The sequence below is a fragment of the Bidens hawaiensis genome, unplaced genomic scaffold, assembly GCF_021521415.1.
Source record: "Bidens hawaiensis isolate Kalapana, Puna unplaced genomic scaffold, B.hawaiensis_p1.1 tig00008883_1, whole genome shotgun sequence".
NCBI classification, from domain to species: domain Eukaryota; kingdom Viridiplantae; phylum Streptophyta; class Magnoliopsida; order Asterales; family Asteraceae; genus Bidens; species Bidens hawaiensis.
The window spans coordinates 57,502-201,680 of NW_027491643.1; the positions used below are offsets into that span (position 1 = coordinate 57,502).

At 37.4% G+C, this 144,179-nt stretch overlaps 2 protein-coding genes and 4 pseudogenes across 4 annotated transcripts in view; 4 read left to right on the forward strand and 2 right to left on the reverse strand.

The window, feature by feature from the left end:
- Positions 1–46,511: 46,511 nt before the first annotated feature.
- LOC143530272 (uncharacterized) lies at positions 46,512–47,354 on the reverse strand. The gene is made up of 2 exons (XM_077025853.1): positions 47,076–47,354; positions 46,512–47,009 (listed from the first exon to the last, which is right to left on the reverse strand). Exons 1-2 carry the CDS (start codon positions 47,352–47,354, stop codon positions 46,512–46,514), a joined length of 777 nt encoding a protein of 258 aa, XP_076881968.1.
- A 1,740-nt stretch (positions 47,355–49,094) lies between these two features.
- LOC143530273 (pentatricopeptide repeat-containing protein At5g16860-like) lies at positions 49,095–53,039 on the forward strand (annotated as a pseudogene).
- Positions 53,040–55,780: 2,741 nt separating this feature from the next.
- Positions 55,781–104,568, forward strand: LOC143530282 (structural maintenance of chromosomes protein 3-like; annotated as a pseudogene). The gene is made up of 25 exons (XR_013134828.1): positions 55,781–55,795; positions 55,898–55,973; positions 56,090–56,128; positions 56,201–56,268; positions 56,359–56,430; positions 68,024–68,103; positions 68,180–68,258; positions 68,324–68,441; positions 68,514–68,689; positions 71,412–71,657; positions 72,045–72,160; positions 72,356–72,500; positions 72,655–72,827; positions 73,003–73,102; positions 98,945–99,082; positions 100,818–100,953; positions 101,099–101,191; positions 101,251–101,393; positions 101,663–101,814; positions 101,904–102,089; positions 102,473–102,644; positions 102,709–102,779; positions 102,862–103,013; positions 103,748–103,919; positions 103,983–104,568. The product of XR_013134828.1 is annotated as a structural maintenance of chromosomes protein 3-like (transcript).
- LOC143530274 (structural maintenance of chromosomes protein 3 pseudogene) lies at positions 104,367–105,217 on the forward strand (annotated as a pseudogene).
- Positions 105,218–113,128: 7,911 nt separating this feature from the next.
- LOC143530275 (uncharacterized) lies at positions 113,129–113,880 on the reverse strand. Its single transcript, XM_077025855.1, has 2 exons — positions 113,577–113,880; positions 113,129–113,493 (listed from the first exon to the last, which is right to left on the reverse strand). The coding sequence occupies exons 1-2, from the start codon at positions 113,878–113,880 to the stop codon at positions 113,129–113,131; spliced, it is 669 nt and encodes a 222-aa protein (XP_076881970.1).
- A 30,287-nt stretch (positions 113,881–144,167) lies between these two features.
- Positions 144,168–144,179, forward strand: part of LOC143530283 (structural maintenance of chromosomes protein 3-like) — a 14,952-nt pseudogene continuing 14,940 nt past the window's right edge. Inside the window, exon 1 of the transcript XR_013134829.1 lies at positions 144,168–144,179. This exon is cut by the window's right edge and continues 420 nt beyond it. The product of XR_013134829.1 is annotated as a structural maintenance of chromosomes protein 3-like (transcript).

A 144,179-nucleotide genomic window follows, 5' to 3' on the forward strand; every position in this document is an offset into this window, starting at 1 on the left:
TAACATATTTAGTCAATTCGCTATGAGTTTTGGTTGATTCGTTATACTTTCTGATTTGTGTAAACTGATTCGTGTGACACGTGTCATACCTTGGAATTTGAGTTATAACAACCTTTGCCACGTGGCATTCGTTGTCAGAAGTTTGTTACAAACTGTTGTAACAAACTAATTCGTTATAAGTTGATTCGCTATCAACTGTAGCAATTCGTTCTCTAATTCGCTAAGTTTTTCTTAGTGATTCGTTAAAGAAAATTTTCTGATTCGCTAAGCTTATCTTAAGCGATTCGTTTAGTTAATTCGTTGATTGACTGGTTCTTTGACCGTCTAATTCGTTAATCATCAGATTCGTTTAAACCATTTCTGATTCGTTACTTGATCACACTTTATTTCGTTAAATTGTGATTCGCTAATTACTGTTCACAGTTCGCTACAATGTTCACAGTTCCCATTACTGCTTCCCATTCGTTAATCTTAATTTTCAACTCTAGTCCTTAGAGTTTAAAATTTATCAAACATGGCTGGTATGTATGCACTAGCTTCTCAAAACATGTTGATGCAACAAATGTTACAACTGGACACCGAGATCGGTTCGCATTCTAAGTGTCCACGTTTGATGAAATTTAGCGATTTTGCTAAATGGGAACCCCGTTTTTATGCTCATCTAGGTTCTGTTCATCCTGACTGCTATTCTCTCTTCTTCCTTGTTTACACTGTTACGCTGTCCAAATTTGCAATATTTTTCTATCTTTGAAATTCAGACTTTTGAGTATACCATTGTGTTCATAAGGTAAAGATGATCACATCTTTGTGATTTTCGTCAAAAATGGCAAAGATTTGCTATGTTAATTATGAGTATTTGATATCGGGGTTTTAAGGCTTATAAAATCTTCATTATCTGATTAAATACCCGATTATAGTATTGTATTTTGATATCATTGTAATTGGAATGGATTTCCGAGACCCTTGGTGATCTTTAATCATAGTTTGATTGATTGATTGTCGGGTTAGTGATTGATTGTTGTTTTCGGGTTGTTACGCTGTGTTCAAACCTTTAATAACCTAACTTATTTCATGATTCTGAACTTCAAATCGACACCATTTGCTTCGCACTGGTTTTCGAGATCTTTACGACTGTCGATTCGGTTGTACAACTATAATTATGGAGTAATTGATTTCAAATTTGCAATTTTGACTTTCTGTGTTCTTGTCAATTTTAACCTTGACCAAGATAGTCAAAGAATAAGCCTTTAGTGGCCATTCGTTATACTTAGCGAATTGGAACTCATTCATGTCTAATTCGTTAAGTAAATCACACGAACTAGATTAGCGAATAAGTTACTTAACGAATCCGCGGTGTATTCGTCAATTCTTAACGAACTAGAGATTAGTTCGTTAATTTCTAATAGTAGTTCGCTAATTGTACTTCGTTAAATTATTTACGTGATAGCGAATCAGTTGATTCGTTACAATCTTATAACGAATCAGACTGTTTTCTTAACGAATGACATATTTAAACTCAATATTCAAATTAATTTAATTTATTATTAATATTATAATTTCACAAGATTCATATTATATATAACAAATAGTGTTTATGAATTTTAAATTTACTGATAGTTGATATTATTTATTCAAATTTATGGCTGATAATATAGAACAAGATCCTCCTGTTGATGCACCACCACAAGTTCAAGATGCTGATCAGCCAGCTGAGGAAGTTCCTTTACTTCCTTATGACCATCGGCATAATGTGTGTGCATTCGTTGATACAAACTTTCCCGATGAGTATGGTGGTATGCTGGCATTTATACGCCGTTCCCGTATTCATTACGTTGTCACTGCTAGTCCGGATATTAGATTCAGCATCGTTCGTCAATTCTGGAACACTGCTCAATATGTAGAAGCTGAGGACCATATTGCTGCTGTGGTTAATAACAAACCAGTTGTCTTCTCAGCTGAAACAGTTCGAAGAGTGTTACAATTTGATGATACCCTTGATGATCCCAGTGCATATGATAAAGAACTGATCATGGGACTGTTTAGACGATTGTTTTATGCTAGCAGTATTACTGCGTCTATGTATAACAAGGCATACTTGTGTCCCCAGTACAAGTATTTACTTCATGTTCTTATTCACTGCCTTGGTGGACGTAAGGCTGGGTTTGACGAGTTTCGTGTTGCGTTACAATCGGCATTTGTTGCACTTGTTCTGAACAAACGTTACAATTTTTCTAAAATGATCTTCGATCATATGAAAGAAAATTGTATTCCTGGAAAACTACGGGTGAAGTTCTTGATGTATCCGTGTTTCGTCCGATTGTTTGTCAACGATGCTATCAGGGATTTGGTGCTTGATCCGAATGATGTGAATGATAAGTTTAAATTGGATAATATGACTGCAGATACAATGCGAAGATTGAAACGGTACCGTCAATCTCCTCCTCCCAGATTCAAGAGATTTATTGGTCGTCCTGCAAATCCTGATTATGTATGTCCTCCCGAGGATCGCTGGATCCATGATGACTCGGATTCCGAGCGTGAGGGAGGAGAAGGTGGGAACAATGATGATGATGATGGAGGTGATGGTGATGGTGGTGATGGTGATGCAGCTCTTCGAGAATAACAAGCTGCAGTCGAAGCCGCGTTAGCTGCTACAATTGCAGCTCAACAAGAACGTAAACGAAAGGGTAAAGAGCCGGCATCTGCAAGCTCAGCAAAGAGACGTGTATCAGCTGGAGCTGGAGTTTCATTTGGTGTTCAACAGTCTCGTCCCGCAACTCCTCAACGCCCAGCAGTGCCGCTTACTACTAGCACTCCAGCGGTTACTTTGATGACAACGATGGTTCCTCACGACAGGCTTGATATGATTCCACAAACGGCTTTAGCTGAAATACCAATGCCTTCTGTTACACTTTCTAATGTTCCTCCAACACCGTCCATGAGGCCTCCTCCACCTAGTGATATCTCATTTATGAGAATTACAAGGCCTCAGGGACCAATCCAATCAGTTCATCCATCTTTGTATGCTATTCCACCGAATCGTCAGACAGACATGCTTTTGAATCTATTACATTTGTATAAAAATCAAATGTCTACTGACCGTATGAATCAAGAACGTCTGATGGAGAACCAGAAGAAGCTGATCAGTTATGTTTCTTTTTGTCAAAAGGAAACAAAAGCCCTTCGTGAGATTGTTGAGTCTCAGGGGGTGAAAATTAAAGAACAAGATAAGCTTATTCTGCAACTGACATGCAAAGATGATGCGCTGAAAAAGCTCAAGAATGACGATGAGGATCCAGATGAATCTGGTGCTGGTGGTGAGACTAAACAAACTCAAGACCCAGCTTCTGGTGCGGGTACGAGTTCTGTTGATGATTCGGGCAAGCAGGTTATTGTCTATCATGATTATTCGGCTGTAAAACCGATTGAGATGATCGAGGCCGATACAGTTATTTTCGTTGATGAAAAGGGGATGGTTAGAAGTATTGTGAATGCTGACGAGATATATGTGGGGAAGTTTGTTGATAAATCACTGACACGAGAGCAGATTGCTATCTTGCTTGGTCTGAATGAAGACAAGATGACCGTGTTAGAAGCTGAGCCCGATGTTGAGGTAATTAATGATGATGAGATACTAAATGATCCTATTGTTGAGATGAGTACGGATTATATTTTTGAGAATGAGGAGTGAGATGGAGGATGTGACTGTTGAGGATTACCCTGATCTGTTTCAACACACAAATGTTAATCAGGGTGCTCCAGTATTTAATGAAGAAACGGTTAAAGAAGCAGAAGACCATCTTGAGAAGAATTTCAAAGGAAAGAATGTCTTTGATATGAAATCTGATTCGCTTCTCGATCCGTCTCTTGAGGAGATTCAGAGTTGGTTCAGACACAAGAAAGCAAGTAAGATCATCAAGGAATTTAGGTTTGTTGATCAAGAACAGAAAGAAGAAGCTACTGCATGAGCCAAAGCCAACCAGAAGACCACATTCAAGGCCGTGTCAAAAGTGCAAGGTGATATTATTTCTTGGTTGTTTGATTCTGAACTCAAGGTATGTATTGTTAAATGGGAGAAGGGCGTCCAGTATTCTGAAAGGATGTCTGACCTTCCCTCATTACCCAGATGGGATGTGCGCACTTTGGTGTATCGTCCGTTTATTAATCGCAGCGAAGACTATCATGAAAAAAGTTTTCACCAACACTTTGTGTTTGAGGTGAATCATGGTTTTAAGTATTTTAAGCCACAAATTCATATCCGCAAGCGAATCGACGAGATTAATCCAAAAACGGGATGGAAGAAGTTGGTCCTTAAAGTAAAGCCGCCGAAGACGATGAAGCGTGTGCCGGTGAAGACAATGAACCAACACATGCATTTATCTTTCAACCGCTGGTACTACGATAATCGTACTAGCGAGGCCGTCATTGTTCTTGGTACAGGTTTAAAGACTGAGCTGATCAAGATCATCGATCCGATGTGGCTGGTTAACTTAACAGAGACCGACAACGACGTGCTACACAAGAATAAGATATTGATCGAGTGCAATGAAGACTATGATCTGGCTATGCAATTCCAACGCGTTGTGCGTGTATGTTATGAGAACGGAATTCATAGTTGCAGAGACTGGCAGTCCAAGCGTTTCAAATAAAGTAAAGACAAAGAGCTCAAGGCGAGGGGTGTCTGTTAGTGCACAGTTTTGCGTCTCGAGTCTTTGTATTTATCATTAACGTATTTGTCGTTTTGGTTTATGTAATAAACAATTAATTTATCTTTTAGTTCGTTTATGTAATAGTCTAGTTCGCTAAGGATGTTTAGTGAACTAGATCTAAGTTATATCACTCCTGATTCGTTAAGGATGTTTAACGAATCATGGGGTGATTCGTTATGTTTATTTCTTTGTTAATGTATGTAACGAAGTGGACCCTAGTTCGTTATGGAATGTTAACGAACTAGGTCCATCTTCCTATTTATAGTGAACACTGTTCACAGTTTAATTTAATTTTTGAGATTAACGTAACGAACCTCTGTCCAATCTCTCTCAAGCTTCATTCTAATTATTCAATCTAATATTATACATACACATACTATAAACTAATACTAATATATAAACAGTCAATACATATAATCAATAGCAACAATGAACTAGATCTGTTAAGTATTAATTGAGCCTTGGATCTGAGATCTTACAGGCTTTCTCAGGTAACATGTACTTTCTGCAAAAAAACTCGGTCATTCAGAAAATGATTGCAGGAGGAAAACAGTAGTATGCTTTAGCTGTGGAGAAAACAGACACTTCAGATCAGAATGCACGAATAAGACAAGCAACGCAAGTGGAAGCGGTGCTAAGAAAGTAAATGCAAAGATAAATATGTTAAGCGCAAGGAGCATCTGACAATCATGGGTAGAAGCAGACAAGAGTTTTTCGAATGAAAGTCAAGATCCGAAGGCATTAGTGTAACATCCCGTTTTCTCGTTTTGGTTAATAAAATAAAATATGAGTTATTAGGAGTCGGGCTTGTGTTGGGTTAAATAGATATGGGTTATGGACTTTGGTTAAAAAGGAAAGAAGAAAAGACCATGGGCTTAAGCCCATGACCCATAGTATATAAACCATACTTATGCATTAATCCATTCATTTACACTAATTCCAAACACCATCAAACACACACTTAAGCTCTCTAGATCTCTTATTCTCTCTTTCTCTAACCGAAACCAAGAAGAAGAACCGACCCCGAGCCGAGGTAATGATAGTATGATATTGTATGGATCCGAAACCGCTAGATCTAGTATCGAAACGACGAGCCGACACCCTAAACTGTTAAAGTCACGAGATCCGGATGGAGTCGGGTATAAACCAATCAAAAAATGAGCGTAGGAGTCACCTTAGCTCAGATCTGGATTGAACGGGACAAAAAACTGTAAGACCCCGTTACCGGTACCCTACTTTGGACGTTGGATTTACTCATTAATATAGTTCTAAATATCAGAGTTAATAAAAACATTCACGGAATATTAAAAACATTCAAACCATTACATTACATGACCATTAATCCTTGTCTTAACGAGCATTCAAATCATTTAAACATGAAACATTGTCTTTTTAAGATTACATAACATTTCTTGAGATGCCAGCTTCTTCAAGATCATGCCATGTGCTTCCCCTTATGCGAGCTGCCTCAATCTACTCACCTGCGTGCATATTAAAAGTCAGCTACGTTGAGTGAGTTCTAGTTAAACATATAACATACAATTTGTTCTCATACTTGCACACGTGCCCGAAGGTGTGTACACTGTTCATACTCTACTTTATATACATAACAATCCATACTATTTAAAGAGCCTTCCGCCCTATAACCTCACAGATATTATAATCTGGTCCCCAACATCACAGATATTATTAGGGTCTGGTCCCTACCATCACAGATATTATAAGGGTCTGGTCCCTATCCTCACAGATATTATTAGGGTATGGTCCTTATCCTCACATATATTATTAGGGTCTGGTCCCTATCCTCACAGATATTATTAGGTTCTGGTCCCTTTGTTTCGTGCAAATGTACCATACCTGTCTTTACATACTTTCCATGAACACATGCAATATCCGAAGATCGTTCATGTACCATCAACATATCATGCATACCTTATTCATACATCATATATATTCATACATACATCATCCATACATCATATATATCAATCATATCTTTAACTTCCACCCAACGGTAAATGCAATATCCGAAGATCGTTCACGCACCGTCAAGCGATCATCATACATAAATCATACAAGGCATACACTTACCACTTAAGGTAAGTGTATTAACTATCACATCGAGTATGCACACAGCCCCGAAAACATAACAAGGAAATGGGGCTAGAAACTCACCTGAACATAACCGCATTCAGGTGAGTTTCTAACCCCATTCATTGTTATGTTTCGGGACTGTGTGCATACTCGATATGATTAGTTAATACACTTATCCTAAGTGATAAGTGTATGCCATATATGATTTATAAAAAATATATGAATGATTTCTTGTCGGTACGTGAACGATTTTCGGATATTGCATGTATCGTCGGGTTATAATTACAGATATAAAAATAATCTCAAAGATATAAAAATCTAAATAAATAAATAGAATTATTACATGTTGAGGAAAAAAAAAATAAAAACATTTCATAAAGAAAATTCATCTCATGTAAAGGATATGGAAAAAGGAAAATCCATAACACATGAAAAGATGAAAGAAAATGGAAGTATTTCACATGGGTATAAATAAGGAATATAAAATCCATCCCACATGGAAAATGGGAAAAATTTGGAAGCTCTTTATAAAGACATAAATTTCCATAGTAATATTCTTTAATTCTTAGCATGCATAAAGTGGTCCTAGCGAAGGGTGCAGAGCACCCAAATGCACGCGCACGCGCACGGGGCGAAGATGACGGCGAAAGCGAAGACAACGGCGATGGCGATAGCGAAGGGCATTGGGCGCAATGTGGGGCTTTGATGGTGCACTTCGCATACTCGCATCTCCGCGAGCCGCTTGAGAGCCGCCTTAGTACTTTTGGACAATGAGAGTTAGACCCAGACGTGACAAGCTACCAAAGGTAAGCGACCAAAAATGAAAAATCATGTCCGAAAACCCATCGAGATACGCGATGAGTCCAAGAATAAGACCATCGCGATACGCGATGGTCCATTAGGACTCAGCAAAAACGTGTCACCACCGGAGGACACGTGGCAGACGCTAGGGCTGAGTCAGCAGCACACGCGTCATTTTTTGACATCGCGATACGCGACGTCCATAGAAAAAGGGCTCATCATGTATCGCGATGGGACCCGGTTTCAACTATAAAAGGAGGGGCTCACGGCTCATTGCCAAGAAAAGTAGATCAAGAATATTGTAACATTCGTCAATTTTTAAACCCGAAACCCGACGTGTTTTGTTATTTAATGCAGTTCGATCTTTATTATCAAATTTATGTTCATTACAGGTTGTCTTGGTTTCGCCATTTGTAGCGTATAATAAGTCTTGGATTTTTATGTAAACACTATATTAGTTTAATTAGTTACCAAAGTTATTATTTGTTTGAAACACTCTTAAAACTCCAAGGACCAAATTATAATATAACCAAACATCACTTCTTTCCTTCCTGGTTCACGTGACGCAAGCACACCCATCCCATTTTTTTTCTTTCTTCAAACATCCATAAATAACACCAATTTGTTTCAATCAAGCTAATTTTTCGCGATCAGTATGAACTATCTTGACTAAGTTATTTACAAACATTAATTCAATTCGATTATTATTAACTATCATATAACTATCATATAGCCCGTGTTAGACACAGATGGAAAAACGTACCAACAAACCATATAAATATAGACAACATATTCAAACAACACAAATATGTTTCGAGCAAGATGATACTTTGCGGCTGACAAAAGTGATAAACTAAAATATTTTTCTTTTTTCTTTTTTTTTTGAAATATGCTCATATTGAATAATTTCATACGAAAATATTTAACAAAATAACAAATAGTCAAATATGATTTATAAGAAAATATTTAGTAGTTTATGAACTTTATGGTATAAAGTTTAAATTTTTGTTATTTTGAGAATCCAAATTTGACATTCGGTTAGATATATATATTTTTTTATTTTTGACATCTAGGAATAAATATATTAATGAATTTAGTTAAAGGTGACATTAAAACCATAATAACTTGAAATATATGGTTATTAAAAATAATTTTTTTATTTAAGGCATGAATATTGAAAAATAATGAAATGGTCAAATTCATTAAAATCGGTTTATGAATAGCTAGTGAAAGTCAAACTATATAACATATTTTTATAAACTTCAAATAAATGGCAAGAATCCGAATTTGAATAGTGTAAATCGGTTTCTAAAATGTCATACTAAATGTGTATTTTTATAAAATGTAAAGTACGATAATATTGGAAAGTATAATAATGTTTAAAATTGCGTTGGCGTTGGTGATTTAATTGGCTATGATATTAAATTTTAAATGAATCAAAATGATTAAAATACATTAAATGGACTAACCAACAAAAATATATGATTGATTATATATAAATCAAATAAATTACATGAATTATGAAAAATACATAAAATACATGAATAATAACAAAAATATACATCAATATAAACAAAAAATAGAAATCTTATCAACATATCCTTAATTCATGAAATTAGCTATATCAAGTTGCGAACATAACCTGAAATGAGAAAATTAAATATTAATATTAATATCACATAATAAACAAATTACCAATTATGGAAAAGTTGAATTATGTGAACAAATGTAAAATTGATGTTCTAATTGATAACCAGAATATTTGAATTGTGTTACCGGAAAAACGAAATAGGGGAAATCTCTATTGTATCTTCGATTTTGATATGTAAATAAGGATAAATTATAACTTACATTGTAGAAGTTTGAAATGAATAAAATTGTTATATGAAATTAGGAAATCAATTTATTATTTTTAATAATTAAAAACTTTCAAATTTTAAATAAAAAGTTAACATAATAAGTTGTGATTGAGAAAAATAAGGAAACCTAATTTGAAATTATGAATCAATTAATGAAATTAAATAAAATTTAAATACTAAATAAAGTAATGTGTTAAATATAATAAACTAATATTTTAATTATTATAATTAGTTTGGTTTCTATTCTTATATAATAAAATTTTCAAAATCTGAATTGATATGTAAACAAAATAAATTGTGTTTGAAAACATTATGAAAACTTAGTTATCAAATTGTTTGGATGTTAGAATTAGAAGATTTATACTATGTTTAAAAAAGCTATTAGTTATTACATAATTCAGATATAATACGTTTTTTATTATACATTATTGTAAAAATAGTGATATTAATATTTTGTGAAACTTGAAAAACGATTTATAACAAATGAAATTTTATATAACTTTGGAAAGACTAAAAAAATTATTTTGACTTTAAAAATAATTAAAGGTTTTAAAAAATATATATATATTAATGTTCGAATTTACATAAAACTAAACTAGGTTTTAAGTTAAACGTAATTAATATACTTTTTTATTTTTAATAACTAATATATATTTTTGAATTATGTAATTTTACTAATATATATTTGTAATAATTTTTTATCTTGTATTATTAAATTTAACTTAAATCCCGTATATTATTATGTTTAGGTTTTTGAAAAGTTGTTGAAAATTAAAAAACCAGTTAAAATTGTATTTAAAACTCTTAAATTGTGGAAATTTTGTTAAAAATAAAGGTTTTTCCAAATAATACAAAAACGACATGAATTTGAATTCAAATTGAACAATGTCTTTTCCATTGGTTTTAAAGTTTAACAAGTTTCCAAATAACAGTTTAGTGCATGTTATATTTTGCTTCATTGTTTTAATCATTTTCATTAACAAAATATATATGCTACTAACATCATTTACAGTATATAGTTTAATGAATAATTACAAATCGTCGTTGAACATCATCATCTTCACCATCAACTTCAACTTCAACATGAACATCCTTAACAACAAAATGCGGGTAAGTACTTGTATGCCTTAACTAACTAATCACGATATAATAAATATGTAAGGATGATATTGAAGTTATCATAAAATGATTATAAAACTATGAGGTTCATTTTATTGATCAAGAATAAGTTAATAACAAAGATAATAAAAACAACTAAAAAGTAAACATATGAAAAGAGTAGGGTATCAATTGGATTAGGGTTTATAGTGACAGATTGCATTTATAATGGACAACAAAGATTTCGATTAAACATTCAAACGATAAAGGTTTTGATAACCTACGATTTCAATTAAACTTAAAGAAACATCAATTAAAAGAATACCTTATATAGATAGAAAACTGAACTTACGATTGAAGAACTGGAGTGGCATTTAAGGTTTTGGATGGTGGTAGGGAATGAGAATAAATGTGAGTGATAAAGAATATCAAATAATATAGTACTTAAAGTTTCGGGTTGTTGGGTTAACGGGGCACCTAAAACCCACAAGTATTAACACTTAAATGGGTAGTTGGGTATTTTAAGTAATAGTTAATGACTAATAAGGAATGATTTACATGACATCTAGGTGGCATCCTATGTGGACAGCCTAGCTGATTGTCATGTGGAAAATTGTAATGTTTTAATAGTATTGTTAGATTGGTGTTTTAAAAGTCATGATCGCAAGTCAATAATAGTTAATCAAATTCATTTCATTTTACTCTCAATCACTTGAATTATAAACTCGGACTCATTTTAAGCATCTTTTCGCACACCCATACTCAAGCATTGCTCTCAGCATCCCTCTGTAACCCGGTTAAGTGCTCGGCGAACACCAGAGCTCCAATAGGCTGAACATTATCTACTTGTCATCAAACGATACAATTAATTGATGTGTTTTGTTCGTTCTCATGCGTTGATCAATAGCCCCTTGTCAATTCTTGTGACCGGGACATACCGTCAATCTATTAGTGGGATTATTTTTCTGGGATATATATAGATTGGGGATCCTTTTTAAAAACTATTATATTTAAAATTTTGAACCAGAAATTAAACTAAATTGCAAGGCAGCTCGGTTGGTTAGTGTGATGATGTTGAACCGAAGTTTGAACCACATAACACTCAGAATCTTATTATATATATATATATATATATATATATATATATATATATATATATATATATTATTTCCCTTTCTTTTTGAGTTTTTAATTATTTATATGCTTTCCTCTTTTTTTGTTGTAACGATTATGATTATTGTTACAATTTTTATTATTATTATTATTATTATGATTATTATCTATAACTGTTTTTATATATAACTAGATTTTCACCCGACGCGTTGCGCTGGAGCAATTGGTAAAACCTTAACATTGAAACCCGGGTTTTGTTAAAACCCAAGCATTACGTCGGTGAATTGACACGAATTCAGTTAGTATCGTTTGCGTTATTTACGGTATAGACATCATTGGTAAAACATTAGCGTCCAAAAAATATATATTCGTCAAACTAACATACATAAATAATATATTTAAAAAGACATTTTTTTGGTCGCTAAACCTGGGCGGTGCAAGCGTTGTCAGTCCCAGACATTAACTGGACACGATATCGGTCGGTTTTGGCTATGTTTGTTACGATACCGAAGCTAAAGAAAGGAAAAAATATATATAAAAGTTGAGTGGACGACCAATGTGGTGGTGTCGGTCGGTAAACTCGGTCGTTGGTAAAACTGAGCGTTGTCGGTCTTGGGCGTTGAGACGTTGAGTCTATGCAATTAGGTCGGTTTCCGTCACATTCGTTATGATTTCGGAATTAAAAAAACAAAAGAAAATAAAGAAAATTATCATTCAGCAAGCTTCCGTTATGCTAGTTATGGTATCAGAATGGGAAAAAAACAAAATGCTTTGGACAAGTAGGTTTCACATTCATTGATGGTGTAGTGAATAAAATAAATAAATTCGTCACCATAAAAAATTCAGTTGGTATCGATCTACAATACTAAAACTAAAAAAACAGCAACAAAACCCCGCGACAAACAAAAAAAACACCATGCTCATTGCGGCTGCATAACGACGCAAATTCTGTCAGTATCGAAGGCGATAACATTAGTAAGGGGGACACAACAAATAATAATAACCAACGCTTAGCGGCCACTAAACGATGTGAATTCGGCTGGTATCAACACGAATTTGGTCGGTATCAATTTACGGTGACGAAAGTAAAATATAAAAAAAATGACAACAAAACTCGCAACGGAAGAGAAAACTTGCGCGTTACGACTATGAACAAGTACAAATTTTTTTGGTGTCGGTTACGTTCGTTACGGTTTCAACAAGTTATAAAATAATGTAACATCCCGAAATTTCTAAAATAATATCAATTATATTATTTATTATTAGTGAGAAAGTTTACTCGGGTTAGTGGGAAAATAATAAAATAAAGTAGGATTTATTATGAGTCGGGCTTGTGTTGGGTTGAGTAATATGGGTAATGGACTTGGGTTAGAAAGGAAGGAAGATGGACCATGGGCTCAAACCCTTGACCCACATATATAAACCTTAATCACCCATTAGTCCTTTCATTTACACATATTCCATATACCACCTAAAACACACACTTAAGCTCTCTCTAGTTTCTCTCTTTTTTCTAGCCGAACCAAGATAGAAAACCGATCCCGATCCAAGGTAATGGTAGTATGATGTTGTATGAACTCAAACCCATTAGGTTTAGTTACGAAATGACGAGCCGACACCTTTAAACCATTAAAGTCACGAGATCCGGGTGGAATTGGATATTTACCGAACCTAAGATGAGCTTAGGGGTCACCCTAGCTCAGATCTGGATCGAACGGGACGAAAAACGGTGAAAACGGTGGTAAAACGGCTGAGATCTCGTTTTTCCGGCGAGATCCTGGTTTTCCGGCGATGACGGCGCCGGAATGTGTGTACGAGGTAAGGGGAGTGTCAGAGAATGTTTCTGACATTCTCTGACCTAACCCTAGTTCGTTAACGGGGAGTTAACGAACTAAGGGTTATTCGTCATGTGATTTGCTAATGGAAGCTTAACGAACTAGCCTTAGTCCGTGTCCCAGTTCGCTATGGAAAAGATAACGACTTAGCCACAATTCGTTATGACTGTTCGTTAAAAACAGATAATGAATTAGAAGGTCCAGTTCGTTACATGGACTGATTCATCATAAGGACCAGTTCGTTAGAAGGTTCAGTTCGTTAAGCAATTCGTTTAGTGATTCGTTACTCACCATTCGCTATGTTAAGATAACGAACCAGACTAATGAATCAGCTAACGAAACAAATCACGAAAGGTAACGAATTAGATAACGAATCAGGCTTATTTCGTTAAAGCAAATGAGTTAGAGAATAAAATAATAATTAAGAATTCTAATGAAAAATGTGTTAAGACAGTTAATGGAAATAAAATTTTTCCAAGTTGACATGCATGCTCGACCCCAGCCAAGGGCTCTGCCCCTTGGACCCTGCTAGGGGCTGCCGCCCCTAGACCCAGCCAGGGGCGCTGCCCCCGCACCCCGGTTCGTTGAGGGTTATTATTAAACTAGAAATACGATATGGGTAGCGGTAGATAATTGATACGTGAAATTGTTATACAGTTAGTCGTGCACATCTAAAAAGGGATTAACTATTAACGGAGAACGTAATCGAGTTCAGGTGAGTTTCTAGCCCCACTTCCTTGTTATGTTTTCGGGGCTGTGTGCATATTCGATGTGAAGTGTGAATACACTTACCTTAAGTGGTAAGCGTATTATATAATGTTTGATATATATATATATTATGAATGGATGTCTGTCGATGCGTGAACGATCTTCGGATATTGCACGTACCGCCAATGGGAATGATCCCAAGTGGTTATTAGTGTGTGAATGTTATGATGTAACTTGTTTATTATGTAAATGGTGAACTGATAGGAAGTGTGTTATAGACAAGTAGCTGTAAAGTGTGTTAGAAGTGTATAGGGGTCTAGTAGGGTTGTTAGTGGCATGACGATAGTACGTGGTAGGGTAAGCGTATACGTGCCTTCGTTATTAAAGTGGCATAATGCGAGTGCGTGGTGGGGTAAGCCTATACGTGTCTTCTTTAATAAGTGCATAACATGAGTGCGTGGGAGGGCAAGCCTCAATGTGCTTCCGTAAACAAGTGGCAAAGTGATTAGGAGGCAGTAAGTGGTTAAGCGGTAAGGTGAACGGGTTAGACAGTGGACTATGTGTCTTCGGATACGTATATAATGCATGTAATGGTTGTATGGTAAGTTTCTTGATTAACTAGAACTCACTCAGCGTAACTGACTTTTAGTATGCACGCATGTGAGCAGAGTAAAGAGCTAGCATGAGGATGGCACATGGCATAGATTGAACGGCTGGCATCTGAAGATGGAAGAAATGATGTTTTAAATATAATATTTTGTGTTATGGTATCAAAGAAAAGATTTAATGTTTTGTAACGAATGACTTAAGTTAACGTTTCCGCGAGGGTTTTAATTAACTCTGATTGTAAGAACGGTGTTTATGAGTAAATCCGACGCTAAAGTAGGGCTACCGGGTTCGGGACCTTACAAATAACAAGAACACACAAAATATAAATAATAAAAAAATGTTATTTATGTGCAGCTCTAACTTGTACAATGTGCTTTGATGTTTGTAGAAAGCGTTGGACACTAATAATTAGAAATAAGTGAGTTCATACCTTCACATTAAACAAATGGCTGCAAAAGAATACCAAAAGATCAAATAAATAATAGGTGCAAAAGGGTCCCTACATGAATCGAACCTGAGCTAAGGTCGAAACTTGTTTTTCCCAATTCTACTCCTAACCACTAGAGGAATGCATCACAATTGTTTGCTTTTCACTATTATTAAATATAACCTTTTTAAAACTATCATGGCAGAATTATGTGACACCAACATTGCAATTTAATCTATAGTATAATTTTAGGGTACGGAAATTTGACACTGTAGATACGTTATCCTGACATATGCCTGGATCAGTTATTCTTAGCATGTTTTCCAGATCCTGTCAGGATCAAGGATCCTCAGTAATTGGTATTACTAACGATTGTTTCTCATGTGTAGGTTAATATTTGATAGGTATAACGGCTATAAGACATGGTCTACCTAATATTTCACTACAAGGAACCTTCAGCACGTGGTCAAAAGTGAAGACTAAGCTAGTGGGAGTAGTGCCATGAAAATAGGACTTATTGTTAGCTTATTTTTTTTTTATATATAATGAGGCTATTGATCAGCTAGGGTTTAGTACACATATCATAAACATAACACAGCTGCAAACGCGACTTTTCTCTATAATACACACACATAGCATTATTGTATTCGCTGATCATAGCTTCCACTCATTGTAACCCGATTTTGATATTAATAAATTGGTAATAGACAAGTTGTTATCACCTAGGATTTTTTTTTCCTTTGATCTAATCAAGATCAAGGGGTTTTTCCTCGCAACAAATCACGGTGTTCATTCTTATTTCGTTTACACAATCATTGTTAATACCATAGCACTATACCTCACAATTACATATTTGGATACATTATCCTTAGCAGATTTTTGTTCAAAATAATTTCGCATCCTAAAATTTTTTACTCAAGATTATTTCTTAAAACTTTCAATAAAGCTAAGACTATATCAATCAAATTTTCAAAATAATGAATAACAAGCAATTAGTCAAAAGTTTTAGATTATTATTAATATAAGTCACCTGGACCATACAAAAGATGGACCATCCACCCAGGTTAAGCAGGTGTTACTAGTTGTTCATGATTTGTAGGGAAAATAAAAGAAGTTGGATTTATGCCGGAAGGGAAGTTCCCAAGCAAACTCTATAGATATATGATAATTATATCTAGCTTGTCAAATCTCATATGTTTTTACAGGAAGTTTAAATTCAAAGAAAAATGACAGCTGTGATCTTATCACAACCGCCATTATGGGGGCAATTGTTAGGGCACGAAAATTTGACACTGTGGATACGTTATCCTGGCATATATCTGGATCAGTTATCCTTAGAATGTGTTTCAGATCCTGTCGGGATCATGGATCCTCAGTAATTGGTATTACTAACGATTGTTTCTCATGTGTAGGTTAATATTTGATAGGTATAACGGCTATAAGACGTGGTCTACCTAATATTTCGCTACAAGGAACCTTCAGCACGTGGTCAAAAGTGAAGACTAAGATAGTGGGAGGAGTGCCATGAAAATATGACTTATTGTTAGCTTATTTTTTGTATATAATGAGGCTATTGATCAGCTAGGGTTTAGTACACATATCATAAACATAGCACAGCAGCAAACACGACTTTTCTCTGTAATACACACACACACACATAGCATTATTGTATTCGCTGATCATTGCTTCCACCCATTGTAACCCGGTTTTGATATTAATTAATTGGTGATAGACAAGTTGACATTACCCGGGGTTTTTTTCCTTTGATCTAATCAAGATCAAGGGGTTTTTCCTCGCAACAAATCACGGTGTTCATCCTTATTTCGTTTACACAATCATTGTTAATACCATAGCACTATACCTCACAATTACAGATTTGGATACATTATTCTTAGCAGATTTTTGTCCAAAACAGTATAATAATAATAATCTGAATTTACAAACCGGCTTGTTAAAGATTTATGCATGAGATTTCAGTTCATTTAAATTAGATGTCTTGGAAATTCTTTTGTTAAAAAATTGTTTTAACATGGGAAACCTTTAACAATTAATTTTACTTAATATATTTCAATATAACATAAGAGAACATTTCGTTTAAAAAACCAAATACGTATGTTGTTTTGAATAATAAATGTGGTTTTATTAATATGTATAAAAAACACACAAATCATATTTAACCATTTCTTGGTGATTATTTACCACTCTCATTTATGTAAATATGATCCCTCAATTCGTCATAAGAACCCTAAATCCCAATTGTCTTAGTTTATCCAATCGTTAGATTAGTAATTAATATTAGTACATTTTATAAACTTGATAGGATAGTTAGTGGGGTTTCAACAAAACCGTTCATTCAACTCGCTTACATTATCGTTCATACCATTATGAAATCCAGGTGAATTTCTCATAATCTCTTTTTAACATTTTACATAATTTTAGGGTGTAGCACGACACAAGTTTTATTTCTTAGTTATGCGCTTGTTTACAAATCGATTTACATTTATCGTTCATGTTAATATTATTCTTGCATATTGTTTATGATCATACATGAACTTACTTGCAACGTGTTTACTGTTTTTATGGTGGAAGTTACGCAAACGCATACACATAATGGGAGGGTCCGACGGGACATACCTGCGACATCTAATGTTACGACTTCGGTTGTTTCGTAAGGTGGTTCTCATTTCCTTTATTACTACGGCTTCGGCTAAAGGAAGGGGAGGACGACAATAGTTGATTTCATTTAATTTACGCTTGAATAAATTTATTTCATAACGATCGTTGAATCACGCATTATATATATATATATATATATATATTCACAAAAACTTATGATAATTCACCAACATATTTTGTTGACAAAGTATATTATTTTAAACATGTTGCAGGTTAATAAGAGGAAGTGTCAGGGCAAGAAAACTAGTTATACCTTAGGATTATTGAAATTAATAGTATTTGTTTCATTTCAATGTAATGTTATTTGTCTCATTATCAAACTATTTGTGTACTTGCAAAATTATGGAATAAAATAAATATATTGTCATTATTAATAGTGTTACGAGCTTATGAGTGATATGTACGTTGCATCCGGGCGTATTCCGCTTAAAGCCTGGGTGTTACAAATACCTCGATATTCATGCAAGTGCGGGAGTGCTACCGAAAGTCTTAAGTAATTAATTAAAGCAAGGTACTTAGAGGTCAAGTTGCCACCTGTCTTTCGAAGGGGGATTTCCCAGCCTATCTCGGTATATGTTACCGAAAGAAGGAAGGAAGAAAGAAGGAAGAAGAATCTGTGCGAATAAAATATTATTATTTAAAGGCTTACACCCTAGTCAGGGATATAGCCTAGACCTTGATCAAGATTTATAAATACAAAGGTTAAGATAAAATAATGTTTCTCTAAATTAAGAAACATAATATACATAAGGATATAATTAAAATATTATTTCTTCATTACTAAGAAAGATAAGCTTTTACCTATAAGAGGTGTAGTCAAAAATAGTGTTTCTTTATGATTAAGAAACATAAGATTTTATATGTCAAGATTATTGACAAATGACGTTTCTTCTTGAAGAAGAAAAATATCATAGACATCTCTTCTTGAAGAAGAAACATAGCACATGATTAGCAAATAAAGAGAAGGAATTCATGTCCAAAATATTTTATTCAAACAAATGATCAATCAAGGTTTAAAGCTATCAGACTAGACTAAAGGTCTGTAGCCGGATTAAGAGACGATCCGGGTATTTATATAAACCTATTTTATTATAAGTCACTCATCATTCATTCATAAAGGTTTTCAAACGAGATCACCACATCATTCAGAATAGACAATCACAAGTGAATATGTTAAACCTTTTCAATCAGTCAAGATAAATGGGTCGTTTATCTTAAACAAATTCAGTAAAATATTTTTGAGATTGCGTGATCTCTAACAAAAGATTTAAGGGATTACGTGATCTCTAATTTACAAATAGAAAATAAAAGCAACTCAGACCGAGTACATATGTGTCTGGATCAAACATAATTTGTCTAGTCTTTTAATCAGGGCTACGTGGCCGCGGACTAGAGATCATTATAAAAGTTCTCCAATGGACGTCAGTTCCCGGATAATCGTAATTGTGAGTGTATGGTAGTGGCACAAATCCCAGAAATAAGAGACGTTTCTACTGAGATTGTTCAAGAAAACTATCCTGTCAGTCAAAGAAAGATTTATAAAATATTTTTAGAGTCAACGATTCACCAGCATATCGCTGACGTATTCCCCCCCCCCCCCCCCAAATATTTCAGGAAATAGATTTAAGCATAGGTAGCAAGGAAATTATAGTCATTCATGGAATTAGATGCTCGCAAGGTAGAGATAACTCAGCTTTTAATTATTAAAATATTGCAAACAATATTTAAACAAGGTTTAGAAATTATTCCCTTGGATATTTATTATCAAAGAAGCTTTCAAATAAATTGAATAATTTATTATTATAAATAAAGGTTTACAAATAATATAATGTTTCAAAATATATATATTAAATTTTATTATAAAATAAAGGCTTCCGCTAAATAACCGCAACTCTGCTATATTTACAAATTAGGTACCAACTATTGGTCACACGCCTAGGCCTTAAGTTGAGGTGTGACACTTAATTACCTCCCGGTATCTCAAGTGGTAAAATACTAGATATCTCAAAACTTTCAGTTACCGTTCCTATCGAATACGTTAACAATACTCCACAAACTAGTTGTAAACAACATAATATGCATCCGTACATGAAAGACATTCACAAAGACGCATATAGAACAACATGTTAATCATAAATCAATACCAAATACGCATAAGCATCACAACTAAAATACAACAAAAACTTTACTAAAGCATGAACCAATCAAAAAATAATCCAAAACAAAAAATAAACAAGTCTACAAAGTATTCATCCAAACCCAGACAGTATAACAGTTTAGCCTCACATAATAATTTATGAAACAAGGATAATATATATATATATATATATTGCGATTCATAAAAGGAAATAAATATAGATGAGCTACTAGCCTGCTAGCTTTAATTAGTTGAGCAATGTACATGCCTGGTTAAATTAATTCACCAGCTTGATTTCGTGTCTGATTCCTTTTGTTCTGCGATGAGGTGGACTATTGAGACGAGCTTGGCTACTTGATTCTTCCTTTTTCTTTTTTTTTCTTTTCTTTTCAAAGTTAACAATAGCCTCCACATGGGGCAGCCCCTAACCTGCGTCCACAATCTGCCTATAGTGGATTAGTGTCCTCCAGTTAGTTTCTATTAGCCCACTGCCTCAAATTATCGGCTCAACAAATATGAGAGCTCAATTCGTAGTTAGCCCAAAATATTCTTGAACTCCGCATTCTGCTCGTTAATTCATGTAAGCTCTTTTTTTCTAAAACACTAAATAAACTACAAAATTAGTTTACTGTATAATTTTAAATAGTAACTTATTTAATTTTCTTAGTATTATCTTTTTTTTTTATTTTCTAACTCGTAGCTTCAAAATCCCAATTATGCATCATGCATTTTCTTTGTAAAACGTGAGTATACCTTTTTCATTATTCACGTGTTTATCTCAAGTTTTATAAAAATGTTCAGTTTTAGCTCATTATCTTTTGAAACAAATAAATTAAAATATGAACCAGTTAGGCCAATTAATTAAATCAACCCAATAGTTACTCAGAAGTGTGGAAAATATTTATAATATTTATATATAATTATGCCCATATCAAATATCCCTATACTTAAACTTTTTTCGTCCCTGAAAAGTTGTTTGCAATGGAATCATTTTTCGAAACTGATATTTTAAATATACAGGTTATCTTTTAAGCACAGATAAATGCAAAAACCTTGATTGCCGATATTGTTGTCCACTTAAACCCAATCACCAACCTATCAAGCCCCTATCATATTAATGATTAAGTTCAAGTGATATCAATAAACCGAAGGGTCTTACACCTAAAGAGCTATTGATCCGCTTACCCCCATCTCAAACATAATCAGGACAATTTAAATCGGGTTGAAATAGACTAGTTCAACCTATCATCGTAATCTAAAAACACTTTAACGGTAAGAAGAAAATACACTTAGATGGAAATATGGATGATAGGTCAATTGAGGTCCTACGAGCATGCCCTAAATATTATCGGACTTTGTCCTATGTATTCCCTAAGAAAATATTTATCGACTAAAAAACCTCGAGTCCTAATAGTGTATCCTCAGAGTCACAATACCCTTGGTAACACGTAAACTCTCACTCCCGTCTAGTATGTGCACTTTGGCCTCATTTTCTATTTTTGAGAATGCTTATGTGGCATTTTTTTATTACAAAAACTTCTCATTTTCATTTGCGTTTTCGAAGAAACTCTTGGAATACTTATAACTTTCATAACATACTTATTTTGTGTTCTTAGGCATCTTTACCTAAAATATAGTTGTTTTCTAAGCTTGTATAAAAATAGACATTGCGGGGCGCCACCACTCGTTATTTACTTCCATAAAACAGAGTGGTATGCAATTTTAAGTGCATGTAATTCTCACAACCTCAAGGTAGTCAGATTACGGTAATACCCCCTATGCCTTAATGAATTTTCAGCGTCATTATTCCCTCTCAAGATGAGAACCCATACAAGTATGGAGATGAGATATTTGTCTGCGTGCATACTAAAAGTCAGCTACGCTGTGTAAGTTTTAGTTTAACAAACAACCTACCATACGTACACATACTTACACATACGTATCCGGAGATACACATTACTTACAAAACATGTTTATAATTCTTCCCTTCATACATTAACAGTTACTTTTATACTTACTCATATATAATCATTCGTACTTAACATAAAGAGCCTTTCTCCCTATAAACTTCGCAGATATTATTAGAGTTCACAACCCTTTAACCTGTGCAGATATTATTAGGGTCTGCAACCCTTTAACATTCGCAGATATTATTAAGGTCTGCAGCCCTCTAACATTCGCATTTATTATTAGGGTCTGCAACCCTTTAACCTTCGAAGATATTATTAGGGTCTGCAACCCTTTAACCTTCAACCACACATACATTCTACAGATATAATATTTACTAGTACATTCATAACCTTCTTACATACATATAAAATTTACATACATGCACTTACTAGCTAAAGCAAGTGTATTGACTTATCACTTACGAGTATGCACACAGCCCCGAAAACATAAACAGAGAAAGGGGCTAGAAACTCACCTGAGTCCTGTTACGTTTAGAGCTAACAGTAATCCCTTTCTTTAGTTGTGCACGGCTAACTGTTTAACATGTATACTTGTTAATTAACCGTGTAACTAACTAATAAAACTAACTAAGTTTGTGTTTTAGTTACTTAGACATGCTCAATAAGCTAGGCTCGTTTGTTTAGTTAAATTGGTCTGACGAGGTTACATCGTTTCACGGAAGTCGTTATTTAACTCTTTCTGTTTTTTACGTTTAACGTTCATACTCTTTGATTATTATATTTGTTTCAACAATTATATATATTCAAATATATATATTTATATATATATATATATATATATATTGCTTTCATTTATAGGCTAACTTGTTTTCTAAAAAGTTAACGGGATCTAACGGAGTTGGCGAGGTCGGTTAGTTCGGTTTATTAATTTTGGATAACCTAAGTTAAATTAACCAGTTCATCTGCCAAGCCCAATTCCAAGCCCATCTTGTAAATACAGATCCAAGCCCATCTTGTAATCCAAATCTAAGCCCATTTTGTAATCCAGACCTAAGCCCATCATGTAAATCCAGGCCCATATCGCGAGCCCATTTGTAAATCCAGGCCCATCTTGCAAGCTCATTTGTCCCCCAAGCCCATATCGTGAGTTAGAACTCGCAAAAATTAATTTGCGAGAGCCGGGTTTCGAACCCGTGACCTCTCAAACACAAGAAAATGGCTTAACCACTACACCACAGCAGCTCATGCGTTAATTGATCCCTTTTACTTGTTTTTATAATATTTCTTGTTACATGTTAATTATCTCGCAAATAGGTTTACGAGAGTCGGGTCTCGATCACGTGACATCTCACTTACCATGTTAGTACACGGTTTTGCGTCTCGAGTCTTTGTATTTATCGTTAATGTATTTGTTGTTTGATTTATGTAATAAATTATTAAGATATTTGTGTAGTTCGTTAGAATATTGTCTAGTTCGCAAAGGATGTTTAGCGAACTAGGATTAAAGTATGTTCCCTCCTGATTCGTTAAGGATGTTTAACGAATCAGGAGGTGTTTCGTTAAGTTATTTCACGTAAAGTGTATGTAACGAAGTGGATGCTAGTTCGTTACGAAATGTGTAACGAACTAGATCCATCTTCTATATATAGTGGCTTCTGTCCAATGTTAATTTAAGTTTTGAGATTACATTAACGAATTGCTGTCTAATTCTCTCTCAATCTTCATATTCATATTAATATTATCGTTCACATACATACAACTAATATATACATATATAACATATAATCAAGAGTAACAATGAACTAGATCCTTTGGTTAATTATTTATATACATATCAGATCTGTAATTTGTGTGTGTTAGGATTAACCACCGAGTTCAAACAAGTGGTATCAGAGCTTTCGGTGCTCTCTTTTACGCTTGATTTGATTGTTAATTCAGGTTATTAAAATCATATTTGATAGTTTTTGTGTTAAGTTTTGGTTCAGTTTGATTTTGGATCAAATTGAGGTTTAATTGGATGAATTATGGATGGTTTGGATTAGATTTGAGTATGGTAAGGTATTGGGAAGTTGTTATGTACTGGAATTAAATATTGGTGTGAATTGGAGTATTTGTTGGTTGAGATCTGGTTAGTCTAAAAAATAGGTTTGGTTTTGGTCAAATCGGATACGAATTGATTGTTTATTGATTACGAGATGAATTGTAGTGTATTCGTGATGTGGTTACGAGTAATTTGGTAGGTTAAGTGTGCGATTTGGTTGAGTATTGGTTAAGTATTATGATATACATGTATTTATACATCTTGAATCCCGTGTAAATTTATGTTTATTTAATGTTTTGAGTTCGTTTTAGTTTGAGTTTTGTTAATCTTTTATTAATTAAGATTTTTGAGTCAAGTATTATAGTTATCATGTTTTATATCGTTTTGGTTGTTAAACTTAATTCTTTCTATCCTTTCATGCGAAGTTTAAGTTCGTTTTGCTCATCATTTGTTACATGATTACTTCACTTACGAGTTTTGATTTATGTTCATGTAGATGGTAGCTTGGTGATCAAGGGAAAGGAGGTCTAGAAGTTTCTCAATGTAACTTGGAGTTCAAGAGAAGATTAATCAAGATTTAGCAACAAATAATCAAGAAAACATAAGAAAATCCGGAAGCCCCCTATATAGCACGCCGCGCCGCGTGACGGGGGTGGCCAGGCCCGGTCGCGCGGCGCCTAGGGCCTCCTGGTCACTCGTTTTTGCAAGTCCAAGCCTGATATTTCGATTTATAAACATCATGATGCACCTAGCCGAAGAGGACTTGTTTTGCAGCCGATTCCAAGAGGTTTTCCAATGGTTTAAAGGTGATTTGAAGCTAGGAACCAAGGAGGATCGAGAGAGCTTTCATTCGGGTGTTCGAGGATCAATCGCAAAGGGTTTTATCGCTCTAACTTTCATTCCTTGTTCATTATTCTTGATGTCTTTCCTCTTTGTTTTAAGACTTGTTTAGGATTGTTTTTAATAATGATTCTAAGCTAGACTTCATGTCTATCTAGGTCTGATGAACATGTTTGAGACTTGATTCTTGCTTTAGACAATTGTTTGATTATGGTTTCGTTAATTTAATAGTAAAAGACTTGATTTTGTTTTCATGATGCGTATAAGTATTTGTATCTTGATTGATTGTTAACTATTGCTTCACATGGATCTTTTATCTATTGATTGTGTTCTTAGATTTAGGGTTCATGTTTAATCTTTACTTGGTGTTTTGATTATTATGGTTGAATAGGCCTATTAGATCATAGAAGCTTGTTGATAGTTGGTTAGGGTTTTAAATGTTTTGCTAAATTCCAATAGCTGTAAGGTGAGGAGTTGTTTGTGTGTCTTGGTCAATTGCATGCCAGGATAGATTGTGACAATATTCTTTCTTAGTGCGTTGATCCTTGCTCATGATGTCATGATGAGTTTATCAAGTTATCTAGAGTTTAGTGTTTCGTAAGATTGCTTGCTTTAGATACTATTAATTAACCCTAGTTGATGACTTTGCGGAAATCAATATTACTGATTGCTTAATAATCTAATAATTGTTCTTTGGGATTTCATTTGATTCAGTCAAGGGTCCTTAGGGTTTGTTAGATGAATATTTTTAGAAATCAGTTGCCATAATCATGTTATTTGTCCATTTCTTGATGATTGTTGATACATGGGATTCTTACCTAGGTAGATTCCTTCTCTGATTGGTTTCGATCTCGTGATTAATTGCTTGTTTTCTCGTTTACTTGTTTATTTGCTTTCTTAGTTTAATCTTAGTTTAAAAACCCCCTTTAAACATTAATATTAAATAGTCGTGTCGTAAGTCGAGTCTAATTAGTTAATTAACGTAATTTATAGAGTCCTGTGGGTTCGATATTCCGGACTTACTTAGCTTTAGTACAATTGACTGGTTCACTTGCCGGTGTTTTGTGTAGTTGAGTCTTAAGTCTAGTTTTTTATTACTTGTTAATTTAGTTAATATTTAATTGACTGTTTTAAGCACATCATATTACGGATTTGTTTTCTGGGTTTGTGCTCTTGAGATTTCCAGAAATCTGGAAAATACTTTTGAAGGTTTGAAGATTTGAAGATTCAAAGCAATTCGTTAACCTTTAAGTTTGATTCGTTGACATTTAAGTCTGCTTTGTTAATCATTCAGCTTAATTCGTTAATATATTAAGCTCATTCGTTATGGGTATTGATTGATTCGTTAATCAATTCGTTACAAGTTCTGATTCGTGTCCACTGATTTGTGTGACACGTGTCTCACCTCGTTAGCTGTTTTATAACAACTTTTGCCATATGGCATTTGTTGTCAGAGATTTGTTATAACAGTTGTAACTACCTAATACACTATAAGTTTGATTCGTTATCAACTGTAGCCAATTCGAAACTTAATTCGCTAAGGCTACACTTCGTGATTCGTTATAGAGAATCACCGAATTCGTTGACAACTTGATTCGTTATTTGACTTAATTCGTGAACCAGTTCGTTATAAACTATTTATAATTCATCAAAGTTATTGTTCTCTGATTCGTTGACATCAGTCCTGTTCACAGTTCGTTACTACTGTTCACAGTTCGTTACTACTGTTCACAGTTTGTTACTACTGTTCACAGTTCGTTAATTAAATTTTCAATTTTAACCCTTAGAGTTTGAAAACTTTGTCATTTAGCAAATATGGATGGTATGTATGCACTAGCTTCCCAAAATATGTTAATGCAACAATGTTACAAGTGGATACCGAGATCGGTTCACATTCAAAGTGTCTTGTCCACGTTTGATGAAATTTAGCGATTTTAAAATGGGAACCTCGTTTCTGTGCTCATTTGGGTTCTTTTCACCCTGACTGCTCATATTGCTTAGATGAGGTATATGTTGTTCCAATGATAGGAGATGACACTATTGCTTACACTCCTAAAGCTATTTCTCAATATTCACAAGAAGAGAAGAAAACATTAGAGATTGAGACAAAGGCTTACTCTACTCTTACTATGGCTTTACCTGAAAACATCTTTCACCAAGTGGGTAGCATAAAGATCTGTGCTTCTTTATTCCAACATATTCGTATGAGAAGTATGGGGAATACAACTGAGAGTAAGAAAGTAATGCTTAAGTTTCAATTCAGAAACTTTAATTTACATAAGGGTGAAATAGTTGAGGAGATGACTACTAGGTTTAATCACTTGATTGCTGAGATAGACAAAATGAAATTGGAAACTTCTGAGGTTAACAAGATTGACACTATCAAGAGTGCACTACCAAGTTCTTATTCTACGTTTTTAATGGTTCTGAAAGAAAATAACTATTTCACGAATGAAGACTTAACTGCAAATGAATTCTTGCAAAAGATTGAAGCAAGAGAATACGATCTTAAATGTCAGAAGTCTTTCAAGGAAAGTCAAGATTCTGCTTTCTATGGTGGTAGTATGCCTCTAAGTTCGACTATTTCTCCAATCACTGCATTTCTTACACAGAATGCAAGTGAAAAAGAAACAACCAACTATAATGATCCAAGAGCATGTTTTTACACTGCTGGTAATTCTGGATCACCTGGTGTCTCTGTTGGATCTGGAAATTCATCTACTAAAAATCCATTTGCTTCACCACCAAGTGTAAACATGAAGGAAGCTGAACAAAATTTTGCTTTTCTGACAGCCTTCATGTCTTCATATGAAAACTTGGTGAGTAGTAATATAGCCACAAGTGATCTGACTGATGAAGATTATGATCAGATTGATCCAGATGATTTAGAGATCATGGACTTGAAGTGGAACATGGCTATGATTGTCCTTAAGGTTAAGAGATTCATGCAAAGGACTAGCAAAGATCTTCCTGCCATGAACAAGAAATTGGGATTTGACAAGTTAAAAGTGAAATGTTACAATTGTCAAGAGTCCGGGCATTAGCAAAAGAATGTGACAAGCCGAAAAAGGATTATACTGGTCCTCGTGGTCAAAATCAAAATTCTTCCACACCACGAGGTAATGATGCTGACAAGAAACCGTCTACTTCTGGGTCACAAGCAATGTTAGCTGATGGAAATGATTGGTCACAACGATTGTTGTGTAATGATAATCAAGCTAATTTGGCTATATTTGGGCTAACTAAAGACTTTCAAGATGGAAGTGGAAGTGAGCTGTCCTCTGATAATGATTCTGAATCTGATTCTGACGACTCATGTGACAAGCCTACAACTGTGTTTGCTTGCATGGCTAAGATCAATGAGGTTAGTCATTCTATCTCTGCTACTTCATCTGTTAAAGTAACTTGTGTTGAATGTGAGACTAACAAACCTAAGTTAGAGTCTTTGAAAAATCATAATGATAATTTAATGAAAGAGATTACTTCACTTAAGGATACTTATCGACAATCTCTTAAAATCTCAAATGAGATCTCGAGAAAAGATTGAAGCTTTGTCGGTAAGTAACCATGATCTTAAGGCTGAGTTATCTGTTAAAATGACAATCAATGATAAAAAATTTCAAGAAATCTTGAAACATAGATCAAAGATAACTGAACTTGAGAATGAGGTTCTCGAGTTGAAGAACAAATTGGGTAAATTTAGAAATTCATCATTTTTGCTTAATGAAATAATAGAAGTATCTGGTAAGCAAAAAGATTCAAAGAAAGGTATAGGTTTTGTTGAAATTCCACCTCCTTTTCAGAATGATTATAAACCAAATCCATTTGCTAGAAAAGAAGAGGATTTGATTGAAAAAGAACCTGTGATTTCAGAAACATCTAAACCTGTTAAATCTAAAACTGTTAAAGCCCAATCTTCGACTCAAAAACCTCATATTGAAAGCACTAAAGTCTTTGTTGAAAATCTTGACAGAGTGACTATTGAGGATGTGTTTGAACCCGAGGTAATACACAAAAACAAGAACATTCCAAGTTCTAATCACATTTTTTGTGAACCTCATGAATTTGAGGAAGTTGTGTATGGTTCATTCAAACCTCATGTGAGAAAAGAAGACCATGTTAAAGTTAAATTAGTTAGGACTAAGAAACCAGAAAAGCCTAAAGTTTTTGATGAGGATTTGATGCGCTTTATCAATCCTACTGTTTCAATGTCGACAACTGGTCGTGTGTTTAAGTTGAAAGGGATTGACACGATGTTCACTGAGAAAGACATTCCAATTAGTCTCATTAAACCAGAACTGATTGAAAGTTTTTTCACAATGAAACCTCTAAGATTCAAGATCTTGAACGTTGGGATGCTCAAGCTAAAACATCAATGACATCTGATCCTTTGACTAAAGCAAAACAAGTTTTAAAACAAGCTAAGAAAGTTCAGTTTGTGAAATCCACTGGAACTGATACTTTGCAAAGTTTTTCTAATTGTTCTAATTTGGATTTTTATCAAAAGAAGAAGTCAGTGTCATCTGATGATTTAGCTAAAAACTTTACCAAGAATGTGACTTATCATCCTTCTTTGTCATATGCTACTGTTAAGCCTCAAAATGATCATGTAGACATGGAAGTTGTTTTCTTTGCGGTCAACAAGGTCACGTTGTGAGGAATTGTGGACAACAGAAATTTCAAAATCTCCATCCTTTTGTCAAGGACCATTCAAAACCGATTCCTGTGATAAAGGAGATTTTGAAACGTCATGTGTCATGTGAAGATGATACGCACATTATGTTTTCAAACGTGAATCCTCGAAAGGTAATTCATGTGAATGAAACTCATGGTCAAGTGAAACCAAAATTTATCCCAACTGAGCCCATATGTAAGAACACAAATTCAAACATTGTTCAAGCTGCTTATCTAAGACGAAAGTCTAAGAAGCCAGTAACTTATTCTCAAGTTGCTGAACAACAGTTGAATTCGGCTAAGTTTAAAATTTCTCAAGAAAACAAAAAGGTGCCCAAGACTGAGGCATGGGCTGCCTTTTTGAACTAATCATTTTCTTTTGTGTGTAGGGTACATCCAAGACCATTTCTAGTGAAAACTGGATAATGGATAGTGGATGTTCTCGTCATATCACTGGAAATCTCAACCTCTTAACAAATGTGAGAAATATTCAAGGGGGTTATGTAGCGTTTGCTGGGAATTCTGGGGGCATGATCACACAAGATGGTTAAGTTTCAAATGGTCGCATTACTTTCGAAAAGGTCAATTACTATGACAAGGTGGACCATAATTTATTGAGTGTGTCGCAAATATGCGATAAAAAGTACACCACGGCATTTACTGATATAGAGTGTCTTATCTTGAAACCGGGATACGTGATTCCCGAGGACATGGTTGTCATGCGATCACCACGATCAAATTATATTTATGTCTTAAATATGAGTTCTAAAGTATCAAAGTCTATCTAAACATGTTTTGTCTCCAAAGCAACAGAGAAGGACTCTATTCTATCGCATCGTAGAATGGGTCACATACATGTTCGTAAGATGAATTATTTAATGGCTAATGACTTAGTTGAGGGTGTCTCGCTGAAGAACTTTAAGTTATCTAATCACTGCATTGCATGCAAGAAGGGCAAGCAGAAGAAAAAGTCTCATCCTTCTAAGTTATTGAATTCCATTGATACTCCTCTTGAACGACTTCATATGGATCTGTTTGGTCCTGTGAATCGTGCGAGTATCTCTGGGGATTGGTATTGTCTTGTTGTCACTGATGATTATTCAAGATACTCATGGGTGTTATTTATGAGTTCTAAAGATCAAACGCCTGTTCTGGTACAAAACCTTATCACTAGGATCGAATCACTATACAAACACAAGGTGAGGAGAATTCGAAGTGATAATGGTACTGAATTCAAAAACACTATATTGGATTTCTTTTGCATTAAAAAAGGAATTCATCGAGAATATAGTGCACCCTATGTACCACAACAAAACGGTGTTGTTGAACGAAAGAATAGAACCTTGATTGAAGCTGCAAGAACTATGCTTGCTGATTTTAAGCTTCCCGTCGAATTCTGGAATGAAGTGGTGAATACAGCTTGCTATACGCTTAATCGGGTTTTAACTGTTAAACGACTCAAGAAGACAAGTTACGAGCTTTTAAAAAATCGAAAGCCTAACTTAAAGTACCTGGAACCTTTTGGGTGTCCTTGTACAATGTTGAAGAAGGATGCGAGTAAATTTGATGAAAAAGCTATCTAAGGGTATTTCTTGGGATATGCGTCTCCAAAGAAACGAGTATTTAATTTCACTTCTGGTTGTGTTGAGGAATGGTATCATGTGGACTGTCAAAAGTACACCACTCCTCCTCAAGGGAAAGGTCCCTACTGGATGTTTGACTATGATGGCTTATTTAATTCATTTACTCCATCGACTGAACACATAGACGAAAACCTGGTTCGAGCATACTTTGAAGATAATTTGGGCATTCCAATATTTTCAAGTTCTAATGATGTTGAAGCTCAAACTTCTGCTCCAACTGAAGATCCATGTGATGATAATCAGGTTGATAATGTATCTAATTCTTCAGATGACAATCAAGCTGATGATACGGTTATTGAACTTGACAGTGATAATGTTTCATCTCCTGAACTTGGTGAACATTACACTAACTTATTTGATAATGTTGTTGTTCCTGAGAATCCCACTCTTTGGATTCATGGATATCATCCACAGGAAAACATCATTGGAGAACTTGATATGGGCGTACAAACACGTCATCAAGTTGCTTCATCAAGTGAGAATAACGTTTTGTGTGCATATGCTGATTTACATTCATCGGGAATTGTAAATATCGCAAAATTCACTTGCTTTCTATCTCACGTAGAACCGACAACAGCTCGTAAGGCGCTTGAAGATCCTTCTTGGATAGAAGTTATGCAAGAGGAATTACAGCAATTTGCATGTTTGGGTGTTTGGGATTTAATCGACAAACCTGCTAGAGTCAAGAAAGCTATTCCGACTAAGTGGGTATTTTAGTGTAAGAAAGACGATCGTGGGGTGATCGTGAGAAACAAGGCACGATTAGTGGTGCAAGGTTTTCATCAGCAAGAGGGTATTGATTACACATAGGTATATGCTCCAGTTGCAAGATTAGAGTCGATTAGAATCTTTCTGGCGTATGCTGCTTATAAGAATATCAAGGTCTATCATATGGATGTTAAAAGTGCTTTTCTCATTGGTGAACTACACGAGGAAGTGTTTGTTTTACAGCCTCCTGGCTTTGAAGATCCTGATTATCCGGACCGAGTTTGCCGATTAAACAAGGCCCTGTATGGTCTACATCAAGCCCTGAGAGCTTGGTATGGCACGCTCGCCTACCATCTGACTGATAATGGCTTCAAACGAGGGATTGTCGACTGCACTTTATTTCATAAGACTGTTGGTGATGATCTTCTCCTAGTTCAGATTTATGTCGACGACATTATCGTTGGGTCTACAAACGACACGTTATGTAAGGAGTTCGAGAAGTCCATGCAAACTAAGTTTGAAATGAGCTCGATGGGAGAGATGAATTTCTTTTTAGGGTTAAAAGTTCACCAGTCTGCAAACGAAATCTTTATTCACCAGACCAAGTACGTGAACGGTGTCTTGAGCCGATTCAAGATATCTGTTGGAAAAATCCCTTCAACTTCTCTCCCCGTGGGTCACAATTTATCACCGGATGAATTGGAGGATAACGTTGATCCTACCCTCTATCGTGCCATGATCGGATCTTTAATGTATCTAACGGATTCTCGCCCCGACATTATGTTTGTTGTTTGTCTTTGTGCTAGGTTTCAAGCAAGTCCACGAGTGACTCACCTAGCTGCGGTTAAGCGAATACTTCAGTATCTGAGGGGAAATCCAGACATCGGGTTGTGGTACCCCAAGGATGATAACTTTGAGCTTACTGCCTTTTCAGACTCGGACTATGGAGGTTGCAAGATCAACTTCAAATCAACCACGGCAGGGTGTCAATTTTTAGGAAACCGGCTTGTTTCCTGGCAGTGTAAGAAGCAGACAATGGTCTCCACTTCAACCGCCGAAGCTGAGTATGTTGCAGCCTCGAGTTGTTGTTCCCAGGTTTTGTGGATACAACAACATCTTCGCGACTACGGTTTGAAGTTTCTAACTACTCCTATTTTGATTGATAACTCTGCTGCTATATCTATCACAAAGAATCCCGTACAACATTCTAAAACAAAACATATCGAAATTCGATATCATTTTATACGGGATTGCTTTGAGAAGAAGTTAATTGACCTTGAGAAAGTACATACTGACTTTCAGAAAGCCGATCTATTTACTAAACCCTTTGATAAAACGTGTTTTCAATTTTTGCTTGGTTTAAATGGATTGAAGACCCTCGCTGATATCCTGCAACAGGGATGACTATCTTTCTTTTCTGTTAATTTTTTTTTATTTTAAAAATTAAATTATGTTTTAGGTTTTAGGGGGTGAAAACTTTCGTTTGTATAGATAAAACCCAAAAACATTAGAAAATTTTGAAAAAAGACAAAAAGATTGTGATTTCTTTATTGTTTTTCTTAAAATATTTTGAAATCCAAAACCATTTTAAACTTTTGAAAGTCAAAAAGATTGTGCTTTTTCAGTTTGTACAGAAAAATCCAAAAATCCAAAAAGATTATGAAGTTTATTTTGTTTATAAGAAAATTGAAAAAGACAAAAGATTGTGTTTTTAATGTATGTATAGAGAAAAACCAAAAAGTTTTTTGCATACGTTCGCTGAAAAGTATTTCAATTACTCATATTTGAAGGACATATACTTGTATATGTTTGGTCCTGATATTTACTTGTAAATGTTCGAGTTAGCCATTCACCTGATAATGGAAGGTAGTTGGGGTGTTCGTTATGCGTTTTAGATTATTTTCTCGCTGAAAATTATGTCAGTTATTTAAGTTTGTGAAGCATGCTTGCATGTCTTGGTCATATTATTCACTTGTTGAATTGATAGAACAACCATTTATTTATAGACTTAAGTTAACTGGGGCGATTAAATTTATCTTTATTTTGTTTTATGCTCCTCAAAATTTTGAGTTTTTGAAGCAAAAAGAGAAAATGATAGTACATTGACTGTCTTGACCCCAAATCCTGCAAGAAATAAGCTTAAAAGTCTGTGTGCTTAATTGCATTGATGCATTGGTAGGTCTTAAAACAAAAAAGTAGAGTAAAGTATGTGGTATAAACATAAAGAAACGCCAAACTGAAAGTGGTGTTAGTCTCTAGAAAAAGTCTCGGTAAGGATGGCAGAAATGTAATAACCTGTCATACTCAAGCCTTATACTTGTTTGATCACCCAAAAATAAAATAAAGCAAATAACAAGCGTTGAGGTTCTGGACATTGTGAGTCTTTATGTGGCTTAATCATCTGGGTATTCATATGCATGGATATTTCACTCGCTTTTAGAGCAAACCCAAAGTCATTAAACTTGATCACTGCTGTACTTCGTACAAATCTAAATTACTGACTTGATCAAAATCCGTTGTTAGTCATACATTGTTCCTCCCTTGTGCGCGTCTTAATACCATTAAGAAACGGACCCCAGGGGATACAATGTATGTAAGCTGACAGATAGACTCGTGCATAATCACTCATTAGTAAAAGAAACTCAATGCATTGCTAAGAATTCTTTATAAAATTCAAATTTTGATCTGCAATATAATGGTTTAAGTCAAGTTGGGGTGATATGGCAAAAATCAAATTAAGCTTAAACCGAGATTAGAGGCTGATCGTTTCTGATATTCTGTGCTTTAATTTAACCATTAATCTTATCACAAAAACGCTTGAAAGTTTGTTATTAGATTTAAGTGGACAACAATACCAATGACCAACTTAACACCAGTCACAATATCGTTGAAATATAAAGATGTGATGGAAGGGCAATTTGGTCAATATGATTCTCTGCTCAAACTCGACAAAAATCCAAAAAATATGTATTGTTTTTTTATTAAACATACAAAAACATTAAAAAAACAAAAAAAAAAGAAAAACATTTTCTGTTCTACTTTTTAGTTTCGGATATTTCTTGTGTCAATATTTCAAATCAAAAGATTAAATACAAAATGATTTTACGTTTTTATTTTTACATTTTATTTATTTTTAAGTTATCGGTTTCAAAACGTGAAACGGTTTTAGGTATTTGATTATCGAGGTATGGGTTCTTTGTAATTCTTTTAATTTAAAAGGGTTATTTAATGTATTCTTTATTAAATTATATATTTATTTATTTATTTAAATTCATTAATTTGTTTATTCATTTAAAATTAAATAAAAGGTGATTCGTCAATTATGAATAACGAATTAGGTTGTTTTAACGCACTATTTTTTAGTTCGTTACTTTAATTCGCTTCCGCACTCTGTAACGAATGACTTCAATTCGTTATCCATATTTTAAAGAATTAGACAATAAATTGAATCTAATTCGTTATGACACATGTTAAATAAATCAAACGAATCAGCCGATTCGTTAATTCAAATTTCAAACGAATCATCTGATTCATTACATTGGGAAACATATAATGTCAGACTATATAGGGAACTATGAAGGTGGTTCGTTTCACTATTCACCTTCATCTTCCTTATTTACAAAGTTACTCTGCTCAAATTTTTCAAAATATTTGATTTTCATTTTTCTGTGTTTTGATCATATATTAGTGCTCGTAAGGTAATACTGATCACAACGTAATCATTTTCGTCAAATCTTATAAGGGTTTGATGGGTTAATTATAAGGTTCTGTTATAGGATGTTTGAGGTTTCTTTGAATTTTAATGTATAAGTTGTAATGGACCATGAATCTGTTACCATAATCATCGGACTCGGCTTCTGAGATCCATGGTGATCTTTGATCATGTTTCAATTACTGTTTGATGGGATAATTTGTTAATGTTTATTATCGGGCTTTGATGCTTCGTTCAAACCCTAACTTACTTAATCTATTCCATGTTGTGAAACCTCAAATCAGTACCATTTGGGTCGTTGTGGGTTTCCGAGACCTTTATGGTCATTTTTTTGGCTACTCATCGATAATCATGAAGTAATCGATTTCCTATTTGCAATTTTGACTTTCAGTGTTCTTGTCAATTTTGACCTTGATCAAGAAAGTCAAAGATTAAGTCATTGTTTGGCCATTCGTTATACTTAGCGAGTTGGAACTCATTTGTGTCCAATTCGTTAAGTATTTCACACGAACTAGAATAGCGACTCAGATGGACATTCGTTAAACCATAACGAATTAATTATTAATTCGTTCTCTTTCAATAGTACTTCGCTAATTCTAATTCGTTAATAATTTACTTGATAGCGAATTAGCTGATTCGTTATAAACTCTGTAACGAATCAGACTAATTCTTTAACGAATGACATATTAATATTTAATTTTTCTAATTAAATTAATTTTCTTATTAATCTTTAAATGACAACTTTAAACATTTTACAAATTTTTACTTTTATGATTTTTTAAATATTACTGATTCTCGATGTTTTTATTTTAGACTAATGGCTGAGAACATGGACCAAGATCCACCAGTTGCTGACCAACAACAACAGCAACAACAGCAGAATCTGCCTGTACTTCCTTATGATACTCGACATAACGTTTTTGCCTTTGTTGGTACAAATTTTGCAGACGAAAACATCTTTGGAGAGTTATTGGAGTTTCTTCGTTGTTCACGTATTCACTATGAAATCACTGCTAATCCTGATGTTCGTCTCAGTATAGTTCGTCAATTCTGGAGTACAGCAAGATACATTAAAGTGGAGAACCATATTGAAGCCACAATCAACCAAACGCCGATCACTGTTGATACTGATGTAATCCGACGTGTGCTTCATTTTGAAGATACTATTGATCACCCTTGTGAATTTGACAAGGACTTGATCAAAGGTTTATTTCGTCGTGTATTCTATGGTCGTGATATTGGTGATTCTATGTACAACAAGAATGGCTTGTGTCCAACTTACAAGTATCTATTGCATGTGTTGATCCATTGTATGCGAGGACGTAAAAGAGGATTTGATGAATGCCGTATCATGTTGCAGTCGGCATTTGTGGCACTAGTTCTTAACAAGCCGTTAACTTCTAGAGATGATCTTCTATCATCTTAAGGAACAGTGTCTTCAAACAGTTCAAAAGAAGAAGTTCTTAATGTATCCACGTTTCCTCCAGTTGATTATTCAAGACTTGATTCCAAATTTGGTCATCGATCAAACATTGGTAGATGACGTGTTGGAATTAGATCACGTGTCGGCAGATATTGTTCGAAGAATGAAGATCTATCAAAAGGAGACACCTAGGACCAAACGTTTGATTGGTCATCTGGTAAATCTAGATTATGTATGTCCTGACAATGATCGCTGGATCCATGATGATTCGGATTCCGAGCGTGAGGAGGGACAAGGTGGGAACGAGGGTGATGATGGTGATGATGATGCAGGTGGTAATTGTGGTAATGGAGGTAATGGTGGTGATGAAGATGCTGCTATTATTGAACAACAAGCTGCGATTGAAGTGGCTTTTGCAGCTACAATTGCTGCTCAATGCAAGCGGAAGGGGAAAGAGTTAGCCTCTGAAGGCTCTTCAAAGCGTCGAGTGTCGGCTGGAGCTGGCATCTCGTTTGGAGTTCAACATCCAAGGTCGTCCACACCTCAACGCCCGGCGGTGCCGCTCACTACTAGCACCCCGGAGCTTACATTCACGACTACGCTTACGTCGGATCCACAGCTTGGTATGATTCCTCATTTAGTATTATCTACTATACCAAGGCCGACGACTACTACTTCGGTGATTCCTCCTACACCAACGATGATGCCTCCACCAGATATTTCATTTCTGAGGCTCAGTCGACCTATGGGTCCAGTTCAGCCAGTTCCTCCTTCTTTTGCTGCATCACCTCACGATCAGCAGATGAGCATGGTATTGAGTCTCCTACATTTGTATGAAAATCAAATGTCTGCGGATTGTATGACTCAGGAACGTATGATGGAGAACCAGAAGAAGCTGCTCAGCTATGTTTCCTTCTGTCAAAAAGAAACAAAGGCCCTTCGTGAGATTGTTGAGTCTCAGGGGGTGAAAATTAAAGAACAAGAGGAGCTTATTTTGCAACTTACGTGCAAAGATGACGCGCTGAAAAATCTCAAGAATGATGATGAGGATCCGTATGAGTCTGATGCTGGTGGTGAGACTAAACAAACTCAAGACCCAGCCTCTGGTGCAGGTACGAGTTTTGTTGATGATTCAGGCAAGCAGATCATTATTTATCATGATTATTCGGCTGCCAAACCGATTTAGATGATCGAGGCCGATACGGTTATTTTTATTGATGGTGAGGGGGTGATTAGAAGCATGGTTAACGCCGATGAGATAGCCGTGGGGCAGTTTGTTGAGACGTCACTGACACGAGAGCAGATTGCTATCTTGCTTAGTCTGAATGAAGATGAATTGACCGTGTTAGAGGCCGAGGAGGACATTGAGGTAATTAATGATGATGAGATCTTAAATGATCCAAATATTGAGATGAGTATGGGTTTTATTTATGAGAATGAGGAGGTTGAGGTTGAGGATGTGACTGCTGAGGAATACCCTGATCTGTTTCAACAGACCAATGTTGATCAGGGTGCTCCTATATTTAATGAAGAAACTGTCAAAGAAGCAGAAGATCATCTTGAGAAGACGTCCAAAGGAAAGAATTTCGTTGATACAAGATTTGACTCGCTTGAAAACCCAACTGATGATGACATTCTTAGATGGTTCAGACATAAGAGAGCTAGTAAGATCATTGAGGCATTTCGGTATGTGGATCAGGAACGGAAAGAACAAATTGTTGCACGTGCCAAAGCCAACCAGAAGACTACATTCAAGGCCGTGTCGAAAGTGCAAGGTGATATTATTTCTTGGCTTTATGATTCTGAACTGAAAATGTATTGGGATAAAGGCGTTCAGTACTATGAAAGGATGTCTGATCTTCTCTCATTACCAAGATGGGATGTACGCACTCTGGCATATCGTCCATTTATTAATCGTGGTGAGGACTACCATGCAAAACATTTTCACCAACACTTGTTGTTTGAGGTGAACAACGGTTTTAAGTATCTTAAACCACAAATTCCCATTCGCAAGCGTATCGATGAGATCGATCCAAAAACAGGATGGAGAAAGCTGGTTCTTAAGGTAAAGCCGCCGAAGACTATGAAGCGTGTGTCGGTGAAGACAATGAACCAACACATGTGTTTATCCTTCAACCGCTGGTATTACGACAACCGAACTGGTGAGGCCGTCATTGTCCTTGGTAAAGGTTTAAAGACTGAGCTAATCAAGATCATCGATCCAATGTGGTTGGTTAATTTAACTGAGACCGACAACGACGTGCTACACAAGAATAAGATATTGATCGAGCGCAATGACGACTATGATCTGGCTATGCAGTTCCAACGTGTGGTGCGTGTATGTTATGAGAACGGGATTCATAGTTGCAGAGATTGGCAGTCCAAACGCTTCAAGTAAAGTAAAGACAAAGAGCTCAAGACGAGTGAGTGTCTGTTAGTACACGGTTTTGCGTCTCGAATCTTTGTATTTATCGTTAATGTATTTGTCGTTTGATTTATGTAATAAATTATTAAGATATTTGTGTAGTTCGTTAGAATATTGTCTAGTTCGCTAAGGATGTTTAGCGAACTAGGATTAAAGTATGTTCCCTCCTGATTCGTTAAGGATGTTTAATGAATCAGGGGGTGTTTCGTTAAGTTATTTCGCTTAAAGTATATGTAACGAAGTGGATGCTAGTTCGTTACGGAATGTGTAACGAACTAGATCCATTTTCTATATATAGTGGCTTCTGTCCACTGTTAATTTAAGTTTTGAGATTACATTAACGAATTGCTGTCCAATTCTCTCTCAATCTTCATCTTCATATTAATATTATCGTTCACATACGTACAACTAGTATATACATATATAACATATAATCAAGAGTAACAATGAACCAGATCCTTAAGTTAATTATTTATATACATTTCAAATCTGTAATCTGTGTGTGTTAGGATTAACCACCGAGTTCAAACACACCACACAATGTATTTATCACCCAGCTACATCACGCGTGTGATTATATCTCCACTCAACTCAATTGTATACTTGTTTTCACTGCTCCTTTCTTTCTTTTACGAGCTGTTCAAATCTTTCTTATTATTATTATTATTATTATTATTATTATTATTATTATTATTATTATTATTATTATTATTATTATTATTATAAACCAAGGATTTAACTTGGTAGATCCAAGTTTGATACGTTTATCTCGGTTTGTAAGGGAACCCGATGTTCGTTAGATCTAGATGATTATTAAATGAGCCAAACTTAAACGAATACTATATCTTAAAACGTACCTCTAAACGGATTAGATCTTGATCGTTTGTTACTCTCTTGAATCGTGTAGGCTTGTTCTTGCAATTTCTTAGATTCAAGGTGTGTGTGTGTGTGTGTGTGTGTGTGTTTGAGTGTGTATTTTCAAAATGAAGAGTAGATAAGGTGTAACATCCCAAAATTTCCAAGAATAATATTTAATGTATTACTCGTTAATAATGGAAAATTTTAACAGAATTAGTAGAGCATTAATAGAGTAATAAAGATGGGTTAAGTAGGCTAATTAAATGGAAATAAATATGAATAAAAAAGGAAAGATGGGCCTTGGGTCCATGGGGTTAAGGGAGTATAAATACCCCTTAAACCCTAATCCTTTCCATTTTTATCCATCTCTACACCATAGCCTACACTATCAAAAACACATACAAACACCATCCTATAACCCGAGCCAAGATCCGAAGGTGAAAACCCGAACCTGTTGGTGTTTCAATCTTGTGACGAACCAAAACAACATCGAGACTAGACCGTGTTCGTAAACCGACTCGTTAAAGGTACGTTTATAGTTATAAATCGTTCATTTAGGTTCAGATCCGTTTAATAATCCTAGATCTGAGTATTTGTGGTAAAAACGAATCCAATAAAACAAAGCTTACTGAAATTGATTAATATCTGATAGGTTAATCGATTGTTGTAATGAGCCGTATGTATATATCAATTAAAGCATCCTTATACATGAATATTTGACCGATTGGGCACTTAGGGTTTGTAGGCGCTAGTTAGACGAATCCAATGATACCAAGATCTTGTTATTTCGTTAATAATCAAAGTTTTATTGCAGATCTGAAATGTGTTGACCAGTTCGTGTTCTTGACGATTTTGACTTTGACCCTGGGTCAAATTCTGGATAAGAACAGACGCTAATTCGTTATGATAAGCAAATCATGTCATGCGTTATGTGCCCGATTCGTTATGTAAGATAACGAATCAAGTGATTCGTCACTCACCGGTTCGTTATGTTAAGATAACGAATCAGGTGATTCGTTATTCACCAATTCGATATGTTCAGATAATGAACCATGTGATTAGTTTTTCACAAATTCGCTATGTTCAGATAACGAATCAGGCAGTGCTCTGAATAACGAATTAGACTTTGAAATAATGATAGAAATGGTACATGGGCTTAGAAAAGAAGTATTTAATTACATAATAGTTCTTGGACTTTATTAACTGATGAAAGATACCTTAAAGGATTAAAAGGTTAACAATAAAATATTATCATGCCCCTTGAACCCTGCTAGGGGCTGCCGCCCCTAGAACCCCGCTGCCAAGGGCGCTGCCCCCCGGACCCCCATTCGCTGAGGGTTATAATTAGACTAGAAACGCGATATGGGTAGTGATAGTTAATTGATACGTGAAAATTGTTATACAGTTAGACGCGCACAGCTAAAGAAAGGAGTAACCGTTAACGGTGAACGTAACCGAGTTCATGTGAGTTTCTAGCCCCATTCCTTGTTATGTTTTCGGAGTTATGTGCATAATCGATGTGACAGTTAATACATTTACCTTAAATGGTAAGTGTATGCCATATATGATATATGTGATAGATACGAATGAAAGCTTGTCGGTACGTGAACGATCTTCGGATATTGCACGTGTTACCAAAGGAAGTGATTAGCTCCTTACATAGACATTAAATAATAACTTATATACAGTGTTCCTCGTATGGATAATTTATAGAGTTCCTTCTATGGATAATGTATAATGTTCCTTCTATGGATAGCATAGTGTTCCTTCTATGGATAGTGTAGTGTTCCTTCCATGGAAAGTATATATCCATGTTAATTTTAGGTCCATCTATTTTAAGGTTACCACTCATCCTATTATTATATTAATTAAGCAAAGGTATGAATGAGTGCGATAAGAACAATAATAAATATCACGCTCGTCGAGATGTATCAACGGAATGTTCTAAGTAAAAGTAATATGAGAGATACTAATGATTATGAAAGGATTTAATAGATTTAAGAGTTGAGATAATGAACGGGTATTCAAGAGTTAAAATATTTTATTTAAAGTCTATTTTATAATGCTTATTAAAATTATATTAGTATTAATATATAAATACTTTTACTTAATAAGTATAAAAGTCGTAATAATTAATACTAAATATATGTCCAATAATTATTTTAAATCCATAAGATATATTTATATAATTTAATTATATATTTTTAAACCAATTTTTTTTAAATCTGTATTATTTAATCATTTATAAACTTAATACTTATATATATGTGTGTGTGTGTGTGTGTGGTTTTAACAAAGGTTTGGAAAAACAACTAGTTGATATGTCGGTTTTTGTAAAAATACTGATTAATTGTGATTTTTATAATATTTATAATATAAGTCAAATGGTTTAATGTCTAAAAAACAATAATCAAATAGGTTTTCCAAAAATAAAACAAACAAAATGGGCTGGGGTGGCTCGAACCCGCGCGCCCAGCCACTCAGAACCTTAACACGCACCCCCTAGCCAACTGAGCTAGGGTGTTAGTTGATCATAAGCTTGAAACATAAATTTATAAACATACAGACGTAAATCGTTTGGCCGATTAACCTTAGGGTTATTGATCCAGACACTTAGACGAACTGATCCATATAAAATATTACCCTTAATAGATGTTTATATGAATGTTAATATGAATAAAGACAGCCGGCCAAAAAATCGATGAAGAACGAACACTCGTAGGTCAATATAATTAAATTAACCTTGGGGGTTTTGATCGCGGCTTATTTGTGATTGTGAGGGCACGTTTAATTGAGTTATCATTGACGTTAGATGGTAATATGCAAATTAGGTTATAGTCGGAATAGTATAATAATCAATACGTATCACAAAGATCTGCATTACCAAATTAGCAACGTCGGTGTGAACGATTTAAGCATGAGGAATCAAGCGCACAGATCAATTCCTAATTTAGAGCAAAGATTAAGGTTTCAAGAAATTTAAACGAGTCTCGGGTTTGGTAATTGGTTCATGGATACGGTTATAAGGCTTGGGTAAACAGGTTAGATGGATTATAGTTATCAGTTTTGTTGCTTGGTCCTTATAGTTTAGATATAGATACATAAAGGGGTTAAAGTATTGTTTGGGGTTGAAAATGCACATAATTGAAAGATATTTACATATATTAAATATATATAATAAAAATTAATAAAAAAATAATAATGACTCGATAAACGCGATATTTTATTGGTAAAATTACCCAAACATAAAAGCAGGTTGGGTAACGGTTGCAAAGTATTAAATGAGAAAATCCGAGTTGTTACATATAATATAAGGTGGGTTATTGGAGTATCCACGAATTACGAGAAATCTTCCGATTATCACAAAATTGTGATAAATAATATGAAATAAGTAAATTGAATTATCCATGATTTATCATGGAAGTTTAAATAAACAGTGAGTATTAAATTAGTAGTGAAAATGAAAATGAGCTGTGAAATAATATAACAAAATAAAAGAAAACACGGGGTTAGAAATTCATGAATCAACATGACTATTCCAACAACCTAGCGAAGTCATCATCAAAACGTTCATAGTCCTCAAGAAATATCAAAAATTGAAGTAGGGCCTTGAAATATCTACAAACCACCGTGTAATTTCATATAAATAACAAAATTTAATATAAATGAAAATGGATCGTTGAGATACCTGTCACACCCCGAAAATCTTATCTTAGCAGCGGAAGACTTAAATAAGTTAATTTCAGCCGATGACATATGTTGATAGCCAAATCACGAATCAAAACACTTAAATATATTAAAAAGGGATAGTTTATTCATTAGAGTGAACATGTCTTAATATACATAAAGTATTATTATTACAAGTCAACATGTTCCACATTATCAAAACACACGCGTTCTTCGGTTCCATCCCATCCATCCCTCGCGATGCCTCCATAATTCTCATTTACTTGAAAAATATGATAAAATAATTTTTTCAGCACGAATGTTTGTGATTTTCTCAATTTAAAATTGGGATGTAACAACTCTCGACTTTACATCTATTTATTCATCATTCTTATCAATGAGAATGTCCATCATTCACCATTCTTTTCAATGGGATTAGAATTTCCAACTTTACCAAAACATAACAATATATTTCTTAAACAAAACGTGTTAGTTGTAAACGAGCAAAGAGTACAACACATGTATGACTACCATTATGATAAACTCTTATGCATACCAAAATCAAAATATTCTCACCTTTTCAACCAGAATGACTGCATGACTCATCCCATTTAACACAATTTGTAACATATATAGCCCTTAGTCCTAAAAAAAGAAAGAAACATTTATAAATCATTAAAACGAAGGGATTTACGAGAAAACTCACCGTTTAGAACAGAAGATCGGTTATTCCAAATTGTCTCGTGTCCTCATTATATGGTACACAAGTAATAATCCGTTCATATTTTAAGTTATTGTACAACTTCAAATATTTCACACATTTTATTCATTCAAAATGTCATCTTCTTGTTTATGTGTTTATTTAATTTCAACAACACATTGGCGATTCCGTTCAAGTCCAACCCTATATGATCACTCAACACACACAAGATCTCTAAACTTATAAACTTAATCCAAGTAGCAACTAACACATTTCATGCATAACTTTTCTATCTAGCAAATAATAAGGTAATAGTATTAGTATATTATCATATTTTTTAATAGAGAAAATTCCAATTTGCCTCCTTGGGTTATATCGTCGGGAGATGGAATAACCACTGAAAACAAATTTGCGCATGTTGCGCACCTATGTTTCTCTGGCGGGTTTTTCTGACTCCCGCCGTCAATTGACTTAGCGTTGACTCGTTAAAACTATGCGAAATTACTATCTTACTCGTGCACCACTATTATTAATACTTTCCCCCTCTTTCCCCGTATTATCTCCGGCTGTCTCGGTTCCCCGTATTATATCCGGCTAGCTCCTTTCTTCATCGATTAACACCGGATGTCTCAATCCAAGTCAAGTCAATACTCCTCGGGATCACCTTCCAAGCCTTCCCGTGCAGATGACTCTTATGTGAGATGCCCATGTGGTGCCGCAATATGTTACCGGATATCCAGGACCGATGCAAACCCGGGTCGTCGATTATTGTGCCGTGTAAGTGTTTAATTACTCACGAATTAGGGTTCTAGTCTGTTAATCGATGCTGATTCCTTTAATTTGGCTTAGGTCAATTTTAGGGGTAATTGTTCTAGTCTGTTAATCGAATTAGGGTTGTTTGTTTGTTGATATATTAAGTCCATTACATAAGGGGAGTTGTGGATGGCTAAAATGGGCTGAGATCCCACATGCCCTAGTTGTGAAAAGGTAATTCAAGTAATGGTGAAGATGATGAACAAGAAAGATGAGTTTGCAAGAATGAAAACCAAAGAAGTGACAAGCTTGAAGATGTTGCTAGGAATTAGTTTGTTTTTGTTCTTTGGTTATGTTTGTGTTTATTGATTAGTTGTTAACATCGTATTTGTAGTATGGGATAATGTAATCTTTGTTGTTGTTGTTAAATGTTTAAAGTTTCTTGTTTCATCTATTTACTTTTCTTGTTTGATCTATTTACTTTCCACATTATCAGTCATGTTGCAGCCATGATGAAAATGAGAATGATGAATTTGAGAATGTTGAGGATGAAATTGAGAATGTAGTGCAGTTTGACAATGAAGCAAGTCAAAAGGAAGACAAAGAATGTCAATTGGGAGAAGATGAGTTGATGGCTTATCTGGTGCAAGAGGATGAATTATTTATGTGAAGAACATGAAATGGATCCGGGTGTGATTATGACCTTGAGGTTTTGAAAGCAGCTTTCGACTACACCAGTGAGCCAGAGGAAGATTACTATCATGATCCATATGAAGACAATCCAGTGTGGGACTCTGACTGGTCAAATGATGATTGTCATTGGAAGTAGCATTGTACTTGGTTTGCATTTTAAATGTATTGTAATGTGTTACTTGAAATTGACATGATTAAATGTTTTGTAATGTTTGCATGATTTGACTACATACTACAAGTTTTAAAAGCATTAAACACAAATTGTCAAAATAACATACAAACCATCATATCCCAAATCAAACATACATGCCACAAGTCTTAAATTGTTTCAAACACAAACCATGATGGTTTACTTAAATTGTCTCAAAAACACACCATCAATGTTACTCAAACACACCATTATGGTTGACTTGGTGCCCTGCAAGTTCTGATGTTGTGTCCGTAAACTCCATATCTTCCACAACTCTTTTCATGGCCCATCCTAGTAAATCTGCCTCCTGCAGGAAACACATTCTGAACCTCTTTAATCTTCATCTTCCTCTTCTTGCTAGCTGCCAATTCCTTCTTCTCACCTAGTGCCTTCTTCCTGTTCTTATTCGGTCTGCCAATCTGAGTATGATGTTTAGACGGAGTTAATATTGTTGGGCATTTTGAGGGTGTCCACATATCAGGGCCTGGTATGGGCCTGATTTGGTGGTTATACACCTTCTTCCAAGTGTCTAACCAGTAAGCTTCATCAGCCCACTTCTCCAATGGACCGACAGGCATGTTATTTTCTATCATATCATATAGGGCTGCCACCGCATGTTTGCATGGCATACCTGTCAAGTCCCATCTCCTGCATATGCAAGTCATATCCTCCACATTCACCACACATTGGCTTCTCAGACTTTTAACCTATGAACATAATTGCATATTAACAAATGTTTGGTTGTAATATCATAATAAGGCAAATAATGATGCCTGGTAAGTCACTTCATCAACCATCATAACCGTCAATTTGATTGCTTCTGTTTGGATTTCATCCCATGCTTTTGTTGCTTGCGGTGTTAATGGGCCCCTGGCAGTGGCTTGCATCTTCTTCACATTCACAATCCGCATGGTCAAATACTCTCTAATATACTCCAAACATGTAATGATCGGCTTGTCTCTTGCTCCAGCAAGTTGCTTGTTGAAAGATTCACAAAGGTTGTTCAGCAGCATATCACTTTTTCCCTGCCTGAAAAATGTGATCTTGACCATCTTGCTGTTGAGATGTCACTAAGCCAGAGAAACATATCAAGATTTTGTTTTCTTAATCTCCTCCATTGCCATGTTGAAGTATGGGACAGAATTGGTTGATGCTGCCCTATAAAACAAGCCTTTATACAAATCTCCCCTCCAGGTTTGCCTCAAGTTCTCATGGATGTGTCTACAACAAAACCGATGCTCAGCCCTAGGGAAAACACCCTCAACTTCTTGAATAAGTCCCTATAATAGTCAAATCAGCATAATTAGTGTACATGAGTTTGCCTATCAAAAATATATGCTAAGTGTACATACCTTTTGTTGGTCACTTATGAAAGTGAAATTGGCGTCATTAGGCAAGTCAAGATCATCTCCAAGGAGATTTAAGAACCATTTCCATGAGTTTATGCATTCGGCTTCCACTATTGCAAAGGCAACAGGATACAAGCAATTGTTACCACCCGTCCCGACAGTAGTCAAAATCTGTCCGGGGTATTTCCCTTTCGTAAAACAACCATCCAACACAAGAAGTTCTCTACCAAGCAATTTAAATCCTCTAACCAAAGCAGCATAACACACATTTATTCTTCTAAATTACCTTGTTTTAAGGTTAGGGTTAGCACATGGTTCATCATTTAATTTAATGGAACTACTTGGGTTTGCTTTAAGAAGCTCATCAATATAGGATCTGAGGTGGGTGTATTGTTTGGTGTGGTCACCATCCTATGGTGAGCTATTGTCTTAGCTCTTCGCATCTTGGATTCAAAAAGTTGTATTTGATGCCTCTGCTGGAATTTGGCCTTCAATTCCTTGGCCGCTATGTTGGGGGTGGTTTGTAGCTCAACCTCAATCTCTTTGGCAATTGTAGACATTGTGTACAGACCAATTGATCTACTTCTAAGACACTCGTGTTTTTTTGGAATGGCATTCACACACCAATTATCCTCAACAGATTGTCTTGAGATATGCATAGTCCAAGGGCAAGTGGGTTTCATATCCTTTTTCTTACCTTCAAGTTTTCCTGACTTGTCACATTTGGCCCCTCACCAGCAACCAACTTCGGATTGGTCCCCAAACAAATCACCCTAAACCTTAAAGGATCATTCTTCTTGATATACAAATCTCTTCTGCCATGAAGAGCATAACTCTTAACCATCTCATTCAATGTTTCCTTTGATGGTATTAACTGACCAACAAAAAATGAACACTCATCATCATTATTCCTTTCCTTCCCCTTGAACTTTCTTAGCATATTATTCACGACACTCAAGCCCTCATCATCAGAGCTCTCATAGGTATCCGTGCAAGGATTTAAACCATCATAATCACTAATATGATCACCTACTACCTCATCCACATCCACATCAAAATCTACAATAGCTTTATACAACCTCATGTCAACTTGTACATCCTCCAAGGGTGTTTGAAAGGCAGCCGTATACTCAGGATCACTTTCATGTGATCAATCACTATCATAACCGTCATCATCTTCCTCTTCATCACTACCATGTCCCTCACTAGAACTATTTTCATCAACACTCACTTCATGAACACTTTCACCACTCACTTTATGGACACTTTCACCACTCACTTCATGAATACTTTCAAAACCATGTACAAATCCAAAATCATATACCACAATTTCAGTACCACTATTCGTGCCATGTTCTACAAAAATCTCAACAATGTGACTACCTACACCATAACTACCTCTAACCATAGCACAAACATCTTGAAAATGATAATCTTCAATCAATGGCTTTAAACCCAAATCCAAACTTACACGCGTTTGTTTGTAATGAAAAGAACAAGCTGTACCACAACCGTATTGTAACTTACAAAGTATTCCAACCAGCAAACTTTTACAAAATTCAGAAACTTGAACTTCATTGATGTAAGTTATCTTCCCCCCTTCGTATCTTCGCTGCCCCCCGGTAGTGAAATACCCTCCGTGGAAAAGTTTTATGGTGAACACATGTGAAAAATTTTCACCTATAACAACCGTTCAGCCCGTTAACAGCATACAAGAAAAAAACCAAAATGTTTGAGCAAACTGTAAAACGTTACCATATAGGTCTTCCGGGTCACGATACTCACTGTCCGGCCTAATAAAATACGAGCTCACCTGCGATTTCTGAAGATGTGAAGTACGATAGGAAAAATCTGAGGGTTCAATGATGTAACGTTGGCCACTAATTCAATTTCTAATGAAAATTGCCCTAATTCGGGGGTTATAATGAATCAGGGGAGAAAAGCGTGTTCAAAGACGACTTTACCCTTCACCATTAACAGTCAACGCTAAGTCAACTGACAGCATGAGTCAGAAAAACCCGCCAGAGAAACATAGGTGTGCATCATGCGCAAATTCGTTTTCAGTGGTTATTCCATCTCCCGACGATATAACCCAGGTAAGCAAATTGGAATTTTCTCTTTTTAATATTATTTAGTAATATTAAGTACAATAACTTTGTATTTTAGTTGCTGTAATATTTACTTCATAACCCTAAACCTCCATAACCAACCTTCATCTAATCTTTTTATGTCTCCTCAAAATCGAGCAAATCCAGTGTAAATCGCTTAGTTTTTCAAGTAGAACATAACCATAGTGTTCATTTTCCATGAATGACATGTCTTGTTGAAATCCGCGCAAAAAAGCGACGAACCCTTTTGTTTTTAATTCAGAGAAATTCGATGGAAGTTTTTCAAGTAGATCGCTTAGTTTTTCAAGTAGAACATAACCATAGTGTTCATTTTCCATGAATGACATGTCTTGTTGAAATCCGCGCAAAAAAGCGACGAACCCTTTTGTTTTTAATTCAGAGAAATTCGATGGAAGGGTCATTTTAATGTTCCCAGGGGCGGATCTACTTACATAGGTGCGGGTTCACGGGAACCCATTGAGTTTCGGATTTTATATAGATCACCTATATAAAATAGGAAAGTGAACCCATATATAATTTGTGAGTGAATCCATAATCAAATTGAAACTGAGGTCTAGTGGTAACCACCTTGCTTTTCTATGGTGAAAACTTGTGTTCGATTCTCTATTTTAGCAATTTTGTTTTCCTTTTTTCATAAACATATATACCTTCAACATACACTGCAGTGATAAAACCTATGCAGCTTGGAACCTCAATAGTTTACATGTATTTTTCCGTTATTCAATGTAGTTTTTATAACCTATGCCTTGGTAAGTGTTATAGCCATCTATCCTTTTTCAGAAAATATGTTTAACTATCCGTGTATCATAATCCAGTTATATATATATAACTTGTATTTTTTGAATGCTAAAGCTGAACCCAAGGGGCATATATTTAATAAACTAACGAGTCAACCCGGAACCTGCGAGTATACCCGACAAATACCCGATAAGTTATGTGCGGGGTATGGGACGGACTTTAATAATAGGGTATGCGGTCGAGAATACCTAACCTCGTCCCAAGTCATTTCTAAAAACACGAGCCTTGTTTGTAAGTATTTCTATTTTCTAATGACGATGTATTTTTTTATTATTGTATCATACTTTTATTATGTGATAAACCTTAACCGACCCGAACCGTCGAATCGACCCGAAACTTTTCATGTCCGGTTTTATAAAATTGGAGTATCTAAAACAGTGAACTCATTGAATAAAAATCTTGGATCTGCCACTGAATGTTCCGTTGGGGCCGACCTAACATCATGACACGTGTCGAGATTTTTACGTTGCGTCGGCAGCTAGTGGGCTTTCATCGAATTATCATAACTATTTTAGGTAGGTATCTTGTGAAACGACGGGTAGTATTAGAAAAAGGGTTAATCAAAATTGATTAATCAAATGGTTACAGTCAGAATAGACTTTGTCCGGACGCGGTTAGTCTTGTTAACGTGTTGCCTGTGTTGGGTTCGGTTAAGGCGTCTATGCATGGCAAGGAAGTGCACGCTTACGCCATGAGGACTGATCTTGTAAGCGATTTGTTCGTTGGTAACGCGATTGTGGACATGTAAGCCAAATGTGGGTTGATAGGACATGCGCGCAAGGTGTTTGATGAAATGCCTGTGAAGGATGTGGTGACGTGGAATGCGATGGACACCGGGCTTTCTCAAATTGGGAGATTTGAAGACGCGCTTGGCTTGTTTGAGCGGATGAAAATGGAGAACGTTGAGCTTAATGTGGTAACATGGAGTGCTGTGATTGCTGGTTGTGCACAAAGAGGCCTTGGATATGAAGCGCTTAATGTTTTCAGACAAATGGTTGGTTCTGGCTCGGAACCGAATGTTGTCACACTTGTTTCGTTGCTATCCGGATGCGCGTGTGCGGGTTCGTTGCTTCATGGAAAAGAGATTCATTGTTATGTTATTAAACAGGTTCTTAATGTTGTTAACAATGACCCTGGTGATGAACAGATGGTGGTGAATTCATTGGTCGACGTGTACGCGAAATGCAAAGCAGACGTTCTCGCGCGCAGGATTTTTGACCAGGTTGATCCGGTTAACAGAAACGTAGTCACGTGGACAGCGATGATCGGTGGGTATTCACAACACGGTTCGGCTAACGACGCGTTACAACTCTTTTCACACATGGTTAAAGAAAACAAACCCGTAAAGCCAAACGTGTTCACAATATCGTGTGCGTTAATGGCGTGTGCCCGTCTCGCGAGTTTAAGAGTCGGTAAGCAGGTTCACGGATATGTAATCCGCACCCGATACGCAGAATCCGACGTGTGAAGTTTGTGGTTGTGCTTTACGCGTGCAGCCACTCGGGTTTGGTTGATAAAGGGTTGGAGTATTTTAACAATATGACACGTGAGTTTAATATTGTTCCCGGTGTCGAACATTATGCGTGTATGGTTGACCTTTTGGGGCGGGCCGGCTATTTAAACAAGGCTATGGATATTATTAATACTATGCCTATGGAGCCCGGCCCGGTGGTGTGGGTCGCGTTGCTCGGTTCATGTCGGGTTCATACGAATGTAGAGTTAGGTGAATATGCTTGTAATAAGTTAGTTGAATTAAGGTGTGAAAATGATGGAACTTATACACTTCTTTCTAATATATATGCAAATGCTAAACGTTGGAGAGATGTGAGTCGGGTTCGGTCGTTGATGAAAGAAAGCGGGATTAGAAAGAGGCCCGGGTGTAGTTGGGTTCAAGGGAAATCGGGGACTGTAACATTTTACGTCGGGGATAAAACGCACGCGCGTTCTAAAGAGATTATGACCTTCTTAGTGATTTGATGTATAGAATTAAGGCTCTTGGTTATGTTCCTGATGTGAATTTTGCTTTACATGATGTGGATGATGAGGAGAAAGGCGGGTTTCTTGTTAAGCATAGTGAGAAGTTGGCGCTTGCTTATGGGATACTGACAACGGATCCCGGTGTGCCGATTAGGATCATGAAAAACTTGAGGGTTTGTGGTGATTGTCACGTTGCAATTACATATATATCGAGTATTATTGATCATGAGGTGATATTGAGGGATTCGAGTCGGTTTCATCATTTTAAGAACGGTTGTTGCTCTTGCAAAGGTTATTGGTGAAGAAATTGCAGATTTAGATGAGATACTGACTATGATACATACACACATACAGCGTTTTTAAATATAGAACTTATTTTAAGTAGAGAACTGTAACTGTGATACATAAGTTAGTTATGTGCAAGTGCTGCCATTGTTCTCGCGCATCTCTACTTAAATTTGGTGTATATGTATGTATGGATGGATGGATGGATGGATGGAATATCGGTTTATTTTGCTGATTTATGAACTTAAAGCATTGCTATCACTAACTTTGTTTGGAAATCAAATCCTGTTTTGAGGGAGCTTCGAGGTTTATTTGTATCTGTCTCAGGTGGATCCAAGCTTTCTTCGCCGGTTTAAATCATTGCTGGTGTTTTTTTGGATGGTTATGTTCATGAGTTGCTACTGTTTTTGTGACGTGTAGTAACAAAAGAGTTGAAAACATGCCCAAATAATGTGTAATTGTTATAATAAGTAGTTAGATGAGTTTTATGTTTAACTGTTTAGGCCAACTTTAACACCAATTACTCTGCCACTCAGATTGAAGTTACTATTCTTGATCCTTCAACTTTGTTGATTAATATAGTTTGAGTTATAATTTTATGTTTAATTGTGAAGATAAGCTCTGACGTAGTAGAGAGATGTCCTCATTTTATGAACTAGATAAATTTCATGAACCGCTGTTAAACGTTATCAATAAATTATTGGGTTAATATTACGCACTGTCCATTGATCTGTATTTATATGCTTTAGCCCGTGCCTATTTTTTTTCACAACTCAAACCAAATGTTTTGGTTATTTGGTAAAACCTTTTTTTACCAGTTGAAATGCTGAGCATAAACAACAACTTCACAACACTGAGCAACTTCAAACTATGTTCTTACTAAAGTTAAAGTACACCATTCGGTCACAAACCACCCAAGACCATCCAAATAAAAACATGCCCTGCTAAAAACATTTTAAAACAAAGCCGTGTAGGCTTCAATTGCAATGTATGCATGTAAGAAGACCAAAAAAATAAAACATATGAATGCTTCAAGTATTGTGCACCTATGTCGTCGTCATCATCATCATCGTACTCAGTAAATCCCACCAATAGCAAAGCTATGGTAGGTACTGAGGAGGGTATGATGTAGATTAGTGCATGCACCCTTGTCTTTCGGCTATCAACGTCACCATGATGCCTGATTAACCTTCTGCCGCTTTTAACGTTATTTTCACGAAATTAGTATAATAACGTCAAAAGTAGTGCAATTTCAATCCCCCCCCGGAGAGCGCCCACACACACACACACACACATATACATATATATATATATATTAAATGTGCACACTGCAAACAGGGCGTAATTGTGCAGCTATGTATGTTCATCAAACAATTTGAAATGAAAATTATAAATATTTTGATACTCCCTTCTAGCAACAACTCGCAACTGCACGCCCAAGCCGTGAAGCACGGGTACACATCCTGGTTTAGATTCAAATATGTGTTAGAAAAAAAAGCGGCCGAAGACCTAACTGGGAAGGGTGGATTCGGGTTAAAAGATAGCCATCGGATCCTGCCAAAACCGTTCCGTAACCCAATTAAGAACCAATTGCAAAATGGTTTTGTGAAGTGCCAAGTGGAAAAAATAAAATATAAAAACACAAAGCAATTGTCATGTCAAAATAGGCGACCCTCTTTGGAAGTTTTAGAGGAGCTTGCAAAAAGCTGTGTTGCTTTGTTATATAAGTAGCTTTTTCTATGTTTGGGGGGAAACTATTTATCGATCATCAAATTGGAGTTTAAACATTGTTGTTTTTCGGGGTGTTTGGGGTTGCTTATTTATGTTGTTTTAAAGTTGATAAGTTGATAAGGAGTTTGACAAAGTCATGATACCTTTTGTGTTTTAACTTATCATATATTGTAAATAAGGAGCTTTTGATAAGTTATAAGATTGTGATTTTTTAGAAAAGTTAATAAGTCCTTTTTATCAAAAGTGCTTTTCAATAAGGCATCCCAAAGTTTGTGAATCAAATTTTTTATTTTGTCTCCAGTAATCGTCGCATGTTTCATGTTTGTTGTTTCGATTGATTATTTCCTTAGTAGAGTTGAAGATGTTATTGATGGTGTGTTACTGGCCCAATTACTGTATCGGATTAACAATTAAGTTGTACTTGAACACAGATTAAGTGCAGTGTTCAATTACTGTATCCGACCAAAAGCTACTCGAACATCGATTAAGCCGTACTTGAATTACCAAACCCAACTATCAATAATAACAGAACCCAACATGTGTATTCGATTTGATATTCGATTCAAACAAATACAGATCAAATTCACCCGATTACAACACAAAATGAATCAAATTTTAGATTTTTAATTCATAATTAATTATCTACTTCCACTTATGTAATAAGATTTATCTTAAAATGGGTTGAGAGGAAAAACCAACTATTAATTGGTGATTAATCGCAAATCCGAATGAATTATAATATATTATTAAAGAAAAAGAATAAATCAAAAAATAATAATTTTGATAAATATTTTTAAAATCATCTATTTTGATAATTAGTTTTTCCTCTCAACTCATTTTAGGGATAAACTCATTATATAAGTAAAAGTAGATAACTAATTAATTACCAATAGAATTTAAAAATTACTCAGATTGACCCTTTTTTATCTATGAAAAATATCACCGCCTGCCTCCTATTAATATTATTATTATTCTTCTTCTTCTTCTCCCACGAGTTAGTTCCATACATTTTTAGTTTCATGTATGCTATTGTTGATTCATATTTAATACTTTGAAAAGAACAAGGTAGTGGCTGTTTGTTGTTTAAAAACGTTGATTATAGTTTATAGATTATATCTTGCTGTTAGCTATATATGAATATGCATATTCATTTTCATTATGATTATATATCTATATATAGGTTTGACCAGGCCAAGTACATGCATCAGAATGTACATAAAACAGGTAGTTATTGTTTTACTTCTTTTAATTACGTACGTACCTTAATTTTCATGTGTTTCAATATGTTATCTTTAATTTACTTTTCAAACTCCTTTGCATGGGCAGGTCATAATCGAAGGGTTTAAGAGCTATAAAGAGAGCGTCGCAACTCAAGACTTCAGTCCTAAAGTTACATGTGTTGGTACGATACGTATCAATTCAACTATGTATATATGCATATATGTATTCTTTACATATATAATTAATAACTTATATTTGCACTATGATTATATATGTTCAAATTTAAACTGCGTGCAGTTGGTGCAAATGGATCTGGGAAGTCAAATTTTTTCCATGGTATGTGTCGCTTTTGTTGCGTATATGAGAACTTAGCTTACTGGTTGGAACCTACGTGATTCGTGTTTGCAGCAATCCGTTTTGTTATAAGTGACCTTTTCCAAGTAACGCGTGTTGAAGATAGACAATCCTTCCTCCATGTATGCTGGTTTATTATGTTCTTATCAACTGGTTTGCGATATATATATATATATATATAAAATAATATGTTGTATGTGAACATTGCTCAGGAAGGAGCAGGCCACCAAGTTCTATCAGCGTTTGTTGAGATTGTTTTTGATAACACTGACCAGCGGATCCCGGTAATTATCTTCATCATCGATCTATTAGTAGGCATATATAATCTTCATAGCTTTTAAGTAGTTAATTAAAACACAAAACCAAAACACTTACATTGGTCAAGCCACTTGCTTCTATATTTGAAATTCACTCACTTTATTAATGGTTACACAACAAGCAACGACTAAGGCAGGTGACATTGGAATAAGTTTTCATGATTCCTCCAGCTGTTCTTATGAAACTTATGTTGTTACTGATATATCATATATATGCACTTATTAGCTGTGTAGTCTCAAATTTTCATTTAATTTGCTTTCGTTGTTATTAGACTATGTCGGCTATAGTTTCAGTTTATTATTATTAAGTTCTATATTGCATAGGGTATCTAAGTGTATTTAGTATTTCTATAGAATTGGTTGTAATCGTATCTCATTAATTTAATAATACTGATTATCTTTTCATAACAGATTTGGTATCACAGCCAAATTCAGCTCCTTTTTTTTCTCTAACCCTAATCGGCTTAATCTGCCGCCCAGCCCCTACTGCCTCCTACCGACGCAACTTCCGGCCAACATAATCTTCAATGGCAGCCATAACAACCTTCTCCAATCAAGAAAAGACTACCCACAACTCTCATAAATTCGCCTTTACCCTAAAGCCTACCAACTATGGCTACTGGAGGTCGATGATCGAATCCTTCCTGACATCACATAATCTATTTGGTTATGTTGATTGTACAATTCTGTGTCCAGAACAGAAGGTCACCGTTGGAACTCCAACAACAGACAATCCTAGTTATACTCCCTGGATTTCCAACGATGCTCATATCCGCACGTTGCTCATCTCCACTGTATCTGAAGACTCGTACCAGCATGTTCAGGGCAAGACATCTCGTGAAGTCTGGTTATCTCTGGAACTGGCTTATGCATCAGTCACTGCTTCTCATGAATTTACTCTCCGTAGCCAACTACTACGCATCACTATGAAGGGTGATGAGAAACCTATTGACTACCTCTGTGGGTACAAGAATATGCAACTGCCCTTGCCAACATCGGAGAACCGGTAAAAGATAAAGAACTTGTTATGCTTACTCTTGCAGGGCTACGGGAAGAATACAACGGTCTAAAAGGAACGTTACTGGGTCGTCAACCACCTGTCGCCTTTCATGAAATCTTTGCCTTGTTAAATGTCCATGATTTTGTGGTCACCAAACTTGTGCAAAACAACCCGCAGGCACTTCTTGCTGCTGCCTCTACTCCTTCACAGCAGCCCTACACTGCTCCTGGTCTCTTAAAATCTCAACCAACCCTTGAACAACTACAACAACAACTCCAAAATATCCAGTTGATGGCCTCTCAGTTGGGTCACCAACTGAATCCGAATCTTTCACCACAACCCCAGGCCTATTTTGGATCTCGATCATACAACACAAATTGCGGTAACCGGAACAACCGTGGCCACTCTCGGGGCAACTCACGTGGCTCTCTAAACTCACGTCCTAGAGACAATGGTGGCAGCAGGCAATTTTTATGGGCCCCCACTCAAAACACCGTGTATGGTCACTGCAATCGTTGTGGAATTGGGCATCTACCTTCTCAATGCCCAAATCAGCCCAATCAGCAGAATCGGCCCGCTCCACAGGCCAATTTTTCCGCCTTTTCGGATGGAGCTTCTTCTTCTGGAAGTGCTTGGAAACCCGACACGGGTGCAACCCATTATGCCACTCCAGATTAAACTAGCTTAGACAACTCTGAGGCATACTATGGTAATGATTCATTATTTGTTGGCAATGGTAATTCCATACCCATTTTACACATTGGCTCATCTAAATTCCACTCTTCAAACAGAACCTTTAACCTTTCAGATATTCTTCATGTTCCTGAACTTAAACAAAACCTTTTATCTGTGCAAAAATTTTGTCTTGACAATAATGTATTCTTTGAATTTCACTCTTCTCATTTTCTTGTGAAGGACGAGTTTACACGCAGTACCCTTCTCACGGGCCCCAGTGAACAGGGTTTGTACTCTATCCGCCTTCCGCAACTCAAGTCTCTGCCCAAGGTTGCCTTCACTGCTGTCAAAGCTTCCTCGAATATTTGGCATCAACGTTTGGGACATCCTCACGCTCAAGTCTTTAATTCTATTGTTTCTTATTGTTCTTTACCTGTTTCGGACAAATTATCAAACACTTTATGTTCTTTTTGTCAAATGGGAAAATCAACTAAATTGCATTTACCAGATTCTAATTTTTGTAGTTATAGTATCTTGGTTCTTGTTTATTTTGATGTTTGGGGTCCGTCACCGGCACCATCGCTTGATGGTCACCGGTATTTCCTATTGTGTGTTGATCATTGTACTCGATATATGTGGTTTTATCCCTTAACTCAAAAATCGGATGTTTATGTTATATTAACAAACTTTATAACCATGGCTGAACACCAAATTAACACTAAATTAAAATGCATCCAATCCGATTGGGGAGGTGAATTCCGCTCTCTCACCAACCTTTGTCGCAACCTTGGCATCATCCATCGCCGTTCTTGCCCACACACCAGCGAGCAAAACGGAATTGTGGAACGCCGACATCGGCACGTTGCTGAAACGGGTCTCTCTCTATTAAAAGTTCTTACTGTTTGTTATTATTGAATGAATCATATTACATGGAGAGGGTCATATATATAGACCCTTGGAAGAACAAACCCTAACTAAATACATGGAAAGAGATTATTCTAGAATAATAATCAAATCTATCTCTATCTCTAAATATAAACTATATCTGGTAATCAAATAATATCCGCTAATAGCCCTCCGCAGTTTGATCGGTCATTGGACAAACGGTCAAACTGGACCTGAAAGACTGAAATAACTGTCGAGAAAGTCCCTTGGTGAAGATATCAGCGTATTGATAAGACGAGGGAACATGCAAAACTCGGATGTGACCAATGCGCATTTTTTCTCGAACAAAATGTATATCTATCTCAATATGCTTCGTCCGTTGATGCTGCACAGGATTGTCAGACAAGTAAACCGCAGAGTCATTGTCATAATAAATCACTGAAGCGTGTTGCAATGGAACGTGTAACTCAAGTAACAAATTGCGGATCCAGGTGGCTTCGGCAACTGCATTAGCAACACCTTTGTGTTCAGCCTCAGCGCTAGATCGAGAAATCGTTGGCTGACGTTTAGACGACCATGAAATCAAGTTATCCCCCAAGAATACACAATATCCGCTTGTGGAACGCCGTGAGTCAGGACATCCGCCCCAATCAGCGTCAGAATAAGCCGTTAATGAGTTCGTTTTAGACCGCACCATACGAATCCCATACTCTAATGTCCCTTGCAAATACCGAACAATACGTTTCATGAAGGCATAATGGGAGTCATGCGGCTCATGCATAAATAAACACACCTGTTGGACAACATAAGAGATATCAGGCCGAGTAAAAGTCAGATACTGAAGGGCCCCGGCAAGACTTCTATATAAAGTCGGGTCATGGAAAAGAGGGCCATCTGTGGCACTCAACTTAGAAGATAAATCAACTAGGGTAGCACACGGTTTGCAATCTGACATAGCAGCGCGTGCCAGATTCTCCTTAGCATATTGAGTCTGGTATAAGAACAGACCTGATGTGCGAAACGGTCTATTAAAAACTTAACCTAACCTAGACACTCTAGTTTTAAATTTATAAATCTAAACTATCCTAATGCTAGACCACTGGACAGGCAAGTGTACCTATCGACTATAGTAAAGCCTAAAGAAGTCCGGATATCGAACCCACAGGACACTAGCGACACCTAAACTAGACTTTGACTAATAACTTAAATAAATATATTTAATTGATTTTTGTGTTTTTTATTATTAAATATAAACAAAAAAAATGCTTAAAATAAAACTGACACGAAAAATAGACACGACAAATAGAACTAGAACTCAAATAGGGAAAATAACTACCTAGGCAAGGAATCCTACTAGTCAACTCGTAAACTCTCGGAATTGGATTTATGATTGGTACCGTATTCTAAATATATGACACTTAAGAAATAACTAAAGTACGCTAGATCACCTCCCGGTCTCACCAACAATACCTAAGAACCCTAAATATTATGTAAACTCAACGGTTTAATGGTTCGGATCACCTCCCGGTCTCACCTTACCTAACTATGCTCAGGTACCCAAAAATTAAATCACCTCCCGGTCTCTATAATCACAAAACACCCTAAGGCGTAAAGGGGTATTTTTATTGAATTCGGTTATAATTCGGATCTGTAAGAATCTAAAGGAATCTAGGGTAACTCACTCCCGTACAATCACTACCCAAACCCGCAAAAGACCAAAACAGGCGACACTTAATTACCTCCCGGTCTCTCAAGTGACAGAATATAAGGTCTCTCTAAACTCTCAATTGCCGTTCCTATGGAATACGTTAACTATAAACCATAAACTAGTTACAAACACACAGTAAGTAACCTAATATGCATCCATACATGAAAGACATTCATAAAGACACATATGGAACAAAAATTGATAATAAATTAATACCAAATACGCATATGCATCACAACCAAATAAAATAAAAACTTTACCAAAACATGAACCAATCAATAAATAATCCAACACAAAAAATAAAACGAGTCTAAAAAGTATTCATCCAAACCCAAGCAGTATAACAGTTTTAGCCAACCATAACAATCAACGAAACAAAGATATAATATATATTTTGGTTCATTGAAAGATATAAATACAGTTCACCTACTAGCCTGAAAAATTGAATAAATTGAGTAGCCTGCTAGCTTGCTTTTTAATTCCTTCTGTGCTCTCGTTAAACCCCAAAAGGGCTGCCCCCTTGATTGACGTCTGCTCTCAATAAAAATATTCTCCTCTGTTAATATATTTTTTTCTCCATGACCTATTTTCAAATTTCCCTTTTCCTTTAAAACGGACTTGCGGTCCATTGATACGAACCCTTTGTCAGCCCACTATTAATTCAATTATGGACAACATATGTTCTCACGTGGGCCTCTTTTACTAACTTGATCCATCTCATTTTTTTTACTTGGATGGTGGACCATATACCTGCACGTCAAGTAAAAAAATTAGTTCAACATTAAAACAATAGAATAATAACAATTTGATTTTATTTATAATGTATGCATATTATTTATTTGGAGAACAATTGGGAATTTGGTCACTTTAATCTTACGATAGTTTCAAACAAACAATTTGAAACTTGAATTTTAATATCCAAACATACAACTATTTATTTTCTTTTTTTTTTACTTGGCCCAAATAAACCGAGAGACTTTAAACCAATAAAAATTGATTATTGTTGAATTAATTTACTCTTTTAGTTCATTATTACTTGAACTCATAAAAATCACAATATGAACCGATTAAGAATAATATTTAATAAAACTTGACCCAAAAATACTTAAAAGTGTAGCAAATATTAATATAATAATACGTATACTTTGGACCACATCAAATATCCCCACACTTAAACCTTTTTCGTCCCTGAAAAAAACTATTTTGCGATGGAATCAGAATTCAAGACTAGTTTTCAAAACATATAGGTTATCTTTTAAGCACAGATAAACGCAAAAACCGTGATTGCCGATATTGTTGTCCACTTAAACCCAGCCACTAGCCTATCAAGCCCCCAATTGCATTAAGCTCTTTAAGTTCAAAAACCACGGCTACACCTACCCCATCTCAGACAAAGAGAGCTAAAAAAACTAGAGTCAAAGCAAACTGGTTTGACAAATCACCATAAGCCAAGGACTCGTTGATGGTACTAATTAGATGCACTCGGTGAAATTTGATGGATGAATGGTCATGTGGATGTCGTACGAGCATACCCTAAATATTATTGGACTTTGTCCTATATATTCCCTAAAAAAATATTTATTGACTTTCATCCATGCATGAAAGACATTCATAAAGACACATATGGTCATTGGGTGAGTCGGGGATGGACGGTCTTGGGTAGGGCCGGAGGTAGCGTGTGACTGTGGGCGTCCAGCTGTAGACGCCGGTTTGGCTGGTAGCAGCCGAGGGGGATTTAGGACGGATTTCCGAGGGCTGCGGAGAATTTGTGGCAGCCGATACGGTGGTGGGATTAGGGCGGTGAGAGTAGGTGATAGGATATGGAGATGTGGAGGATGGGGCACGAGTGTGAGGGGGATTAGGCGCTGGTGGTATGGGGTGCGGGGAACTGTAAAATCGAAGCCGGGGGGTGGGTTTTCATCAAGGAAAGTGTAGGAGGTGAGAGGCGTAGGGCAGGTGAAGGGGAATGTGGCCTCATCAAATGTGACGTGGCGTGAGATAGTAATTTTGCCTGTGGTGGGATCAAAACAACGGTAGCCCCGAAAGTCCGGTGGATAGCCAAGGAAGATGCACCGGATGGAGCTGGTGTGTAGTTTATGTGGTTGGGTTGCCGAGGTGTTCGGGTATCAGGCGCACCCAAATACCCATAAATGATCATATGTGGGATGAAGAAGGTAAAGGGCGAATGTTGGGGTATAAAAGTTGAGGCGTTTTGTTGGTAGGATGTTTTGGAGATAGGCTGCAGTGTGTAACGCTTCAACCCAAAAGGAAGGTGGGAGATGAGCGTGTATCAAAAGGGAGCGAATGATGTCGTTAAGGCGATGAATCATGCGTTCCGCATAACCATTTTGTGATGAGGTTTGTGGGCATGAAAAACGGAATAAAAGGCCGTGTTTGGTGGCAAAGTTTTTAAAGGCATTATTGTCAAACTCACCCCCAAGGTCACACTGAAAAGTTTTTATGTGTCGGTTAAATTATGTAGCAATGAGGCTGTGAAATTTAACAAATGTTGGGAAGGTTTCAGATTTATATTTTAGTGGGTAGACCCAGATAAAATGGGAATAATTATCAACTAAAACCATGTAGTATTTGTACCCAGATTTACTGAGCACAGGTGATGTCCACAAGTCACAATGAATTATATCAAAAGGTGCAAATGTAAAAGATGAGGAAGCATAAAAAGGAAGTCTTTTACTATTGGATAGTTGACATGAATGACAAAAAGTTTTGGTTTTATTACATGAGAAATTGAAAGTACGAAAAAGATCATCTTAAACTTGAGCGCCGGGGTGGCCTAGACGATCATGCCAAGGCCGGGAAGTAGTGGTGATAAAGCTGGTTTGGGTTGGAAGCTCTGGTTTGGTTATTGGATAGAGATCCCCGGTGCTATTGTGGCGGGATAGGAGGCGCCCAGTTGGAAGTTCCTTCAAAGAAAAACCAAAGGGGTCAAATTCTATTGAAACATTGTTATCACGAGTAAAACGACGAACTGAAATTAACTTTTTAATAATTTGGGGGCAATGTAAGATATTAGGTAGGACATAGGTGCGATTGGGTAGGGATAGGTAACCTGTTCCAGACCCATGAATTGGTAAAGAAACGCCATTGCCAACTAAAAGTTTACTACAAACAGGAAAAGAGTCGGGTTTTTGAATCATACCTTGATCATTGGTAGCATGCCCTCCTGCTCCAGAATCCATTATAGTTTTTGGGTCATAACTGAGATGCATAGAGCTCATGGCTGCACCAATATCCGAGGGACATAAGGCATTGTACGCGGCCTGTGGGGCAGAACCGGAAGGGCTGAAGTGGTTCTATGGTGGGCCGAAACCTGGTGGAGTAGAGGGAGGCGGAGAAAACATGGACTGAGGTAAACCAGCAGAGTAGTTCTGGGCCGAAGGGTACTGGGCTGTTGTATAGTGGGCTGATGAGTGATTATGTGGCTGCTGAAAAGGGGTAGGTGGTGGGTTAGAGGATTGGGTTGGGTAGGGACATGGAGGGGTATTCCACCAGGCCCATTGGGGGTAAGATTGTTGTTGGGGAGTCCAGTTTTGTTGGTAGTATTGCTGTCCCTGGCCACGGCCAGAACCTCTTCCGCGTCCACCCCGATAGGAGCGACCATGTCCTCGACCCCGGCCACCGCGGTAGTAGGTTGTTTGGTTTTGGTTTTGTGAAGGATGGGTAGGGCCGTGAGTGGGGTAGGGGTTGTGGATATTAGGTGAGTTTGAGGTATTGTTTTGGGTCATTAACACAGAATTGGTAGATTTTTGTCGGGCCTCAAGACGTATTACCTCATCATTCAGCATGCTTCTGGCCAAGTCCTAGTCCACATTATTAGCATTGATCAAGGAAGCGGTTGTATCAAATTCAGCTGGTAGGCCTCGTACAAGTTGTAACACCAGGCGGTCTTCGGTAACTGGATGGTCCACGTCTTCCAATTGATTAGCAAGGTCCTTCAGTTGTTGGCAATAGTCATCCAACGATGAACAAGCCGAAAGAGCCATGTTGCAGAATTTTGTTTCTAAGGCACCCGTGCGTGCCTTTTTGTTACTTAAAAACTTCTTTTCTAACTTCAACCAAGCGGCACGTGCAGTGGATTCATTCTCCATAACGCTGGAGAGGAGATCATCTGAAATAGTGCTGAAAATCCATTGTAAAACAAGAGCGTCTAATTCTTTCCATGGGGAGTACTCTGGAGAATCAGCGGCGGGTGGTGGGGTGTTGTCAATGTGATTCAGAACCTGATAAGCCGTGGCATGCAGTCGAAACAGCTTGACCCAGGCACTGTAGGTGAGTTTCTTGCCATCTAAGTTTCGTATTTTGCTTTGTATATTAGTGACCGAATAAGCGGGGTGCAAGGCAGGTTTGGGAACAGACGCGGAGGTGCCATGCTGTTCTGGTTTGTCGTCCGTAGCCATAAGGGTTGATCGAAAAAGAAAAGAAAGAAAAGGAAGATGACATGAGGCTACGGTGATTGATAAGGGTCAGCCGAAGCTGTGGTTAGTCGGAAAAGAAGAAGGGAGGCGATAGGGTTAAGAGCCGAAGCTGTGGCTGTGATACCATAAAAGTTCTTACGGTTTGTTATTATTGAATGAATCATATTACATGGAGGAGGGTCATATATATAGACCCTAGGAATAACAAACCCTAACTAAATACATGGAAAGAGATAATTCTAGAATAATAATCAAATCTATCTCTAAATATAAACTATATCTGGTAATCAAATAATATCCGCTAATATCTATTAGCTCATTCATGTCTTCACCAACGTTTCTGGCACTTTGCCTTCGAGACAGCCGTTTACCTAATCAATCGGCTTCCCTCACGTGTCTCCTCAAACAAATCTCCATTTGAACACGTTTTTCACCGTAAACCTGATTACTCTTTTCTAAGAGTTTTTGGTTCGCAATGTTTTCCTTATTTTCCCCATACAACCGTCACAAAATCGAGTTCCGTTCTACTCCTTGTGTCTTTCTTGGCTATAGCCTTTCTCATCATGGCTATCGGTGTTTTGATCCTTCCACTGAACGTATTTACATTGCTCGGCATGTTCGATTTAATGAACATGTCTTTCCGTATACACCTTCACCAAAGCCGAACCCATCTCCACCTACATCCTCCCCGTACATCTCTATCTTTCCTAATCCACCGCCCGGTTTCTCACCAGAACCTAACTCACCAGCCCCGACCTCTTCCCCAGCCAACGAACCATCTCCACCACCTTCACCATCTCACCCGTCTCATGCTAACCCTACCACCACGGCCCAACCCTCTGCTGCCCAAACTGCCCAACCCTCGGCTGCCCAAACAGCCCATCCCTCGGCTGCCCAGCCTGCGCCCACGGCTGCCCAACAACCACCAGCCCCTCCCCCTATGGATGCTCGTTCAAGACCCCCCCCCCAACCTCAGACAACACCCTAAACGACCAGATCGGTATAACCCGGCCGCTTACCTAGCTAAGACCACCTCCTTCTTACCCATTGAACCAACCAGCTTTACTATTGCCAACAAATATGCTGAATGGCGTCATGCTATGTCCGAAGAATTGGACGCGCTTCACAAAAATGGCACATGGACTCTTGTGCCTCCTGTTCCTAACGCTAATATTGTTGATTGTAAATGGGTTTACAGGTTAAAAACTGATGAACATGATAACATCAGCAGGTTCAAGCCAGATTGGTTGCGAAAGGCTTTCATCAACAACATGGCGTGGACTATCATGAGACGTTTAGTCCTGTAATCAAACCCGCCACAATTCGGACCATATTGTCCTTGGCTGTTACGAACAAATGGTCCCTGAGACAACTGGATATTCAGACCGCTTTTCTGCATGGTGATCTTGTGGAAACCATCTATATGCGCCAACCGCAGGGGTTCGTTGATCCTACAAAACCGGATCATATTTGTTTTTTGCACAAATCCTTATATGGCGTTAAACAGGCTCCCCGCGCCTGGTTTAACAAACTGTCTAGTGCTCTTCATCAGTTGGGGTTCTTTGGGTCCAAAACTGACCCATCGTTGTTCATTCTCCATTCTTCGGGTTCTCTGGTTTATCTCCTGGTTTATGTGAATGACGTCATCATTACCGGTAACAATCCAGAGACGGTTGACAAGCTCATTACCCGCCTCAATTCACTTTTTGCTCTTAAAGATTTTGGGAAACTACATTATTTTCTCGGGGTGGAGGTTGTTCACAAGAAATCAGATTTGGTTCTTTCCCAATGAAAATATATTTACGCTATTTTACATTGGGCGGGCGTGGCTGACTACAAACCAATTTCCACTCCTATGCACACCTCTCATGTCTTACTTCCTGATAATAGTCCTCTCTTGGACGATCCCTCTCGGTATAGACAAACAGTTGGCGCCCTTCAGTACGCGACCCTTACTCGTCCTGATATTGCGTTTGCAGTCAATCGGGTGTGTCAGTTCATTCATGCTCCAACGGAAAATCACTGGGCTGTTGACAAACGCCTCTTGCGTTATTTACAGGGTACTATGAATACGGGTCTTTGGTTTCGTCACAACACGGACTATCGGCTACAAGCCTTCTCTGATTCTCACTGGACCACTAATGTGCAGGCCTTCTCTGATTCTGACTGGGCTGTTTGTCCAATCGATCGTCGCTCCACGGGGGGATTTGCTATATACTTGGGTTCAAACCTCATCTCCTGGTCAGCTCGCAAACAGCAAACAGTTTCTCGCTCTTCAACTGAATCAGAGTACAAGGCCATTGCTGATACTGTTGCAGAATTAATTTGGCTAAAGTCTCTTCTTCGTGAACTTGGCTTACAAAGCGAGGCACCGACACTTTGGTGTGACAATCTTGGTGCCACATATCTCACCGCCAATCCGGTGTTTCATGCCTGTACTAAACATATTGAGGTTGACTACAACTTTGTTCGTGAACAGGTTACTCAAGGCCATCTCAATGTCAAGTTTATTTCAACCAATGATCAAGTAGCTGATATCTTTACGAAGCCCTTGTCTTCTCAAAAGTTTGAGTTTTTGCGGTCCAAGTTGCAGATTGCTAACCGACCTGAACTTGCGGTGGAATATTAGACTATGTCGGCTATAGTTTCAGTTTATTATTATTAAGTTCTATATTGTATAAGGTATCTAAGTGTATTTAGTATCTCTATATAATTGGTTGTAATCGTATCTCATTAATTTAATAATACTGATTATCTTTTCATAACTGATTGTTGTTTTCATGCATTGCAATTGTATTAGGTTTCGCCTGCATCGAATTATGTCTAGTTACTAATTAGTATTTCTGTTATTTGAAGGTTGATAATAAGGAGGTGCGCCTGCGAAGAACAATCAGTACTAAAAAAGATGAATATTTTTTGGATGGGAAGCATATAGCGTACGTGAGTTCAACTTAATTAATAATTTGTTTTCTTCTGTCTTTCAACCTACTCTTCATGAATTCTCTTTTGTAGGAAAACCGAAGTTATGAATATGTTGGAAAGCGCTGGATTCTCTTGTTCCGATCCATATTACGTTGTGCAACAGGGCAAAGTATGACATCTGTTTTTGATTCTCGAAGTTTATATTATTAATGATCACGCATGCATATATTGCAGATAGCAGCATTGACTTTAATGGAAGACTCGGAACGACTGTATGTACTGAAGGAAATTGGCGGTACTCATGTTTATGAAGAGCGTCGTCGTGAAAGCTTGAAAATCATGAAAGAAACTGGCAAGTGATTGTAATTAAGAAATCCATTTCTTGCATTTGGTGAATGCTTTCTTATAATTTTTTAAATATCAGGAAATAAGAGAAAGCAGATAATTCAAGTCGTGCAACATTTAGATGAGAGATTAAGAGAGCAAGATGAAGAGAAAGCTGAGTTGAACAAGTATCAGTAGCTTGATGAACAAAGAAAGTCTCTAGAATATACCATTTATGACAAAGAAGTTAATTATGCACGTAAAGAATTGGCCGAGGTAGTAATTTCTTAAATGTCTTTTGCTTATTAAGAACTGAACGAAAGAAATTAATGATGCACGTCGGGAATTGACTAAGTTCTCAAACTTTATTTTTCTAAGATCAAGTACCTCCAACTAAACGAAAAAGTGGCAAAGTTTAGGGACTATCATGCATAAAAGAATCGCTTTCTCCTCAAACTTAAACAAAGTAAAGGATTTATTTTAATGCAAAAAAATTGGTTTTATGCATACAAAACAAAGTCAAGGGCTTGGTTTTAAAATATGCGCATCAAGAGTGCATAATGCGCGCATCACATGACGCAATTTCATGATGCATGATGTTACATCACGGGAATTTTGGGCCAAAAATGACAACTCTCCAAAGTTAAGGGACTAATCCTGCCAAATTCAAACTCCAAAGTTAAAAATGAAAAATCTGTTTTCTTGTCCTATCGCGCTACGCGATGGGGCTTGGTCAAACCTTCTGGAAGGGTCAACAGCGATACGTGATCGTTGGTTGAACCTACGTCATCGCGTGTCGCGATGACGTGTCCCGACACCTCTAGCACAAGACTGCCACGCGTCCACACGTGGCACACCTCTCGCCACGTGTCCCGACACGTGGCAACACGTGGCACATCGTCCGCCACTTGTTAACACGTGGCACACCGTCTGCCACGTAGCAACACGTGGCAGACCTACGTGGTGACGATGCAAAGCTACATCGCGCTACGCGATGGGTGACAAGGAGCCTATCGCGTATCGCGATAGGATCCAAATTTTTGCCTATAAATAGCAGGTCCGGGGTCTTCACAATTCACACCAAACTCAGCTTACAACTCTCTCTCTAAACATCTCTCTAAAACTCGAAATTCGTGCCAACGATCCACCTCGAAAACCGTGCCCCGATTCCTCGATAAACGTGCCATACCTCGATATTCGTACCACTCCCCGAGGACGTTCCGAGCAAGAAGGTGGTGTCGTTCTTACAACCCGACGATCACCTCGAAGTGCGTGCCGAGAAGATTGGGTGTCTCGATTTGCATGCCGAAGTGAAGTGACGATCAAGTCGAGTGTTGAAAAGGCTAAGCGGCGTAGAAGTGCTGCTCGAGTATCTAGGGAATAATAAGCCGAGAAAAGGTAAGGCTTACTACCCGACTAAAATAATAATAAAATATTATAAAGGCTTAATGCCCTAAGTCAGAATTATGCTCGATGTTTATGGAAAGAAATTATATAACAAAGAAAAGAAAATAAAGAAATATGGAAGTGTGTATATATATATGTGTGTGTGAAATATATATAATTCTTTGTTATGAATATTATATAAGTAATAAAGGATATTCTTACATGATAAAAGAAAAAGAATACGTTTCTTAGAAAAGAAGAAACGTCGGGTTTTTATAATAAACTAAAGGTTTATAAATATTGCTTTTAAAACTAAAGGTTTTAAAGTAAAAGAAAAGAACTAAAGGTTCATCGAGGTAATAAGACTAAAGGTCTTAAGCCGGATTGTATATCCGACTAATAAAAGTTATACTCGTACTATAGGTGCGAGATAGCAAGAAAGATTACGCAAGGACGGTGTTGGAAACCGATCCCGATCAAAGGTGAATACGCCCCACTTTTACAAACTTGTTTTCAAATAAATAAACGTGTTATGTGTAAAACTTTACATGAGACTAAGTGTCTCTAAAAATATTATTAATAAGAGTAAAAGCCTAGCCCTCAGGCTGTAGTATACGTTTGTCTGGATCCTTACATATGTGGTAAAATGCGGTGGGCACATCCCACCACGCCTGGCCACGACCTCCAGCCACAATTGGCCGAACTATGTTCGAGTGAGAATGACCTTGTGTATATTTATGGTACCTAAGTACGTCGGGACGCTGCGGTGTCTTGCTGGGGTGACCTAGGTAGAGGCTCGAGTTTATAATGATGTTGTTTTAACTTTATTATTCCTAAGCCAAGATGGGCCGAGGCACGCGTAACCCTCGAGGGGTAACAAAGTAAAAGAAAAATGTTTTCGCGTCAGCACATTCACCAGTATTCGTTGCTAACGTATTTTTATAACATTTTGCAGGTAACCAAGATTAGAGCTAAGGGACGAAGGCTCAAGAATCCGATGGCTCGGATAATTTTTGTTAAATGTTAGTATAACTAAAATGGTGGTTTTGTAAACTTAAAACAAGTAAACACAAATGGAACTTGTTTCCATCTTTTGTAATGTAAATATTTTATAACTTTGATCCTTATATTTTATAAGTCTTCCGTTAATTAACCGTAACTCTGATTTATTTACAAATGTGGTACCAACTGTCGAGTCACACGCCTAGGCCTAGTATGGGGGTGTGACAAATGCTTCACATGATATGATTTTATGCGTTTAATCGTGCGTTACATGATACGATCTAATGCAGAGATTTATGCAGTTGAGCAGTATTTGAACATATTGGATCATTGACTGCAATAAATGTGAGTTTTTCAAATCTGATTTAACAAATCTGACCATTTATTGAGCAATGAGTCTGAGTATTCGAACAAATTAGACCAGAGATGAAAAGAATGTATTATATATTAGTGTTTATAAGTTAACGAGTTCAAACGCTCTTAAAAACCAAGGTTGAAGCCTGAAGGACTTAATTGTGCAAAACACGGAAGTCTTTAAATTTTGCTGGTCGGTCAAGAATATTTATAATTATGTCATGACGCCTAATGTAAACAATGTTGCCAAATTTAGGTGGACAAGGAGCAAAATGCTATTTCTAAGGAATTATATACAAAGAATAATTCATCAGTCAAGAACGAGGAAGAAGTAAAGAAATTAGATAGGATGTATAAAAATCTCACTAGAGAGATACAAGGTCTAAACCGAGAAAAAGAGGCAATCGAGAAGCAACACACAAAAGCTATTAAAAAGCACATAGAAGTTGAGCTTGATGTCAAAGACCTTGAGGAGAGAATCAAGGCCAGTAATATATCCGAGGTATTATGGCCTTGTTAATACATTACATAAGCATTTTCATTGTAAATGTGCATTATTTTTAATTATGAAACGAGTTGTTTTGAAAGAAGGTGAAAGTTGAAAGGTAGTTTCGTAAAAGAGTCAAAATATAGATTATTTGGTATGTTTATTTAGTATGGTAAGCTTATTAAGGGTTAGTTAGTTAGTTCCTAGTTTAAGAAGTCATGTTTTTAAAGCTGTTTGTTAAGTTTAAACAGAAGGTTAGGATTATATTTTTTAGTGTGCAAGCTTTATTCAGTTATAATGAAAGAGTCATGGTTAGTGTCTAATTAAATTAAGACAACACAATTACACTACCAGATTATCTCCGGTTTGATCTAGTCTTTTATATGAAAGTTTATGCTGTAGGATGAAGCTGAAGAGCAGCTTCTACGCAGAGAAATCCAGCAATCAACAGCTGAGCTAAACAAAATTAGGCCGTTGTATGATGATCAAGTTAAACAGGAGGATGCTATCACAAAAGGGTACTTTTTTTTAGTGTTTCACAACACGAAGAATCTGGATATATATATTTTATGTTTTCTAAATCAGCTGAACTTCACACAGTTTTGTTAGCGGATACTCTCTCAGATAATGTGAAAGTTGTGTTGGTTGTTTTCTTCTCAGTCTCTACTTTAATTCTTACTTAGTGTTTACGCGTTGAACTGCTTACATGATAGAATTATGTTACACGAAAAGCAGCTCAGCATACTCTATCAGAAACAAGGGCGTGCAACTCAGTTTCGTTCTAAAGCTGCACGTGATGAATGGCTTCAAAGTGATATTGATAAGTATGAAAAGGTTCTGTCTTCAAATGAGGATCAGGTAATCGTTATACTACTGTGTATGCATTAGGAGATGTTAAAGATAACATACTTATTATTATATTGCTTAATCTAGTCAATAATTTGGATTTGATTAAAAGCTGTTGTGAGATCTCATTTCTGGAATATCTTCTTCTTTTTTTAGTACGTTACAGGAAAACCGACTCAAGGATGAAATTGCTAAACTTGAAAGTGATTTGGCAGCACAGACTGAATATGTCGAAGTTCGTGAAACAGGCATAACCGCCTTAGAAGCTCGAATATCAAGTTGCCGTCAAGGTTTTAATAAGCGAAAGGCGAAGAGAGACGAGCTTCATGATAAGCGAAAGTACACTTATACTCTTTGTTCTATATAATCTATTGGACTTGTCATTTGCTAGGGGTGTGAAACAGTACAACACCGGACCAAAACTGACTTTAACTATTGGAACCGAGAACCAAACAGTAGTTTGGGCTAGGGTTTAATTATATGTACCAGATACTGAAGTTTGTTACTTCTTCAGGTCTTTGTGGGGGACAGAAAGTGAACTTAATGCTGAAATTGAGCGTCTTAAAGCGGAAGTTGTGAAGGCAGAAAAAGCTTTAGATCATGCTACTGCTGGGGTATGTTAACTTGTACGTATTATGAAAATCTTTATTAGGCATGTGATATGATTTTGATCTTAAAACATGATTACTGTAACTAATAGCGTAGTTTATGTCCTTGTGTTTAGGTCTAGATGCACAGCTTTCTCTATTTTAGCTCATTGCGGTTAAGAGTAAAGTTTAAATATTTAATGTGGTGAATTGTTTTAAAAACTGATCTAGATGCGTAGCTACGTACATAAAAAGGTGTGTGCGCATGCACATGCGGACTTGTGTGATTGTACATTAGATATGAATACTGATATTTCTAGATATATTAGCGTCGATTTTTTTCTTGATTTAGGTGGGTTGAAGAAAATAAAAGTGTTTTTAGGTAGTATAGTAGAATTAGATTGCTTTTAGGTAATCCTCCATTTGAAATGGCGGATTACATGTACACGCAAGCATGCTTTCCACGTGTATCTCCAAGTCGGATGCCATGTCAACGGGTAATACACGTGGAATCCTCTATTTGAGATAGAGGATTATATAAACTCATTATACCACCATTTACCATGGACTTACCATATGGAGTCTCCTTTTTTACCTCCTGGACATGTGTCACAATCCCTGAAATCCTCCATCTCAAATAGAGGATTGTCAGACAAGGAATATATGTTAATAACTCTCGTGAATGAATTGTATTCAACATTTGGAATCAGTAAATGTTATATTTGTCACCATAAAAATGTATTCAACTTTCTCGTATATAAAACCTTTTTTCATGAGTGAGTTATCTGCATTGGAATTTTAAAATGTAACCCTAGGAATCCTCCATCTTTACATTTAAATATATGATTATAACTATTCTTTACACACTCTTAATACAATATTAATTAACTTTTAATGTCAACGAATATGTTACATTTACGTATAGTTAGTTAGGAGCTGAGATAAAATAACAATAGATTTTATAAATTCTTCACTTCATTTTTAATATAATACATTACTTCATTTTTAATATGGAAAACTGATGCAGCGGTAAAACGAAAACGAAGATCGAATCACGTTGATTCAGTGAATACCCGTGATGAACCTTAAAACCCCAAATCCCACCCAAATGTCAAAGATCAAGGGAAAATAAAGTGAAAAATCTTTATTATCAAAAGAGAAAATTGCCAAATGAGTCCCTCTGGTCTTTCTACGGAGTCACAATTAGTCCCTGCCAGAAATTATGAACTTCTTACATCCCCATGGTTTACAAACTGAACTATATGAGTCCTTCCGTCTAACGTCTGTTAAGTTATTTATCCAAATAAGCATGAAATTACTCTCTTACCCTTACTGATTATAACAAATAAATTATGCCTTTTTCTTGTTCACTGGTCAATTCACAGATCCATCTTGTTCAGCTATGGAACCCTAACAACCATTCTTGTTCATCGATCAGGTAATCCTCCAGCCCGTTATCGCCTTGTTCACAGCCCGTCAACAGCCCGTCAAGCAACCCTCCAGCAGCCGCAATTATTCCGGCGACCTTTAATTATTCCGGCGACCTTTACAGTCAACGCCGGCGCCGGCGCTGCCCTTCAGCCGTTCAATATAACCTGTTGCTATGCTCTTTTTATGCTGTAATGATGTTTTTTATGCTGCAAATGTTGTTTTTAATGCTGCAAATGATGTTTTTTGTCCTGTAAATTGTTGTTTTTATGTTGTTAAAGCTGTAAATGCTGTATTTGTTGCTGTTAATGCTGTATTTGTTGTTATTAATGATGTAAATGTTATATTTGTTGCTGTTAATGCTGTAAATGTTGTATTTGTTGCTGTTAATGTTGTATTTGTTGCTGTTAATGCTGCAAATGTTGTTTTTAATGTTGTTGAATGGCTGAAGGGCAGCGCCGGCGCCGTTGCTGACTGTAAAGGTCGCCGGAATAATTAAAGGTCGCCGGAATACTTGCGGCTACTGGAGGATTGCTTGACGGGCTGTGAACAAGGCGATGACGGGCTGCTTGACGGGCTGGAGGATTACCTGATAGATGAACAAGAATGGTTGTTAGGGTTCCATAGCTGAATAAGGTGGATCTGTAAATTGATCAGTGAACAAGAAAGAGGCATAATTTATTTGTTATAATCAGTAAGGGTAGGAGAGTAATTTCATGCTTATTTGGATGGATAACTTAACAGATGTTAGACGGAGGGACTCATATAGTTCAGTTTGTAAACCATGGGGATGTAAGAAGTTCATAATTTCTGGCAGGGAGTAATTGTGACTCCGTAGAAAGACCACAGGGACTCATTCGGCAATTTTCTCTTTATCAAAATTCAAGTCTGATTTTTCACATTACACATACTGAATATAAGTAGATCTTCTAATACGGATTGGGCAAAAAAAAGCCATGGGCCAAACACAAAAATAAAAACATAAAAACTGCTAAAAAAACATAAAAAGGCCCAAAACTTTATTTAGAAGGTGTTTTTAGGCTTTGGACAGTGGCCCATAACGTGCTCCTCGTCTCAAGCTTCGATTTGACTGTTAATGGGCCTGAAACGGAGCTTCGTGGGCCAAGTTATACCCGTTTTCATGGGTCACCTTTTGTAATGCGATTTTAGGTCTTTAGAAACATAATGGCCCGGTCTTCTATACTTGGGCCCACATCAAAAACCCTTCTCATGTGGGTTTTCCATACATTGTTTTTAATGTAATGTATAAAATCTATCTTTATTTTATCTCAGCCCCTAACTAACTATATGTAAATTTAACATATTCGTTGACATTAAAAGTTAATTAATATTGTATTAAAAGTGTGTAAAGAATAGTTATAATCTGTAAGGCCAAAAAGTGTGGTTTGCGATATCAATTTACGAAACCCGTTAATTATATTATGGTCAAGAAAATAATTAAAGCCGACGAGAAAACCAGACACGAAACGTGAGCTTTGGGAACGCGCGTTTAGCTTCAACGGGATCAGGCTTCTAGAATGTTTGTATTTGGCTATATATATATATGCCTTCTGTATTTCATTTTAGTGTGTGTTTGATGTTGTAAATCACCACCCAAGGGGAGCTCACCTTGGGTGGGTCGGTTTTAGTTTAATGTATTAATCTTTTACCGATAACGAGATCGATTACTATCCTTATTATATTTATATTATTTTGTTCGGTCGTTTGATTTACCACACCCGTCTCGACACGTTTATCGATAGTAAAACCGTTCGGTGGTCGTTTTTGGACCTACATAATCCTATCTTTAAATGTAAAGATGGATGATTCCTAGGGTTATATTTTAAATGTCCAATACAGATAATTCACTCATAAAAAAAGGTTTTATTCACGAGAAAGTTGAATACATTTTATGGTGACAAATATGACATTTACTGATTCCAAATTGAAGAAACGTGGATCTACTCACTGGTAGCAGATCTACTTTCCTCGGGTATGATTAAACTGTTTCACCGATGGTTCCTTTGAATCCGTGTTCTTCCACCTACAAAATGAACAGCGCCGTTACTTACCCCTCAGAAAGGGACAGAGGGGTCCTCTTTGGGGTAACCCTCCGGCGTGAGAATCAGTATCTTTGTGGAGAAGATAATAAAGTGTGAGTCAGTGAAATCTCCAGAGTATTGCTGAATCGCTCTTGATTATGTGACTGTGTGTTTTCTGTAACTGACTGTGAGTGAATACAATTCAATATGATTGAATGTGATATCACTGCTTGTAACTGTCAATGATTGAGTGTGAATGAATGTGTCATCAAAGTGGAGTTGATGCTGTATTTATAGTGCTAGGGTTTCCACTGGCTGGGCTCAGCCTCGTTGGCCTCCTCCAATCGCACTGCGCCACGTGTCCTCTGGGACACCTGGCGCTTTCTCGTTGGTTGAAATCATGTGGTAGCACATGTGTCATGCTGAGTTGTCGACCTTTTATTTGGCAGCTGTCAACATCAGCATATTCTTACTCCTTAAAAAGATGCCTTCTAGAAGAGTGTCTGACGTGCACAATCAAGGTTGCCCTGATCCTGATTTGGATAAGGACGAGGTTGATTATGTGTACGTGTGATATGCGCCCATCCTGAGAATGCGCGAAGTCTTCTTTTTATTCTCACGCGCAGATATTTCATGCGCAGGTGTGATATGCACGAGCGTGTGATATGCGCCGCGCGCTGGTGCGCCACGCGCATATGTGACGCGCGAGCATATGTGATGTGCAAGAGCATGCGATATGCGCCGCGCGCATATGTGATGCGCGAGCATATGATGCCTGAGCATGTTTTGTATGCGCGATGCGCCTGGGTTTTGGCTTTGTGCCTTCATAATGTCTTTATCTTGTGGGTTGACCCGCCTTGCTTGGTGTTGAGGCGGGTACATACCTCTTCAAGCCCCCCCAGTCTAATGTGTGTCTTATCTTGCGCGAGCGTGGTAAGATAGATATTAGACTCACTGAATTGTCCTTTTATAGGGGGTTTTGTCGTTTTCTTGGTTGTTTCCATCGTCGCGCGAAGTTCTATCCATTTGGTTGAAAACGAAAGGTCCAAACACGTGGTTGGTTGGTGATGACGTGCGCCGTAAACGTGTCAGACGTTTCGTGTGCTCGAGGTGCTACAGTTGCCTTTCACGTCCCCTCACACAGCTGTCTTGAACACGTGTCGCACTCGCATTGGTTAGTACCTGCGAGTGGGGGCGCGTCTCTGTTCCGTGGCAGGTCGGTTACATCTTTTTGTCCCCTCACACAGCTGTTAGGGACACGTGTCGCGCCTTCGTTGGGTTGCCCCTGCGAGTGGGGGCGCGTGAAACCCGATCAGCTGCCACATTTCTCTCTCCTGGGCCTATAAAAGCAGGCCCTTAGGAAATTTTTATCTTCATCTTCATTGTTGCTAAAATTCAAATTTCTGCTTTCACATTCTGATTTGAGTGTTTACATCGATTCGAATCCTCGATTATCGGCTATTACAGTTGTATGTCTGATAGTTCATACTCGTCTAGCCCTTCAATCACCTCCGTTGCCTCTCGAAGACGCCGTGTGAAATCTGTGGTGATGTCGACATTGAAGCAAAAGGGGAAGGGGAAGAAGGTTGTTGAGACCACATCGGAGGAAGTAGGGAGGACCAAGGCCACCAAAAGGTGGAATGAAATCCCCTGCAAATTGAAGAAGGCAGATCTCGACAACCTGATCACCTCTCAGGGCTTTCCCACCCTGTTTGGCTGCATGTTGCCTAGGTCCGGGCAAACGGCGGCGGACCCGCCTGCCGGCTATATATCCCTATATAGCCACTTTTTCACCCACTGCAACCTTCGTCTCCCGATGACAAGGTTTGTGGGTGCACTGTTGAAGTTCTATGGGATTCACATATCCCAAGTCCATCCGTTTGGACTCGTGCGCGTGACTCACTTTGAGTTCATGTGCAAATCCCAGCGCGAGGAACCCACTCCTCGGCGCTTTCAATATTTTTATAAGGCCAAGATCCAAGACAATTGGATCTCTTTTATTCCTCGCAGTCAGAAAGTGAAGTGCTCCACTGTTTCATTCAAGAGCCTTCATGACTGGTCTGAGAGGTTTTTTTACATTAAGGCCGGTGTGATCCCCATCCGTATGACCATGCGCTCTATCACTTCTGCGCCTGCGGATGAGGGTGTCCTCAAGAACCCAACTGGCGCATGGGTTAAGAAACTGACCGCCGAACCATCCCCTGCGAAGAAAATTTGCGAGGAGGCGCTGGTTGGGGTCGGCATGAGCAGGCTCTGGGCCGACAGCGCGCTTGAGCCCGTTATCCAAGTCGACGGGTTGTGTAAGTTTTTTTTTTTTTTTTTCTTTTTTTTTTTTTTTTTTTTTATATTTGCGCGAACATCGTTCTTTTGCTGATATCATTTAACTTGGCTTTGCGCAGTCACCAAGGATTACATCCTTGCCGCTTATGATGAACATGTGGAGGGCGGCTCCGTCGAACTTGGCGCTGGGGAGGTTGGTTTCCCGGATCGCTTCGATGACCTGTTCATCCCAGTAGATCTGGATTTTGACTTTGACGGTGACGCGCCTGGTAAGCCTTCGCACTGCTGCTCATTCCTTTAGAATACCCAAGTTTATTAACATTTCTGTCGCTTGTTTTTGTAGATGCGCTTGAAAACTACGAGCTAGAGCTCGCGGAAGAGGAGGAGGAGGAAGAGGAGGCGCCTCTACTAAAGCGCAAAGCTAAGGGGAAATCTGGCGCAGGGGCCAGTAAGAAACAGAAGAAAGAGGACACCCCTGTCGCTCATCCCCATGCTCAAACGAAGGGACCTAAGGAAACCCAGGTGTTTACCACAAAGGTTTCTTTAGCTTCTCTGCCTGTGAGAGTGGGCAGACCTCCTGTCCACTTGAGGTATGGTGGCGTCGCCTCCTCCTTTCGCGCGGCTGAAGAGAGAAGCAGTGCCGCGCCTGCAACAGGTATATTTTATTTATCTTCATCTGGCTGAATTGTTATTAAACCTTTGCTCCTTTAAATGTTTGCAGAGGCAGCGACGGTAACAGATCAGCCGCAGGCGCCACAAGGTGCCACGGCTGCGCCGGGGACTCCATCGAAGTCCCCTGTTCTACCCTCTGAAAAGGGTAGAATGGATTTTATGGCGATGTTCGATGCGCGAACAGAATTGCGCCAAGGTAAGTTTTGCACATATGTCTTCTAAATTTTTCCCTTTGGAGTCAGTCATAAACAATTTTTTCTTGTTTATTTATTCATAGGAGTTGTAGCTGGCGCAACAGTTGCTGGTGATACTCCTGGCGCCGCTGCCGGCGCCGCTGGTTCTGGTCCTGCTCATGCTAGTGCTGAGTCTCCCCTTATTGGGATTACCAAGGAGCAGGAAACCGTATTGCGCGCCGAACTGGCGGCGTCGAGACCTCCCTCGCCTCCTCCTGCACGCAGCCCTCCCCGCGAGGCTGGTTTGGAGCCTTCCAGGTCGCAGGAGAAGAGGCCTGTTGAAGAAGACGAGGAGGACGAGGGGGTTCAAGTTGAAGACTCCTTGGGAGACCGCGCCAGCCCTGCGATGCCGCAAGTGTTCGCAGCGCAGACTTCTGGTGGGGCTGGCGCTGACTTTCCTGCTTCATCCCCGCAGGTATGATTTGTTGGTCCGCTGCGCGTATCTCCATATAAGTATGTTTTATGACTTAGAACTTTTCTTGTGTTTTTGCAGGAAGGTGACCACGTTTACCGCCCGAGATGGAATATTAATGAAGAGAGTTCCTTTCAATCCATGGGCGTATGCGAGGACTTCTGGGCTCATGCCGTGCCTCCTACTGAAAGGAGGTATCAGGAGGAGCGCACCCGCTCGGACTTGCTGAACGACCATGTTTTCGCTGGGTCGGCTTTCTTCGCTGCTTCCCAAGAGCTTCGTCGTGATTATATTAAAGTACGCGACGCTCTTGTGGAAGCTCAGCGAGAGGCTAAGGTGGCCGCCTGGAACCTGTCTGATGCTCGCGCGCGAGCTGGGAAACTCCAGGCGGAGCTCAGTGAAAACCGAGCAAGTGCCAACACCGCATACATCAAGCGCGGGCATGAGCTCCAAGCTGCGCGGGAGAAGCAGCAGTTGGCGGAGGCCGAAGTTGCCAAGTACGCGCGCAGAGTGCGTGTCTTGGAACAGCAGGCCGAGGCGCGTGACCAAGCTATCGTCCAGAGTATCACTGAGAAATCATCATTGGAGAGCGAGGTTGCGCGCCTGAAAAGGGATTTGGCGGCCGCGCAGGCCGATAGAGATGAGGCCTTAGCGACGGCGGCGTCTAGCCAGGAAGCACTTGGTGCTGCGCAGGCGGAGAAAGAAAAAATTTTGGCGGCAGCAGCGTCTGATAAGGAGGAACTAAAAAAGACTAAGGAAACTGTTGAGTTATTAAACTCTCAGGTTCCTGCCCTCGAGACGTCTGTTGCTGGCCTCGCGCAGGATCGCCAATGGCTGGTGTCACAGGGCATGGCTCGCTGCGCTTTGGCGATGAAATATTCCGCCGAGTTTCAAGCCCTTGTGATGGACTGCAATGCCGCCGCGCGTTTGGTGGGCCGAGCTGAAGGGTTTACGGATGGGTATGAATATGGCATGTTGAGGAAGAACCCATCTGAGTACCCTTACAAGAGCGATGCGGCCTGCGCGGACATGGCCGCGGTCGGGGAAAGGTATATGAATACTCCCATCCCCATCCTTATGCAGGTACCTTGATCATAATGAGTTTTTCTTGACTAACTTTTCTAAGTGTTTTGTACTCATTACTTTTCTAATGATTTATAGATAGCTGCGCTTGCTGACCAGCCCGACCTCGGCGCGCTAAAGAAGTTGCTTGATGATTGCGAGAGGGCTGGTGGCGATGATGGTGGCGCGGGGGATGTTGCCCCTGCCAGCGGCTCTGGCGCGGCGAAAGAATCTGCTCCTGACACCGTTGTGATCGAAGACTCCAATGAGGAGGAAGAACTTGACTATGGTCAGTTCGGGGATGAGGAGCAGACCGCGCCAGATGCTGCGGGAGATGATGAGGGTGATGAAGCGGCTGACGTCGATGTGGAGACTTGAGAAGCCCTTCATCAAATTTTGTATATTTATTTTTTATACTTGTAATTTGTAACTCATCATACTTGTAAATTTCGATCCAATGGAATGAAACTTGTTCTCTCGTTTTCATATCTTGCGCATTTCCATTCATCTCTTCATGTTTGGTTGTATAGATATAAGATATGCTTGCACGTTAAAATAAGAACAAGGTTGTATGGAAATTATTCACTTAACCTCTGTTCTATTTTGTTTGTGGTTCTCTCAGTATCTTGCTCATGCTGACATGCGCGCTAACTTTTCGTTATTTTCTTTTTCGCGCGTCGTTGTCGCGCGGTATGGAAGTATGAGTTTAGCCATTACATGTCAGCTTGTGTTACTCAGATATCCACTATGATTCCGCGCGCGGCCTCGACCTGAGACCTTAACATGATATGGCATGTACTTTGCCTTAGTTGTGTTTAAGGATTTTTATGATCAGGCTGCGCGGGATGTAAGATGGATGTTTGTGAATGTTTTGAGCTAAGGCTCTTTGTTTTGGGCTAAGGCCCTGACGTTTTTAGAGTTAAGACTCATTAACGTGTTTGAGCTAAGGCTCGTAAGTTTGGGCTAAGGCCCTGACGTTTTAGAGTTAAGACTCGTTAACGCGTTTGAGCTAAGGCTCGCGCATGTATGTTTTACTTCGCTTTATTTTGTTTTGAAGTCAATATAGTGTTGTCATATTGTTCCAATTTAATAAAGGAAGTGTGAAACATGTATGCAAAGGTAATAGAACAAATATTGAAAGATAGCGCGACAAATATTGAAAGATAGCGCGAATCATCATTCATGATGGCTTAAAAGCCTTGATTACAAATTTGAACTTTTACATGAAGCATTTTCTAAGTTGTGCCGCGTTCCACGAGCGCGGTATCTTTTTTCCATTCAAATCTTTTAAAGCGTACGCGCCTTTCCCCAAATCTTCTGAAATTTGATAAGGTCCCTCCCAATTGGGGGACATTTTTCCTGGGGGTATTGCGCGACTAGCTTCATTGTTTCGAAGGACAAAATCATTTTTCTTGAAGTGGCATTCTTTAACGCGCTGATTATAATATTTTTCCAGCTTTTTCTTGTATCTGGCTTCATTAATGATAGCCGCTTCTCTGCGCCCTTCAAGCAAGTTAAGGTCCAATCTTCTTTCGCGCTCGTTATCAGTTTTGCTCATCATGAGTACCCTATGGGATGGGCATCCAATTTCTGCTGGGATCATAGCCTCTGTCCCATAGGTTAGGCTGAACGGGGATTCGCCATTGCTAGTTTTGCTTAATGTCCTGTGCGCCCACAGGACATTAGGTAACTCTTCGACCCAAGAATGGGATTCTCCCTCCAACCTTTTCTTCAGCCCATTTAGCAAACTTTGATTCGCGCGCTCCACTTGACCATTCCCCTGAGGGTGGTAGACGGATGTGAAGATTTGGTTGATGTGCAATTCTCTGAGCCAGCTTGATATCTTCCTGTCAGTGAATTGTTTGCCATTGTCGCTCACAATTTCCATGGGAAGGCCAAAACGGCAAATGATGTGGCTCCAGATAAATTGCTTCATCGCCTCAGCTGTGATTTTTGCTAGTGGCTTGGCCTCAACCCATTTTGTGAAATAGTCTATCGCCACTACCAAAAATTTCACTCGCCCTTGCGCTTGCGGCAGGGGCCCTACAATATCAATGGCCCATTTGTGGAAAGGCCATGCGGAGGTGACTGGAATCAAGTTGTTCTTTGGACGCATGGTGTTTGGCGCGTAGCTCTGACATGCCTTGCATTTTTGGATTTCTTTTAGCGCATCCAAGTACATGCCTGGCCAATAGTAGCCTGAGCTCATCGCCTTGGCAACCACCATGCGCGGGCCAGCGTGAATTCCACAGATTCCTTCATGAATCTCCCTAATCACATAGGTTGCTTCTTCAGCATCCAGGCACTTCATGAGCGGTCCAAGATAAGAGCGCCGATATAACGTACCATCAAGTAATTCATAGTTCTGTGCCTTGTGTCTTATCTTTCTCGCCTGTGCGCGATCGTCCGGTAACTTCCCCTTCATCAGGAATTCTGTTATTGGAGTTATCCAGGATGAAGGGGTTGTATGAATTACAAGGACCGATTGCGTTTGCACTGACGGGCTGCTCATTACCTCCACCCTGACATCTTTGCCAAAGTGATCAAAATTAGTTGATGCCATTTTACTCAACGCGTCAGCGGACTTGTTTTCGCTGCGCGAGATGTGTATTATTCTGAAGAAGTCAAACTGCTCAACGAGCTTTTTTGCCTGCTCTAGATACAGAGGCATTGTGTTCTCCTTGGCGTCATATAGGCCGTTGACCTGAGCAGCTACCAAGTAAGAATCAACATGCGCCTCTAGTCTTTTAACCCCAAACTTGCGCGCGATGCGCAGACCAGCCAGCAGGGCTTCATACTCAGCCTCATTGTTGGTACTCTTGAAGTCCAACCTGATAGCATAAGTATATTCACGATTATCAGGGTCCATCAGTTTGAGGCCTGCGCCGGACCCTTCGCTGTTGGAGGCTCCATCAGTGAATAGCCTCCAAACATCTTCTTCATCATTTGCTCGCGGAGGATCTACCTCGCGCTGAGCTTCTTCAATCTTTCCGTCTGGGATTTCCGTGATGAAATCCGCCAAAACTTGACCCTTTATCGCTGGACGGGGCTTATAAGTGATCGTGTGTTCACCTAATTCCAGCGCCCACTTTGTCAGCCTTCCGGAGAGCGCGGGGCGTCGCAAAACTTGCTGGATGTTGTAACCAGTCAGAACTTCAATAGGATGACCATTGAAGTATCTATGGAGCTTGCGCGACGCGTGTGTTAGTGACAAAACTAACTTTTCCATTATGGAATAGCGCGTCTCAGGGTCTGTGAGCACCCGACTCACATAGTATATCGGCGTTTGTATCCCCTTGCGATCCACCAATAACACTGCGCCGATCGCGCGGTCTCCAGCTGACAGGTACAATGTAAGGGTCTCGCCAGGAAGTGGAGCTGTGAGCGCTGGCAATTTAATGAGACATTCTTTTATCTCAGTGAAAGCTTGCTCAGCCTCAGGCGTCCACTTGAATTGGCTCTTCTTCAAACAGTTCCTCAAGGTGTTAACGAATGGAGTAGATTTGCTGGCGTGGTTCGCTAGGAACCTGTTGATTGACACCAATCTACCATTCAGCTTCTGAACCTCTTTCATGGTGGATGGTGAAGGCATGTCAAGGATGGCTTCCACCTTTTCAGTGGCTTCCACCTTTTCAGGGTTCACCTTGAAACCATCCTTAGTGACCATTACACCAAGAAATTTCCCCTCTTCTGCGCCGAAAGTACATTTGCTCGGGTTGAGCTTCATGTTAACCTCCGTTAGGCGCTGAAGGGTTTCCTCGATGTCTTTGAGCATTTGTCTCTCCTCCCTGCTCTTGATCACCAAATCATCGACGTAGACTTCTAGATTTCTTCCGATTTGTTCACTGAAAACCGAATCCATAAGTCTCTGATAGGTTGCGCCCGCATTTTTTAAACCAAAGGGCATTTTTGTGTAACAAAAAACACCCTTGTCGGTTCTGAAGGCCGTCTTGTCTTCATCCTGTGGTGCCATTTGAATCTGGTGATAGCCTTTGTAGGCATCCAGGAAACATTTGAGCTTGAATGGCGCCACGGAGTCCACCTTTGCGTCGATGTTTGGGAGGGGGGTAACAATCTTTCGGACATGCTTTGTTGAGGTCCTTGAAGTCAATACACATTCTCCATGACCCGTTGCTTTTCTTTACCATCACAGGATTGGCTACCCATGTCTGGTATCGAATTGGGCGGATGATGTTTGCGCGCAACAGGTCCTCCACTTGCTCATTCATGGCCTTCGCCTTTTCATCCCCCATGATTCTCTTTTTCTGTGCAATTGGCTCCACCGACTTAAACGTGTTAAGAGAATGTTGCGCCAAGTCTCGCGGGACCCCCGTCATATCGGAGTGTTGCCACGCGAAAACCGACGTGTATTGTGTAAGCAACTTTTTCATTCTCAATCTCGTTTCGTCTGAAATGGTAGCGCCAATTGTGATCGTTTGATCTGGGAATTTTGGGTTTAAAATCCACTTCTCTGGCGCATTGTCAGCCATTGTAAGTTTCATTCTCCCTTCCCGCGGCGTGCTTGTCACTGCGCACAAATGATCGCGGTAAACAAATGCTACGCCTGTTGGTGTAGGGATCCCCAATGCGCCGTGCGCTGGCGACGGTACAGCATTAAATTGGGCAATCGTTCCCCTACCCAGGATCATATTGTGGCATGACGTGGTGGGCAAGACCAAGAAGTTGACAACTTCGGCTCGCTTGTGCTCATCATCCCCCATAGTTAGTTCAAACTGAATCTGGCCTAGGGGATGTATGATTTCATTTGAGACACCACAGATTGGTGCGTTCACAATTTCGAGCCGCGCTTGGTCTGCCGGGTCTAACTTTCTGAAACACTGCTCATACATAATGTCAGATTCACTTCCAGTGTCCACCAGGACCTTTGACACTTCGTAATGAGCAATGTGTGTGGTAATGACGAGAGGACTGCTTATTGAAGGGCCTCCCCTGATTCTTGGGAAGATGACTTGCTGCTCGCGCCAATCTCCGTGGATTTGCGCGCTTCTCTTTCTTGACGTCTGCCCTTGTCGTCCCCCCTCAGCCACACAGATTCTTTTGTACTTCTTGCTGGCAGAGGCTCCCTCCGGTTGCTCATCTTCTATTCTTTGGTTTTTGACCAAGTGAGCCAGCCTGCCCGACTTTACATCCTTCTCGATCGCATCCTTTAAATGATGGCATGCGTCGGTGTTGTGGCCCGGGGACCTGTGAAATTCACAATATTTGCCACTGTTTTGCGGTCCCTTGTAGTGTAGTTGTTTGGGGGGCTTGAATTGGACATTCTCAGTACTTAACACCTGTGAAGGTGTTTTAGTAAGGGGCGTCCATATTCTTGGCAAAGGTCTGCTAGGATCTCTGCCGCCCTCCCTCTTGTCACCCTCCCCGCGATTACGAACTTCTTTTTGGGGCTGTGGTGAGGTTTGTTGCGCTTGTTTTTCCGCGGAAGAAAAACTTGTTGGCTGCAACCTGGACCATACAGAGTTCTGTTTGGCCCTCTTATCTTTGCTGCGCGGTGATTCTGCCTGATGCGCTCTTTCTCTTGCCCTATCTTGGGCAATCTGTTTCTCATTTCTCGCGAAAACTCGCGATGCCTCCATTAACTTGGCCCACGTGGTGGGCATACCATCTTTGCTTACAAGAGCCCGGCGGAGTTGGTCACTGCGCGCGCCTTGTATAAAGGCCACGCGCAGGAGCTGCTCAGTTATGCCCCCGATTGCCAGGGATTCCTGATTGAAACGAGTGATGTAATCTTCAATCGTTTCATCATTCCTGCGTATGCAGTGCATGATGTCATCAGGATCGCGCGTGTGCCTGCGCTGCTGTACGAAGTGGGCTTGGAACTTTTCTAATAGTTCCTCGAACCCATCAATTTGCCCTGTCGGCAAGCTCTCGAACCATACCCGCGCTGCGCCCGTGAGGCAGCGAGCAAACATATGACACCATGTTGGCATCGTCCAGCTCTCTAGGTTTCCCGTGTTATAGAAACCTTGCAAAAAGTCATCTGGATCTGTTGTGCCATCATATTTGCCCAGACCACTTGGCATCTTTGTCTTGTGCTGGATGGGAGTTTGCGCGATGCGCGCAGTAAACTTTGAGTGTTTTACCAGGATGGCTGGTCTATAGGGCGTGGTTACGTCCACTTGCCCTCTGATCGGTGGGCTGTACGGCATGTGCAGATCCAGATCTGCTCTGGCTCCAGGCGGCATGTTCACAGGCGCGCGAAGCTGTGAGCCTCCTGCATGAGTATCCCGTGTCTTCCTCATGCTATGCACTTCTTCATCACTGAACTCAGTGTGTGCAGTGTGAACAGAATGTCCCTCTTCCGGCGCGCGCGGCCTCTTTGTAGTCTGCTTATCAAAAGCCTGCCTTTGTGCTTGGTCGGCTAGCTTCTTCTGCTTGACCATGTCGTTGTACTTTTCAATCAGACGCCGCTGCTCGTTTATGAGCCATTCATTCGGATCATTTGCTTCATCTTCTGGACCCATTGGTCCTTTCAGCTTCGCGCCGGCCATATTTTGTAACGTGTGATCGTCTGGAGGAGTTTCAGTCTGGCCGTGAGGGGTTGTGACGAAAGGACGGTTGCTGGTGGTACGCGTAGAATCACGCGGAACCCTCAGAACCTGCTGTCCGTCGTTAACACCCTCACGTTCAATATCCTCCAGTGCTTGATCAACGTTACGAACTCCGGAAACCATGGTGATTGATTTTTTTTTTTCGTAGATCTGGATGAGATCTGATTGCCGTTTGTAACAGTGGATGGCGCCAATGAAGAAACGTGGATCTACTCACTGGTAGCAGATCTACTTTCCTCGGGTATGATTAAACTGTTTCACCGATGGTTCCTTTGAATCCGTGTTCTTCCACCTACAAAATGAACAGCGCCGTTACTTACCCCTCAGAAAGGGACAGAGGGGTCCTCTTTGGGGTAACCCTCCGGCGTGAGAATCAGTATCTTTGTGGAGAAGATAATAAAGTGTGAGTCAGTGAAATCTCCAGAGTATTGCTGTGACACCCGGTAAATTCCCAATCCCTTAAACTAAGTAATCAACCTAATAATTAGGTGATTGTAAATATTATGCGCGCCATGTTAGTCAGCGCGTGCATTTGTTATGTGCGCCCTGCGCGAGCGCGCCATGTTAGTCAGCGCGTGCATTTGTTATGTGCGCCCTGCGCGAGCGCGCCATGTTAGTCAGCGCGTGCATTTGTTATGTGCGCCCTGCGCGAGCGCGCCATGTTAGTCAGCGCGTGCATTTGTTATGTGCGCCCTGCGTGAGCGCGCCATGTTAGTCAGCGCGTGCATTTGTTATGTGCGCCCTGCGCGAGCGCGCCATGTTAGTCAGCGCGTGCATTTGTTATGTGCAACCTGCGCGAGCGCACCATGTTAAGAACCAGCGTGAGCATATGTTATATGCGCCATGCGCGAATGTTTTGGCTTTATGTTTTCATGTAACTTAACGTTATGTTGTCTATGGGTTGACCATCCCGCATGATGCTAAGGCGGGTGCATCCTACATCGTTTATGCGCGTGCGGAAGGGAACTAACCTCCCCGCATGGCGGGAACATTGAGAGCCAGTTTGTCTGAAGCTCCAAGATGGAATTGACTTCAACATAACTGATCACTATGTTGAAATACCAAGACCACCTGGAGAATCTACAAATGAAACTCAATGTCCCTAACTGCGAGAAGGTTACGCACCTACCCGCAGCAAAGAAATGTCCTTCACGCAGAAAGCTATGCGCACAAAGTGATGCGCACAGAACACTTAGTCTATTCTCCAGACATAAGGAGATTACTCCCGCCCAAAAGGAAACAGTAGCGTGTTTCAGAGATTTTCCACTTTTTACTGTACACTGACAAAAGTACCTGAAAAAGCACACTGTAACATGAAAAGTCAACTGTCAGCCACCCTATTCTCACCAACCCCAGACCTGCATGTCCTGTCCAAATCAAATCAAGATCTTTTGTCCACTCCTCCACTTTTAAGTAAACAATAAACAATAATAATTTCCATACTTTATCATCATTACACCTAGATATGAAAAGATTTCAATCCCCTAAAGCAAGGGATTGTGTTCCCTTGAGTTTGCCTATAAATATGTAACCTAAATTATCACCCAAAACACACTCCAAAGAACTGCAAACTTGCACTAAGCATCTCCCGAGCATCCGTTATTTTCGATTCCGTCCCAATTACTAGGTAAGCCGAGGTTATAAACTTGAGATCTACTTTCCAAACCTCATATTCTCCTATTTCTTGATCTTAATATATATACTTCTTGTTATTTAATCGTATTCTAGACCTTCGATTCCGGGGCCAACACCAAGAAAACCCGAATCTCGATTAATCCCTTAACAAGAACCACAGGTGAGTCTCACAGCCCCTATTTTCACTATTTTCACTATTTTTAAACTGTTTTCGGGGCGAGGGACACGTACTTAAATAATGTTTTATCACGGTATACTTACAAGCTATGCAAGCGATTATGTGTTTAAGTTATGTTTCATGATGAGTAATGCAAACGGTTATCTAAGGTTTTCGATGTATGTGCACTAGAACTCGAGTAAGTGATCACTTTACCATTGGAACTCTAAGGGTAGGGACTGCTGGTTTGATCCACCCACTCGTAGGGGTCGCACCTCTTTGCATGGACGAGTGCCTAGTATGGTCATGGGGCAGTACTATGGGTTTGAGCCCGCTCGTAGGGGTCGCGCCTCTTTGCATGGACGAGCGCCTTGTTTTCCGGCACAACGTCCGCGCGTAACCCGCGGGACGGAATTATTATTTTAGCTCGTAGTGGCAGCGCCACTTTGCATGGACGAGCACATGTTCCTGAAACGTTCGCGCGTAACCCGCGGGACGGTATTACTTATTTTAGCTCGTAGTGGCAGCGCCACTTTGCATAGACGAGCACAGTTCCCAGAAATGTTCGCGCGTAACCCGCGGAACGATTTTATCAGAATATGTTGATATAACTATGTTTTACCAAGCATGTGTTTTAATGATGCTATCAGAATTATGTTTCAGAATGATTTGTATCAAGATTATGATGCAATACGATTTATCAAGTTACTAAGACTTGTGAACTCACTCAGTTTATACTGATTCAAATGTTTTTACGTGTCTTTCAGGAGATAACTAGGTAGCGCATGGAGTCACACTTAGAGCACCTCACGCTGAACATCTAAACTAGCTTTTTGGAAGATTTTAGTTCTATCCCTTCGATGCGCGTGGTTGTTCCCGCCGCGCATGGGGATATGGCGTGGAAATCTTCAACAATTTTTATACTTGGATGTTTTTATGTAATTTTTAAACAATGTAATGTATTTGTATTAAACTTTTCATGCGCAATGAAAATCTTACTTTGAATGTTTGCAATGGCCCGTGCTTAAGTATCAATTCCCACTCGCGCGCGCCCGGCTGTTTCCGCCGCTCAGGGCCGGGTGTGACAGATTGGTATCAGAGCACTGGTTATAGCGAACTAGGAAAAAGAAGTTTTAACCTAGACTATAACCGTTGGGGAATCGCATGAAATATTTTTCAAAGAAAATACTTTCAAAAGAAACTATACACACACTTAGGAACACGGGTCACACTGTCTAGTAAATAATGATAACATTATGTGCTCAGAGTACATGCGCTAAGTCTGATATATTTTCACTCTTTTAAAGCAAGAATGCCTCCAACTAAAGCCAAAGGAATTACCATGACACCCGAGGAACTCGCGGAAATAATCGCGCAAGCGATCGCAACACATGAGGCCAGCAAGGCCGAATCAAGTCAGGGTCGTCAGAATGAGACCCCAGAACCCGAATCAGGAGCCTTGGACAAAGGATGCTCCTATAAGACATTCATGGCCTGTAAGCCTTGGCCATTCAAGGGAACCGAAGGGGCCATTGGGCTCTACAACTGGATTGACAAGATGGAGACAGTTCTCTCCATTAGCGGATGTAGTGAGAACCAGAAGGTCCTTTACGCGACCTGCATGTTCCAAGAGGCAGCTTCGTCTTGGTGGAAGCTTCAAACGAAAACATTGGGGCGAGAAGTTGCTCTCCACAAGACCTGGGAGGAACTGAAGGAGATGATGAGAAAGTTCTGCTCTCGCGCAGAAATCCAGAGTCTACAACAGGAATTCTGGAACCACACCATGGTAGGAACGGATATCGACGCCTACAACAACCGGTTCAACGAACTTTGCCAGTTGGTGCCAGACATGGCAAACACGGAGGAAAAGAAGATCGAGAGGTATATTTTTGGGTTACCTCCTGTTGTTAGGGTTCCGCTCAACGCCGCAGCGCCTCCAACCTTTGATGAGGCGGTAGCGCGGGCCATTACCCTTACAAGGGATACGATCCGTGCGGGTATGTTGACTACGCGCGGAATCGAGCAGCGAACCTCTGACCCCAAGAGGAAATGGAACTCTCACCACCGAGGGTCCGACTCCAAGCAGCCACCGTTCAAGAAGCAGGAAAGCGCAAGGGTTTACGCGATTCAGGCCGCGGAGCCACCACGAAAAGGATACAGCGGGCCTCGCCCATGGTGCAACAAATGCAAGTATCACCACGAGGGTGAATGCGCAAGAATCGAATGTGCCAAATGTGGCAGACCAGGGCACAAGACGATGAATTGCCGTGTCAGAGAAGCTGGAGCAAGCGACAACTGCTACGCATGCGGGAAGCCAGGGCATTTTAGTCGGGATTGCCCGCAAAAGGGGAACCAAGCTCGCGGGAGAGCTTTTGTGATCGGCGCAGGCGAAGCTAAAGAAGAGCCGAATGTGGTAACCGTTTAAAGACTCCCTAGGCCTAGCAACCAGTAGGCTAGACACGCCTTATACTATAGAACTAGCCAATGGTAGGCAGTTATGCGCGAACGAAAGAACTGAACAATGTGTTATAGTCATGGGAGGTCACGGGTTCAATATTAACTTGTTGCCAATAGACTTGGGAAGTTTTGACATTGTGGTAGGTATGGATTGGTTAGTCGAGAACCGCGCGGAAGTTATTTGCCATGAGAAGCAGGTTCGGATCCCACTGTTGAACGGAGAAACCTTGGTAATTCAAGGGGAAAGAAGGGGAGTTGCGACGAAACTGATTTCGTGCCTAAAGGCGCGAAAGTGCCTAAGGAAAGGGTGCTACGCCTTCCTGGCGCATGTCGTAGAGAAGAAAGGAGATGAGCGAAGAATTGAAGACTTACCAGTAGTGCGCGAATTTCCAGAAGTTTTTCCTGAAGATTTGCCCGGATTACCGCCGCCGCGACAAGTCGAGTTTCGTATTGATTTAGTCCCGGGAGCTGCGCCAGTAGCTCGAGCGCCTTATCGATTAGCTCCATCTGAGATGCAAGAGCTATCCAATCAGTTACAGGAACTATTGGATAAGGGTTTCATACGCCCAAGCTTTTCACCTTGGGGAGCTCCAGTACTGTTTGTTAAGAAGAAGGATGGTTCGTTCAGAATGTGTATTGACTACAGGGAGCTGAACAAGCTGACAGTCAAGAATCGGTACCCCTTACCGAGGATTGACGACTTATTTGACCAGTTGCAGGGATCCAGTTATTATTCGAAGATAGATCTACGGTCAGGATACCACCAACTTAGGGTCCATGAGGAAGATGTGCCGAAAACAGCCTTCCGAACTAGATACGGCCATTATGAGTTCTTAGTGATGCCTTTCGGGCTAACTAATGCGCCAGCTGTGTTCATGGATCTGATGAACCGCGTGTGCAAACCATACTTGGACAAGTTTGTGATTGTGTTTATAGATGATATTCTGATTTACTCACGGACCAAGGCCGAGCATGAGCAACACCTGAGATTGATTTTGGAATTGTTGAGGAAAGAAAAGTTGTATGCGAAGTTTTCCAAGTGCGAGTTTTGGCTTAGAGAAGTTCACTTTCTCGGTCACGTTGTAAACGAGAAAGGAATTCACGTTGATCCTTCCAAAGTCAAGGCCATCGAAAACTGGGAAGCGCCAAAAACCCCAACTGAGGTGAGGCAATTCCTAGGACTAGCTGGCTACTATCGACGCTTCATTGAGAACTTCTCCAAGATAGCTCTACCCCTGACCGCGCTAACTCAGAAAGACAAGAAGTTTGTTTGGGGCGAAAATCAGGAAACAGCATTTCAAATGTTGAAACAGAAGTTATGTAGTGCGCCAATTTTGTCTTTGCCCGAGGGGATGGATGACATTGTTGTTTACTGCGACGCTTCACATCAGGGACTTGGATGTGTCCTTATGCAGCGAGACAAAGTCATAGCGTATGCCTCACGCCAACTCAAGACCAATGAAAAGAACTACACAACGCATGATTTAGAACTTGGAGCGGTTGTCTTCGCGCTAAAGATTTGGCGCCATTACCTCTATGGTACAAAGTGTATAATCTTTACGGATCACAAGAGCCTTCAACATATATTTGATCAAAAGGATTTAAACATGAGGCAACGAAGATGGGTGGAGTTGTTGAACGATTATGATTGTGAAATTAAGTACCACCCTGGAAAGGCGAATGTGGTAGCAGACGCGCTAAGTAGGAAGGAGCGAATAAAAACGCTACGAGTCAAGGCTCTAAGGTTGACCATTCACGCAGATCTCTCTACCCGCATCCGAGACGCTCAGCAAGAAGCCTTGAAACCAGAGTTTGTCAAAAACGAATGCCTTGGGGGTATGGTTAAGAATTTGGAACTTAAAGAGAACGGCAATCTATATTTCGCTAACCGCATATGGGTCCCTCTCAAGGGAGGATTGCGCGAGCAGGTATTGAACGAAGCTCACAAGACGCGGTATTCCGTACATCCTGGCGCAGACAAGATGTACCAAGATGTTAAAACGCTGTATTGGTGGCCCAATCTTAAAGGCGCCATCGCGACGTATGTCAGTAAGTGCCTGACGTGTTCGAAGGTAAAGGCCGAATACCAGAAACCATCAGGGTTGCTTCAACAGCCAGAAATTCCCATGTGGAAGTGGGAACAAATCTCTATGGACTTCATCACCAAACTGCCAAGGACACCTGGGGGTTATGACACAATATGGGTTATTGTGGATCGGCTAACTAAGTCAGCGCACTTCCTGCCGATCAAGGAAACCGATAAGATGGAAAAGTTAGCCCGACTGTATATTCGAGAAGTAGTTTCAAAACATGGAGTCCCAGTGTCCATCATTTCTGATAGAGATAGTCGGTTCACATCAAGGTTTTGGAGATCGTTACAAGGGGCTTTAGGTACTCGTCTTGACATGAGTACGGCATATCATCCTCAAACGGATGGGCAAAGCGAGCGAACAATCCAGACATTGGAAGATATGCTACGCGCGTGCGCAATCGATTTCGAAGGTAGCTGGGATACTCATCTCCCATTGGTTGAATTTTCTTACAACAGTTATCACACAAGCATTAAGGCTGCGCCGTTCGAAGCTTTGTATGGGCGCAAGTGTAGATCCCCACTGTGCTGGGCTGAAGTAGGTGACAAGCAAATGACTGGTCCAGAATTGATCCAAGAAACAACAGACAAGATTTTTCAGATAAGGGATCGCCTTAAGACAGCGCGCGACAGACAGAAGAGCTACGCAGATGTGCGAAGGAAACCATTGGAATTTCAAGTAGGGGATAAAGTACTTTTGAAAGTCTCTCCATGGAAAGGAGTCCCCCGTTTCGGCAAGCGAGGAAAGTTGAATCCGCGCTTCATTGGACCATTCGAGATCCTGGAAAGGATCGGTCCGGTTGCTTATAAACTCCGTTTACCCGCCGAACTCAGTGGAGTTCATGATACGTTTCATGTGTCCAACCTCAAAAAGTGCTTATCTGACGAAACGTTGATTTTGCCGATGGAAGAGATTCACATCGACAAACAGCTGCACTTCATAGAAGAACCTATAGCAGTAACCGATTGGAAAGAACAAAAGTTACGCAGGAGCAAAATCAAGTTAGTAAAGGTTCATTGGAACTCGAGGCGTGGGCCTGAATTCACTTGGGAAAGAGAAGACCAAATGCGCAAGAAATACCCACACCTCTTTCAGAACATGGCTTCTGCCAGCAACGTCTCCTAAATTTCGGGACGAAATTTCGTTTAACGAGGGGAGAATGTGACACCCGGTAAATTCCCAATCCCTTAAACTAAGTAATCAACCTAATAATTAGGTGATTGTAAATATTATGCGCGCCATGTTAGTCAGCGCGTGCATTTGTTATGTGCGCCCTGCGCGAGCGCGCCATGTTAGTCAGCGCGTGCATTTGTTATGTGCGCCCTGCGCGAGCGCGCCATGTTAGTCAGCGCGTGCATTTGTTATGTGCGCCCTGCGCGAGCGCGCCATGTTAGTCAGCGCGTGCATTTGTTATGTGCGCCCTGCGCGAGCGCGCCATGTTAGTCAGCGCGTGCATTTGTTATGTGCGCCCTGCGCGAGCGCGCCATGTTAGTCAGCGCGTGCATTTGTTATGTGCAACCTGCGCGAGCGCACCATGTTAAGAACCAGCGTGAGCATATGTTATATGCGCCATGCGCGAATGTTTTGGCTTTATGTTTTCATGTAACTTAACGTTATGTTGTCTATGGGTTGACCATCCCGCATGATGCTAAGGCGGGTGCATCCTACATCGTTTATGCGCGTGCGGAAGGGAACTAACCTCCCCGCATGGCGGGAACATTGAGAGCCAGTTTGTCTGAAGCTCCAAGATGGAATTGACTTCAACATAACTGATCACTATGTTGAAATACCAAGACCACCTGGAGAATCTACAAATGAAACTCAATGTCCCTAACTGCGAGAAGGTTACGCACCTACCCGCAGCAAAGAAATGTCCTTCACGCAGAAAGCTATGCGCACAAAGTGATGCGCACAGAACACTTAGTCTATTCTCCAGACATAAGGAGATTACTCCCGCCCAAAAGGAAACAGTAGCGTGTTTCAGAGATTTTCCACTTTTTACTGTACACTGACAAAAGTACCTGAAAAAGCACACTGTAACATGAAAAGTCAACTGTCAGCCACCCTATTCTCACCAACCCCAGACCTGCATGTCCTGTCCAAATCAAATCAAGATCTTTTGTCCACTCCTCCACTTTTAAGTAAACAATAAACAATAATAATTTCCATACTTTATCATCATTACACCTAGATATGAAAAGATTTCAATCCCCTAAAGCAAGGGATTGTGTTCCCTTGAGTTTGCCTATAAATATGTAACCTAAATTATCACCCAAAACACACTCCAAAGAACTGCAAACTTGCACTAAGCATCTCCCGAGCATCCGTTATTTTCGATTCCGTCCCAATTACTAGGTAAGCCGAGGTTATAAACTTGAGATCTACTTTCCAAACCTCATATTCTCCTATTTCTTGATCTTAATATATATACTTCTTGTTATTTAATCGTATTCTAGACCTTCGATTCCGGGGCCAACACCAAGAAAACCCGAATCTCGATTAATCCCTTAACAAGAACCACAGGTGAGTCTCACAGCCCCTATTTTCACTATTTTCACTATTTTTAAACTGTTTTCGGGGCGAGGGACACGTACTTAAATAATGTTTTATCACGGTATACTTACAAGCTATGCAAGCGATTATGTGTTTAAGTTATGTTTCATGATGAGTAATGCAAACGGTTATCTAAGGTTTTCGATGTATGTGCACTAGAACTCGAGTAAGTGATCACTTTACCATTGGAACTCTAAGGGTAGGGACTGCTGGTTTGATCCACCCACTCGTAGGGGTCGCACCTCTTTGCATGGACGAGTGCCTAGTATGGTCATGGGGCAGTACTATGGGTTTGAGCCCGCTCGTAGGGGTCGCGCCTCTTTGCATGGACGAGCGCCTTGTTTTCCGGCACAACGTCCGCGCGTAACCCGCGGGACGGAATTATTATTTTAGCTCGTAGTGGCAGCGCCACTTTGCATGGACGAGCACATGTTCCTGAAACGTTCGCGCGTAACCCGCGGGACGGTATTACTTATTTTAGCTCGTAGTGGCAGCGCCACTTTGCATAGACGAGCACAGTTCCCAGAAATGTTCGCGCGTAACCCGCGGAACGATTTTATCAGAATATGTTGATATAACTATGTTTTACCAAGCATGTGTTTTAATGATGCTATCAGAATTATGTTTCAGAATGATTTGTATCAAGATTATGATGCAATACGATTTATCAAGTTACTAAGACTTGTGAACTCACTCAGTTTATACTGATTCAAATGTTTTTACGTGTCTTTCAGGAGATAACTAGGTAGCGCATGGAGTCACACTTAGAGCACCTCACGCTAAACATCTAAACTAGCTTTTTGGAAGATTTTAGTTCTATCCCTTCGATGCGCGTGGTTGTTCCCGCCGCGCATGGGGATATGGCGTGGAAATCTTCAACAATTTTTATACTTGGATGTTTTTATGTAATTTTTAAACAATGTAATGTATTTGTATTAAACTTTTCATGCGCAATGAAAATCTTACTTTGAATGTTTGCAATGGCCCGTGCTTAAGTATCAATTCCCACTCGCGCGCGCCCGGCTGTTTCCGCCGCTCAGGGCCGGGTGTGACAATTGCTGAATCGCTCTTGATTATGTGACTGTGTGTTTTCTGTAACTGACTGTGAGTGAATACAATTCAATATGATTGAATGTGATATCACTGCTTGTAACTGTCAATGATTGAGTGTGAATGAATGTGTCATCAAAGTGGAGTTGATGCTGTATTTATAGTGCTAGGGTTTCCACTGGCTGGGCTCAGCCTCGTTGGCCTCCTCCAATCGCACTGCGCCACGTGTCCTCTGGGACACCTGGCGCTTTCTCGTTGGTTGAAATCATGTGGTAGCACATGTGTCATGCTGAGTTGTCGACCTTTCATTTGGCAGCTGTCAACATCAGCATATTCTTACTCCTTAAAAAGATGCCTTCTAGAAGAGTGTCTGACGTGCACAATCAAGGTTGCCCTGATCCTGATTTGGATAAGAACGAGGTTGATTATGTGTACGTGTGATATGCGCCCATCCTGAGAATGCGTGAAGTCTTCTTTTTATTCTCACGCGCAGATATTTCATGCGCAGGTGTGATATGCACGAGCGTGTGATATGCGCCGCGCGCTGGTGCGCCACGCGCATATGTGACGCGCGAGCATATGTGATGTGCAAGAGCATGCGATATGCGCCGCGCGCATATGTGATGCGCGAGCATATGATGCCTGAGCATGTTTTGTATGCGCGATGCGCCTGGGTTTTGGCTTTGTGCCTTCATAATGTCTTTATCTTGTGGGTTGACCCGCCTTGCTTGGTGTTGAGGCGGGTACATACCTCTTCACAAATGTTGAATACAATTCATTCACGAGAGTTATTAGAATATATTCTTTGTGTGACAATCGTCTATTTGAGACGGAGGATTTCAGGTTTTGTGACATCTGTCCAGGAGGTAAAAAAGGAGACTCCATATGATAAGTCCACGGTAAATGGTGGTAAAATGAGTTTATGTAATCCTCTATCTCAGATAGAGGATTCCACATGTATTACCCGTTGACATGGCATCCGACTTGAAGACACACGTGGAAAGCATGCTTGCGTGTACATGTAATCTGCCATCTTAGATGGAGGATTACCTAAAAGCAATTAAATTCTAATACACTACCTAAAAGCACTTTTTTTTTCTTCAACCCACCTAAATCAAAAAAAAAATCTATTAGCGTCAATGTACATTTGTGTGTATGTATATATGCGTCTGTGTGTACATGAACAAATTTTGCTGGTGTTATCTTGGCCATTGTACAATTAACAGGACATAAGAAGGGGGATCAGCTGTGTCAGGAGAATCTGCAGGGACTACAACATTTTTGGAGTGTACCGGTTCGATTATTGAGTTGCTTGAATGCGATGAAATTTTATTTACTGCTGTTGAAGTCACGACTGGCAACAGGTTTTGACACTCATCTTATTTTTTTGCTTTATACAGTTTTGTTATATGTAAGATGAGCTTGTTATATTATAATTTAGTTTATTACCACTAGATGTGGCAATAGGAGTGGGTTGGGTTGGGTTGGGTTGGGTTGGATTTAGGTGATGGGTCAGGATGGGTAGGAGTCGGAATGGATACGGGGTCGGGATGGATTTTTAAAATAGAGGGTTAGGATGGATATGAGTCAAGATGGATAAAACTATCTCATCTTGACCCAAGTGAAGGTTGACACACAAAGGGTTTTAAAAACCCCTCAAAAAAATATTAAAAAAAACTATTAAAAAATAATAACTCAAAATATAAATAAAAAACACAAAATGTAAAATCACTAAAATGTTTCCCCCATCCTCCTCGTTCATAAAAAAAAAGAAAGAAAAAAAAACTTTTTGTTCCGGTTTAATTTCGAGTTTTTCGGGGGTTTTTTTCGGTTCGATTTTGTTTTTTTTTTTCATTTCGGTCGGTTTCGGTATCTGCTCGGTTTCAATGATTTCAGTTTCGATTTCTAGGTTTTTTCGGTTTCAGTGTTGTTTTGTTTCAGTCAGTTTTTTCGGTTTCATTTCGTTTTTTTTGTTTCGTTTCGATTCATTTGTTTTATTTTGGTCGGCTACGTTTCAGTTCTTTTGTTTCGTTTTGGTAAGTTTTTTGATTGCATTTCGCTTTTTTTTGTTTCGTTCTGGTCAGTTTTTCGGTTTCATGTCGGTTTTTTGTATCGTTTTGGTCGTTTTTCTATTTCGGTTTAGTTTCGTTTCAGTTTTTTTGTTTCGTTTGTCGGTTCGGTGTTTTTGATTCGTTTTGGTCCGGTTTTTAAATTGCATTTAGTTTTTTTATGTTTCCTTTTGGTTAGTTTTTCAGTTTCAATTCGGTTTTTTTGTTTCGTTTCGGTCGTTTTTCTATTTCGGTTCAGTTTCGTTTCGGTTTGTTTGTTTCGCTTTGGTCGGTTCTGTGTTTTTGTTTTGTTTTGGTCAGGTTTCAGTTGCATTTCGTTTTTTTTTGTTTCGTTTTGGTCATTTTTCTATTTTGGTTCAGTTTTGTTTTGGTTTTTTTTGTTTTGTTTCGGTCGATTCGGTGTTTTTGTTTCTTTTTGGTCGGTTCGGTGTTTTTGTTTTGTTTTGGTTCGCTTTTCAGTTGCATTTCGCTTTTTTTTTTTGTTTCGTTTTGGTCAAATTTTCGGTTTCATATCGGTTTTTTTGTTTCGTTTTGGTCGGTTTTCTATTTCTATTCAGTTTTGTTTCGGTTTGGTCGATTCGATGTTTTTGTTTAGTTTTGGTTAGCTTTTCGGTTGCATTCGCTTTTTTTGTTTCGATTTGGTCAGTTTTTCGGTTTCATTTCGTTTTTTTCGTTTTGGTCGTTTTTCTATTTGGGTTCAGTCTCGTTTTTGTTTCATTTTAGTCAGTTCGGGGTTTTTGTTTCGTTTTGATCGTATTTTGGGTTTCGGATGAGTTTTGTTTCGCACATGATAGTTTGGGTATTTTGAAGTAGATAAATTTTGGATAACTTGGATATTTTGTTTTGACTCATTTTAACCTATAAATGAAACTCACTTGTATATTATCCTGACCCACTTGTAGAATTTTTATGATCCATCATAACCCATTTTATTTTTAAAGTTTATCCATCTTGACCCAAAACAACCCATTTGGGTTGGGTTAATTACCACAGACATTTTGACAAACCTGTCTTGTGTCTTTATGTGCAGTTTATTTCATGTGGTGGTTGAAAATGATGAAATATCAACACAGAGTTATTCGATACCTTAATCCGAATGTCAGTTATCCACGAAGATATGATGTGATACCTCTTCTTAAGTATTCCTCTACTTATGATCAAGCATTTCGCCAGCTTGAATGCTTCTGTTTTTGATAAATTAGGAAATGCGAGTATCTGAAACCGAAAGAGTTTATTAGCCTAATATACGATAATGCACAAATACCACCCTCCCTGATCGATCTTATTGTATTTGGATGTTGCCCAATTTACCCCTCAGGTTTTTGCTAGAACTGTGATTTGCCGAGATATTGATGTTGCCACCCGTGTTGCTCGTACTGATGGTTTGGACTGCTGAAGGTTTGCATTGTTTTTTGCTTTTGTTCTTGGCTTCCATTCTGTTAACTTCAGTCTTCATCTTTCACAGGGGATCAAGTTAGCAGGAAAGGTGGTATGACAGGTGGATTTTATGATAAAAGGCGCTCAAAACTAAAGTTTATGAAAATGATTCGGGAAAATGCCATGTCAAAGGAAGTTGAACTCAAGAATGTCAGATCAGAACTTCAGAATATCCTTTATACGTACACTTTATCTGTTTAACTTAATCATTAACATAATACGTTTAGAAGGTTTTTTGCATTTAAATACGTTTATGAGAACTTTCCACCCGGACAACCTGCATGACCCGTATGACCAGTATTTTATTATTATTATTATTATTATTCAGTGTTATAAACGAGAGTGAAAACTACATTATCTTAGTACATGACTTCAATATTTGTCTTGTTATTCTTCTATCTCAATATCTGTAAATTGTTTGGACTTAACGTGTTGCACGTATAGACAAGGAAATTAATGAGATTATTAGTCAACGGCAGAAAGATGATGCTGAGGTGGCACACAAGAGATCAGAACTGGAACAGCTTAAGCAAGAGGTTGCTAGTGACAACAAGCACATGCTCAACATCTCTGAATCACTTGATAAGAAGGTTTATGAGGCTTTCTTTTGCCCGCTTGTTGACTTTAGTCAATGTTCTGATCTAACTGCTTTTTAAATATTGTAAACTTGCACCTGAAGTTACTTGCAAATGTTCGGACTCAAATTGACCAGGTCAAAGCTAATATTGCTATAAAAAGAGATGAAATGGGAACAGAACTTGTTGATCACTTAACTCCATAGGAACGGGATTTGCTGTCACGATTGAATCCTGAAACAGCTGAACTTAAAGATCAGCTGGTAGCCTGCAGGACAAACCGAGTAGAGGTTTGCTGATATTTGTTACTCCGGCTCGCGTAAAGAATAAGTTATTTGGGCGGGTTTTATTTGATTTCGGGATTTTTTTTATATTTTCATTTTTACATACGATAAGTACTCTTAGGCTTGTAACGAGCTAAACGAACAAGAACACGGTTTGTTGGTGTTCATTCGTATAAATTTAACTGAGCAAGTAATGTTTTCTCGTTCATGTTCATTTGTTAAGAAAATGAACATGATCATATTCGTTCGTAAGTAGTATAAATGAAAGATTTACGAACATAACTGAGCGAACAACAGTTAAAAGTAAGTGAACCATACATAATAAACGGATCATATCTGCAACCTTTACTTTTATAGTATATGCAGTCTCATTGTTTTTAAATTTGTAGACCGAAATAAGGAAAGCAGAGCTTGAAACCAATCTTGTTAGAAGAAAACAAGAAGTAGAGGCAGTTAGACAGTCTCCAGAAACCGACATTCTAAACGCTGAGGCAGAAGCAAAGAAACAAGAACTGCAAGATGCGACAACATATGTTGAAGAAGTGGAAAGACAACTCCAAAGTAGGAATTCCTAGATTTTTGCGTCTTGTTTATTCACTAAGCTTCATTTATTTAATTTCATCAGGTGTGTTGGAAAATATACAAGACCGAAACGAGAAGTTAAAAGAAATCAACAAGCAGAAGGACGAGTTGAAGGTAATTTCTGTTTCAAAGAAGGATTGCAATTAATGTGTGGCTGTGATTGTCATTAGTAATACATTATTTACTTGTAATGCAGGCCCGTTTGGATAAGTATGAAAAGGCCCGTCAAATTAAAGATAAACGTGCAGAGCAACTTATTAATAAGAAAAACATTTTACTTGCAAAGCAAGAAAAGTACACCAAGAAGATCAGAGAATTGGGCCCATTATCATCAGATGCATTTGAAAGGTAATCATAGTCTCCTAAATCGTTTAGGTTAAATTTATAAAAAGAACATTATTTTCTTATATCAATGGTTAAGATTTAAAAAAAATGTTTATTTTTTACATAATAAATTTTCTATCAATTTCTTATTATATTGTATAAATGTTATGTTATATATATATAGTAACCATTGAACTAATTTATCTTATATTTTTTTACTTTGAACGTTTAGCTCCACGTGTGTAGGTGCTACACATGAACGCATAATCTACACGTGTGTAGGTTCTATACATAAATGAGTTTTGTTTATGTATTATTAGGGCCAAATACCTTTTATAAAATGTTAAAATAGATTAATAAACTTTCATTTTAACCATTTTTTGTATTTTAAAATTTTCTAAAATTGTAAACAAATTATTATTTTTCATGTTTTTTCTCTTCTCATACTACAACCTCATTTTATCCTTTCCCTATACACACACACACACACACACAGAGACACACATATATGGTAAAATGGAGGGGTCGGGCAGGTTGCTTAATTACAAATACACTTTTGGTGGTTTTCGAACTGTTTGATCGCGTGGTTCATATGCCACGTTTTCATTTTAGCTATCTTTTTAAATTACCATTTTGACCCGTTAGAGATAAAACATTGTCCCAAATCAAATGACAGAATGGATTATCTTAGTTGCTCTTCTTTACTGTATCAAATGGCATATACTTTTTTTCTGTATTAACTTAGTTAAAAATTGCAGGCACAAGCGAGAGAGCGTAAAGGAATTATTATATAAAATGTTGCACAAGTGCAATAAGCAATTAGAGCAATTTAGTCATGTAAACAAGAAAGCACTTGATCAGTACGCAAACATCACCGATAAACGAAAAAAACTCCAGCAGCAACAACAGGAACTTGATGCTGATGATGCGGTAACTTAATTATTATATATGTTGATGGATCAAAGAACTCATCTAAATATGTTTTATTTACAGAAAATCAAAGAACTTGTATCAGTTCTGGATCAATGCAAAGATGAATCTATAGAGCGTACTTTCAAAGGCATGGCAAAACATTTCCGAGAAGTTTTTTCTGAACTTGTGGAAGGCGGTCATGGCTCTTTGATCATCATGAAGAACAAGGTTAGTTTTTTGTTACATTTTCTATTCTTGTGCGATTTCTAACACGCTGCATATTGCTTTCAACAAAGCAGGACGATGATGGACCTTGGGTTGATGCCGAGGGGCGTGTTGAGAAATACCTCGGCGTGAAAGTAAAGGCAAGTGTTCTTTGAATGTATATATCGAATTCTCATATTTGCTGATGACTTGGGGTTAATACGACAGGTTTCTTTCACGGGACAAGGGGAGACACAGTCTATGAAGCAGTTGTCTGGAGGTCAAAAGACTGTGGTTGCATTGGCACTGATATTTGCCATACAACGATGTGATCCGGCTCCGTTTTATCTGTTCGATGAGATAGATGCAGCGTTAGACCCTCAGTATCGAATTGCAGTCGGAAGTATCCTGTTTCATACTTTAAATTTTGTTATTAGTCTGAGGTCACAAAGCGGGTTGATTAACGGGTCAAAACAGAATTATTTAGCGCGCATTAGCTCAAAACACTTTCCAATGTTTTAAAATGTTTTTATAAATAGGTTGTCAAATATGATTACAAAATTTCATGTCATTTTGATAACATGAACTTACAGAGATCTTGAGCTTTAGCTCGGCTTGTTGCGGTCTCTACTAATTAGTTTATATATATATATTTAGAATTATTTACACACATTTTTTTTGTTATAGTTTTTTGTATAACCTAATATATATTGTAGTTATTTTTATCATCTTTTTGTATATCATAGTAGCTATTAAACAATAATTATATATTAAATAAAAGTATATAAATGATAGGCTCGAGCTCGATAACTGAAGCTTAGGCTCAGACTCGTTCACTAAACAAGCTTATTTTTAGGCCCTAGCTCATTTAAGCTTGTATTGTTATATAATTTTGCTGCATCCTTAACAAGTTGTTTCTAGATATGGTTCGTCATTTGGCGGATATGGCGAATACACAGTTCATTACAACGACATTCCGACCCGAACTTGTGAAAGTTGCTGACAAGATATATGGTGTGACTCACAAAACCCAGGCCAGTCATGTAAAAGTTGTCACCATGGATGAAGCATTGGATTTCATTGAACATGACCAAACCCATAATGCTGCATGAGATGCAATTGGTAAGTCAAAACATTATGATTTACAAAACTTACATTATTATTTTGTGTGTTTGTGGATTTGTGTTGAATCAAGAAAAAGCATTACCTTTTTATCTATAGACATTAGACAGACAGTATGCATGTTGACTTTTAACATTATACGTGGTGTAATATGATATTTATGTATGATATTTATGTAAAACATTTCTTGTTGAAATAGTTCATTTTTGAAATTATGTATGATATTTATGTAAAACATTTCTTGTTGAAATCTTGGTATTAGTTAGAAAACATGAGTATACAAGTTCTAAGACAAAAAGTGAAACCAATATTATTTATATTTATTTAGGTTTCGGAGAGGCGGATCCAAGAATTATAAAATTTTATAAGGGGGGCAAAAAATGAAACGGGTAAAATAATGGATCGGGTTGAAGAGAACAAGGCATGCCTAATACCTTCCTATTGGTGAACAAAGTTTCGGTTGTACCACTGTTTTATAAAAAAACATGTATAATGAGCAACAGGGTCGTGAAAGCAAACTAGTTTGCACACTGTTTTTCAACATATTCAATGCCACGTGGCATTATATGAATGGTTCTCATTTTAATTTAATTTTCTTTTTATACTAATTAGTTTTAACATTAATAATGTTTTTCTCTAATAACTTAAGCTTTTAAAAGAATCTAGAAACAGTCTTGTTTAGTTTTTTTTAACACGCCAGTATAAACTTTATTAAAAAACAAAGTTTGTAGAAAAAAAGATATAATAAAATAAATATTAATCATTACCGATTTACATTATCTGACACTTATCAACTTCGTATTGGTTCATAAGATTTTTTTGGATAAATTTATTATCAAAACAATATTTATATTTTTTTAACAATTGACAAACATAGAATGCCTAAGTACTTCGTACGGGGTGACCAAATTGTAGAAGGTCACCGCCAGTTGACCCAACCTAGTCGTACGGAGCCCTTAAGTGCCTTCAAGTTATCTCCAATTACGGGGAAGTCCACCTGCCCGAAGGCCAACTAGTGGTAAAACCCAAACACCCTCATAATCGAACTATAGATCACAAAGATCCCAGTTTTCCTTCATTGAGCCACCTATGTTCCCCCAAAGTATTGTAAGCGGAGATTGAACTTGGGCCTCCATCCTACCAATACACTACATTGGAAAGGACAAAAAACAATCTAACATTATAGGATTATAATTCAATTTTTTCCCTATAAATATGGTATCATATTAGACACTTTCATATCCATATGCAATTTCTTTCCATTCATATTGTCTACTATGGTTCCTTTAAATACAAATCTTCATTTTAGTCTTGGAGATTCTTAAGATAATCCCAATACTCAGTACTATCAAAACTTTTTTTTTCAAACCCAAGTCAAGATTTTGTCACTAAAAGTATTGAAACCTCACATAGTTCTGCAAATCAATCAAAATGAGGCACTAATGGGATATTGCTGAAGATGTTGCTTTAATGTTGACATGGTGCATGGTTAGTGGAGATAGCATCACTGGCAAAAACCAAAAGAGTTCAATGTTGTGGGCACGAGTATAACAATTGTACGATGCAACTCAAGTAGAAAATCTAGGAAATGCTTGGTCCGAGGAATATAGGTAATGAAAGCTCGTTACCATCGACTTAACAAAGCTGTCACCAAGTGGCTTGCTACGTACGATGAAGCATATCACCAAAAAAAAGTGAAATGAGCCAAAAATATATTGAAAATGTAGCTTACATAATTTATGAGCAAGGTAGGACCAGGTTTAATGATTATGTTGTTTGGAATGAAGTTATGAGTATACACCCAAGGTGGGAGTTACAAAAACACCTTACTGCAAGACGTTCTCACCCTGAATGTGAAGTGGGTAATGAAGAGAGTGGCGGTAACACAAAAAGATCAAGGACTACCGAAGAAGGGGACTATGGCGATAATTCCAACCCATACACTCTAAATAGTTGTATTTCAATGATGCGGCTAAAAGTAAAAGAAAAGGAAAAAAGGCAAGGTTTCTAATGAAGCGGTTGAAGCACTTAATGCAATGGAGCTTAATGGGGGCATTGAACTTGAACTGATTGATTATATACTCAAGTTTGAGAAACAAAGGGAGCAAAAAATGGAAGAAATGGAAATGAGAGAACAAGAATTAGAATAAAAGAAGAAAGAAAAGCGGGAGAAAATGCAAAGTGAACTTTTGAACACACTATTACAAAAACCGTTATTATCGCATGAAGAAGAAAACCTGAAACACCATTTAATTTTGAAGTTTCATGGACTAATCTAACTAAATCCAATTTAGTATGTGCTTTATTTTCAGTATGTTGAAGTTTAGTGTGTGTTTTACTTTAAATATGTTGAAGTTTAGTGTGTGTAAGATATTTTATTATGTCATTTTGTATTTTATGTATGTGTAATTTGTTTGTTTTTTAAAAAGTATTTACTAAAATAGTGTTTTCAGTTATTTTTGTATTTGTCTTTTATAATTTTAACTAACTTCTTTTTCTTTATATATATATATAAGTTAATTTGATTAGTGTTGAATACTTTTTCGTCTAAGAGTTGTTCTTGTCATATAAATTAAATTTTTTTTTTTTTGTAACTCCTTTTTTCAATATTTTTAAAAATACTCCATGTTATCTATAATCATATTGTATAAACTTAAATAATAAAATAGTAAAAGACTAATCGAGCATCCAAACTCCAACTACCGATCTCGAGTCGAGTTATCTTTTTTTTTCTTTGTCTTTTATAAAACTTTTATATATAATTACTGTAAAAAAATAACGAGTTCGCTTAAGCTTTCAACAAGTAGAGTTTGAGCTTGATTATTTCACTCATAAAATAAATGAGAAGAGTCAAATCGGCTCTCTTTACGAGCGTGAGCTCTGGCTTAGCTCGTGAAGAACTCTAATCAAATCAAGTTTGCTCAAATTTTAGTAAAGAGATAATATAAAAGAAAATACCGAACCAATAAATTTTTTATGGTATTCACTACCGAGTTTTGTTCAAATTTCATATTGATATTTTTGGTACCGGTACTTTACGGATCTCATCACAAAATGAATACAAATATATTTATAATTTTTTTTACTCTACTTATTATGTAAATTTCTAAATTTGATTAAACTAGGAACTTACCACCGCGTGTTGCGGCGGTGACACGTGCTTGACACAAAAATTTATTCTAATGAAGTAAATCAAACTAAACATGGTATAAAACAGTAAATTTAGTTTACAACATTGCTACGTTTTAACTTTAGAAAGTATGTGAGGTGTAATTTAAAGAAAAAAAAAACAAAAAATGCATGGTCAAAAAAAAGATTTATCTAATCTAACCTCGAACAATAGTTTGTGGCTCAGACTAATAAATAACATAAAAATGAATAAATTCACCTTCACTCATGTTCTTATTGAAGGCTTTTATAACAAATGTGTAGCTAAGGCTCTAACCGATCCTACTGATTATGCTGCTTTTCTTGTTGTATATGTCCTCACTCAAAATCATCATATATAGTGTGCTGCAAATAAATTATATTTGAAAGTCACCTAATTTTAATTAGACTTTACTCAGATACCATAAAAAAAAACCTTAGCTTGAAGGCATAAGAAAGAATACCTTCCACAAGTAACGGCGGTGGCTTTTCTTCTTTCCCTTTCCTGCAATCTATCACCACCATCAAGCAAAGTAGAAGCCCCTAGGGTAACCATAGAAGTTTATCACTTGTCGTAAATCGGGCACACAATTGGAAAAAAGACATAACTACAGATATTGTCCTTTATGTTTGTACCAGATTTCAATGGTTGTCCTTTATCTTTAAAATTAACATAATTTGTACTTTACGTTTCCAAATGTCACACTATTTGTCATTTGACCTAACTCAGTTAGTTTTTATCGTTAAGTATGGTCATGTGCACGACGCATGAGGGCTAATTGGTCATTTTACCCATTTAATAAAAAAAACATTTTAATAAATAAAAGAATATATAAATATATAATTAAAAAAATATAAATGAAAAGGTGTTTCTCTCTCTCTCTCTCTCCTGTTCATACACCACCACCACCGTCTTCTCCGACGAGCCACCACCATCGTCCTCTCCGGCGAGCCATGAACACCGCCATCAGAACAACACCACAGTTGCCCACCAACACATCGGAATCCCCGTCAAAATTTTATTTTCCCCCATCTTCCCTCTACATGTATATCGCTCCACCATTGTTTGCAAGCCCTAGCGGCGGCGACGACGATCCAATGAAAAAATACACCCTGATTAGGTTTCCGACAGCCATGATTAGGGCTCGTTAAGGCCGTCAACGGAGCAGATTGATACACGGTTTCGGTCGCTACAACTGGTTTTGTTCCATTAAGTAAGAATAGGTTAGGGTTTTAGGGTTTTACCTGCATAGGCCTGTAAATGAACCGAACGTTCGGTGAATTGTTCGTGAACCGTTCGGCTGGAAGTTCGTTTATGTTCGTTTATTTAATAAACGAACGAACATGAACACAAAATTTGTGTTCGATTAATTAAATGAATGAACATGAAAAAATGTTCCGTTCATTCATTTATGTTCGTTTAAGTATTAATAGAAAATAATTAAATATTATCTGGATATGTCATCCGCTTAAATGTTTTATATTTGTTAATTTATGTTCATTTATGTGTTTTCATATTTAAGTTTGTTTATGTTTGTTTGTGTTCATTCACATTGGTTCATATATGTTTATTTATGTTCATTTATCTTTGTTTAGTTACGTTTGTATAGATTTTAAACAAACGAACACAAATGTCCATTTTTAAATAAACGCACATGAACATAAATTTTTGTTTGACTAATTATAAAGTTAAATGAACGAACACGAATATGCCCTTGTTCGTGTTCATTCGATTCATTTACGGGCTTTTAATATTCACATTGATGAATACACCGGTCTTATTCTCTAGCCTCTACCGATTTTATTTGTGTTCGTTTGTGTTCGTGAACACATTAATTTTCTTAATGAACGAACACGAACATAAAATCTCGTTCGGTAAGTGTTCGTGAACCGTTCGTGAACACAATATTTTCTTAATTAACGAACATGAACAAGGCCTTGTTCGTGTTCGATCGGTTCGTTTCACAGCCCTATACCTGCATTTTAATTAAGCTTTGGTTTTCTATTGTTATGCTAATTTAGTCTTAAATTGTTAAAATTTAGGTCGGTGGCGGTGTTGGGGTTTGTGGCGGTAGGTCCGGTGGTGGATCTAGTGACATAAGGGGGAGATGACGATAGTTTCAGGCGGTAGTGGTAGTTGCCGGAGGTCGGATGGTTTCGGTGGTGTGGCGTGGGGTGATGGTGGTGGGTTTGTGTCTTGGTGATAGTAGATTAAACGAGAGGGAGAAAGAGATGATTATGTTCTTTTTGTTTATTTTTCATTTATTAAAATATTTTTAATTAGTATGAGAAATGACTATTTTGCCCTCACGTGCAATGCACATGACCATACTTAACGAGAAAAACTAACTGGGTTAGGAGCAAACATTGTTAGATTTGTAAACGTAAAGTGTAAATCATGTTAATTTTAAAGATAAAGGACAATGAGTGAAATTTGATGGAAACATAAAGAACAATTTTTGTACTCTGTCTTGGAAAAATGTAACTGAGAGAGTTGTAACATTTGTTGGACTTACCAATATGAAAGTTTTCTCATGTGAATGTAGGGATCTACAACACTACTTAGAAACTTTTGTTCATTTAGTTATCATATAAATAAGCAAACAAATAGAAAGTTAACCAAAAAAAATCCTTTTTTTAACATGTAATAAGTTCATTCATATAAAACTTGGACCTGAATCATGTTTGAAAAATTATCATAAGTTCTTAGTTGAGAACTACATCTTTTAGTCTGTACACAATTTTTCATTACATATGATTATAGTTTATGCTCTTATACACGTTTCTAATTAAACAAAATATCCTTATTAATTCCCATACTTTGTAAACTAATTACCAAATATAACATGTCAATCTAAGAGGTATCATGTATACTAATTACTATACTACCAAACTGTATATCTAATGAAAATCAAGTAATAAAACCAGAGATTTTTGTATGCATCAGTTTATTTAGCTTCATCACTAATCGTAGTGCGTAGAACATAAAATGAACCGATTCAATATACATGAACAGAACATTGGAAGTGTAAACTAAAAACTCGCCTTTTTCAACCGGTCATAGAATGCACAAAAAGATTTACTTCATGTGACACTGATGTGCTAAAAATAGTCAAATAGTTATTAACTAAATTATGCTAATCTAGACACTAAGTAACAATTCTAGACTCTTAAAACTCGACTAAACTACTAACCGGCAAGTGAACCGATCGACTCTAGTATAGCTAAGTAAGTCCGGATATCGAATCCACGAGACTCTTTAAATTACGTATATTAACTAATTAGACTCAACTGACTGACACAACTATTTATTTATTAGTATTAAATGGAGGTTTATAATTAATTAATAGACAAAATGGCAAAACAGGTCCTTTATGTTTTCATGGTTTTTCAATAGTCGTTCTTTAGAAACCTTAATGGCGGAAATCATATTCTGTGTTTCCAAAATGTTGCACGTTACGTCCTTTTCCACTAACCCAGTTAGATTTTTTCGTTAACTCTCATCACATGAGATGCATGTGAGGGTAAAAACGTAATTTCATTCTCCACCTCATTTCCCCCCTTTTATAACACACCCCGACTTTTCCCTCATTCGATTAGAAATTAGGGTTACCAGCCGTTATCAAATTGGGGGAAATTGGGGGAATTACGAGCCGTGAATGATGGTGTTCTGTGAGTGTGGTAAAGAAGCCGTGATTAAAACCTCTTGGATGGATAAAAATCCAGGTCGTCGGTTCTACTCATGCCCTGTCCAGGTACAATTTTCTATTTCTATTCTTGAATTAGGGTTCTGTGAATGTGCTTAACACGAGTAATTATATGTTTTTGCTTGAAATTAGGGTTCAGATTGCAAATTTATTGGATGGTTTGACCATAAAAGGTGTCAAAGGTGCATGGAAATCATACCTGGTCTTCTCAGAGCTAAGAACAGTTTTGAGGAAGCTAATAATTGTCTTGAAGAAGCTAAGAACAAGCTTGAGGAAGCAAACAAGAATCTGGGATACAAAGCAAGCAAAATGAAAAGGATGTTGATTGCTAGTTGGATATGTTTCATAATCTATGTACTTTTGTTCTAGATGAATGTAGCTTTTGTTTAGGTTAATAAGGTGTTTGTGTTGTCTTTTATTGTTGATTGTTGTTGTTGTTGTTGACTAATGACACCATCCTAATGTAAGTTTTTTAAGGTTTATTGCCCTTTTAAGGTTGTATTGGTTGTTAATCAGGTTCCAATTGTTAATTTTGACTACACAATGCACTGCACTAGACACATTTTGACTGCAAATAACCAACTTTGACTGCACTAGACATATGTTGATATTAAATAACCAACTTTGACTGTACTAGACACATTTTGACTGCACTAGACATATGTTGACTAAATATAACCAAAATGGGACTGCACTAGACATGCTGAATGCAATAACCACAATGTGAATGCAATATAAAGTCAAAAAACATCAACCAAAGTCATTACCTCAATTAGTCAAAGACATTCACTAGAAAGGGATTACATAAAGTAAAATAAAGAGACTACCAAAGTCATTACATTAACCATTCAAAGTCATTACATCTACCATTCAACCAGTCATTACATATCCAAATTCAAAACACCAAATTATCATCCTAAAGTCATTAATCCAAGTTCAAAACACCAAATTACCAACATCCAAACATACATTAACACATACATAAACTAAAACATATTCCAAAAGACAAATCACCCTTACATCCTGCCCAATCTTCCAGAAGACCAATCACCTTGCCTGCTTGCATGTCCTTATGTTGTGTCCTGTATTGCCACACTTTGAACAAGCTCCTTTGGTTTCTTTCTTTGACAACTTACCACCTTGAGTCAAGTCCTCTAACTCAAATGCTGATCTCGTCCTAGCCTTCTTTGGTCTACCAACTTGTTTGTTATGTTTGGGAGGAGTAAGAGTTGTAGGCACTTGAGACCTTGGCCATAAGGGCCTGCCATTGATTGGATTGATCTTGAAAGAATAAACTTGTCTCCATGTGTCCATTCTATGCACTGGATTAACCCAGCTTTCCACTGCACCAACCCTTCCACCATTAAGAGCCTTGTTCCAAATTGCTGCCACCACATGTTCACAAGGAATACCTGGATTGCATATATAACATAGTTCAAACACTACCTAACTACCCAACTAACTACATAATGAAGTACAATAGCCAATTGCGTACCTGTCAGCTCCCACCTTCTGCATGTACATGTCCTCTTAACCAAGTCAACAACTCTTTGCTTACCTGGTCTGCCACTAACCTGATATAGATCTCCCCCATTCCACTGAACAGTATAATGTGCTGCATTTGTCCTGATGTTTTGCAACTCAGTGGTGGCAGTGGGTGTAAGCAACCCTTCACTCTTGTCTATAACCTCCAAAACATTCACTATCCTTCTCATTAAGTATTCCTTTATGTATTCAAGTGATGATATGTTAGGCATGTCTCTGCCTTCCACAATCTTACCATTAAAAACTTCACACATGTTGTTAATCAACATATCAGACACTGCCCTCCCTATGAACAAATCAAAGTAGTTGACACATTAAAGATGACAGTTGACACATGACACAAAGCTAAAGATGACAGTTGACACATTAAAGAGATGAAGTGCATACCTGAGAAGTGTGACTTAGACTAGTGTTTAGGATGAAAGTTGGACAACCACAAGTGGGCATCCGGGTTGAATGCTTTCAACTCATCCATTGCTGTCTCAAATTCAGGAATTGTTGTTGCATGAGCACACTTGTATAACATATCTTTGTACAACTTCCCTCTATAAGTTGCTTTAAAGTTCTCATGAATATGCCTAACACAAAATCTGTGCTCAGCACATGGAAACAAATTTTCAATAGCAGGAAGAAGGCCCTGTTCAAGAAAGTTACAACTTAAATCCAGATATAGTGCAGTGTACAAGAAAGTTATAACTTAAAAACAAACACAAAATTAATAACATACCTTTTGCCTATCACTCATGAAAGTGAAACATGAGTTTGGACCCAAATCCAGATCATCTACTAAGTTTTCTAGGAACCAAGTCCAAGAGCTGAGATTTTCTGTCTCTACAACTGCAAAAGAAACTGGGTAGATTCCATTATTTGGGTCAACTCCAACTGCAGATAAAATTTGACCTGGGAATGGTCCTTTCATGAATGCACCATCTAGACCCAGTAGATCCCTCCCTATTGCCTTAAACCCTTGCTTTAAAGCACCAAAACAAACATAGATCCTTTTGAACCTTCTAGTTGGTAGATTTGTGTCTGTGCCCTCCTCAACCTGAATTTTTACAGTGGTACCTGGATTTTGTTTTTTCAATTCAAGCACATAATCCCTAAGCATACCATATTGTGTTGTGTAATCCCCTTGCACCATTTTCTTGGCTTTAGCCCTAGCCTTGTATGCTTTTAATCTGGAAATTCCTAGTTCATATTGTCTTTGAAATTGCTCTTGCACAGACTTGACAGGTATTTCAGGGTTGGAGTGAACTTGATCTAGTAGTTGATAAGATAAAAAGGTGGATGTGCAAGCACTAAGTTTCCTTGTTTGAAGGCATTTATGCTCATTATTTAATCTTCTCAACACCCAAGATTCAACACCTTTTGGTTTCGAAACTAACATTGACCAGGGACATTGAAATTTGTCTGGGTCTGTCTTTTTCCCCTACCACCAACATTAATAGGGCCCTTAGTCTTACCTACCACAACCTTTTGTTTCCCTTTTTCTAAAGAACCCCCTTCACTTCTCTTTGTTTTACCAGCATGTCCTTTGGCTTTTGGTTGACTATCAATATGCACTCCATGATCATCAATATCAAAATCTGGTAAATTACCACCACATTGTACTCTTAATCTGACTTTATCATCCTTTGCAAAAAACAGCTTCCTCCTACTTTCAACTGAATGTCTTTTAACCAACAACTTCACTTCTTGCTTGGTCCCAAACTCTTGCCCTATGAAAAAGTTGACTCTAGATTCCTTATCCTTATTTGCATTTGCCCTTCTAACAGTATGCAAGTGGTGTTTTCTAGTACCAGTCTCATTCTCATCAGATTCGGACCCACTAGATATTTTGTCATTGTCTATAATTTCATCTTGTATATTTATATCTTTAGGGTCAGGGTTCTTATCTTTCACTTATAAGTCAACATTATTAGTGTACTCCCTCATATCAACTTCAGGATCATCAGCAATTTTGCACTCATCACCTCTAAAATCACTATCACTATCATTCTCACCCTTATGCACAACCTTTGTTTTCACATTGAAGTCACAGTCACTATCACTATCACTATCATCCTCACCTAAATTACCTTTAAAGTCACTATCATCACTATCATCTTCACCCTCACTATCAGTCTCAACCCCACCCTCAATATCACTATCAACCTCACTCTGTAGCACAACATCCTCATCCTCACCATCTGGCCCAATATCACCATCTAGCCCACCTTCACCCTCTGGCCCAACATCTGCACTAACATCAACCTCTGGCCCAATATCAACATCTAGCCCAACATCTGCTCTAACATCAACCTCTGGCCCAATATCAACATCTAGCCCACAATCACCCTCTGGCCCAACAACTTATTGCCCAACATCTACATCAACATCTAGTCCACTATCACCTTCTACCCTACAATCAACATCTAGCCTATCAACATCTAGTGCACTATCAATCTGTTGCCCAACATCTACATCATCACCCTTTAACCCAAAATCCACCTCATCACCCTTTAACCCAACATCCACCTCTAATCCAACACCACTTGACTGCCCAAAATCAATTGAACTCCCAACACCACTTGACTGCCCAAAATCAATTGAACTCCCATCACCACTTGACTGCCCAAAATCAATGGACCTCCTAACACCACTTGACTGCCCAAAATCAATTGACTTCCTAGCACCACTTGATTGCATAACAAGGACAATAGCATAAGGTCCACGCTCATCAATTTCTTCAATAGACAATGATATGCCTTTTTTTGGCTTAGGTGAAGACCAAAACTCTTTAATATCTTTAACCCCATGTTGAGTATATACATTAATGAGCTTATGATGTTCCACATGTGTAGCTAACCTCAGCACATCTTGGTCGCTACACAGCTCTTCAAGACCATCATCTAATCCTTTCTCAGGATGTAAAAATTGATATAAGATAATATCAATAGTGGAATACCCTAACACATTCATCATTTCACTAACTTCGTGAATGGAGAACCTGTCAATGTCAATCAGGTCCACGAAATTAACAGTACCTCCTACATATGTGCGATTTGGAGGACTAGTCAATCGACCACCGTGATGGATCTTTAAGCTAAAAATATTTGGATAACCAGCTGCAGAATACCATAACTTTGTAAGTAAAATGCCCAAAAAAACCTAATTATCAAAGAAAAAATTTAATTTCAGTAAGCCATTACCGTATATTAGGTCAACATCATAATCTTCCCCAGTTTCGCGTATTTCCCAGGTCATTTTTAGATGGAATAGATGATCGATGATGATGATCGTGGAAGATGAACATCGGAGAAGACTAAGAGGTGAAGAAGATGAAGGATTGGAAGTGAGAATGAAAAGACGTGGGTGTGTTATAAAAGGGGGGAAATGAGGTGGAGAATGAAATTACGTTTTTACCCTCACGTGCATCTCATGTGATGAGAGTTAACGAAAAAATCTAACTGGGTTAGTGGAAAAGGACGTAACGTGCAACATTTTGGAAACACAGAATATGATTTCCGCCATTAAGGTTTCTAAAGGACGACTATTGAAAAACCATGAAAACATAAAGGACCTGTTTTGCCATTTTGTCTAATTAATATTAAACCAATAATAATAACTATTTAACAAAACACAAGACACTTTAATTTGACTGTTTCAGATGATAAAGAAAATCACTTAGGCTAGAATCCCCTAAGTTGCAGTTATCAATTAATTGAAAAATACTTGTTATGAAACTGGGATCGTAAACTAGACACCTAAAAGAAAACTCTAACATGACCCTTGACCATTCTCAAGAAGACACCTATGGGTTTCTAATAAGTTTTTAAGACACACCAACGCGGAAATACTACCTTACAGCGCGGAAATCAAGGGTAATTTAACAAACTTAATTGACTCGCTAGACGATATTAATTAATCAAACATAGAAGGACTTCTTATGAAGAACTAAATCTAGCAATATTAATCAACAAAGATCTAACAATAACCTATCACCTTACAGCTTTCTAGGTTAGCAACACATTTTTATTTATTTGACTAATAATATTATTCCTATGGTTTTATTGCAAATCAACCACAAACTAATCAAAAACACACAATAGATGACTTAACAAAATCTATTATATGACAGACAATCACCAAGGATAATTTGGAATAATAAAATTCACCCAACAAAACCAAGCACACATATGTATCAATCAAATAAAATCAAACAGTTTACTGATTCATAAACCATAACGAAAAGCAAAATCCAAACAAAATCCAACTTTGACATAGGTTCATCATAAGCCTATACATTCTATAATGTTTAACCTAGCATCTTAAAATCAAACATAATAATAATAAAAGAAATCATGGTGAAAATAATAGAAACGAAATATTAAAGGCAATAAAACCCGTAGTCTTCAATCTTGAACGTATAGTTCTTCACCGGGTGATTCCTTGCCTTCAAAACCGCCAAATAGCTCCGATATAAGCTCCAAGAAACTCCAAATTCGTCTGGTGACTGAAGGGTATTCTTCAGGTTAAGGTTAAGGGTATATTTATAGTGAACTAGGCCAAAACCTGACCAAAATCAAAAACTTTCATGAAAACTGGTATGGCCGCGCAGCACGACGAGAAGAAGGAAGCTCGTCGCGCGGCACGGCTTGCTTCATCTGGGGAGCCGGTCTGACCGATTCTCCTTCCGGTTCGTTTTCTGATGTGTTCCGGCTTCTCGTTTAGGCTTATTTTGACTCAATTTTCGCCCTTTTCAACTACGATCAACTTCTAAAACCTACAAAACTCAAGTATGTTAGTAGTATACAAATCTTAACTAAAAACAAACAAAAACTAATTAAATATTATATAAAATATAAAAGGAAATATATATATTTATCATTATATCAGACACGTAATGAAAATCATTATATCAGACACGTAATGAAAATTTGAAATATTTCCTCACACCGGAGCGCTACCACCACCACAAAATTGTCGCATAGGGTTCGCGGATCGAATCCGGTCGACGACGAGAGAGGTTGCCACTGACATCATAAACCCTAGATTTGACAGCCTTGACTTCCAACACCGGAGCACCGCCACCACCGCACGATCGCCGCCTACGATTCTTAAATCGAACCTGGTAACAATCGATAATAATGACGGCAATAGGTAGAAAACCAAGATGTAGAAATCAAATATTATGGTGATGGTGGAGAGAAAGCTAGAAATAAAAGTTGTGGAAAAGTGGAACACCGTCCAAAACACCCAATCAGAAGCCACCAACACTAACGCTGCAATAAGTTGTATCATATGCTTTAAAACGTGTCGGAGTAGCACAGTAGCAAACTGTGAATGCCACCGACCTTTCAAATTAATATTTATATAAGCTATATGCATTATACCTTATTAGTACTAATAATATGACAAATAATCTTCGAAATAGCGAGACATGTAACTTTTAAATAAGAATTCAGCTTTATTTAATAAAATACATTTAGAAATATTACAACTAGTTTGTTTTATTGAAGATATATGTTATATAATAATATTATGAATGAGAAAAATTTCTAAGAACACTAATTTGGTAAACAGTTTTGAAGGAATATCATCTTGATAAATAGTTAACACTGTTTTGAGAAAAAACTCACAAATGTAATACTTATCTTAGACGTGGTAAAAAAAGAATTGTGGAAAATTCCCAAGATTGTCCTTTTGTAGAGAAAGAAACCAAATTTGGCCCAAAACTTTAAAAAATCCCAAAAAAAATCTGTAACACCCCGGCCGGGAAAGGGCTGACGTGTCACAATGAACATGGTTTCTGAACAAAAGACATGATTTTTTTATTTACTTCTCAAAGACATAGTATAATAGACAAAACAAACTTAAGGTTAATTTAAAAACTAGTACGATTAAAAGATATTTTGTTTAGATCCTGACGTTTTATTCTTCTCTCTTAATCCCGCCCGAAGCAACCTGTGAACCTATAAAAATTTTAATAATAACGGAATGAGCCGAATGCACAGTATGGATCAATTAATAAATGATTTAGTGAAATGTAATTTATAGTGAACTTACTATAAATGATACGTTGCAAAGTAACCTTATTAAATAAAGTAAATCATTTCATACGAATGTACCCATGAGCGGACATAAAACGTGACAATATACTGGTAGCTACTCCTACATATTTATCACACGAGATGGCGAGTTGGCATACCCGTTATCCATCTCCTTAGTATTAATCCTAGGATCGATCCATACGCCTCCTAATAGCCATATGTACCACACTTGTACTTAAGAGACGCCGTGAACTGATCTCACCGTCACGGTTGGTGCACATGTTGTCGATGCCGCAACAACATGCTCGTGGGACACTCCACGAGAAGCGGCAATCAGGGTATCGGAATACAAATCTTATTCACATAACTCATAGCAAATATATTATCGTAACATATATCAGAACATGCGAAAATGAGTATAATTAATTATAATACTATCGCATGAAATGAAATCTAAATCCAATATTATAATCAAAATTGTAATCCAACGGACAACCAAGTGAATTCATAATCCAAAGACGTGAGAAGTTTTAAGATATATATAAACTTAGTGGGTTTATATCACTTGAATATGAAGTAACAAGGAGTGAGGCTAAGGATCCGTACCTTTAATATCTCATGCGATGTATACTTGTTCATAGGCGTTTGTAACAATCTACATATTTTATATCTTTGTTTAGAATATGAGAATCATATGTTCTTGTAATATTGCGTTAAAAGTTTTCTTTTCTAAATGGGATTTGGTATTAAATAGTCCGGTAACATGATCTTTTATATATATTTTATTAACCGTTACCTTTGAGTTATAATAATAATAATATCTATCCATAATGCATGTTAGAAAATAGTTTTAATTTACGTAATAATTACTAAAATAAAATATATCTCGTAGTAAAACTGATGTTGGCTTTGTTTATAATGATTTTTATAATTCTTTTAATAACAATTTATGATAATACATCTTTCAATTAAATGGCGATTTAGTCCAATTACATATTAATATAATTGAGTTTGGAACATATCTCGTAGCATAACTCATGGGTTTTGTTTAAGAAAATAAATGGATGGTGTATGGGCTCGAATTTGAGCCAAGTACTATTTGTTTAAGATGTTATGTTATTTTAACTAGGATTCCTCTTATCTAAAGTGTTTACAAAAAAAATAGTTAAAATATACCTTGATATTACTTCGTCTTCTTCAATACTTCACCGGAAAACAATTAGGTTGACTGGAAAACTGTTTTGAATCCTACGAGTGGCGGCGACGTGACCGAAGTTACTAACAAGTGAAGATAGGTACGGATGATTGTTGTTTATATTGTTGGCGTTAGTTTTTTTTGGCTTACCGAATATTTGCAAAGTCATCGTCGGAAACTTGAACGGAAATATTTTTACGTGTGATGGTGAAGGCTCTCCAACCCGACTCTTATAAATTACTCTTTTCTTGGTAAAAAATATGGAGATGAAGAGATGGTATACATGGTACTATTTCGATTTTATAGATGTTAGTCGGTTAACCGGTTCCGTCGTGATGTGGCGCAATAGTGTTTCAAAGGTGGTAGTTGGTTATGGAGTCAAGATGATGAACAAGGTAAATGTTTAGGTGTTTGAGTTCATTTTTTTTATTCGAAAACTTGAAGCGTGGCTGCAATTTAGTGTATAGAGATGTATCTGTATGCATGTTAAAGTGTTTTTAGATAAGTATTTATAACTAGATTTCTTTCTAACGAAGTTAGCTAGAGATATGGATGGCCATGTTCATAAAACTTCATATTATTACTCCCTTCACTAAATGAGCCTATTTCACTTGATCCTATCCCATTTTAACTTTTGATCCTATCTGCGCGTTTCTAATTTTTTTCTTTTTTTAGACTTTTGCTTCTTATTTAACTTTTCTTTATAATATAATATAATATAACATAATATAATATAATATAATATAATATAGTTTATTTTATTATTCGTATCATCTGATTTTGGATATAATCGTATTCATGGTTTCCTTTTAATATATACCACTTAAATTTTATTACCTTATATTTCGGTTATTCTTATTTTTGCACACTATCCTTTTTATTTTGATCACTTATTTATTTATATCTTTTAATTTTTTTAGCATATAGAATGATTTTAAATTTATGGTTATTAAAAAATCCATCTCAAAATTCACGGAGTCGTGACATTTGGGTTCGTGTTGATGGTTTTGGATAGCCAATAAAACAATGCCACGTGTCAGATGTCTAACACGAGCCGTCAGATTTCAAACTAAATTCGTCGGATCCATGAATTTTGAAAAAGTTTGAATTTCCAAATATACGCACCATTGATTTACCACCAACACCACTTGCCGCCGCCAAAGATGTCCGACCACTCAACTTCTGGTCACTTTTTCTCTGCCACCATCGAAGACTCCTTCATCGACTCACTCATCACCATCATTGAAGACTCCATCATAGACCCACCAAAGATGTCCGACCACTCAACATCTTGTCACTTTTTCACCACCGTCTTCGAATACTCCATCATCGACTCACTCATCACCGCCTAAGCCCCCATATTTGGTGGTGGCAAGTGATGTTCAAACTTTTTCAAATCTCACGGAGGAAACGAAAGCATTCTCAAACATAACGGAGACGATTGTATTCAAGGAGACAGTTTTGGTAACAAACTTCACTGTTCCGGCTCATGTCAGACATGTGGCATTATTTTATTGGCTACCAAAAACCATCGGCACGAATCCAAATTTCACGGCTCCGTGAATTTTTGACATTTATGGAATGATAGAAATTTTAGGTCAAGTATGGTTTCTCTCTCTTGAAATGGAGTATTTTTGGAATTTTCCCAAAGAATTAAATATGAAAGAGTAAAACAACCATCAATCACTTTAAACTTCTTCTTAGTTTGTTTTTCTTCCTTTTATACTTTCTGTAATGTTTTCTCTCTTATCCTTGCACATTAAATACTTATTGAGAGACAAATTTGGCAACCGAAAAGTGGACAATGGGGCTTAAACAAGAAGATCGGCTATTAATTGCACTAAGAACATGGGTTGAACGCCACCTGGACGGTGGGCATGTGGCCACCCTCATTTGCCCTTGCATCCGCCCCCGCTGGTGGTTGTTAACTAGCACACGTTACCTTTACCTTTACAAGCTTCTCATCATAAAAAGTGGTCACCTATTTAATGTCTCTATAAGTTGGTAGTGATCATCCTTTCAACGTCTTTTTAAGTTGGTATGACTATGTTTATATCTTCCGATCGGGGTTACGCCTTTTAAATCTAAATAGATGTTGAACAACATAAAACTGAATTAGATATATCTGAATAAAGTCACCAAAATATAAGCTCCTCCACTACGAGCAACGTTAAACTTCTTCAACTCACCATAAGATTATACCCTCATGATTGTACCGATAACTATATATAAAGATATATTAATGAAGTTTTGATACTCTTTACTCATATAGAAAACTAGATACATTATGTGTGCCTTGGCTATTGAGCGAAGTACTAGAGCTTCTTGTCTTTCAAGCTTTATTATCTTTTAAAATTAGGTTTGAGACGCATTAGTTCGCCATGTGATTATTCTCCAAATAAGTTGACAACTTTGATCAAGGATGTTGACCTAATAAAGGTTGATATGACAAAGACTAAAAAAACTAGTTTAAAATTAGTTGTTTTTCACAAAGAATAAGTGTTTAAAGAACTACTCTTCCAGTAAAATGGCATTTGGCCAAAAGAACTGCTGAAACTGTGAACTAATGAAGAAAAAAGAGCTTATTGAGAAGGACTGATTGAGGATACAACTAACAAACAAAATATCAGTTGTTCTTTGAGATTAATAGTTTTTGTGTTTATTTTAGCAATCAGTAGTTCAATGTAACAATATCATTGTAAATAAGATAAATTAATTTATAACACCTAAGAATCTAATATGTTATTTTGTTAAAGGTCGCTTTCTAGGTAATGTTATTCATTAGTGCATATATAGATCATGAGATAACACCTAAGAATCTAATATGTTATTTTGTTAAAGGTCGCTTTCTAGGTAATGTTATTCATTAGTGCATATATAGATCATGAGAGTCTCATGATCTATATAGGTTTTTGTATGAATTTATTAAATTAGATATGACAATAAATAAGCCAATGCCTAAAGGAAACTTGATTAGTCTGTGAACACAATTCATATAGAATGAAATTTATGATGATTTATTTGCTTCTTCATCTTATCACTTGATTTTACTGTCCACCGCTTAATGGATTTAAATGACCACTGGAATAATTATTTTTTTGTTTCTGATTATACAAATATGTTATGTTACACATGGTCGATTGCAGGGTCGGCTTATTCGCTGGTAAATTTTCTGGCTATTTATGATGATTTATTTGCTTCTTCATCTTATCACTTGATTTATTGTCCACCGCTTAATGGATTTAAATAACCACTGGAATAATTATTTTTTTGTTTATGATTATACAAATATGTTATGTTACACATGGTCGATTGCAAGGTCGTCTTATTCGCTGGTAAATTTTCTGGCTACTTTATCAGAGGTTTCATCGATGATATAGTTGAAGTAGAGATAGAGGAAGAAGATGCATTGTGCAATTTTCTAGGGCGTTTAAATCATTTGTCTTTTATTTGAAAATATAAAATACTAATAATAATAAAATATTGTATAGTACTTGTGTAAGTTCAATTACAATATTTGACTAGGTCAACAAAATTTTTATATTTTTTTAACCCTCTGTCATTGTATCAACATTATGGACTTCCAACATCCAAACTTAAAATCAGCCTTTTATTTTACTTATTCTTTTTACTAATTATATAGTTGTATATTTGTTATTTTATTTAACTATGATAAATGTTTTTTTATTCAATAAACTATTGTTCATAACTTAGTAAAAGATAACATGATACAATAACAAATTTGTTTATTTTTACACTAATTTTTTCCCAACTTTATATTTTAGTGGCCTGGATTTTCTAATTGCACAGGGCCCCTATATTCTTGAATATTTTTAGGGACGACCCTGGTGGACTATGATTAAATTTACATGTTGAAGGGGAGTATATACCATCCATTACGAAGATATCATATAAGTCACAACCCAACAAACATCCTCGATCATTTGTTGAGTGAAGTAGGATTCATTATTGCATTCTTAATTATTGACCTTTTTTTAGGGTGAAACATATACTAACAAACTAATTTAAGTCTGTGTGTTACGGGATTTTATTTAGGTTTTTATTTTTAATTGTTTTGTTATTTTATATTTTATAATGATTTGCTTTATTTTTTTAACGTAATTTTGTTTTAATTTAATATGTATATATTAGTTTACTAGGTTATGTACCCGTGTTTTACACGAGTTCGACAACTTAAATTTTAAAAGTGATAACTTTTGATAAATAAAGTTGAATAATACATTAAGTAAGTATAAAGGTAAATTATAATACTATTCACAAACATAAATATAAATCATAAATCTATAAACACTTCTTTCGATACAAAATTAGATAATACACTACAAATATTGTAGCAACTAAAGTAAAATAGTATTATGAGAACATAAACGGTACAATCGATACGAACCAACCATCAGTAGAAGAAAATGCTCGTTTAGTTGAAGAATGTACAGTAAAGGAGAATCGATAAGGTTTTGATCGACAAAATTTGGATAGAAAGAAAGATTACGGTTACAGGTGAAAAGAAGGCGGGTCGGGTTCAATTAAAGATCCACGTGTTTTTAATAATGAACCCGTTAAATAATGAAAATGTTCAGTTTATAAAAATGTTTTATAAATAAACCTAACATTTTTTAAAAATATAAAATACGTTTTGTAAAAACAATTAGAGAAATCATTAAAGAAAAAAATATATAAAAATAACTTTAAAAAGTATGTATAATTAATATGAGAGAGAGGCGGGAAGGAAAAATAAGAATGCATAAGAGAATGACATGTGTTATGAGAAAACTTTTATTTATTATATAGTAAGTATAGATTAAGTGCATTATATTTTTTAACGTTAAGGGCTTTTTCAATTGAGAGGTGTAGGTTTTTTAGTTTTTTAATGAACAAATATTATCGAACATGAACATGCTGATTTTTTTTAAACGAACAAACATGAATAGAAATATTTGTCTTATGAAAAAGTGGTGGCTGATGTGAGTGACGATGATGGTTGATGCATGAGTGGAGAGGTTGATGATGGTGGGTGGTAATCAGAAGTTAACCGCTGATGCCGAAAAGGATAGACCGGCGACGGAGAATATGTAAATGAGAGAAATTAAATAGAGTTTGATGATGAACGTGTTTCACAAATAAATGAGATGTTACAACTCGTTTAAAGGCTATCCGGGTTTGGTGAGACCATGACCCGTAAAAAATATTGTTTGATTATTAGGGGGTTTTTTCACAAATAAATGAGATGTTTTAATCCGTTTAAGGGCAATCTGGGTCTACGCCCTGCTTTCGGTGCGCGCATATAATGTATATATGTGTGAACCACGGGTGGGAAAAAGTGAAATTGCACTAATTTTGACGTTATTTTACTAATCTCGTGAAAATAACGTTAAAAGTGGCGGAAGGTTAATCATGCATCGTGTGGTGGCGTTGATAGCCAAGAGACAATGGTACATGCACCAATCGATGGTGTCCCAATGATTGAGTGATATGTGCCTTATGTCCAGGGCTTGATGCAAAACTACTATCAAGCCGGGGGTCTCACCGGAAGCAGCCTCTCTATCCCTATGGGGTAGAGGTAAGGTTGTCTACATTTTACCCTCCTCAGACCCTACCATAGCTTTGCTATTGGTGGGATATACTAAGTACGATGATGATGATGATGAAGGACTATCCGTGTTTGATGAAACCCATGACCCGCGAAAATTATTGTTTGATAATGATAGAGTTTCACAAATAATGAAATGTTACAACCCATTTAAAGACTATCCGGGTTTGGTAAGACCCATACCATTCAGATCAAACACATGAGAAACCTCAAATCACAAATCATGCAACCTGATAGCTTGGGAGGGGGTGGGAGCAACCAAAGAGTGACACATATGATTTCTTTTATAGACATTTATATAGATAGATAGATTTGGAAACCCGGGGGGTGACAAGTTTCGCTTAATCATTTTAATCTGGAATCATGGTCGCGCCCTGTATTGAATGTCAAAGCCAGTTGAAGTTTCTCAAAATTCATGGATTGTTACAATCAAGCTTCCTACAATTAGGGTGTGTATAAAACCGAAAAAAACGAATCGAAATTTAAAAACCCAAATAAATCGAATCGAAAAAACCAAACCGAATTAGAAATCGACGGTTCTGTTTTGAACTTTAGCAAAAACCAAAATACAGGTTTTGGTTTTGGTTTGGTTTTGTATATTGTTAAGAACCGATAAAACCGAACCGCACCGAAATAACAAAAAAAATCAAAATAAACATTATATCTTAAGCGTAACCATTAAAACAAAATTTACCGATGACTATTTGTTTATTTTCAACACATGGTTAATAACAAATATATTTGGTTTCTATATATGGTTAATAACTAATAATACTGGTATTTTTAGTTTTGATTTTGAAGTTTGATTTTAAATGTATTTTTTTTATTAGCTTCAAATATTTTAAGCCCAAATATTCAATATTCAGTTAAGAAAAATTGGTGTTTTTGGTTCTAACTGTTTCATTTTTGTCGGTGTTGGTCCTAACTTTCATTTTGGCTGGCAACAGTCCCAATTTTCACATATGTTTCTTCCACCAGTCCGCGACTAATGTAGTACTAACTCCGTTATGTAAATGCTGATGTGTCTGTCCTAGTTGTCAAAATCATTTGATCTGGCATTCTACGTGGACCTTATGTCTGTGTATTATACTTAAACCCTAATCTATCCCAACGTTCAGTTACTTTTTAAAATCCCAAAATTATCTCTCAAGCCCTAATTGAATCATTGAATCGATTTCACTCTCAAGACCTAATCACACTCTGCTCGTAATGAGTTCATCATCATCTTGTACATCTGCTCATAAGAAAACCTTTAAAAATTTGAAACTTGATTTATAGGGCAATGTCTACTACAAACACGATTTAATTGCAATTCGTAGGGTTTCTGGTCACAGAAGTTCTCGAAATGGGGATGAATTCTACAGTTGCCATTTATGGCCTATAAGTAATTTTTTTAGTTTTCCAAGTTTAATTTTGCAATTCGTAGACTTTAAATTCTTTCTTTTGTGGCTAGAATCAAGACTGCGAATTCTTCGTATGGAAAGAAGATTTTGATGACTTCTTAGAGGAATGTAGTTAAAGAAAAGATCAAGAAATTAATGAGATGAAAATAGAAAATTTAATTTTAAAAAACATGATGTTGGAAGAAGAGAACAAGAATTTGAAGATTCAACTCTCAATGAAAAAGTCCAATTGGAAAAATAATAGTGTTTTAGGTTTAGCAATTGTTGTTATAAAACTATAGTGGATTTTATTTGCGTGAAATTTTGTGTTGGTTAAAGAACATGGTGTATGGAATGTAATTTGTTTCCTTGGAACCCCTTGGCTATCAATTTTATATAATATGTTAATGTTAACGTTGTTATCAATTTCATGTAATATGTTAATTTTAATGGATGTTGTTGTTCTAATATATGGACTATATTTGTGTGACCATAGTGACATATTCATCATTTAGCACATGGTATATCTGCACATCCATATTGACCGAAAAATATGACCAAAATAAAATACCATAACATTAACAGATGAATTGGTCTATCTACACATCTATATCAAACAGATCAAATGAACAGATTGACCAAACTAACTGGTCAAAATGATCATAATGCCCATAGCAGATTAAGTTCACAAAATGGATCAAGCTTGATCAAATTAGCTGGTCAAAATGACCATAATAACCATACTAGATTAACTTCACAAAAATGACTAAACTTGACCAAATTAATTGGTCAAAATGACCATAATGCCCATACCAGATTCATCATCATCATTATTATTACCATACTCAGTATATCCCACCAATAGCAAAACTATGGTAGGGTCTGAGGAAGGTAAGATGTAGACAACCTTACCTATACCTTTTAGGAATAGAGAGGCTGTTTCCGGTGAGACCCCCGGCTCGATAGTAGTTTTGCATCAAGTCTTGGGCATAAGACACATAACACTCAACCATCAGGACACCGCCGATTAGGGATGAGCACGGAACCGTACCGGTACCGAAAATACCGATCCCGAAAATCGTAAATTCTTGGTACCGGTACCGAGGGTAAAAAATCATGAAATACCGGCACCATACCGGTACCAATCCCGAAACTTAAAACTTTGGTACCGATTTCGGTACCAGCACCAATTTTGCTCATCCCTACCGCCGATTGGTGCATGTACCCTTGTCTTTCGGCTATCAACGCCACCACATGACGCCTGATTAACCTTCCATCACTTTTAATGTTATTTTCACGAGATTAGTAAAATAACGTCAAAATTAGTGCAATTTTACTTTTGCCCACCCGAGGGTTCACACATATATACATTATATGCCCGCACCGCAAGCAGGGTGAAATGAACATAATGCCCATACCAGATTAACTTCACAAAATAATCAAACTAAATGACCAAATGAACATAAGACCCATAGCAGATTAACTTCATAAACTTGACCAAACTAACTGGTCAAAATGACCATAATACCCATACTAGATTAACTTCATAAATTGATCAAACTAACTAGTCAAAATGACCATAATTCCCATACCAGATTAACTTCACAAAATAACCAAACTAAATGACAACATGAACATAAGACCTACTTCATATAGATACAAATTTGGCTTCACAAATTACCATACTTAAACATTCCATACATTAAAAATGTTGCAAAATATATTAACCAGCAGCCATACGATAATTTGACCAGTACATATGGAACATACAAACCACAAGTCTGCAACATTAACCATTAGTCATGCTTAAACATTCCAAAATACATTATTAACATAGTTAATGTAAGGCCCCGTTATCAGTTCCCTACTTTTGACGTTGGATTTACTCATAAACACAGTTCTAAATATCAGAGTTAATTAAAACATACGCGGAATATTAAAAACTTTCATAAACATTACAATCAAATCCATAACTTGTCTTAAAACATTCTTGTCTTTTCAAAATTAAAACATTAAATATAAAACATCATGCGTCTTCAGATTTCAGACTCTTATTCTTCTGCCATGTGTCCCTTCTCAAGCCAGCTGTCTCATTCTACTCGTCCACGTGCATACTAAAAGTCAGCTACGCTGAGTGGGTTCTAGTTAATCATACCACATACAACACATTCATAACTAAATACTTTTGTACATACTTCATACTTTCATACTTGCATAACCATACCTTACGTTTTAAAGAACATTACGCTCTATAACCTTCGCATTATTATTAGGGTGTGCAACCCTTTAACCTTCGCATATATTATTAGGGTATGCAACCCTTTAACCTTCGCATATATTTTTAGGGTATGCAACCCTTTAACATTCGCATATATTATTAGGGTATGCAGCCCTTTAACCTTACCTTACCTTTCATTATCATCTCCATTATCGCATCCATACATTTAATATCATACATATCATAGTCGTACATACTTCCTTATTCACATACACATATCATACATACTACTCTATACTTGCCTTAACAATACGTGCAATACCCGAAGGTCGTTCACGTACTGTCAAGCATACATTCATAACTATCATATTCGTCATTAAGACATACACTTATTTAAGGTAAGTGTATTAACATTCACATTGAGTATGCACACAGCCTCGAAAACGTAACAAGGAAATGGGGCTAGAAACTCACTTGAATGCGGTTACGTTCACCGTTTATGGCAATCCTTGTCTTGAGCTGTGCACGACTAACTGTATAACAACTACACGTATCAATTAACTATTACTACCCATATTGTCTTTCTAGTTCAATTATTACCCACAACGAACTGGGGTCCGGGGGCAGCGCCCCTGGCAGAGGGGTTCTAGGGGCGGCAGCCCCTAGCGGGGTCCAAGGGGCAGAGCCCCTGGCTGGGAAAGCTGCCAGGTCAGCTTAGAAAAATTTTATTTTCATTAACTATCTTAACACATTTTCCATTAGAATTTTAATTTATTATCTATTTCGCTAACTCATTCTCTATAACGAATTAAGCCTGATTCGTTATCTTAACATAGCCTAATTCGTTATCTGACATAAGCTAATTCGTTATCTTGATTCGTCCCATATCATCCTCTGATTCGTCATTCCAATTCGTCATCTAAACATGACTGAATTCGTTATCTTAATCGTAACTAATTGGCGAGTAACAAATCACCTGATTTGTTATCTGGTTCGCTATCCTAGTTCGTTAGCCTAATTCGTTATATTAACGAATTGGGTGAGTAACGAATCACTTGATTCGTTATCTGATCATAAAAAACTGGGGAAACTGATTCGTTATTTGAAAATAACGAATTGGTGAGCTAATTCGTCATTTTGCCATAACGAATTGGTGGACTGATTCGTTACCTTGCTAGAACGAATTGGGTTAATTAATTCGTTACCTTATCTTAACAAATTACACTAATCTTATCCAGACTTTGACTCAGGGTCAAAGTCAAAATTTCCAAGAACAATAACAGTCAACAAACCTCAGATTGAACCCTCAATTCTTAACGAAACAATACGATTTAGGTATCAATGAACTCGGAATCACAGCGCTAACAAACCCCAATCATCCATCCATCCAAATATCCATGTTTATAGGGTGCAATTTATGCATCTATATTACGGGTTCTTTTATGTTAACAATTAACCTATCAAATGTTAATCAATTTCAGTAGGATTTGTTGTTTTGGATTCGTGTTTACCATATGTATACAGATCCATGATCACCTAAATGAATCCGAACCTAATGAACAATTTTACGTTATAAACGTACCATAAACGAGTCGGTTCACGAACACGAGCTGGTCTTTGATGTAGGTTTGGTTCTTCACGACGATCTAGCACCAACGGTTCGGGTTTCCACCTTCGAATCTTGGCTCGGGTTAGGATGGTGTTTGTGTGTGTTTTTTGATGGTGTAGGGTATGGTGTAGAGATAGATAAGAATGGAAAGGTTTAGGGTTTAAGGGGTATTTATACTCCCTTAAGCCCATGGACCTAAGGCCCATTCCATTTTCTTATTTCATCTTCGAAAGTCCAAGACCACCTTCTATTAGTTTATTTATTTAAACCGACACACGACACTTTATCGAATAAACAAAATTCCATTTATTTATTATAATCAAAAGTAGGATGTTACATTTAAACATTAACCATAACCATCAAGTAGCTTTCCCCTTGCCTTTGACCTTTGTGTTTCCCCATGGCCTCTTGGAACTTGTTGATTGTTGTGTTCGATGACTTGACATCTTTTTTTCCTTCCCCCTTGGCCTTTTAGAACATATTGACTGCTGTGTTGGTTGACTTTCATGTGTTGCTTGAGTTGACCTCGTTGACCTTCCCCTTACACCAGTTTTTGATGTGGCTTGAGTTGACCTCTTAGGCTTTGTACAACTTCTAATGTTATGACTAGTTTCTTTGCAGTTGCTACAACTAATTTCTCCTCCATATTTTGTCAATTTACCTGGCTTCTTGAGAACTTCATGGGGATATTTATTTCTTTTTGTCTTTGGTCTTCCAGGTTGAATTTTGATGGGAGGAGGGTCCAAAGGATAATCAACTGTTGGCTGACTAGGCAAGGAGGAATTGTGTATGAATATGTCCTTAAATATGACTCCTTAAAATAACATTCATGAACAAACTGTTCAGCATTTCTTCCAAGAAACCCATCAACTGAACACACATGCTTACATGGTATACCTATCAAAGTACAATTTTGTTATACACATATGCAAGACCTATCAACATAACTAAATTATTGAATGACTGATTGTTAATATACCTGTTAAGTCCCACTTTCTACATGAACATCTTCTGCTATTCAAGTCCACAGCAAGATTGATGTGCTTGTGCGTGTGCGGTTAAATTATAGGAGGATGGGATGATTTGCTTTTTTCACAAGATCGTGATTTAAATTTATAAAAGTGATTTCTACAAAGACTAAACACACACAAAATAGGCAAGTGTACCTATCGTATATGTAGAATAGTATTGGTAAGAACCAAGTATCGATCCGTGGACACAATTATTTCTAATGATAATCGTTGTTTTACTTTAATCGGAGGTTTTAATCATTTTGGGGTTAATTTTTGAACTTTTTATAAAATATAAATATTTATATATAATATATAGGTGACCAAGACAAGAGATTCTCACGATTTGTTTAATTATGCGAAGGTTACCATCTAATATCTAGAATCCACTCCATTGTTCCTTGATGATTAATAGTTAAACATGTGATAGACTTGTCCTAATAATATATGATAGAATTATGATCCTCATTTTTGAGTGAACACATTTTATGACATAATGAATAATAGCATTCATATTTTCAAGTCCATCCTATGCTTAATAGCATGCTATCCCGAGAATGTCAATTTAAGTAGACAAGCAGTTGCTAAAGTAGAATAATTAGAATTGACTTCGATTTCTCAAATACCAATCCTAACAACTTCGAGTGGTTGTAGTTAACTCACACAACCTCCCCTTGGTTGATTTATGTAGGATATAATTACACATTCCGTTAACATATGATTTCTTTAACTAGCATGATATCCCAAGCAAAGCCATTTTCGGATTACCAAGACTTAGAGAAATACATCATAACTTATATCTCATCATTTCTAAGTACGACCTTAAGTCTTTTCTTCTGTTTAGGTCAGCTTGTATGCTTTTGAAATATCTTATCTTTTGTTTGAGCGCTGTAGGTCAGTTCCGACATCTGTCCGAAAAGCCACTTTCGGCGCAGCATGCGCACCAATCCTATTGGTTGACAGAAAAAGTGACTGACATAATCTTTTGAAATCTTCTTTTGCATGTCTTGAACAGTGTTTTATCTGACACCTCCCATGCTTTACCTATAACCTGTCAGCCTTTCCCCATCCCCCTGCAGCTGCCGGCATATCTTTTAATATCTTTTGCTTGATTTGATAAGATCTTTTCCTCTTTTTAAGGGATTGTGTTCCCTAGGGTTTCCCTATATATAAAACTATTTTCTTATTTAGTTAACACTTCACACACTACACTTAAGCACTCCCCAAATCTTTTTCCCTTTGCTCTCTGCCGTCGTTCCCCAGCATCGCACTCCTCTCTTTGCCTCCGTCTTCTCTTCTGTTCTGCCCAGAATCTCGGTAAATATAAATATATATATATTTTGTTTTAATTTGTTTAACTAACAAAAATCGATACTTACTGCATATATTCAAGACAAAAAAACCAATCGTTAAACCAATAACCTCTTATTTATAGGTTAACTTTCGCTTGTTTAAAAGTTGGATCTTGCATTATCTTTCAACACACCTTTTTCAGGTGAGTAATCTCGTACCTAATCCCTTTTTATTTTTAATGTTTTGGGATGTTCATGTGTTCATACAAACTTGAGTCTTAAACTTGTTTATAAACTTTTGTCGCGCAAAACCCCATGTGTTATGGACGTAGACTTGGCTGTTTATTTGTATGTGTGGATCATTAACCGTCTTGTCGGCCTATTCCGCAGTTTTCATGGATCCATTAGATGAACACGGGAGAACTATCGTTTATGATTTCTCTTTTGTTTACACTTGCACAGTTTTCTTGTTGTTGTGCTCAATTGGGAGCACGGGTTGAACTATGAGCTATGATCTATTAGGCTTGATCACAATCTGATTACACCCTTGTTGAACACCAGTTATACACATGATGCGCGTATAAAGATCCATGTTTCGATAATGTATCAAAGTATTTCTATCTTTCAAGAACATGAATCGATCATGAACGATTGCTAATATAATTGACAATCACCAACTTTGAATTAGTATTTTAAGATGGTGAAACATTTCTCATCAAAAGATAATTGTAAGATAACCATGTACTTTACCAAACTAAACCACATGTTTTATATAATCATCAAGTAAAACAAAGCTTCTTCATAGATTTTAGATGGTAAAAGGAGTTTAGCTCATAATGAGCATGATGATAAACATTAAGATGGATGATAATAACAAATACATGATTAAACTCTTCCTTCTTAATGATGATGATGATGGATGACGATGATGGTTGATGGTGATGACCTCCAAGCCTTCAAACTCTTCACTAAATCTTCTATGTGAGTGTTAGTGTGTGTTTTTATAACTGAAAACCGGATAGAACTCTTTTCAATGAACATTTTTCAAATGGCACAAGAGCCACTATTTATAGGCTATCTGGAGAGAGAAGTACGGCCCCGTGTTTACGTAGGCACGCCCCCGTGCTTTTTAGTGACATGTGCTAATTCTTTTTGTCGTTTCTGAAAGGTAAGCACGGCCCCGTGCTTACGTAGGCACGCCCCCGTGTTTTTTTAGTGACATGTGTTAATTATTTTTGTCGTTTCTGGAAGGTAGGCACGGCCCCGTGCTTCCTGAGGCAAGCCCCCGTGATTTTTAGTGGCATGTGCTATTTCTTTTTGTCGTTTCTGAGAGGTAAGCACGGCCCCGTGCTTCCAAAAGCACGGCCCCGTGTCCAGCTGTTCACTATTTTGTCTTTTCTTGTAGATTTTTTTGTCTTTTCTGAAAAGTGACCAGAAGCACGGCCCCGTGCTTCCAAAAGCACAGCCCCGTGTTTCCTAAAAGCACAGCCCCGTGTTTCCAAAAGCACAACCCCATGTTTCCTGAAAGCACAGCCCCATGTTTCCTGAAGCACAGCCCAATGTTTTGCTGTTTTCTTTGGTTTTTCTTTGTTTTTTTCATTCGTTTCTTCGTTTGAGGCTTGGATTCACCTGAAAATACATTTTTAAATGATAAGTAGTTATTTTAACTATACTATACGATAGAAGTTGCAGTTTTTAGAGATTATTTGATGCTAAAAAGGTGTATATTTTTATATACATCAAAGATCCTCATCAAAATCTATAACTTTGAACACATTATATGCTTATGGGAACACTGTACATTTATGAGCCCACTTTTTTGCCCTATCAAGCTTTTTTTGTATCCTTGGGCACACAACCACATCTTGAGCTAACATTTTAGAATGCTTAGTAATTATCATGGTCATTGTTGAGACTCTAATAGCCTCTAACATGTTTATAATATGCATAGATCTTGCCTCAACCATGGTTCCATTAATTGTCTCAGCCATGCTATTCATTATGACATCACAACATGTATGACCCTTAAGAAAACTATCACACCCCGACCAAAGGCTGAACATGTCGGCGTAACTATTGATTGGACAGTAGCTTAGAAGACACTAATTAAAGCGTTAATAATTATTTAACTTCATTAACATTAAATAAGTACACAAATTCAATTATCGTAACAAATACATCATAATTTTGTTATTTGAATAAATATCTTAAGGTATAACTAATATCTTCAGTCTTGATCAATGTAAATTACTTATATCTGTAACATATATAAAAATAGAGTTTGTCAACACGAATGTTGGTAAGAATACATAAGTTTTAGTTGAGATATATATAGATAAAAAAAAGATCCACAATTCATATGTTAATATTGAGCATTACAATTCCTATGAAAATGTAAACAACTAAATAGATGTGAACTCGTTTCTATTGATACAAAATCAATGTACTTGGGTAAATGTATGATCATACTAGATGAGAATAGATGAGGATGAGATACCAACCACCAAACATAAAATAAACACTTAAGCACATAGAGAATAGTCATAGATATTGCAATCATCACACATAAACATATAACGAATTGTGTTTGAAACAGATAGAGAAATAAAACAATAAATAAAATTGAATAAGGTATACATGCTACCCCCAAAATATAAAAGATAAAAAAGGAGTATGTAAAATCACCTTAACAAGTGGATTAACAAATATGAGATGGCGATAAAAAAATTAAGATAGCAACGATCAAGCTCCTCAGGATACGTCAACGAGAGTTCCTAGTTGTTTAAAGATAATATCAATTTATTATAACAAAATATTAACAAAACTTATAATGAATTTGATATTAGATTGGGTCTTACGTACAATTGTTATTTAAAATATCATTAGATTAATTAATGAAATATGTAAAAAATATGAACTAGATGGTATAAACAATAAAATAGTACGGCGTGACCTAACGGTTACAAATCGGTTTAAAAGAATGTCGGGGTATTTTATGGTTTAAACCAATGTTGTAAAAGTAGGATTACAAGGCTGAGTACTCTCCAAGTACTCGCTACAAGGTATGTCGCCGAGACGAGTTTCTGTAAATCCGCCTAGATACTAAAAATCGGTCAAATGTGGTTAACCTCAGCCAGAACCACATCTTAAAGGTGAACTTGGACCGATTTTAACTCAAAAAAGTAAAACATAATTCGTATTTTAATAATATTAAAGAACAAATATCATTTTATTTATAAATGATTAGTAATTTTTAGAATATTTTATTATTTAAAAATGTATTTTTCTTATTTATATTGATATTAACCTATTTTGTTATAAATATTAGTAAACTTATGATATTTAACATATATATAAAAATAAAAAAATTAATTTTCTTTATATTTACCATGTCCGGGTACTCTCCGAGTACTCCGAGTACACCCAACTCCCTAGTCGTGCGCCTAGGGTCCGCCTAGCGACTTTTACAACCTTGGTTTAAACTAGTACTATTAATATTAATATTAATATTACTATTACTATTATTATTATTTTAGTAATGTTATTACTATTACTATTACTATTTAGACTTTTAAACAAATAAAATAGATTATATATATATATATATATATATATATATATTAATTATGAATCGTAAGCTCAAAAAGACAAGAAAACATGAAGCCAGGGGTTCGGTTTATCAAGACAGCGTTTATTTAGGGTTGTATTATCAATAAAAAATGATTAAGAGAAAAAATAAAAACATAAATAAATAAAATAAAATACAATAACAAAATCGGGCCTGGGAGGGCTCGAACCCGCGCCCAGGCCAGTTCACATGTTTAGCGTAAACAGTGTTGGGCCATCTGAGCCAGCACGGATGTTGATTAGATGGTGAATCTGCAAATTAATAAACACATCTGGTTTTTCTTGTTCTTCCCCCAATTTTGATAATAAACCCTAGAATCCGAATTCAGTTTATTTGATCATTAGTGTTTACAATTGATTTAAGGTTATTGTTTGTTGATTATAAATGACACAAAAACATGTAATAATTACCAGAGATGATAACGAATTAAGCGAGAACGACCACCTAGGGTTAACGGTTTGAATACGAACTTGAACTTAATCTTAAACAACTTCTGGGTTATTATTGATAAAGGGGTTTGGTTCGGAATGGTACGAGGAGGGTGTAGGATCAAGTAATTGAATTATGAACAAGTATTTATAGAGTTACCAAGGTCAAGGGGGTGTGACTTGAGATAGTGACGAAATGGTTGTTAATTGCTGTCAAAACGTTAATGTTTACTAAAATTAAAGTGTCGGTAGACTTGTGTATGATTGTATAATGATTTAGCATAATCAATTTCGTGATTTAGGCCGTTAATTACGGATCAAGAAGGGCAGGGGGTTACAGCCGTCGGTGGGAAATAGAGGGAGGAGAGAAAGAAATTTTGATTGAATTGCAACATGGTCCTTAATCTTTAGTTGTGGGTGAAAAAGTGGGTTTAAATTAGCTAGGGGGCTACTATTGCACATAATTCATAGTTAAATCAATAAATAACAAAAACAATTCAATAAAAGAAAATACATATGTTTAAACGACGCGAGAAATTATTTAGCATTGAACGTTCGATAATTAATGAGACAAAAGAGAATATATATATATATATATATATATATATATATATATATATATAATAAATGTGTCGGGTTTGAAAAATAATGAATGTTACAAAAACACGTTACAAAGCAATTATGATTTTGTTTCATGAAAGCGCCCACTGCATTAGCTGATATTGCTCACATCTCCTTGATAGCATCATTGAAGTCAGGCTCATTATAAGCCCTACATGCCTGCCAATAATACATCTTTAACTCTTTACCCTTGAACTTCTTATTCCGGTTTGCATAGATGTGCCTTGCACAGTTTCTATGCTCTGCATTTTTCTAAATCAGAGACACAACATTCACTAATCCCTGTTAGACATAAACCAGTAACTTTAGACATCTATAACTTACAACTTATAACTTACATATTAACAAAATAAAGTCATACCTTTTGTTGGTCAGATATAAGTGTCCAGTCATTTCCACCATCTTGGACATCTAAGACTTTTCTTAGTTTTCCCATGAATCATTCTCAACTATCATTAGACTCACCTTCAATAACATCCCATGCCACATGGTACATTTGGTCATTAGCATCTCTCCCAATTGCAGCTAGCAACATACTCCCTAAAAATGTTTTCATAAAACAACCATCAAAACACAAAAAATTCCTACAACTAGCCAAAAAAACCCCTATTCACCCCATCAAAACACACAAAAAACCTAAAGAATGTCTCCAAGTTTGAATTTGTCTCTTGGTTATTAAATCCTTAGGGAGCAGTTACCAAATCAAAGGTTGAAGTTGGGTTAAATTTTTTCAAAGCTGCCAAGTAAGACCCAATTTGACTGTAGTGCTCCCTCATTGACCCATGAAGCATATTAAATGCACAATTCTTGGCATTGTAAGCCAACCATTTACATATAAGCACCTTATGTTTATCTTTAACTGCATCCTGGATCTCTTTACTTTTCCATAAAGGTTTAGCTTATAATAATGGCAAAAAAGTCTTTAGCTATAAACTTAGCAGTCAATTGCCTATTCTTTGTCATGTTTCTCTGACAATTATGCTTACAATTAACAGTCTTAACCATATAGCACCTCTTGACTTTGTGAAATGAACAATAGAGACTGAATGGGCACCCTTCCACACATTTGACACCTACACGTCCTCCTCTACTCTTGTTACTTATAGCAATGTAAACACTTTTACCATTTGAGACACCATAATTATTAACTGTTTCTTTGAAAGCATCCCTAGTGGGGAACTTTATCCCAGCAACCCATTTAAACTTAGACAAATCAGTTTCTTCACTAACAAATGGAACATCCTTTTTGTGATTCTTCCCTCTTATGTCATCTCCAGGTGTGTCAATATTAATATCAAAATCTTCATAACTACTATATGCTTTAGGAATTGCATCAGCAGATTGTTTTAGATACGTTTCAAGTAATTTCCCTTTTGATTCAACATCTTGCTCATTCACCTGTTGTAACTTAGAAACTGAACCTATCCACTCTTAATCATCTTTATCAGTTCCATCATTATCCAAATCAAATTTATAAGACTCATCATCAGAATCATCATCTTCTGAACTCTCTGAATCTGACCCACCACTATCTATTTCATCTTTATTTGTGTCAATTGGTGGTCATTTTAGTGTTGTGTCTGTAACCTTAACTGGTGATCTAAGTGATAAACTAGAAACCTTATCTGGTGATTTAAGCGTGTTACATGTATCCTTAGCTAGAGATTTAACTGGTGGAACTTGTTTTTTAGCTGTGAGCTTGAAGTACCTCTGAACTAGGGCTCAAGAAAGCTTTTGGTTGGCTAATGGGCTGGGTTTCAGGGATAACGGGCTGGGCTGCAAGGATAATGGGCTGGGTTTAAGAGACAATGGGCCGAGATGGAGAGATAATGGGCTGGGCTACTGCAGGGGTATTGGTTGTGGGTTTCCTTAACTTATTAGTTTGAACATATAAAACCATACATTGTGCAGACATGGAACTGGAACCAATCAAAGACAACAACTCAAAGACTTCTTCAACACTAACTAACTCTTTAAATGACCATCATCAGGAATCTTGCAATACAACCAAAGACCTTCTTTCGATTCATATGAACCATACGCCTTTGCATAATCCAGTAGCTCAAAGTAAGAGAGTTTGTCAACAGCTAACATTAACGAAGTTTTTTTTTCCACCAACATACCTTAACATCGATGGTGCAACTTCAAATGCTTCATTAGTGTAGAAGGAAACTCGTATTTGATTATCCATTATTAAAGATCAGGGCTTGTTGCTTGTTCATCTTTCAATCGATTGGAATGCATGCAATTAGGGTTCTTGAGTACAGAGAATTTGGGGGTGTGCAGGGTGTATATATGGAGACTTTAGTTGATTGTAAAATGTTAAGTATAATACACAGACGCAAGGTCCACGTAGGATGCCATGTCAAATGATTTTGACAACTGGGATAGACACATCAGCATTTACAAACGGAGTTATTACTCCGTTAGTCGCGGACTGGTGAAAGAAACGTATGAGAAAGTTGGGACCGTTGCCAGCCAAAATGAAAGTTGGGGCCAGCGCCGACAAAAATGAAATAACTTGGATCAATAAAAACCAATTTTCCTTACATTAATTATTAGTTTAAAGACAAAATATATCATGCCCAATTTCAATATATTGGGTCAATTGTTTTTTTGCCCAGAAGTTTTGACTCGAGTAGCAAAACCGAATCCAAAACCGAACCGTAACCTAAAACCAAACCGAAAAAACCAAAACCGAACGGTTCAAAAAAAATCATAAAACCGAAAGTTTGATTTTCGGTTTGGTTTTAGTAAAAAACCGCACCACGCACACCCCTACCTACAATCAAATATAAGTTATTTAGTTAACATTCTCCAAAATAAAATAAAAACACGTAAAATTTGAAAAGTAAAGTTTCAAATAAGTCAACTAAATATTTTTAAGTAAAATGAAAGTAATGCCATTAAGTTGCAAACGAGAGATGGGGTGTACACGGTTCGGGTCAGTTATTAAAACTGAAAATGAAACTGAAGTCTATCGGCTAATCTATTTTATTAATCAATTGGTTTTTAGTTAATCGGTTCGATTTATTCAATTAGTTTGTTGGTTAATATGCGACATGGATGTATAAATTCTTGAAGCGAAGATATAAATACATATAGTGAAGGTATAAATACATGAAATTAGTGTATACAAGCTACAAATATATGAGAATATGAATAGTTCGGTTCAGTTAGTTTCGGTTAACGAAGGGTACACAAAAATGATAACCAATTTTATATTATTCATGTCTGTTTCATCGATTTTCGGTTATGTTTCAGTTAATGATTTGATTATTACTCACCCCTGCCAAGATACACCTAGTGATAATATTCATATCACTAATGATGTTATACATGTCAACTCAAATGTAATATACAAATATAAATAAGAATTAAATAATTATAATCCTTTATTTACAAGATATTAAATATTTTTTGAACAACTAATTTAGATCACTGACGGTTATTAGCTTACCCGTTCACATCCTATGTGATAAAACTTCTTACCCAACCAAAAATCCCTTATTTGAATCACGAGCTACCGTCCCACCCACTCACAAGTAGGGGTGAACAATAACCGAATCGTTAACCAAAATTGAATCGAAAACCGACGAAACCGAACTGATATAACCAAAAACCGAATTAACCGAACCGAACTCTTCATTTTTTTAATATTATCAAGTCTTTTTCCTTCTATTTCATGTATTATATGCATTAAAAGTTTAATATTATCATTTTTATGTATTTATATCTCCATTTAATGCATTAACATCTCAGTTTCATATATTTAAACCTTCATTTCATGTAGCTATGCATTCATTTAATGTATTTAAACATTCATTTCATGTATTTTTAAACAAAATTTTAGCCAAATATGAACGGGTTGTTAACCAATATTAATCGAACCGAACTGTGCACACCCCAACACAAGTTATTAATTACTATTTACCGCTCGCTCGCTCGCTCGCTCGCTACACTGTATATCGACTATATAGGTTGACTATCTTCCACTAAAACCAATTTATTTGTGTTCGCAGGCAGGCGGAGTGGGAAAATAGGAAAAGGTGAAAAAAAGAGAGGGAAAAGCAGGGACTCGCTGAGTCGACTCACTCAGTAGTGGTAGGTTTCTTCTCCGGTCAGTTGCAATCTTCTTAGCCGGAGTAACTTCACCACAACTGTAACTGTAACTGTAATATTATTCTACTATACTGCATCTCGAACAATTCTATTGTTTGCTACGCTAGGGCTAAATTAAATTAGGGCAAATCGTATTATATCGATCAATTCTTCGTTTCGTCTTTCATTTCCGACTATAGTTGTTTCAATCTAGTGCATTACTGATCGTATTAAGTGCGGAATGTTGTTTACGTGTATAATTTCACCGGCTGCTTTGAGTTACTGTGCTTAAATTTCTACAGCATATTTTAATCATTTCTTCTGCTGAATTGCAAATTGTATATATTGTTTGTTTACGTCTTTGATCTACACGTTTCCGACTATAATTTATTGCGTTTTTGGTTGTATTAAGTGCACGCTGTATAGTGAGAAATGCTGTTTATGTGTTTACAGTTTTGCTGTCTGCTTCGAGTAATTTTGCACAACATTTTAGTTCTTGTGTCTTCAACTTGTGTATTGTTGCTTTATGCAGTCGATATCACTGATATATCAATTGGTGATATATTGGTATCGCTCCCTGATAAAATATTGGTGATATTGACTGATATATCACCGATATATCTGATATCAGTGTTTTAAGTCTTAGTCATCAGTTTTTAGTGTTTTAAGTCTTAATCAGTTTCTACTTGCTACGATTGTTAGTGTTTTGCAAGTTGCAAAAGGTTAATTTGTTAATGGTAGGCGAGTATACTTAATTATTAGTGTTCAATTGCTATATATATGAATTTTACATTATATTAAAATTACCGACATCCCACCACAATAACCGATATCTCAAGTATCGGTTCTTGTCTGATATCCAATATTTTTCCGCATTAACTGCTTAGGACTTACTTATTCTCACTGGAAGGTTCAAATTGTTTAGGTAATTTTTGATACAAAAAAAATATGTTTAGAATTGTAGCATAATTTAATCATTTATGCTGAATTGCAAATATTTGTATCTTAAGTAATGGGCTGTTTTGTTGTATCTGTGTCGGAAGTAACTTGGTTGCTTTCACTGTCTGATTCAGGTTGTTTATGCTCTTTTGAACACAATTTCTTACAATTCTGGAAGTTTTGTAGATAATTTTGTGCTTTATCTGATATGAAAAATTGTGCTGTATACGATCTTATGTTCGCTGTCTGACCTAAGATAGTTTAGTCGGTATTCTGTGAACTTTGTGCTTTGTTTGCTGTCTCTGCTTGATTCTGATGTGTTATGTTTGTAAGTCCAAGTTAAGTTACATGGTTTGATGAGTATTTTTTACCAAGAGTTAAGACCATGGACTTTTTATTTATGGTTGCTTAATCAAGTGTTGGAGGTTTTTGTAGTTTTGCTTCTTCATTATGCTGTTCAACCCAGTTCACAGAAGTGTTTTTTTATTTG

Coding starts and splice junctions, on each gene's coding strand:
- LOC143530272 (XM_077025853.1), bottom strand. CDS start 47,354: ATGGTCAAGATCACATTTTTCAGGCAGGGAAAAAGTGATATGCTGCTG. Junction 47,010..47,075: donor TTGATGAAGTGACTTACCAG/GCATCATTATTT, acceptor TTATGTTCATAG/GTTAAAAGTCTGAGAAGCCA.
- LOC143530275 (XM_077025855.1), bottom strand. CDS start 113,880: ATGTGTGAAGTTTTTAATGGTAAGATTGTGGAAGGCAGAGACATGCCT. Junction 113,494..113,576: donor CAGAAGGTGGGAGCTGACAG/GTACGCAATTGG, acceptor TATGCAATCCAG/GTATTCCTTGTGAACATGTG.